The sequence below is a fragment of the Anas platyrhynchos genome, chromosome 36 (genome assembly GCF_047663525.1).
Source record: "Anas platyrhynchos isolate ZD024472 breed Pekin duck chromosome 36, IASCAAS_PekinDuck_T2T, whole genome shotgun sequence".
NCBI lineage: Eukaryota > Metazoa > Chordata > Aves > Anseriformes > Anatidae > Anas > Anas platyrhynchos.
Window position 1 is genome coordinate 3,683,832 of NC_092624.1, and position 139,651 is coordinate 3,823,482.

A 139,651-nucleotide genomic window follows, 5' to 3' on the forward strand; every position below is an offset into this window, starting at 1 on the left:
GTAATGAAGCTGGAGAAGGGTCTTGAGAACAAATCTTATGAGTAGCAGCCGAGGGAGCTGAGGTTGTTAAGCTTGGAGAAAACAAGGCCCAGGGGAGAACTTGATGTACGTAATTTACAATTACCTTACAGGAGTGTGTATTAAGGTGGAGATCGGGATTTTCTCTCTAGCACCAAGTGATAAGTCTGGGGGAAATGGCCTCAAATTGTGCCAGTGAAGGTTTAGGTCAGATATTAGGAGAAATTTCTTTACTGAAAGGGCAGTGAAGCATTAAAATAGGCTGCCCAGGGAAGTGGTTGAATCACCATCCCCACGGGTCTTCAATAAACAGAGAACTTAGTACTTCTGAACTTGAAGATGGGACCTTTGGGACCAAAGTCCACGGTAAGCAAAGATGCATCCTGGTTTGCATTAAAAGTAGCATGGCCAGCAGATCAAGGGACATGTCCCCTTCTTATCTGTCCTTGTGAGGCCTGACTTGGAGTACTACATCCAGGTGGGGGTGGAAGGGAGAACTTGAAAAAGATGGTTGATGAAGGCAAACAAAGGAGAAAACACACCATTTGAATGCCATGACACCTAAGTTTTTGTATCTTGTCTTGTATCCAGAGGCAAGAGAATAAACTTCAGTTTGTGAACTTGCCACCTTAGCCATATTCAGGGAATCTTCACATAAGTAGAATTTTGGGAGAAATCTTGCCACGGATTCCACTCACATGTGATGAAAATAGAGAGAGAGATCATTATATTCCCCGTGACAAGACGAAATGCTAGGCATTTTTGTGATTCCTATCCTCCTGAGCCCTAATATTTGCATTTTCTCTTTTTGTTGGACTGAAAAAAACCACGAATTCAGCCCCTCTTACTACAGCTGTAGTCTTTTCAGTATGATAGGTGTGAGGTCCTGGTCTAATATCACATTTCATTCCTTTGCAATACGGGTTTCTAATAATTTTTAATAACCACAAGTTTACCAACTGTTAAGTGTGGTTTGTTACTAACTCTTAGGAAAAAAGACAGAAGAATGCCTGATGGCTGAGATTAGGTTGAGTCAAGAAGAAATGAAGAATTTACTGGATCATAAGTTTATAAGTATCCACCAACATCTCAAAACATAATCTCATGTTCCTCTTTTGATGTTGAAGACTCAGATCAAGGCAGTTGCCAGCAGTTTGACATCCCTCAGAGAGAACCTTGGCCATGGGTTTGAAATGCAAGAAGTTCTAATAGGCAAGGAGCAAATGAAAAGAAACTAGATGAATCAGACCAGATACCACCTAGAAACACATATTGGAAGAAATTAACAAACAAGCAAGACAATCTCACCTAAAACTAGACAATTCTGCAGGCACATTTAGATGAACTTCCTTTTCTAACTAGCACTCTAAACCTCATAAAACTACACAGACATTACAGTGTTTCTCCCTCAGCAGGCATCCACATGCCTCTCTTCCATCAGCCCGTGAAAGGCCTGAAAGAGTAGCTGCCTGGAAATCCTGTCCTGTGAAATAGCAGGTAATCAGAACCCCTTTACTATTATTCTGCTACTTCAAATATTAACACTTCCTAATGATCTTATCTTGTAAGAATATTCCTACTTCTCTAAAGGGCTAAAGGGCTTGAACAGAAAATTCTCCTGGGCTGGGAAAGGAGAAAGGGGTGTGGGAGGCTGTAGGAGGAGAAGCAAGAAAGGTTGGTATGAGGCTGCCAAAGGTCATGATCTTTGCTAGGACAGTTCTTCTTCTTCCTAATAATTTCTATGGTGCTGTGTTTTAGATTTAGGATAAGATTGATGTTCATAACACTCTGATGTTTTAAATGATGCGAAGCAGTGCTCACACTAAGTTGAGGATTTTTCTGCTTTTCTGTTGCCCTGCCTTTGAGGAGGATGAGGGTGCATAAGAAACTAGGAATGGAGACAACAAGGACAGCTGACCCAAACTAAGGAAAGGGATATTCCACAACATCAAGCTGAACAATCTAATCTGGAGAGAGTTGCCCAAGGGGGCTGCTGTTGCTCAGGGACTGGCTGCTAGTGAGCAATTACACTGTGCGTCACTTGTTTTCCATCATTCTTTTATTTCTATTAAACGCCATTTCAGCTCAGGAATTTTGCATTTCTATTTCCAGATTCTCTCCCTTGTCCCATGTCAGGGAGGGACTGGGCAAATGGCTGTCTGTTGCTTAGCTGCCTAACAGACAAATCCACAACACAAGTTAATATTTCATAAAATTACCATCAAAAGTCCAGGAAAAGCAATCTAAGAAACCCTGATAAGTGTTACAAATGACTTTTGTACTTTAAATAGTTCCTTGAGGGGAGGTATGATATGGCAATAAATACCAGAGGATTTCAGATAGGGCTTTCAAACATTACAGGTGACAACTCTTGTCAGTTTCAAAAGAAGACAATCTTCTCTTATTTACAGAAGACATCTAGAACACAGCTGCTGACATCTTACATCTAGAAATCACTGCTTGCATAGGCAAGTCAAAGCTTCTTAGACCTGATTCACAAATTCTTCCGAATCTAGAAGGTCCCTTTCAGCACGGAATGTTCTATGATGTTCCGTAAAGGGAACAATAGAAAAAGGCAGATATGGCCCTGTCGGGCCAACAGAGGCATCCCTAACAATGCACAATAAAGAAGTTTCTTTTCAAAAAGTAATTGGTCTCCATGGTGATATCAGAGGGACAAGCCATTCCTGAAAGTACAGCTTTCTTACTCTTAGTGACTGGTCTTCTTTGGGTAGGAGCTGTTCATATGTTATCTGTACCAGAGGCATATTCAAGATAACTCCAAGCACACATGTCATGTATGACCTGCAACCTTTCTTCCTCAGATTGCCTGCAGGCATTCCTTAAAGAGAGTCACAACACTAAGTCTTATCGAAGGGTGAGATTTCCAAGGGTGATAAAAACTCTTCTGCCACTCAGGTGCCAAGGTGTCAACATTTTTTTAGAGCCCTCTTCCCTGTAACAGTGTAAAGTCCAAGGGCACTGAAGGCTGCCCATAACTGCGCCGTCATACTGCAAGTGAAAGCCAGTCAGGTCAGGAGTGACACAGATGAGACGAGGATTTTCTGAAGGTACGTTATAGCATTTTTGTATATATCCACAGTTATTCTTTAAGAATGTATCACTCTGTTGTACTGTTTCCAGGAAAAAAGTCCCTGAACATGTAGAGCGCGCTATGTTACCTTTGCTTTTCCTTCTTGGCTATCAGAAAATGTATTAATAATTTGATATTGGGAAGAACTTCTTTACTGAAAGGGTTGATACGCATCGGAATAGACTGCCCAGGGAAGTGGTTCAATCACCATCCCTGGAGGTCTTTAAAAGACGTTTAGATTTAGAGCTTAGTGATATGGTTTAGTGGAGGAGTTGTTAGTGTTAGGTGAGAGGTTGGACTCGGTAATCTTGGAGGTCTCTTCCAACCTAGATGATTCTGTGATTCATTGATTAATTATTAAGAAGTTTAAAGGAATACAGCTTTCACTAACTGTGTTCAAGCATGTCTAGTGTTTATATATATTGGATTTCAGGGCATTTTCAATTTTGGGTTTGAAAATGAAATGAAAGTACACACACACTTGTCATCATAGGTTGTTTGTCTGTGACAAAAAGTAAGCCAAGGCATGGCAAGGCATGAATGCAAAATCAATGAGGGGAACAATTCTTTCCACTTTTTCCCATAGGGGATTTCTCCCTCCAAGAGTCAGTTCACCTTGCAGAAAAGTTTCACTTGCTCGGGGTGGGTACTCCTGTTGCAGAAGAAGACACTGCTTGAAACTGTGTTTCCACAAAGTTATTTTCAAGTCTTTTTGTCAGCTGTTTGTGGGAGTTTTTGTTGCTTTCAGAAATACTGAGAAGGAAACTATCTTACCTCTATAGTGCTCTTTCCTGTCATGGTTACTGTGGGCATTAATTGCCCTGAGGAGTACTTATGTTTCTGAGCCTGGGACTTAAAGTATCTCCATGAGGAGAACATGTTTCTCAGCTTGTCCTTCCTTGGACTGTGTGCGGAGGTTTACATGCTTGAGCAAGCAGAGCCACTAACTCACCTGCAGGGGTGCAGTTCATACCTCTGCCATGGGGGTCTGGCATCTTTCGGGAGGCCCTTGGTTACTGGAGACCTCCTCAGCAGCCTGGCAGGTCTAACTCAGTAATCCATGAGACGTGGACTATGAAGGCTCCTCTTCAGGGTTCCTCTTCTTCCCTTCAATAAAAGTACACTTGTGAGCTGAAGCCCTGTTTCCTATGTGATTGCTCCTATGCTTACATTGTACATTTTCATCACTTGTCCTTTAGATTGAAGAAGTTTCTGAAATAGACGTATGAGGAACGGCTGAGGGCACTGGGCCTGTTCAGCCTGGAGAAGAGGAGGCTGAGGGGAGACCTCATCGCAGTCTACAACTTCCTCGTAAGGGGGTGTCGAGAGGCAGGAGACCTTTTCTCCATTAACACCAGTGACAGGACCCGCGGGAATGGGGTTAAGCTGAGGCAGGGGAAAATTAGGCTTGACATCATGAGGGGGTTCTTCACAGAGAGGGTGGTTGCACACTGGAACAGGCTCCCCAGGGAAGTGGTCACTGCACCGAGCCTGTCTGAATTTAAGAAGAGATTGGACTGTGCACTTAGTCACATGGTCTGAACTTTTGGGTGGACCTGTGCGGTGTCAAGAGTTGGACTTGATGATCCTTAAGGGTCCCTTCCAACTCAGGATATTCTATGATTCTATGATTCTATGATTCTATGAAATTGCATCCTCTGGGACTGCGCTGTCATCTGGGACTGGCTTTCTTTCAAATTTCCCTTCAGATATGATGCTGTAACTAGGTGGAGTTCTGTGCTGCCTTTTCTGTCTAGAAAATCAATATTATGATATATATAAGTGGTGTGTTTTAGGAAATACGTCACTGAAGCTAGAGTTTCTGCCTCCCCTGCAGGTTACACAAAGCACGTATTAGGAAATCAGAGTTAAGACATGTGGTGGTTTTACCGTACTGGGCAGCTAAACCCCACAACCGCTCTCTCACTCCCCCTCCTTTAGATGAGGAGGGGGAGAAGTAAAGCAAATAACAACTCACGGGTTGAGATAAGGATAATTTAATTAAAGGGAAATAATTATAATAATTAAATAAAGACTACCATGAACTAAACAATTTAACTAAGGGGAAATAAAAAGGGAAAGGGGAAAGGGAGGGGAAAAAAAGGAAAATAAAAAGAAGGGAGGAAAACAAACAAACAAAATAAATGAAGGCTATATGGAAGTGCAGAGGAAAGAAATTACTCTCTACTTCCCACAAATGAGCGATGATTGACCACATCCTTGAAGCAAGGCCTCAACGCACGCAGCCGGTGTTCGAGAGGAGGACCGACATCTTCCAAACGAGAGCCCACCCCTCCCCTCTTCTTCCTGTTTCCACCTTTTATTGCTGAGTGTGACATCACATGGTATGGAATATCCCTTTGATTGGTTTAGGTCAGCTGCCCTAGTGATGTTTCTCTCCTCACCTTTTGCCCACCCCCTAGGAGGGTTAGAGAAAGGGCTAATACTGTGCCACTGCTGCTCAGCAGTAGACACAACACTGGTGTGATAACACTGCTGTTCCAGCTACAAGTACAGAGTACGGCACTGTATGGGCTGCTGACGGGAAAGTTAATATTCCAGCCAGACCCAGAACAAGACATGACAAAGAGAAGGTTCTTCTGAGATGACTCGATACCAGTCGCCTACATAGAGACACATACATTCAATTTCACAAACACATCCTTGGAGTTTTATTCTTTGTTAGGAAGGGAATACGGGGGTGGCCTCTGAGGGATGAGACTAGTGTTGTCCTTATGCCAGAACGAGCCTGTTCCAGCCAGTTAAAGGTGATGCAAACTGAAGGCCATGGAGAGGAAACATGCTGAGAAGTTCTGGGAGAAGAGCTTATTTTATAATCAGCTCTTAATAAAATCAGAAGAGATCAGCTTCCATCAGAACAGAGACATGTCTTTGAGAACAGGTTATTGTTGTTTCTTCACAGAAAAAAAAGTGGCAGCAAACAAAAGGAGCACACTTGAATCAATGCAGGAGGTTGTGGGGAGAGACTCTTTTCTGTGAAGATATTGAAAAAGATGGAGGAGGAACTAGGTAAGCAGAGGAATCCACTAGAAAGCCTTCAGCTCCCTGAACACAAAACCTGGTCCACAGGGAAACCATCTTGTGAACTTTTCCTTGGTGTGTTCTCAAAGGAAGGAGCAGCATGAGCCCCATGAAACCTTCCCCGCATGGGCTGCTACACTTAGGCTCTGGGACACTTCACAGAGCATCAAGGCCCTGAGAGCATAATTGGAGCTCCATGGTAGGACACATTGGTCCAAACCCAAGACATTGCTATTACACCCATGTTTCACAGGACCCTAGGGTTCTTGGGATGCTGACATGACCTGTTCTTCCCCGAAAACTGTGCAAATACGTTCTTGTGCTTTCTTCAGGAAAAGTCTTGGCTTAATGTTATCTTTCCTATCTTTTCCTATGAACCTTATGTTAAGAACATGAGACCAAGATACCACGTGTCCAAGAGCTAAGGAAAAGATTTCAGTCGCCAAGTAAGTACACAGCATCCCACTCCTCTTGACCGCGGTCATCCTTGGGAACATCTTGGGTGGGGTAGATCACTGTGGAGAGAAGCGAGCACCTGTGCGATTGACTTCTCTGAGCTAGTTATCCACAGAAGCCCTTCCAGTCCACAGCAGAGGGCTTTGCCTTTGGGAAGGGACAGATTTCATGCTAGGGGCACACTTTGCTGCTGTCAGGCACGTCCTACTCCAGCAGAGTGTACTGCTGTGGTGGGGAGTGGAAAGTTTTCAAAGAATGAGCTCAGAGGAATATTCTGGAAGAGTACCATGTCATTGTAAGATTTTCCCCCTTTGTTGTAATATAAGGAGGACTGTTTCAAGCCTTTGTGGGACTTCCCTCATACAAATAGTGCAAACCAAAGGGGTCCTTCCTTGAATTTTTATCAGGGTATTGGGCTACTGACTAAAGCTAAGTCCTTGTGGATAAGGTAAGTAACTAACCAATGTAATGATTTCCTTAGAATCAGAGAGATGTGAGAGTGGAACTCAGCTGGGATATAAACCATTTCATTCATCTGATTATAATATCAGAAGAGATCGGCTTCCATCAGGACAGACACTGCACATGCCTTTGAGCACAGGTTACTGTTGAGAATGCCTCTGTCTCCAAGAGCTTGTTCTGGGAAGGGGAAGCATTCAGGTGGCAGACAAAAAAAAATAAATAATGTGCCTTGGTAACACACAGATCAACCTTGGACCATTCCCTAGGTACGTCGAACATTTCAAGGGCAAAAGCCTGTAGTGCAGAGGAGAGCAATAGCTAAGGGTAAGGAAGGGCATTCATTACCTGCCCAAGGCTCAAACTGTTGCTCCAGCTAAAAAAAACTAACATATGGCAACCACACACACACAAGAGAGACCAAAGAGGGAATACAACTATATATAACTATAAAACCCCCTTCTTGTAGTGAGGGGCCCAAAACTGAACACAGGATTCAAGTTGCATCCCCATCAGAGGGACAATCTCTTCCCTAGTCCTGTTGGCACGGTATTTCTGATAGAAAATAGGGTGGATTGGGATGGATTGGGTGGATTGATAAGTCTGAGTATATCCATCTTCTGTGGGATGGGGGGCTTAGCAATGTGTCCTCCCTTCCAACCGTCTTCTTAGAGAGTCCCCAAAGAAAGAGAATGCTGAGTGTGAGCATCTGTCTGCAGGACGAGCACACCATATGTTGTGGAGGTTTTGGGGCAGTGGTATAGTGTTGCTGGTGGTTTCGTTGGTGGCGGAAGGCTTTGGAGCAGGAGCGATAGTGAGGGAAGGGGATGTGGTGGGAAGTCTGAAAAGTGGTGGCTGGAGGTGGAGAGGCTGGATCACCAAGCAACCCTGCCTGATTTGGTGAGGTGCAAGGATTGGGCTGGTGACAATGATCCCTGCCAGAGTCAGAGGGGTGCTAGGGGTAGTTGGAAGGGGCGTGACCCAAGACCTCCCTCAGAGGCATCTGCTGTGCCACATTGAGGTGGACAGTCCCAGAAGGCACTGCCTTCTAACTCATGGGTCTTGACGTGACTTGTTTTCTTCTTCTCTGGTGCGCACGGTGACTGTGCAGAGGAGCTCTGAGCAATAGAGGGTGAGTCTTTCTAATTGCCCACAAGGATTCCCCGAGGGGATACAGGCCTTGCAGGTGGCGAGTGACAACAGCTGCACCAGCAACGGCAGCTGCCCGTGAACCTGCACCACGATCGAGTGAGCCAGTGTGCCAGTGTCAGAGTTCCAACTGGTGTTCCCTACCTTTGCATTTGTCGTAGAAATGCCTAGTGGCCACTAGAGAAACAAGGGACATTTTAACACCAAACTCTCTTGCAGGTGCTAGCTCTGCAGCTCCTCAGAAGGCAGACCCAGTGAGAAGGATGAAGACTCCCCATGCAGGTGAGGGCCTGGCTTCATGCACGCTGTCTGGAGGCAAAGGGAAGCGCAGAGGCTGGGAGCAGTGCACTTGTCTTGGGATGAATGAGAAGGACACTGCTGGGTTCCTTCCTCTGCTTCCTGGGGTCCCATCCTACCTTGAAATCCCCAGTGTTGCTTCACGGATCCTACTTCACTGCTGGGAAGGTCTCCAGCAAGGCCAGCTTTCATAGATTTGGAATCTTCCGAAGGGCTTCTCCAGAGGTTTCCACCTCTCTGGCCACACTTTGGGAGAGGTGGTGTCTCCCCTGTGCAATGCAGACAGTTCTAGCTTGGTGGGCACACAGGGCTCACGCATCCTCCACCTCCGCCCGCTCTCTTTGTGCACTTGCTGCTCCTTCTGGGATGGCAGCTGGTGTGGCACACTGCCAGAGAGGAGGAACCTGTGGAGGTCTGTCATGCTAAAGGCCCACCCCAGCACTGTGCAACCATTGCTCTTGGGGAAAGCACAGTAAGCCTTCTCCATGGCCTGTCCTGAGCACAAAGCAGTCCCCGCTCTGCCTTCAGCTTTACCTGTGCACGTGTCAGGAATGGTCATGCCCTTGCAGAGAACCCATCGGAAGGAGGAGGGTGGAGGGGGGAGTTCTGATTAACCCTCGGGGTGGACCACCATGCAAAAGGAACACCAACGGCAAGGAAGAGCTCTAGCTTTTGAAGGCATATAGGAGATGAGAGAAGAGGGTCGGACGTCTCAGCACATGGGTGGAAGCTGCCAGACGGTGAGCGAAATAGTTGCTAGCCTTAGCAAAGATGCCTGCTGACCTTTGCCGTGTTCTTGTCTGGAACTTTCACCTTCCCCCACACGGTCCCTACCAAAGTCCTGGATCAAGCACACATCTTTGACATCGTCCATGTCCTATGCTAGCCCAGTGTACTGCTGCGATTGGTAGTGGAAGGCTTTTGCACGATGAGCTCGTATGAAGATGCTGGGCAGTTGGCATGTCTCTTCTCTTGTTCCTTTTCACTCAGACAGCAAAGGAGGAATCTCTCTCCTTGGCGTGAGGGTCCTATCAAATAGCCATGTCAAGGCTGTGTGTGAGATTCAATCAATGCATCAGCAACGGAGTAGACTCTTCCACTGTAAACTGTCTTGCAGGTAGGAGCTGCCCAAATGCTCTGCTCTCCTATACAGTCAGGGGAAGACTCACCTTGGTTGTGTTTTAACCCTGGCTGGCAGCTAAACACCACAGAGGCACTCACTCGCTCTGCCCAAGAGGGATGCAGGAGAGAATCCAAAAGCTAGATGTGTAGGAACTTGGGTGTTTGAGATAAAGTCGGTTGAATAGGTAAAGCCCAAGCTCCTTTTTCATCCTCAGTCCAAAACTCAGCACCCTACCAGCTCCAATAATGAAAATTAACTCTATCCCAGAGAAAACGTGGGCAGCCTTGCAGGGGAGCACCAAGGCTGACCCGAACTACCCACAAAGAGAATCTGTCCTGGAAGAACAGTGTGTGGAGGGCTGCCTGAAGGGCCCACAGCAGGGAAATGACAGAAGCTTACCGCTCCAGAAATTCTGACTTCCAAGGACCTCCAGCAAGTGCTTTGTCATCTCAACTATCCCCATGCAAATAAGCTGGACCCCAGGCTGCCAGTGCACAGTGCAATTTCCCAGCACAGAGCAGGACAGCCTGCACTGTGTGGAATGCCCTCTTCCCTGTGCTGTAAGGCAAGATCTTCTCTTTCCTCTGCTCCTTCCAGTGGGGAGTGCTTGCAAAGAAAGTTCTTCCCTGGACAAAGGCTTGGAAATCAGCAGAGCTGGGGCCCCCTCTGCGGACACGGCTTTGGTTTGTGAGGAATGGGTTTCCTCAGAATTTTAATGAGGGTCATCAGCTGCAGACGAGAGCCAAGTTCTTATGGACAAGGCAAGGAACTAACCAAAGTAATGATTTCCTGAGGAGCAGCAAGGTGTGAGAGTGGAGCTCAGCTGGGATGTCTACCATGTCATTCAGATGATTACCAAATCAGAAGAGATCAGCTTCCATCAGGACAGACACTGGACATGCCTTTGAGCACAGGTTACTGTTGAGAACACCTCTGTCTCCAAGAGCTTGTTCTGGGAAGGGGAAGCATTCAGGTGGCACACAAATAAACGCATGCTTAAAAACACCCAGATCGCACTTGGATCATCCTCCAGCTCAGTATAGTATTTCTAGGGGGAAAAGCCCGTTGCACAGAGGAGAGCGAAAGCAAAGGGAAAAGGATGGGCGTTCATTACCTGCCTGTGGTTCATACTGTTGCTCCAGCTGAAACAAGCAACCGTATGGGAACCACACACACACAAGACAGACCAAAGACGGAATTGCCTGGAAAGGAAAGAATTTTAGAGCCTTTGGACATTGTCCTTGCAGGGAGGTGGTCTCCACCTCTTGGATGTGCTATCAGCATCTCAGCAATTGTTGTTTCTTCACAGAAACGAAAGGGGCAAATAAGAGCATCCCTGAATCGATGCAGAAGGCTATGGAGATTCGTCATTTTGTGAAGACAGTGGACGAAATGGAGAACGAGACAGGTGAGCAGAGCCATCCCCAGGCAGGCCTTCAACTGCTTGAAAGCAAAAGCTGGTCCACAGGGAAACCTTCCTGTGAACTCCTCTGCAGTATGTCCTCAAAATAAAAAGCAGTATGGACCCCCTGACACTATAAACCCCCCTGCTTGTGGTGAGGGGCCCAAAACTGAACACAGGATTCAAGCTGCATCCTCATCAGAGGGACAATCTCTTCCCTAGTCCTGTTGGCATGCTATTTCTAATAGAAAATAGGGTGGATTGGGATGGATTGGGTGGATTGATAAGTCTGAGTATATCCATCTTCTGTGGGATGGGGGGCTTAGCAATGTGTCCTCCCTTCCAACCGTCTTCTTAGAGAGTCCCCAAAGAAAGAGAATGCTGAGTGTGAGCATCTGTCTGCAGGACGAGCACACCATATGTTGTGGAGGTTTTGGGGCAGTGGTATAGTGTTGCTGGTGGTTTCGTTGGTGGCGGAAGGCTTTGGAGCAGGAGCGATAGTGAGGGAAGGGGATGTGGTGGGAAGTCTGAAAAGTGGTGGCTGGAGGTGGAGAGGCTGGATCACCAAGCAACCCTGCCTGATTTGGTGAGGTGCAAGGATTGGGCTGGTGACAATGATCAGAGTCAGAGGGGTGCTAGGGGTAGTTGGAAGGGGCGTGACCCAAGACCTCCCTCAGAGGCATCTGCTGTGCCACATTGAGGTGGACAGTCCCAGAAGGCACTGCCTTCTAACTCATGGGTCTTGACGTGACTTGTTTTCTTCTTCTCTGGCGCGCACGGTGACTGTGCAGAGGAGCTCTGAGCAATAGAGGGTGAGTCTTTCTAATTGCCCACAAGGATTCCCCGAGGGGATACAGGCCTTGCAGGTGGCGAGTGACAACAGCTGCACCAGCAACGGCAGCTGCCCGTGAACCTGCACCACGATCGAGTGAGCCAGTGTGCCAGTGTCAGAGTTCCAACTGGTGTTCCCTACCTTTGCATTTGTCGTAGAAATGCCTAGTGGCCACTAGAGAAACAAGGGACATTTTAACACCAAACTCTCTTGCAGGTGCTAGCTCTGCAGCTCCTCAGAAGGCAGACCCAGTGAGAAGGATGAAGACTCCCCATGCAGGTGAGGGCCTGGCTTCATGCACGCTGTCTGGAGGCAAAGGGAAGCGCAGAGGCTGGGAGCAGTGCACTTGTCTTGGGATGAATGAGAAGGACACTGCTGGGTTCCTTCCTCTGCTTCCTGGGGTCCCATCCTACCTTGAAATCCCCAGTGTTGCTTCACGGATCCTACTTCACTGCTGGGAAGGTCTCCAGCAAGGCCAGCTTTCATAGATTTGGAATCTTCCGAAGGGCTTCTCCAGAGGTTTCCACCTCTCTGGCCACACTTTGGGAGAGGTGGTGTCTCCCCTGTGCAATGCAGACAGTTCTAGCTTGGTGGGCACACAGGGCTCACGCATCCTCCACCTCCGCCCGCTCTCTTTGTGCACTTGCTGCTCCTTCTGGGATGGCAGCTGGTGTGGCACACTGCCAGAGAGGAGGAACCTGTGGAGGTCTGTCATGCTAAAGGCCCACCCCAGCACTGTGCAACCATTGCTCTTGGGGAAAGCACAGTAAGCCTTCTCCATGGCCTGTCCTGAGCACAAAGCAGTCCCCGCTCTGCCTTCAGCTTTACCTGTGCACGTGTCAGGAATGGTCATGCCCTTGCAGAGAACCCATCGGAAGGAGGAGGGTGGAGGGGGGAGTTCTGATTAACCCTCGGGGTGGACCACCATGCAAAAGGAACACCAACGGCAAGGAAGAGCTCTAGCTTTTGAAGGCATATAGGAGATGAGAGAAGAGGGTCGGACGTCTCAGCACATGGGTGGAAGCTGCCAGACGGTGAGCGAAATAGTTGCTAGCCTTAGCAAAGATGCCTGCTGACCTTTGCCGTGTTCTTGTCTGGAACTTTCACCTTCCCCCACACGGTCCCTACCAAAGTCCTGGATCAAGCACACATCTTTGACATCGTCCATGTCCTATGCTAGCCCAGTGTACTGCTGCGATTGGTAGTGGAAGGCTTTTGCACAATGAGCTCGTATGAAGATGCTGGGCAGTTGGCATGTCTCTTCTCTTGTTCCTTTTCACTCAGACAGCAAAGGAGGAATCTCTCTCCTTGGCGTGAGGGTCCTATCAAATAGCCATGTCAAGGCTGTGTGTGAGATTCAATCAATGCATCAGCAACGGAGTAGACTCTTCCACTGTAAACTGTCTTGCAGGTAGGAGCTGCCCAAATGCTCTGCTCTCCTATACAGTCAGGGGAAGACTCACCTTGGTTGTGTTTTAACCCTGGCTGGCAGCTAAACACCACAGAGGCACTCACTCGCTCTGCCCAAGAGGGATGCAGGAGAGAATCCAAAAGCTAGATGTGTAGGAACTTGGGTGTTTGAGATAAAGTCGGTTGAATAGGTAAAGCCCAAGCTCCTTTTTCATCCTCAGTCCAAAACTCAGCACCCTACCAGCTCCAATAATGAAAATTAACTCTATCCCAGAGAAAACGTGGGCAGCCTTGCAAGGGAGCACCAAGGCTGACCCGAACTACCCACAAAGAGAATCTGTCCTGGAAGAACAGTGTGTGGAGGGCTGCCTGAAGGGCCCACAGCAGGGAAATGACAGAAGCTTACCGCTCCAGAAATTCTGACTTCCAAGGACCTCCAGCAAGTGCTTTGTCATCTCAACTATCCCCATGCAAATAAGCTGGACCCCAGGCTGCCAGTGCACAGTGCAATTTCCCAGCACAGAGCAGGACAGCCTGCACTGTGTGGAATGCCCTCTTCCCTGTGCTGTAAGGCAAGATCTTCTCTTTCCTCTGCTCCTTCCAGTGGGGAGTGCTTGCAAAGAAAGTTCTTCCCTGGACAAAGGCTTGGAAATCAGCAGAGCTGGGGCCCCCTCTGCGGACACGGCTTTGGTTTGTGAGGAATGGGTTTCCTCAGAATTTTAATGAGGGTCATCAGCTGCAGACGAGAGCCAAGTTCTTATGGACAAGGCAAGGAACTAACCAAAGTAATGATTTCCTGAGGAGCAGCAAGGTGTGAGAGTGGAGCTCAGCTGGGATGTCTACCATGTCATTCAGATGATTACCAAATCAGAAGAGATCAGCTTCCATCAGGACAGACACTGGACATGCCTTTGAGCACAGGTTACTGTTGAGAACACCTCTGTCTCCAAGAGCTTGTTCTGGGAAGGGGAAGCATTCAGGTGGCACACAAATAAACGCATGCTTAAAAACACCCAGATCGCACTTGGATCATCCTCCAGCTCAGTATAGTATTTCTAGGGGGAAAAGCCCGTTGCACAGAGGAGAGCGAAAGCAAAGGGAAAAGGATGGGCGTTCATTACCTGCCTGTGGTTCATACTGTTGCTCCAGCTGAAACAAGCAACCGTATGGGAACCACACACACACAAGACAGACCAAAGACGGAATTGCCTGGAAAGGAAAGAATTTTAGAGCCTTTGGACATTGTCCTTGCAGGGAGGTGGTCTCCACCTCTTGGATGTGCTATCAGCATCTCAGCAATTGTTGTTTCTTCACAGAAACGAAAGGGGCAAATAAGAGCATCCCTGAATCGATGCAGAAGGCTATGGAGATTCGTCATTTTGTGAAGACAGTGGACGAAATGGAGAACGAGACAGGTGAGCAGAGCCATCCCCAGGCAGGCCTTCAACTGCTTGAAAGCAAAAGCTGGTCCACAGGGAAACCTTCCTGTGAACTCCTCTGCAGTATGTCCTCAAAATAAAAAGCAGTATGGACCCCCTGACACTATAAACCCCCCTGCTTGTGGTGAGGGGCCCAAAACTGAACACAGGATTCAAGCTGCATCCTCATCAGAGGGACAATCTCTTCCCTAGTCCTGTTGGCATGCTATTTCTAATAGAAAATAGGGTGGATTGGGATGGATTGGGTGGATTGATAAGTCTGAGTATATCCATCTTCTGTGGGATGGGGGGCTTAGCAATGTGTCCTCCCTTCCAACCGTCTTCTTAGAGAGTCCCCAAAGAAAGAGAATGCTGAGTGTGAGCATCTGTCTGCAGGACGAGCACACCATATGTTGTGGAGGTTTTGGGGCAGTGGTATAGTGTTGCTGGTGGTTTCGTTGGTGGCGGAAGGCTTTGGAGCAGGAGCGATAGTGAGGGAAGGGGATGTGGTGGGAAGTCTGAAAAGTGGTGGCTGGAGGTGGAGAGGCTGGATCACCAAGCAACCCTGCCTGATTTGGTGAGGTGCAAGGATTGGGCTGGTGACAATGATCAGAGTCAGAGGGGTGCTAGGGGTAGTTGGAAGGGGCGTGACCCAAGACCTCCCTCAGAGGCATCTGCTGTGCCACATTGAGGTGGACAGTCCCAGAAGGCACTGCCTTCTAACTCATGGGTCTTGACGTGACTTGTTTTCTTCTTCTCTGGCGCGCACGGTGACTGTGCAGAGGAGCTCTGAGCAATAGAGGGTGAGTCTTTCTAATTGCCCACAAGGATTCCCCGAGGGGATACAGGCCTTGCAGGTGGCGAGTGACAACAGCTGCACCAGCAACGGCAGCTGCCCGTGAACCTGCACCACGATCGAGTGAGCCAGTGTGCCAGTGTCAGAGTTCCAACTGGTGTTCCCTACCTTTGCATTTGTCGTAGAAATGCCTAGTGGCCACTAGAGAAACAAGGGACATTTTAACACCAAACTCTCTTGCAGGTGCTAGCTCTGCAGCTCCTCAGAAGGCAGACCCAGTGAGAAGGATGAAGACTCCCCATGCAGGTGAGGGCCTGGCTTCATGCACGCTGTCTGGAGGCAAAGGGAAGCGCAGAGGCTGGGAGCAGTGCACTTGTCTTGGGATGAATGAGAAGGACACTGCTGGGTTCCTTCCTCTGCTTCCTGGGGTCCCATCCTACCTTGAAATCCCCAGTGTTGCTTCACGGATCCTACTTCACTGCTGGGAAGGTCTCCAGCAAGGCCAGCTTTCATAGATTTGGAATCTTCCGAAGGGCTTCTCCAGAGGTTTCCACCTCTCTGGCCACACTTTGGGAGAGGTGGTGTCTCCCCTGTGCAATGCAGACAGTTCTAGCTTGGTGGGCACACAGGGCTCACGCATCCTCCACCTCCGCCCGCTCTCTTTGTGCACTTGCTGCTCCTTCTGGGATGGCAGCTGGTGTGGCACACTGCCAGAGAGGAGGAACCTGTGGAGGTCTGTCATGCTAAAGGCCCACCCCAGCACTGTGCAACCATTGCTCTTGGGGAAAGCACAGTAAGCCTTCTCCATGGCCTGTCCTGAGCACAAAGCAGTCCCCGCTCTGCCTTCAGCTTTACCTGTGCACGTGTCAGGAATGGTCATGCCCTTGCAGAGAACCCATCGGAAGGAGGAGGGTGGAGGGGGGAGTTCTGATTAACCCTCGGGGTGGACCACCATGCAAAAGGAACACCAACGGCAAGGAAGAGCTCTAGCTTTTGAAGGCATATAGGAGATGAGAGAAGAGGGTCGGACGTCTCAGCACATGGGTGGAAGCTGCCAGACGGTGAGCGAAATAGTTGCTAGCCTTAGCAAAGATGCCTGCTGACCTTTGCCGTGTTCTTGTCTGGAACTTTCACCTTCCCCCACACGGTCCCTACCAAAGTCCTGGATCAAGCACACATCTTTGACATCGTCCATGTCCTATGCTAGCCCAGTGTACTGCTGCGATTGGTAGTGGAAGGCTTTTGCACGATGAGCTCGTATGAAGATGCTGGGCAGTTGGCATGTCTCTTCTCTTGTTCCTTTTCACTCAGACAGCAAAGGAGGAATCTCTCTCCTTGGCGTGAGGGTCCTATCAAATAGCCATGTCAAGGCTGTGTGTGAGATTCAATCAATGCATCAGCAACGGAGTAGACTCTTCCACTGTAAACTGTCTTGCAGGTAGGAGCTGCCCAAATGCTCTGCTCTCCTATACAGTCAGGGGAAGACTCACCTTGGTTGTGTTTTAACCCTGGCTGGCAGCTAAACACCACAGAGGCACTCACTCGCTCTGCCCAAGAGGGATGCAGGAGAGAATCCAAAAGCTAGATGTGTAGGAACTTGGGTGTTTGAGATAAAGTCGGTTGAATAGGTAAAGCCCAAGCTCCTTTTTCATCCTCAGTCCAAAACTCAGCACCCTACCAGCTCCAATAATGAAAATTAACTCTATCCCAGAGAAAACGTGGGCAGCCTTGCAGGGGAGCACCAAGGCTGACCCGAACTACCCACAAAGAGAATCTGTCCTGGAAGAACAGTGTGTGGAGGGCTGCCTGAAGGGCCCACAGCAGGGAAATGACAGAAGCTTACCGCTCCAGAAATTCTGACTTCCAAGGACCTCCAGCAAGTGCTTTGTCATCTCAACTATCCCCATGCAAATAAGCTGGACCCCAGGCTGCCAGTGCACAGTGCAATTTCCCAGCACAGAGCAGGACAGCCTGCACTGTGTGGAATGCCCTCTTCCCTGTGCTGTAAGGCAAGATCTTCTCTTTCCTCTGCTCCTTCCAGTGGGGAGTGCTTGCAAAGAAAGTTCTTCCCTGGACAAAGGCTTGGAAATCAGCAGAGCTGGGGCCCCCTCTGCGGACACGGCTTTGGTTTGTGAGGAATGGGTTTCCTCAGAATTTTAATGAGGGTCATCAGCTGCAGACGAGAGCCAAGTTCTTATGGACAAGGCAAGGAACTAACCAAAGTAATGATTTCCTGAGGAGCAGCAAGGTGTGAGAGTGGAGCTCAGCTGGGATGTCTACCATGTCATTCAGATGATTACCAAATCAGAAGAGATCAGCTTCCATCAGGACAGACACTGGACATGCCTTTGAGCACAGGTTACTGTTGAGAACACCTCTGTCTCCAAGAGCTTGTTCTGGGAAGGGGAAGCATTCAGGTGGCACACAAATAAACGCATGCTTAAAAACACCCAGATCGCACTTGGATCATCCTCCAGCTCAGTATAGTATTTCTAGGGGGAAAAGCCCGTTGCACAGAGGAGAGCGAAAGCAAAGGGAAAAGGATGGGCGTTCATTACCTGCCTGTGGTTCATACTGTTGCTCCAGCTGAAACAAGCAACCGTATGGGAACCACACACACACAAGACAGACCAAAGACGGAATTGCCTGGAAAGGAAAGAATTTTAGAGCCTTTGGACATTGTCCTTGCAGGGAGGTGGTCTCCACCTCTTGGATGTGCTATCAGCATCTCAGCAATTGTTGTTTCTTCACAGAAACGAAAGGGGCAAATAAGAGCATCCCTGAATCGATGCAGAAGGCTATGGAGATTCGTCATTTTGTGAAGACAGTGGACGAAATGGAGAACGAGACAGGTGAGCAGAGCCATCCCCAGGCAGGCCTTCAACTGCTTGAAAGCAAAAGCTGGTCCACAGGGAAACCTTCCTGTGAACTCCTCTGCAGTATGTCCTCAAAATAAAAAGCAGTATGGACCCCCTGACACTATAAACCCCCCTGCTTGTGGTGAGGGGCCCAAAACTGAACACAGGATTCAAGCTGCATCCTCATCAGAGGGACAATCTCTTCCCTAGTCCTGTTGGCATGCTATTTCTAATAGAAAATAGGGTGGATTGGGATGGATTGGGTGGATTGATAAGTCTGAGTATATCCATCTTCTGTGGGATGGGGGGCTTAGCAATGTGTCCTCCCTTCCAACCGTCTTCTTAGAGAGTCCCCAAAGAAAGAGAATGCTGAGTGTGAGCATCTGTCTGCAGGACGAGCACACCATATGTTGTGGAGGTTTTGGGGCAGTGGTATAGTGTTGCTGGTGGTTTCGTTGGTGGCGGAAGGCTTTGGAGCAGGAGCGATAGTGAGGGAAGGGGATGTGGTGGGAAGTCTGAAAAGTGGTGGCTGGAGGTGGAGAGGCTGGATCACCAAGCAACCCTGCCTGATTTGGTGAGGTGCAAGGATTGGGCTGGTGACAATGATCAGAGTCAGAGGGGTGCTAGGGGTAGTTGGAAGGGGCGTGACCCAAGACCTCCCTCAGAGGCATCTGCTGTGCCACATTGAGGTGGACAGTCCCAGAAGGCACTGCCTTCTAACTCATGGGTCTTGACGTGACTTGTTTTCTTCTTCTCTGGCGCGCACGGTGACTGTGCAGAGGAGCTCTGAGCAATAGAGGGTGAGTCTTTCTAATTGCCCACAAGGATTCCCCGAGGGGATACAGGCCTTGCAGGTGGCGAGTGACAACAGCTGCACCAGCAACGGCAGCTGCCCGTGAACCTGCACCACGATCGAGTGAGCCAGTGTGCCAGTGTCAGAGTTCCAACTGGTGTTCCCTACCTTTGCATTTGTCGTAGAAATGCCTAGTGGCCACTAGAGAAACAAGGGACATTTTAACACCAAACTCTCTTGCAGGTGCTAGCTCTGCAGCTCCTCAGAAGGCAGACCCAGTGAGAAGGATGAAGACTCCCCATGCAGGTGAGGGCCTGGCTTCATGCACGCTGTCTGGAGGCAAAGGGAAGCGCAGAGGCTGGGAGCAGTGCACTTGTCTTGGGATGAATGAGAAGGACACTGCTGGGTTCCTTCCTCTGCTTCCTGGGGTCCCATCCTACCTTGAAATCCCCAGTGTTGCTTCACGGATCCTACTTCACTGCTGGGAAGGTCTCCAGCAAGGCCAGCTTTCATAGATTTGGAATCTTCCGAAGGGCTTCTCCAGAGGTTTCCACCTCTCTGGCCACACTTTGGGAGAGGTGGTGTCTCCCCTGTGCAATGCAGACAGTTCTAGCTTGGTGGGCACACAGGGCTCACGCATCCTCCACCTCCGCCCGCTCTCTTTGTGCACTTGCTGCTCCTTCTGGGATGGCAGCTGGTGTGGCACACTGCCAGAGAGGAGGAACCTGTGGAGGTCTGTCATGCTAAAGGCCCACCCCAGCACTGTGCAACCATTGCTCTTGGGGAAAGCACAGTAAGCCTTCTCCATGGCCTGTCCTGAGCACAAAGCAGTCCCCGCTCTGCCTTCAGCTTTACCTGTGCACGTGTCAGGAATGGTCATGCCCTTGCAGAGAACCCATCGGAAGGAGGAGGGTGGAGGGGGGAGTTCTGATTAACCCTCGGGGTGGACCACCATGCAAAAGGAACACCAACGGCAAGGAAGAGCTCTAGCTTTTGAAGGCATATAGGAGATGAGAGAAGAGGGTCGGACGTCTCAGCACATGGGTGGAAGCTGCCAGACGGTGAGCGAAATAGTTGCTAGCCTTAGCAAAGATGCCTGCTGACCTTTGCCGTGTTCTTGTCTGGAACTTTCACCTTCCCCCACACGGTCCCTACCAAAGTCCTGGATCAAGCACACATCTTTGACATCGTCCATGTCCTATGCTAGCCCAGTGTACTGCTGCGATTGGTAGTGGAAGGCTTTTGCACGATGAGCTCGTATGAAGATGCTGGGCAGTTGGCATGTCTCTTCTCTTGTTCCTTTTCACTCAGACAGCAAAGGAGGAATCTCTCTCCTTGGCGTGAGGGTCCTATCAAATAGCCATGTCAAGGCTGTGTGTGAGATTCAATCAATGCATCAGCAACGGAGTAGACTCTTCCACTGTAAACTGTCTTGCAGGTAGGAGCTGCCCAAATGCTCTGCTCTCCTATACAGTCAGGGGAAGACTCACCTTGGTTGTGTTTTAACCCTGGCTGGCAGCTAAACACCACAGAGGCACTCACTCGCTCTGCCCAAGAGGGATGCAGGAGAGAATCCAAAAGCTAGATGTGTAGGAACTTGGGTGTTTGAGATAAAGTCGGTTGAATAGGTAAAGCCCAAGCTCCTTTTTCATCCTCAGTCCAAAACTCAGCACCCTACCAGCTCCAATAATGAAAATTAACTCTATCCCAGAGAAAACGTGGGCAGCCTTGCAGGGGAGCACCAAGGCTGACCCGAACTACCCACAAAGAGAATCTGTCCTGGAAGAACAGTGTGTGGAGGGCTGCCTGAAGGGCCCACAGCAGGGAAATGACAGAAGCTTACCGCTCCAGAAATTCTGACTTCCAAGGACCTCCAGCAAGTGCTTTGTCATCTCAACTATCCCCATGCAAATAAGCTGGACCCCAGGCTGCCAGTGCACAGTGCAATTTCCCAGCACAGAGCAGGACAGCCTGCACTGTGTGGAATGCCCTCTTCCCTGTGCTGTAAGGCAAGATCTTCTCTTTCCTCTGCTCCTTCCAGTGGGGAGTGCTTGCAAAGAAAGTTCTTCCCTGGACAAAGGCTTGGAAATCAGCAGAGCTGGGGCCCCCTCTGCGGACACGGCTTTGGTTTGTGAGGAATGGGTTTCCTCAGAATTTTAATGAGGGTCATCAGCTGCAGACGAGAGCCAAGTTCTTATGGACAAGGCAAGGAACTAACCAAAGTAATGATTTCCTGAGGAGCAGCAAGGTGTGAGAGTGGAGCTCAGCTGGGATGTCTACCATGTCATTCAGATGATTACCAAATCAGAAGAGATCAGCTTCCATCAGGACAGACACTGGACATGCCTTTGAGCACAGGTTACTGTTGAGAACACCTCTGTCTCCAAGAGCTTGTTCTGGGAAGGGGAAGCATTCAGGTGGCACACAAATAAACGCATGCTTAAAAACACCCAGATCGCACTTGGATCATCCTCCAGCTCAGTATAGTATTTCTAGGGGGAAAAGCCCGTTGCACAGAGGAGAGCGAAAGCAAAGGGAAAAGGATGGGCGTTCATTACCTGCCTGTGGTTCATACTGTTGCTCCAGCTGAAACAAGCAACCGTATGGGAACCACACACACACAAGACAGACCAAAGACGGAATTGCCTGGAAAGGAAAGAATTTTAGAGCCTTTGGACATTGTCCTTGCAGGGAGGTGGTCTCCACCTCTTGGATGTGCTATCAGCATCTCAGCAATTGTTGTTTCTTCACAGAAACGAAAGGGGCAAATAAGAGCATCCCTGAATCGATGCAGAAGGCTATGGAGATTCGTCATTTTGTGAAGACAGTGGACGAAATGGAGAACGAGACAGGTGAGCAGAGCCATCCCCAGGCAGGCCTTCAACTGCTTGAAAGCAAAAGCTGGTCCACAGGGAAACCTTCCTGTGAACTCCTCTGCAGTATGTCCTCAAAATAAAAAGCAGTATGGACCCCCTGACACTATAAACCCCCCTGCTTGTGGTGAGGGGCCCAAAACTGAACACAGGATTCAAGCTGCATCCTCATCAGAGGGACAATCTCTTCCCTAGTCCTGTTGGCATGCTATTTCTAATAGAAAATAGGGTGGATTGGGATGGATTGGGTGGATTGATAAGTCTGAGTATATCCATCTTCTGTGGGATGGGGGGCTTAGCAATGTGTCCTCCCTTCCAACCGTCTTCTTAGAGAGTCCCCAAAGAAAGAGAATGCTGAGTGTGAGCATCTGTCTGCAGGACGAGCACACCATATGTTGTGGAGGTTTTGGGGCAGTGGTATAGTGTTGCTGGTGGTTTCGTTGGTGGCGGAAGGCTTTGGAGCAGGAGCGATAGTGAGGGAAGGGGATGTGGTGGGAAGTCTGAAAAGTGGTGGCTGGAGGTGGAGAGGCTGGATCACCAAGCAACCCTGCCTGATTTGGTGAGGTGCAAGGATTGGGCTGGTGACAATGATCCCTGCCAGAGTCAGAGGGGTGCTAGGGGTAGTTGGAAGGGGCGTGACCCAAGACCTCCCTCAGAGGCATCTGCTGTGCCACATTGAGGTGGACAGTCCCAGAAGGCACTGCCTTCTAACTCATGGGTCTTGACGTGACTTGTTTTCTTCTTCTCTGGTGCGCACGGTGACTGTGCAGAGGAGCTCTGAGCAATAGAGGGTGAGTCTTTCTAATTGCCCACAAGGATTCCCCGAGGGGATACAGGCCTTGCAGGTGGCGAGTGACAACAGCTGCACCAGCAACGGCAGCTGCCCGTGAACCTGCACCACGATCGAGTGAGCCAGTGTGCCAGTGTCAGAGTTCCAACTGGTGTTCCCTACCTTTGCATTTGTCGTAGAAATGCCTAGTGGCCACTAGAGAAACAAGGGACATTTTAACACCAAACTCTCTTGCAGGTGCTAGCTCTGCAGCTCCTCAGAAGGCAGACCCAGTGAGAAGGATGAAGACTCCCCATGCAGGTGAGGGCCTGGCTTCATGCACGCTGTCTGGAGGCAAAGGGAAGCGCAGAGGCTGGGAGCAGTGCACTTGTCTTGGGATGAATGAGAAGGACACTGCTGGGTTCCTTCCTCTGCTTCCTGGGGTCCCATCCTACCTTGAAATCCCCAGTGTTGCTTCACGGATCCTACTTCACTGCTGGGAAGGTCTCCAGCAAGGCCAGCTTTCATAGATTTGGAATCTTCCGAAGGGCTTCTCCAGAGGTTTCCACCTCTCTGGCCACACTTTGGGAGAGGTGGTGTCTCCCCTGTGCAATGCAGACAGTTCTAGCTTGGTGGGCACACAGGGCTCACGCATCCTCCACCTCCGCCCGCTCTCTTTGTGCACTTGCTGCTCCTTCTGGGATGGCAGCTGGTGTGGCACACTGCCAGAGAGGAGGAACCTGTGGAGGTCTGTCATGCTAAAGGCCCACCCCAGCACTGTGCAACCATTGCTCTTGGGGAAAGCACAGTAAGCCTTCTCCATGGCCTGTCCTGAGCACAAAGCAGTCCCCGCTCTGCCTTCAGCTTTACCTGTGCACGTGTCAGGAATGGTCATGCCCTTGCAGAGAACCCATCGGAAGGAGGAGGGTGGAGGGGGGAGTTCTGATTAACCCTCGGGGTGGACCACCATGCAAAAGGAACACCAACGGCAAGGAAGAGCTCTAGCTTTTGAAGGCATATAGGAGATGAGAGAAGAGGGTCGGACGTCTCAGCACATGGGTGGAAGCTGCCAGACGGTGAGCGAAATAGTTGCTAGCCTTAGCAAAGATGCCTGCTGACCTTTGCCGTGTTCTTGTCTGGAACTTTCACCTTCCCCCACACGGTCCCTACCAAAGTCCTGGATCAAGCACACATCTTTGACATCGTCCATGTCCTATGCTAGCCCAGTGTACTGCTGCGATTGGTAGTGGAAGGCTTTTGCACGATGAGCTCGTATGAAGATGCTGGGCAGTTGGCATGTCTCTTCTCTTGTTCCTTTTCACTCAGACAGCAAAGGAGGAATCTCTCTCCTTGGCGTGAGGGTCCTATCAAATAGCCATGTCAAGGCTGTGTGTGAGATTCAATCAATGCATCAGCAACGGAGTAGACTCTTCCACTGTAAACTGTCTTGCAGGTAGGAGCTGCCCAAATGCTCTGCTCTCCTATACAGTCAGGGGAAGACTCACCTTGGTTGTGTTTTAACCCTGGCTGGCAGCTAAACACCACAGAGGCACTCACTCGCTCTGCCCAAGAGGGATGCAGGAGAGAATCCAAAAGCTAGATGTGTAGGAACTTGGGTGTTTGAGATAAAGTCGGTTGAATAGGTAAAGCCCAAGCTCCTTTTTCATCCTCAGTCCAAAACTCAGCACCCTACCAGCTCCAATAATGAAAATTAACTCTATCCCAGAGAAAACGTGGGCAGCCTTGCAGGGGAGCACCAAGGCTGACCCGAACTACCCACAAAGAGAATCTGTCCTGGAAGAACAGTGTGTGGAGGGCTGCCTGAAGGGCCCACAGCAGGGAAATGACAGAAGCTTACCGCTCCAGAAATTCTGACTTCCAAGGACCTCCAGCAAGTGCTTTGTCATCTCAACTATCCCCATGCAAATAAGCTGGACCCCAGGCTGCCAGTGCACAGTGCAATTTCCCAGCACAGAGCAGGACAGCCTGCACTGTGTGGAATGCCCTCTTCCCTGTGCTGTAAGGCAAGATCTTCTCTTTCCTCTGCTCCTTCCAGTGGGGAGTGCTTGCAAAGAAAGTTCTTCCCTGGACAAAGGCTTGGAAATCAGCAGAGCTGGGGCCCCCTCTGCGGACACGGCTTTGGTTTGTGAGGAATGGGTTTCCTCAGAATTTTAATGAGGGTCATCAGCTGCAGACGAGAGCCAAGTTCTTATGGACAAGGCAAGGAACTAACCAAAGTAATGATTTCCTGAGGAGCAGCAAGGTGTGAGAGTGGAGCTCAGCTGGGATGTCTACCATGTCATTCAGATGATTACCAAATCAGAAGAGATCAGCTTCCATCAGGACAGACACTGGACATGCCTTTGAGCACAGGTTACTGTTGAGAACACCTCTGTCTCCAAGAGCTTGTTCTGGGAAGGGGAAGCATTCAGGTGGCACACAAATAAACGCATGCTTAAAAACACCCAGATCGCACTTGGATCATCCTCCAGCTCAGTATAGTATTTCTAGGGGGAAAAGCCCGTTGCACAGAGGAGAGCGAAAGCAAAGGGAAAAGGATGGGCGTTCATTACCTGCCTGTGGTTCATACTGTTGCTCCAGCTGAAACAAGCAACCGTATGGGAACCACACACACACAAGACAGACCAAAGACGGAATTGCCTGGAAAGGAAAGAATTTTAGAGCCTTTGGACATTGTCCTTGCAGGGAGGTGGTCTCCACCTCTTGGATGTGCTATCAGCATCTCAGCAATTGTTGTTTCTTCACAGAAACGAAAGGGGCAAATAAGAGCATCCCTGAATCGATGCAGAAGGCTATGGAGATTCGTCATTTTGTGAAGACAGTGGACGAAATGGAGAACGAGACAGGTGAGCAGAGCCATCCCCAGGCAGGCCTTCAACTGCTTGAAAGCAAAAGCTGGTCCACAGGGAAACCTTCCTGTGAACTCCTCTGCAGTATGTCCTCAAAATAAAAAGCAGTATGGACCCCCTGACACTATAAACCCCCCTGCTTGTGGTGAGGGGCCCAAAACTGAACACAGGATTCAAGCTGCATCCTCATCAGAGGGACAATCTCTTCCCTAGTCCTGTTGGCATGCTATTTCTAATAGAAAATAGGGTGGATTGGGATGGATTGGGTGGATTGATAAGTCTGAGTATATCCATCTTCTGTGGGATGGGGGGCTTAGCAATGTGTCCTCCCTTCCAACCGTCTTCTTAGAGAGTCCCCAAAGAAAGAGAATGCTGAGTGTGAGCATCTGTCTGCAGGACGAGCACACCATATGTTGTGGAGGTTTTGGGGCAGTGGTATAGTGTTGCTGGTGGTTTCGTTGGTGGCGGAAGGCTTTGGAGCAGGAGCGATAGTGAGGGAAGGGGATGTGGTGGGAAGTCTGAAAAGTGGTGGCTGGAGGTGGAGAGGCTGGATCACCAAGCAACCCTGCCTGATTTGGTGAGGTGCAAGGATTGGGCTGGTGACAATGATCCCTGCCAGAGTCAGAGGGGTGCTAGGGGTAGTTGGAAGGGGCGTGACCCAAGACCTCCCTCAGAGGCATCTGCTGTGCCACATTGAGGTGGACAGTCCCAGAAGGCACTGCCTTCTAACTCATGGGTCTTGACGTGACTTGTTTTCTTCTTCTCTGGTGCGCACGGTGACTGTGCAGAGGAGCTCTGAGCAATAGAGGGTGAGTCTTTCTAATTGCCCACAAGGATTCCCCGAGGGGATACAGGCCTTGCAGGTGGCGAGTGACAACAGCTGCACCAGCAACGGCAGCTGCCCGTGAACCTGCACCACGATCGAGTGAGCCAGTGTGCCAGTGTCAGAGTTCCAACTGGTGTTCCCTACCTTTGCATTTGTCGTAGAAATGCCTAGTGGCCACTAGAGAAACAAGGGACATTTTAACACCAAACTCTCTTGCAGGTGCTAGCTCTGCAGCTCCTCAGAAGGCAGACCCAGTGAGAAGGATGAAGACTCCCCATGCAGGTGAGGGCCTGGCTTCATGCACGCTGTCTGGAGGCAAAGGGAAGCGCAGAGGCTGGGAGCAGTGCACTTGTCTTGGGATGAATGAGAAGGACACTGCTGGGTTCCTTCCTCTGCTTCCTGGGGTCCCATCCTACCTTGAAATCCCCAGTGTTGCTTCACGGATCCTACTTCACTGCTGGGAAGGTCTCCAGCAAGGCCAGCTTTCATAGATTTGGAATCTTCCGAAGGGCTTCTCCAGAGGTTTCCACCTCTCTGGCCACACTTTGGGAGAGGTGGTGTCTCCCCTGTGCAATGCAGACAGTTCTAGCTTGGTGGGCACACAGGGCTCACGCATCCTCCACCTCCGCCCGCTCTCTTTGTGCACTTGCTGCTCCTTCTGGGATGGCAGCTGGTGTGGCACACTGCCAGAGAGGAGGAACCTGTGGAGGTCTGTCATGCTAAAGGCCCACCCCAGCACTGTGCAACCATTGCTCTTGGGGAAAGCACAGTAAGCCTTCTCCATGGCCTGTCCTGAGCACAAAGCAGTCCCCGCTCTGCCTTCAGCTTTACCTGTGCACGTGTCAGGAATGGTCATGCCCTTGCAGAGAACCCATCGGAAGGAGGAGGGTGGAGGGGGGAGTTCTGATTAACCCTCGGGGTGGACCACCATGCAAAAGGAACACCAACGGCAAGGAAGAGCTCTAGCTTTTGAAGGCATATAGGAGATGAGAGAAGAGGGTCGGACGTCTCAGCACATGGGTGGAAGCTGCCAGACGGTGAGCGAAATAGTTGCTAGCCTTAGCAAAGATGCCTGCTGACCTTTGCCGTGTTCTTGTCTGGAACTTTCACCTTCCCCCACACGGTCCCTACCAAAGTCCTGGATCAAGCACACATCTTTGACATCGTCCATGTCCTATGCTAGCCCAGTGTACTGCTGCGATTGGTAGTGGAAGGCTTTTGCACGATGAGCTCGTATGAAGATGCTGGGCAGTTGGCATGTCTCTTCTCTTGTTCCTTTTCACTCAGACAGCAAAGGAGGAATCTCTCTCCTTGGCGTGAGGGTCCTATCAAATAGCCATGTCAAGGCTGTGTGTGAGATTCAATCAATGCATCAGCAACGGAGTAGACTCTTCCACTGTAAACTGTCTTGCAGGTAGGAGCTGCCCAAATGCTCTGCTCTCCTATACAGTCAGGGGAAGACTCACCTTGGTTGTGTTTTAACCCTGGCTGGCAGCTAAACACCACAGAGGCACTCACTCGCTCTGCCCAAGAGGGATGCAGGAGAGAATCCAAAAGCTAGATGTGTAGGAACTTGGGTGTTTGAGATAAAGTCGGTTGAATAGGTAAAGCCCAAGCTCCTTTTTCATCCTCAGTCCAAAACTCAGCACCCTACCAGCTCCAATAATGAAAATTAACTCTATCCCAGAGAAAACGTGGGCAGCCTTGCAGGGGAGCACCAAGGCTGACCCGAACTACCCACAAAGAGAATCTGTCCTGGAAGAACAGTGTGTGGAGGGCTGCCTGAAGGGCCCACAGCAGGGAAATGACAGAAGCTTACCGCTCCAGAAATTCTGACTTCCAAGGACCTCCAGCAAGTGCTTTGTCATCTCAACTATCCCCATGCAAATAAGCTGGACCCCAGGCTGCCAGTGCACAGTGCAATTTCCCAGCACAGAGCAGGACAGCCTGCACTGTGTGGAATGCCCTCTTCCCTGTGCTGTAAGGCAAGATCTTCTCTTTCCTCTGCTCCTTCCAGTGGGGAGTGCTTGCAAAGAAAGTTCTTCCCTGGACAAAGGCTTGGAAATCAGCAGAGCTGGGGCCCCCTCTGCGGACACGGCTTTGGTTTGTGAGGAATGGGTTTCCTCAGAATTTTAATGAGGGTCATCAGCTGCAGACGAGAGCCAAGTTCTTATGGACAAGGCAAGGAACTAACCAAAGTAATGATTTCCTGAGGAGCAGCAAGGTGTGAGAGTGGAGCTCAGCTGGGATGTCTACCATGTCATTCAGATGATTACCAAATCAGAAGAGATCAGCTTCCATCAGGACAGACACTGGACATGCCTTTGAGCACAGGTTACTGTTGAGAACACCTCTGTCTCCAAGAGCTTGTTCTGGGAAGGGGAAGCATTCAGGTGGCACACAAATAAACGCATGCTTAAAAACACCCAGATCGCACTTGGATCATCCTCCAGCTCAGTATAGTATTTCTAGGGGGAAAAGCCCGTTGCACAGAGGAGAGCGAAAGCAAAGGGAAAAGGATGGGCGTTCATTACCTGCCTGTGGTTCATACTGTTGCTCCAGCTGAAACAAGCAACCGTATGGGAACCACACACACACAAGACAGACCAAAGACGGAATTGCCTGGAAAGGAAAGAATTTTAGAGCCTTTGGACATTGTCCTTGCAGGGAGGTGGTCTCCACCTCTTGGATGTGCTATCAGCATCTCAGCAATTGTTGTTTCTTCACAGAAACGAAAGGGGCAAATAAGAGCATCCCTGAATCGATGCAGAAGGCTATGGAGATTCGTCATTTTGTGAAGACAGTGGACGAAATGGAGAACGAGACAGGTGAGCAGAGCCATCCCCAGGCAGGCCTTCAACTGCTTGAAAGCAAAAGCTGGTCCACAGGGAAACCTTCCTGTGAACTCCTCTGCAGTATGTCCTCAAAATAAAAAGCAGTATGGACCCCCTGACACTATAAACCCCCCTGCTTGTGGTGAGGGGCCCAAAACTGAACACAGGATTCAAGCTGCATCCTCATCAGAGGGACAATCTCTTCCCTAGTCCTGTTGGCATGCTATTTCTAATAGAAAATAGGGTGGATTGGGATGGATTGGGTGGATTGATAAGTCTGAGTATATCCATCTTCTGTGGGATGGGGGGCTTAGCAATGTGTCCTCCCTTCCAACCGTCTTCTTAGAGAGTCCCCAAAGAAAGAGAATGCTGAGTGTGAGCATCTGTCTGCAGGACGAGCACACCATATGTTGTGGAGGTTTTGGGGCAGTGGTATAGTGTTGCTGGTGGTTTCGTTGGTGGCGGAAGGCTTTGGAGCAGGAGCGATAGTGAGGGAAGGGGATGTGGTGGGAAGTCTGAAAAGTGGTGGCTGGAGGTGGAGAGGCTGGATCACCAAGCAACCCTGCCTGATTTGGTGAGGTGCAAGGATTGGGCTGGTGACAATGATCCCTGCCAGAGTCAGAGGGGTGCTAGGGGTAGTTGGAAGGGGCGTGACCCAAGACCTCCCTCAGAGGCATCTGCTGTGCCACATTGAGGTGGACAGTCCCAGAAGGCACTGCCTTCTAACTCATGGGTCTTGACGTGACTTGTTTTCTTCTTCTCTGGTGCGCACGGTGACTGTGCAGAGGAGCTCTGAGCAATAGAGGGTGAGTCTTTCTAATTGCCCACAAGGATTCCCCGAGGGGATACAGGCCTTGCAGGTGGCGAGTGACAACAGCTGCACCAGCAACGGCAGCTGCCCGTGAACCTGCACCACGATCGAGTGAGCCAGTGTGCCAGTGTCAGAGTTCCAACTGGTGTTCCCTACCTTTGCATTTGTCGTAGAAATGCCTAGTGGCCACTAGAGAAACAAGGGACATTTTAACACCAAACTCTCTTGCAGGTGCTAGCTCTGCAGCTCCTCAGAAGGCAGACCCAGTGAGAAGGATGAAGACTCCCCATGCAGGTGAGGGCCTGGCTTCATGCACGCTGTCTGGAGGCAAAGGGAAGCGCAGAGGCTGGGAGCAGTGCACTTGTCTTGGGATGAATGAGAAGGACACTGCTGGGTTCCTTCCTCTGCTTCCTGGGGTCCCATCCTACCTTGAAATCCCCAGTGTTGCTTCACGGATCCTACTTCACTGCTGGGAAGGTCTCCAGCAAGGCCAGCTTTCATAGATTTGGAATCTTCCGAAGGGCTTCTCCAGAGGTTTCCACCTCTCTGGCCACACTTTGGGAGAGGTGGTGTCTCCCCTGTGCAATGCAGACAGTTCTAGCTTGGTGGGCACACAGGGCTCACGCATCCTCCACCTCCGCCCGCTCTCTTTGTGCACTTGCTGCTCCTTCTGGGATGGCAGCTGGTGTGGCACACTGCCAGAGAGGAGGAACCTGTGGAGGTCTGTCATGCTAAAGGCCCACCCCAGCACTGTGCAACCATTGCTCTTGGGGAAAGCACAGTAAGCCTTCTCCATGGCCTGTCCTGAGCACAAAGCAGTCCCCGCTCTGCCTTCAGCTTTACCTGTGCACGTGTCAGGAATGGTCATGCCCTTGCAGAGAACCCATCGGAAGGAGGAGGGTGGAGGGGGGAGTTCTGATTAACCCTCGGGGTGGACCACCATGCAAAAGGAACACCAACGGCAAGGAAGAGCTCTAGCTTTTGAAGGCATATAGGAGATGAGAGAAGAGGGTCGGACGTCTCAGCACATGGGTGGAAGCTGCCAGACGGTGAGCGAAATAGTTGCTAGCCTTAGCAAAGATGCCTGCTGACCTTTGCCGTGTTCTTGTCTGGAACTTTCACCTTCCCCCACACGGTCCCTACCAAAGTCCTGGATCAAGCACACATCTTTGACATCGTCCATGTCCTATGCTAGCCCAGTGTACTGCTGCGATTGGTAGTGGAAGGCTTTTGCACGATGAGCTCGTATGAAGATGCTGGGCAGTTGGCATGTCTCTTCTCTTGTTCCTTTTCACTCAGACAGCAAAGGAGGAATCTCTCTCCTTGGCGTGAGGGTCCTATCAAATAGCCATGTCAAGGCTGTGTGTGAGATTCAATCAATGCATCAGCAACGGAGTAGACTCTTCCACTGTAAACTGTCTTGCAGGTAGGAGCTGCCCAAATGCTCTGCTCTCCTATACAGTCAGGGGAAGACTCACCTTGGTTGTGTTTTAACCCTGGCTGGCAGCTAAACACCACAGAGGCACTCACTCGCTCTGCCCAAGAGGGATGCAGGAGAGAATCCAAAAGCTAGATGTGTAGGAACTTGGGTGTTTGAGATAAAGTCGGTTGAATAGGTAAAGCCCAAGCTCCTTTTTCATCCTCAGTCCAAAACTCAGCACCCTACCAGCTCCAATAATGAAAATTAACTCTATCCCAGAGAAAACGTGGGCAGCCTTGCAGGGGAGCACCAAGGCTGACCCGAACTACCCACAAAGAGAATCTGTCCTGGAAGAACAGTGTGTGGAGGGCTGCCTGAAGGGCCCACAGCAGGGAAATGACAGAAGCTTACCGCTCCAGAAATTCTGACTTCCAAGGACCTCCAGCAAGTGCTTTGTCATCTCAACTATCCCCATGCAAATAAGCTGGACCCCAGGCTGCCAGTGCACAGTGCAATTTCCCAGCACAGAGCAGGACAGCCTGCACTGTGTGGAATGCCCTCTTCCCTGTGCTGTAAGGCAAGATCTTCTCTTTCCTCTGCTCCTTCCAGTGGGGAGTGCTTGCAAAGAAAGTTCTTCCCTGGACAAAGGCTTGGAAATCAGCAGAGCTGGGGCCCCCTCTGCGGACACGGCTTTGGTTTGTGAGGAATGGGTTTCCTCAGAATTTTAATGAGGGTCATCAGCTGCAGACGAGAGCCAAGTTCTTATGGACAAGGCAAGGAACTAACCAAAGTAATGATTTCCTGAGGAGCAGCAAGGTGTGAGAGTGGAGCTCAGCTGGGATGTCTACCATGTCATTCAGATGATTACCAAATCAGAAGAGATCAGCTTCCATCAGGACAGACACTGGACATGCCTTTGAGCACAGGTTACTGTTGAGAACACCTCTGTCTCCAAGAGCTTGTTCTGGGAAGGGGAAGCATTCAGGTGGCACACAAATAAACGCATGCTTAAAAACACCCAGATCGCACTTGGATCATCCTCCAGCTCAGTATAGTATTTCTAGGGGGAAAAGCCCGTTGCACAGAGGAGAGCGAAAGCAAAGGGAAAAGGATGGGCGTTCATTACCTGCCTGTGGTTCATACTGTTGCTCCAGCTGAAACAAGCAACCGTATGGGAACCACACACACACAAGACAGACCAAAGACGGAATTGCCTGGAAAGGAAAGAATTTTAGAGCCTTTGGACATTGTCCTTGCAGGGAGGTGGTCTCCACCTCTTGGATGTGCTATCAGCATCTCAGCAATTGTTGTTTCTTCACAGAAACGAAAGGGGCAAATAAGAGCATCCCTGAATCGATGCAGAAGGCTATGGAGATTCGTCATTTTGTGAAGACAGTGGACGAAATGGAGAACGAGACAGGTGAGCAGAGCCATCCCCAGGCAGGCCTTCAACTGCTTGAAAGCAAAAGCTGGTCCACAGGGAAACCTTCCTGTGAACTCCTCTGCAGTATGTCCTCAAAATAAAAAGCAGTATGGACCCCCTGACACTATAAACCCCCCTGCTTGTGGTGAGGGGCCCAAAACTGAACACAGGATTCAAGCTGCATCCTCATCAGAGGGACAATCTCTTCCCTAGTCCTGTTGGCATGCTATTTCTAATAGAAAATAGGGTGGATTGGGATGGATTGGGTGGATTGATAAGTCTGAGTATATCCATCTTCTGTGGGATGGGGGGCTTAGCAATGTGTCCTCCCTTCCAACCGTCTTCTTAGAGAGTCCCCAAAGAAAGAGAATGCTGAGTGTGAGCATCTGTCTGCAGGACGAGCACACCATATGTTGTGGAGGTTTTGGGGCAGTGGTATAGTGTTGCTGGTGGTTTCGTTGGTGGCGGAAGGCTTTGGAGCAGGAGCGATAGTGAGGGAAGGAGATGTGGTGGGAAGTCTGAAAAGTGGTGGCTGGAGGTGGAGAGGCTGGATCACCAAGCAACCCTGCCTGATTTGGTGAGGTGCAAGGATTGGGCTGGTGACAATGATCAGAGTCAGAGGGGTGCTAGGGGTAGTTGGAAGGGGCGTGACCCAAGACCTCCCTCAGAGGCATCTGCTGTGCCACATTGAGGTGGACAGTCCCAGAAGGCACTGCCTTCTAACTCATGGGTCTTGACGTGACTTGTTTTCTTCTTCTCTGGTGCGCACGGTGACTGTGCAGAGGAGCTCTGAGCAATAGAGGGTGAGTCTTTCTAATTGCCCACAAGGATTCCCCGAGGGGATACAGGCCTTGCAGGTGGCGAGTGACAACAGCTGCACCAGCAATGGCAGCTGCCCCTGAACCTGTACCATGAAGGAGCAGCATGAACCCTCTGAAGCCTTCCCAGCAAAGACCATGGGCCGCTGTCCTTCATCTCTGGAGCAGCTGAGAGAGCCTCACAGCCCTGAGTATATGAATGGGGCTGCATGGTAGGATAAATTGGTCCAAACTCATGTCATTGCTATCAGGCCCACATTTCCTGTCAACATTATATGTTCTTCCCCAAAAGCTGTGCCAAGAATTTCTTGTTCTTCTTTTGGGAAAGGTCTTTTCTTAATTTCCTCTTTTATCTCTTTTCATATGAACATTATGCTAAGAACTTGGGACCAAGATCCGCAGTGTCCAAGAGCTAATAGATTTTTATCAACATTTAGGTAAGTATGCAGGATCCCACTCTTCTTTACTGTGGTATTCCTGGGGAGCATCTAAGGTGGGTTGTATCACTGTGGACAGAAGTGAGCTCCTCTGGAATCTACTCCTCTGAGCTAGTTTGCCACAGAAGCCCTTCCAGTCTACAGCAGACTGAGACTGAGTCCACTGAGGCTTTGGGAAGGGATGGATTTGATCCTAGGGGCACACCTCAATGTTTTTAGGCACATCCTATTCCAGTAAAGTGTATTGCTGTGCTGGGGAGTGGAAAGCTTTCAAAGAATGGGCTCAGAGGAAGATGCTGGGGGGTGGGGGGGGAGGCAGGAATGGGTCATTGTGAGATTTCCCTCCATTGCTCTAGAGTAAAGATGAATGTGTTACCCTTTTGTGAGACATCCCTGTGACAAGTAGGGCAAGTCACAAGGCCTTCCTCTGCCCAGGGAAGCAATGAACATTCTTCACCCTATCCTCTCTTGCAGTTGCTATCTCTGAAGCTCCTCATCTTACAGTCCCTGGTGGAAAGAACATGACTCCCCATGCAGGTGAGATCTTGTCTTCATGGATGCTGTCTGGAGGCAAATGGAGGCAGAGAGGTTGGGAGCAGTGCACTTGTCTTGGGATGTATTAGAAAGGCTGTGCTGGGTCTCTTTGTCTTCTGGGTTCCCGTCTTTCATTGGAGCCTCCAGTGTTTCTCAAAAGTTTATGCTACAGAGATAGGAAGGTGTCAAACAAGGGCAGCTCTCTCAGAAGTGGCATCCTCATAAATGCTTCTCCAGAGATTTTAAAGTCTTTGGCCAGGCTTTGGGGCTGGTGAAGCCTCCCATGTCCAATAGAAATTGTTTTAGCTCTTTGGGCACAGGTTTCTTGGCATCCTCAGTCCCCCTCCTGGCTATGTTCTTAACATGCTACTCCTTCTGGGATAGCAGCTGGTGTGAGGCATTGTCAGAGAGAACAAATGTGTGAGGTTTGAGGAAGAATGTGGAGGTTTAAAATATAAAATCTAGCCTTCGTGCAGTGGTTTAAACCTGGTGAGCAGCTAAAAACTACACATCTGCTCCCTGATGTTCCACTAAAGGAATAGGGGAGAAAAGTGGAAAGCTACTAGTGAGAAAGAATGTGAGCTGAGACAAAAACAATTTAATAAGCAAGACCTATGGTGCAAAAACAATCAAAGCAAAATAGAGAAGTCATTCACTGCTTCTTATTGGTGGGCAATGGATAAGTAGTAATGCGTCAGACCTTGTATGGATGCCCACTCCCCAAAGCGGTTAGGATCCCTTGCCTGGAAAAAAAAATCTCTTGGCATTTCTCTGACTTTTCCAAGATGAAATGCTTTCCACCTTTATAAAGACAATGGCCCAGTTCCCTGGAAAGAATGTCAGTTTCCCAGTGGCTCCTCTCTTTCTTTGCAGGAAGGAGCATGGAGATAAACATGAGGGCACAGGGAGAGTTGGAGAGAAATAAGAGAGAGAAACCAGCTGACTTGCAGAGCCAACTGGAAGTCTCACAGTGCGCAGCCCCACCTCCGGAAGAACTGGCCAACAACCAGGCTTCCCTCCAGGCCATCTCTGAAAAAATGCAATCTCTGATGACATCTTTGCAAAACATAGAGGCATCTAGAAAGCAAGATGCCTTAGAAATCGCTGCGATCCTCAGAGCAGAGATGCAGGGCAAAATAAGCAATGATTTGGAGGCAGCAAAGAGGTCGTGGTCTGAGGAGAACCTGCTGGAGATTGACAATAAACCAGGTGAGCACTACAATCCCCAAAGAAGCCTTTGACCTGTGGCTTAACCCCGGTGGGCAGTGGAACACTACACAGCTGCTCCCTCATGTTCCTCGAAGAGGGTGGGGGAGAGAAGTGGAAAGGTAATAGTGAGAAAGCACACGGGTTGAGATATAGACAGTTTAATAGGCAAGGCAAGACATCTGCTGCAAGCACAAGCAAAGCAAAATTCAGAAGCCATTCACTGCTTCTGACTGGTGGGCAGATGTTCTGCCATCACAAGGAAAGCAGGGCTCCACCAGAGGCGGTACTTCATGGGGAAGATCAGTGCCAAAACTGTGAATGTCTCCCCTTCCTCCTTCTTCACCCCAGCTTTTATTGCTGAACAAGGTGTCGTATGGGATCCCTTTGGGCAGCTGGGGTCTGCTGTCCTGGCTGTGTTCCCCCACTGCAGCTTGGGCACCCCCAACACCCTCCCTGGACGAGCATGATGACAAGCAGAGGGGCCCTTGACCATTGGGAACCACTTCCCAGAACAACTAAACCTTCCGCCAGTTAACAACAACTTTTTCATCACAAATTCAAAACACCATGTCGTACCAGCTCCAATGAAGACAGGTAACCCATGCCGGACAAAAACAGGATGGCCTCCCAAAGGCAAATGGTGTCATTCGGTGACACCACTGAAAGAGCTAGTCTCCGGAGTTCCCCCCATGGTAGTGAGAAGGACAGCCCTCTCTTTGGGAGAGGTCTTGTGTCCCACTCCACTGACACAGCCCCATGACAGGGTAGTGCCTGCTAGTGGTAAGGGTGTCTCTTCTCTCCCTCCCCTTTAAAGGGATTTGGTTTGGTAGTTTATCTATGATGCCTGCATGTGGTGAAAGTTGCAGGTGGGGTGCTATGAACATCCACCTCCAGGCTCCGACACCGTCCCTCTCTTTCTCACTCACGTTGCTCATCAACAAAGAGTCACCCCACCCACGGCCCACAGATCCCACCTGGAGAGATGCAGTGGAGCAATTCCTACCCTCCATCCCTCCCAGCAGCACATTGACAAGCCTTCAGGCAGGATCTCGGAGCCACTTCTCCTTGTCCATCCCTCTGGAATTCAGTCTATGCAAACCAAGGCTTGGAAGGTGCAAGGACTTGAAATGCACGTGCCATGAGCTGATGGAGTGACTGCATAAGTTCACATGGGAAGACCAACCGATGTCATCTCCCTAGACTTGTTTAGGGCCTTTGATATGGTCCCAAAGGACATCCATATCTCCATATTGGAGTGTTGTTGGCTATGATGGCTGCACCATACAGGGGATAAGGAAGTGGCTTGAAGGTATTACCCAGACTGCTGGTCAATGGCTCTGTGTCCAGCTGGAGGCCGGTGATGAGTTGTATCCCTCAGTGGTCTGTCCAGCAACTGGTACTGCTTATTATCTTTATCAACAGCATAGGCAATGGGATCCAATGCTCCCTCAGCAAGTTTGCAGATGACACCAAGATGCATGGTGCATCTGATACATCAGTAGGAAGGGGTGCCATCCAAAGAGACCTGGACAAGACTGAGAAGTGAACCTAAAGAAATTCATCAAGTCTAAGTGCAAGGTGCTGCAGCTGGGCCAGGGCAATTCTGCACATGAGTACAGGCTGGGAGCAGGACTCCTGGAGAGCGGTCCTGCAGAGAAAGACTTGGGAGTTCTAGAGGACAAAAAGCTTGACATGAGCCAGCAGTGCGCGTTTGCAACCTAGAAAGTCAAGTGCATCCTGGACTGCATCAAGAGAGGAGTGGCCAGCAGGTCAAGAGAGGGGCTTGTCCCTCTCTCTTCTGCTCTCCTGAGGCCTGACTGGGAGTACTGTGTCCCAGTTTCTCGCCCCCAGCACAAGAAGGATTTGGATCTGTTCGAGCGGGTCCAGAGAAAGGCCACAAAGCTTATCAGAGGTCTGGAGCACCTCTCCTGTGAAGCACAGCTGAGAGAGCTAAGGATGCTGAGCCTGGAGAAGAGAAGGCTCTGCGATGACATCCTTGCAGTTTTTCAGTCCTTAAAGTGAGCCTATAAAGGAAATGAAAGAGAGAAACTTTTTTATTATTATGATTTTTTCTTCTCAAGAAGACAATGTCAGGACAAGGGCGAATGCCTTTAAACTAAAAGAGGGGAGATTTAGATGAGAGTTTAGGAGGAAAGTCTTCACGGTAAACGTAGGGAGGCACTGGCACAGGCTGCCCAGAGAAGCTGTGGCTGCCCCATCCCTGGAGGTGTTAAAGACCAGGTTAGATGAGGCCCTGGGCAACCTGGTCTAATGGGTGTCATCACTGCCTATGGCAGAGGGTTCGGAACTGTATGATCCTTAAGCTCCCTCCAAAACCTGATATGTTTAAGATTCTGTATGATTGATTCTATGAGTATGGGGAAGGAGTCACTTACAGGGGAAAATTGCCATGAGAGACTGAAAGCCCTGGACGGAGATCTAAGGGGAGGGATCTGGAGTCAAGGCCTTTGGTAAGCTCCACTTCACTTCCACTGGCCAAGGAATGCCCACTCAGTCCTTGTGCGGATTCCTTCCTCCCATCCCAATCTGGCTATCAGTAGTGTCCCCCTCCCATAAGACACATCTAAGGAATGGCACCTTTTGTGCCACAATGTACTCTGGAGGTAAGTCCACATCAGCACAGAAATCAAAAGAGCATTTTCTCTGACTTTTCTAAGATGAAGTGCTCTCCCCCTTTAGAAAGATGAGAACGCACTTGCCATGAAGCGATGTCACTTTCCCAGTGGCTCCTCTCTTTCTTTGCAGGAAGGACCGTGGACAGAAACACCGCAAGGGCGCTGGAATCCATGCGGGAGGAGGTGGAGAGGATTCTGACGGAGAAGCTGGCTGAGTTGCAGAGCCAACTGGAAGTCTTACAGCGTGCAGCCCCACCTCCGGAAGAACTGGCCAACAACCAGGCTTCCCTCCAGGCCATCTCTGAACAAATACAGTCTCTGATGACATCTTTGCAGAACGTGGAGGCATCTAGAAAGCAAGATGCCTTAGAAATCGCTGCGATCCTCAGAGCAGAGATGCAGGGCAAAATAAGCAATGATTTGGAGGCAGCAAAGAGGTCGTGGTCTGAGGAGAACCTGCTGAAGATAGACAGTGAACAAGGTGAGCACTACAATCCCCAAAGAAGCCTTTGACCTGTGGCTTAACCCCGGTGGGCAGTGGAACACTACACAGCTGCTCCCTCATGTTCCTCGAAGAGGGTGGGGGAGAGAAGTGGAAAGGTAATAGTGAGAAAGCACACGGGTTGAGATATAGACAGTTTAATAGGCAAGGCAAGACATCTGCTGCAAGCACAAGCAAAGCAAAATTCAGAAGCCATTCACTGCTTCTGACTGGTGGGCAGATGTTCTGCCATCACAAGGAAAGCAGGGCTCCACCAGAGGCGGTACTTCATGGGGAAGATCAGTGCCAAAACTGTGAATGTCTCCCCTTCCTCCTTCTTCACCCCAGCTTTTATTGCTGAACAAGGTGTCGTATGGGATCCCTTTGGGCAGCTGGGGTCTGCTGTCCTGGCTGTGTTCCCCCACTGCAGCTTGGGCACCCCCAACACCCTCCCTGGACGAGCATGATGACAAGCAGAGGGGCCCTTGACCATTGGGAACCACTTCCCAGAACAACTAAACCTTCCGCCAGTTAACAACAACTTTTTCATCACAAATTCAAAACACCATGTCGTACCAGCTCCAATGAAGACAGGTAACCCATACCGGACAAAAACAGGATGGCCTCCCAAAGGCAAATGGTGTCATTCGGTGACACCACTGAAAGAGCTAGTCTCCGGAGTTCCCCCCATGGTAGTGAGAAGGACAGCCCTCTCTTTGGGAGAGGTCTTGTGTCCCACTCCACTGACACAGCCCCATGACAGGGTAGTGCCTGCTAGTGGTAAGGGTGTCTCTTCTCTCCCTCCCCTTTAAAGGGATTTGGTTTGGTAGTTTATCTATGATGCCTGCATGTGGTGAAAGTTGCAGGTGGGGTGCTATGAACATCCACCTCCAGGCTCCGACACCGTCCCTCTCTTTCTCACTCACGTTGCTCATCAACAAAGAGTCACCCCACCCACGGCCCACAGATCCCACCTGGAGAGATGCAGTGGAGCAATTCCTACCCTCCATCCCTCCCAGCAGCACATTGACAAGCCTTCAGGCAGGATCTCGGAGCCACTTCTCCTTGTCCATCCCTCTGGAATTCAGTCTATGCAAACCAAGGCTTGGAAGGTGCAAGGACTTGAAATGCACGTGCCATGAGCTGATGGAGTGACTGCATAAGTTCACATGGGAAGACCAACCGATGTCATCTCCCTAGACTTGTTTAGGGCCTTTGATATGGTCCCAAAGGACATCCATATCTCCATATTGGAGTGTTGTTGGCTATGATGGCTGCACCATACAGGGGATAAGGAAGTGGCTTGAAGGTATTACCCAGACTGCTGGTCAATGGCTCTGTGTCCAGCTGGAGGCCGGTGATGAGTTGTATCCCTCAGTGGTCTGTCCAGCAACTGGTACTGCTTATTATCTTTATCAACAGCATAGGCAATGGGATCCAATGCTCCCTCAGCAAGTTTGCAGATGACACCAAGATGCATGGTGCATCTGATACATCAGTAGGAAGGGGTGCCATCCAAAGAGACCTGGACAAGACTGAGAAGTGAACCTAAAGAAATTCATCAAGTCTAAGTGCAAGGTGCTGCAGCTGGGCCAGGGCAATTCTGCACATGAGTACAGGCTGGGAGCAGGACTCCTGGAGAGCGGTCCTGCAGAGAAAGACTTGGGAGTTCTAGAGGACAAAAAGCTTGACATGAGCCAGCAGTGCGCGTTTGCAACCTAGAAAGTCAAGTGCATCCTGGACTGCATCAAGAGAGGAGTGGCCAGCAGGTCAAGAGAGGGGCTTGTCCCTCTCTCTTCTGCTCTCCTGAGGCCTGACTGGGAGTACTGTGTCCCAGTTTCTCGCCCCCAGCACAAGAAGGATTTGGATCTGTTCGAGCGGGTCCAGAGAAAGGCCACAAAGCTTATCAGAGGTCTGGAGCACCTCTCCTGTGAAGCACAGCTGAGAGAGCTAAGGATGCTGAGCCTGGAGAAGAGAAGGCTCTGCGATGACATCCTTGCAGTTTTTCAGTCCTTAAAGTGAGCCTATAAAGGAAATGAAAGAGAGAAACTTTTTTATTATTATGATTTTTTCTTCTCAAGAAGACAATGTCAGGACAAGGGCGAATGCCTTTAAACTAAAAGAGGGGAGATTTAGATGAGAGTTTAGGAGGAAAGTCTTCACGGTAAACGTAGGGAGGCACTGGCACAGGCTGCCCAGAGAAGCTGTGGCTGCCCCATCCCTGGAGGTGTTAAAGACCAGGTTAGATGAGGCCCTGGGCAACCTGGTCTAATGGGTGTCATCACTGCCTATGGCAGAGGGTTCGGAACTGTATGATCCTTAAGCTCCCTCCAAAACCTGATATGTTTAAGATTCTGTATGATTGATTCTATGAGTATGGGGAAGGAGTCACTTACAGGGGAAAATTGCCATGAGAGACTGAAAGCCCTGGATGGAGATCTAAGGGGAGGGATCTGGAGTCAAGGCCTTTGGTAAGCTCCACTTCACTTCCACTGGCCAAGGAATGCCCACTCAGTCCTTGTGTGGATTCCTTCCTCCCATCCCAATCTGGCTATCAGTAGTGTCCCCCTCCCATAAGACACATCTAAGGAATGGCACCTTTTGTGCCACAATGTACTCTGGAGGTAAGTCCACATCAGCACAGAAATCAAAAGAGCATTTTCTCTGACTTTTCTAAGATGAAGTGCTCTCCCCCTTTAGAAAGATGAGAACGCACTTGCCATGAAGCGATGTCACTTTCCCAGTGGTTCCTCTCTTTCTTTGCAGGAAGGACCGTGGACAGAAACACCGCAAGGGCGCTGGAATCCATGCGGGAGGAGGTGGAGAGGATTCTGACGGAGAAGCTGGCTGAGTTGCAGAGCCAACTGGAAGTCTTACAGCGCGCAGCCCCACCTCCGGAAGAACTGGCCAACAACCAGGCTTCCCTCCAGGCCATCTCTGAAAAAATGCAATCTCTGATGACATCTTTGCAGAACGTGGAGGCATCTAGAAAGCAAGATGCCTTAGAAATCGCTGCGATCCTCAGAGCAGAGATGCAGGGCAAAATAAGCAATGATTTGGAGGCAGCAAAGAGGTCGTGGTCTGAGGAGAACCTGCTGGAGATTGACAATAAACCAGGTGAGCACTACAATCCCCAAAGAAGCCTTTGACCTGTGGCTTAACCCCGGTGGGCAGTGGAACACTACACAGCTGCTCCCTCATGTTCCTCGAAGAGGGTGGGGGAGAGAAGTGGAAAGGTAATAGTGAGAAAGCACACGGGTTGAGATATAGACAGTTTAATAGGCAAGGCAAGACATCTGCTGCAAGCACAAGCAAAGCAAAATTCAGAAGCCATTCACTGCTTCTGACTGGTGGGCAGATGTTCTGCCATCACAAGGAAAGCAGGGCTCCACCAGAGGCAGTACTTCATGGGGAAGATCAGTGCCAAAACTGTGAATGTCTCCCCTTCCTCCTTCTTCACCCCAGCTTTTATTGCTGAACAAGGTGTCGTATGGGATCCCTTTGGGCAGCTGGGGTCTGCTGTCCTGGCTGTGTTCCCCCACTGCAGCTTGGGCACCCCCAATACCCTCCCTGGACGAGCATGATGACAAGCAGAGGGGCCCTTGACCATTGGGAACCACTTCCCAGAACAACTAAACCTTCCGCCAGTTAACAACAACTTTTTCATCACAAATTCAAAACACCATGTCGTACCAGCTCCAATGAAGACAGGTAACCCATGCCGGACAAAAACAGGATGGCCTCCCAAAGGCAAATGGTGTCATTCGGTGACACCACTGAAAGAGCTAGTCTCCGGAGTTCCCCCCATGGTAGTGAGAAGGACAGCCCTCTCTTTGGGAGAGGTCTTGTGTCCCACTCCACTGACACAGCCCCATGACAGGGTAGTGCCTGCTAGTGGTAAGGGTGTCTCTTCTCTCCCTCCCCTTTAAAGGGATTTGGTTTGGTAGTTTATCTATGATGCCTGCATGTGGTGAAAGTTGCAGGTGGGGTGCTATGAACATCCACCTCCAGGCTCCGACACCGTCCCTCTCTTTCTCACTCACGTTGCTCATCAACAAAGAGTCACCCCACCCACGGCCCACAGATCCCACCTGGAGAGATGCAGTGGAGCAATTCCTACCCTCCATCCCTCCCAGCAGCACATTGACAAGCCTTCAGGCAGGATCTCGGAGCCACTTCTCCTTGTCCATCCCTCTGGAATTCAGTCTATGCAAACCAAGGCTTGGAAGGTGCAAGGACTTGAAATGCACGTGCCATGAGCTGATGGAGTGACTGCATAAGTTCACATGGGAAGACCAACCGATGTCATCTCCCTAGACTTGTTTAGGGCCTTTGATATGGTCCCAAAGGACATCCATATCTCCATATTGGAGTGTTGTTGGCTATGATGGCTGCACCATACAGGGGATAAGGAAGTGGCTTGAAGGTATTACCCAGACTGCTGGTCAATGGCTCTGTGTCCAGCTGGAGGCCGGTGATGAGTTGTATCCCTCAGTGGTCTGTCCAGCAACTGGTACTGCTTATTATCTTTATCAACAGCATAGGCAATGGGATCCAATGCTCCCTCAGCAAGTTTGCAGATGACACCAAGATGCATGGTGCATCTGATACATCAGTAGGAAGGGGTGCCATCCAAAGAGACCTGGACAAGACTGAGAAGTGAACCTAAAGAAATTCATCAAGTCTAAGTGCAAGGTGCTGCAGCTGGGCCAGGGCAATTCTGCACATGAGTACAGGCTGGGAGCAGGACTCCTGGAGAGCGGTCCTGCAGAGAAAGACTTGGGAGTTCTAGAGGACAAAAAGCTTGACATGAGCCAGCAGTGCGCGTTTGCAACCTAGAAAGTCAAGTGCATCCTGGACTGCATCAAGAGAGGAGTGGCCAGCAGGTCAAGAGAGGGGCTTGTCCCTCTCTCTTCTGCTCTCCTGAGGCCTGACTGGGAGTACTGTGTCCCAGTTTCTCGCCCCCAGCACAAGAAGGATTTGGATCTGTTCGAGCGGGTCCAGAGAAAGGCCACAAAGCTTATCAGAGGTCTGGAGCACCTCTCCTGTGAAGCACAGCTGAGAGAGCTAAGGATGCTGAGCCTGGAGAAGAGAAGGCTCTGCGATGACATCCTTGCAGTTTTTCAGTCCTTAAAGTGAGCCTATAAAGGAAATGAAAGAGAGAAACTTTTTTATTATTATGATTTTTTCTTCTCAAGAAGACAATGTCAGGACAAGGGCGAATGCCTTTAAACTAAAAGAGGGGAGATTTAGATGAGAGTTTAGGAGGAAAGTCTTCACGGTAAACGTAGGGAGGCACTGGCACAGGCTGCCCAGAGAAGCTGTGGCTGCCCCATCCCTGGAGGTGTTAAAGACCAGGTTAGATGAGGCCCTGGGCAACCTGGTCTAATGGGTGTCATCACTGCCTATGGCAGAGGGTTCGGAACTGTATGATCCTTAAGCTCCCTCCAAAACCTGATATGTTTAAGATTCTGTATGATTGATTCTATGAGTATGGGGAAGGAGTCACTTACAGGGGAAAATTGCCATGAGAGACTGAAAGCCCTGGACGGAGATCTAAGGGGAGGGATCTGGAGTCAAGGCCTTTGGTAAGCTCCACTTCACTTCCACTGGCCAAGGAATGCCCACTCAGTCCTTGTGCGGATTCCTTCCTCCCATCCCAATCTGGCTATCAGTAGTGTCCCCCTCCCATAAGACACATCTAAGGAATGGCACCTTTTGTGCCACAATGTACTCTGGAGGTAAGTCCACATCAGCACAGAAATCAAAAGAGCATTTTCTCTGACTTTTCTAAGATGAAGTGCTCTCCCCCTTTAGAAAGATGAGAACGCACTTGCCATGAAGCGATGTCACTTTCCCAGTGGTTCCTCTCTTTCTTTGCAGGAAGGACCGTGGACAGAAACACCGCAAGGGCGCTGGAATCCATGCGGGAGGAGGTGGAGAGGATTCTGACGGAGAAGCTGGCTGAGTTGCAGAGCCAACTGGAAGTCTTACAGCGCGCAGCCCCACCTCCGGAAGAACTGGCCAACAACCAGGCTTCCCTCCAGGCCATCTCTGAAAAAATGCAATCTCTGATGACATCTTTGCAGAACGTGGAGGCATCTAGAAAGCAAGATGCCTTAGAAATCGCTGCGATCCTCAGAGCAGAGATGCAGGGCAAAATAAGCAATGATTTGGAGGCAGCAAAGAGGTCGTGGTCTGAGGAGAACCTGCTGGAGATTGACAATAAACCAGGTGAGCACTACAATCCCCAAAGAAGCCTTTGACCTGTGGCTTAACCCCGGTGGGCAGTGGAACACTACACAGCTGCTCCCTCATGTTCCTCGAAGAGGGTGGGGGAGAGAAGTGGAAAGGTAATAGTGAGAAAGCACACGGGTTGAGATATAGACAGTTTAATAGGCAAGGCAAGACATCTGCTGCAAGCACAAGCAAAGCAAAATTCAGAAGCCATTCACTGCTTCTGACTGGTGGGCAGATGTTCTGCCATCACAAGGAAAGCAGGGCTCCACCAGAGGCGGTACTTCATGGGGAAGATCAGTGCCAAAACTGTGAATGTCTCCCCTTCCTCCTTCTTCACCCCAGCTTTTATTGCTGAACAAGGTGTCGTATGGGATCCCTTTGGGCAGCTGGGGTCTGCTGTCCTGGCTGTGTTCCCCCACTGCAGCTTGGGCACCCCCAACACCCTCCCTGGACGAGCATGATGACAAGCAGAGGGGCCCTTGACCATTGGGAACCACTTCCCAGAACAACTAAACCTTCCGCCAGTTAACAACAACTTTTTCATCACAAATTCAAAACACCATGTCGTACCAGCTCCAATGAAGACAGGTAACCCATACCGGACAAAAACAGGATGGCCTCCCAAAGGCAAATGGTGTCATTCGGTGACACCACTGAAAGAGCTAGTCTCCGGAGTTCCCCCCATGGTAGTGAGAAGGACAGCCCTCTCTTTGGGAGAGGTCTTGTGTCCCACTCCACTGACACAGCCCCATGACAGGGTAGTGCCTGCTAGTGGTAAGGGTGTCTCTTCTCTCCCTCCCCTTTAAAGGGATTTGGTTTGGTAGTTTATCTATGATGCCTGCATGTGGTGAAAGTTGCAGGTGGGGTGCTATGAACATCCACCTCCAGGCTCCGACACCGTCCCTCTCTTTCTCACTCACGTTGCTCATCAACAAAGAGTCACCCCACCCACAGCCCACAGATCCCACCTGGAGAGATGCAGTGGAGCAATTCCTACCCTCCATCCCTCCCAGCAGCACATTGACAAGCCTTCAGGCAGGATCTCGGAGCCACTTCTCCTTGTCCATCCCTCTGGAATTCAGTCTATGCAAACCAAGGCTTGGAAGGTGCAAGGACTTGAAATGCACGTGCCATGAGCTGATGGAGTGACTGCATAAGTTCACATGGGAAGACCAACCGATGTCATCTCCCTAGACTTGTTTAGGGCCTTTGATATGGTCCCAAAGGACATCCATATCTCCATATTGGAGTGTTGTTGGCTATGATGGCTGCACCATACAGGGGATAAGGAAGTGGCTTGAAGGTATTACCCAGACTGCTGGTCAATGGCTCTGTGTCCAGCTGGAGGCCGGTGATGAGTTGTATCCCTCAGTGGTCTGTCCAGCAACTGGTACTGCTTATTATCTTTATCAACAGCATAGGCAATGGGATCCAATGCTCCCTCAGCAAGTTTGCAGATGACACCAAGATGCATGGTGCATCTGATACATCAGTAGGAAGGGGTGCCATCCAAAGAGACCTGGACAAGACTGAGAAGTGAACCTAAAGAAATTCATCAAGTCTAAGTGCAAGGTGCTGCAGCTGGGCCAGGGCAATTCTGCACATGAGTACAGGCTGGGAGCAGGACTCCTGGAGAGCGGTCCTGCAGAGAAAGACTTGGGAGTTCTAGAGGACAAAAAGCTTGACATGAGCCAGCAGTGCGCGTTTGCAACCTAGAAAGTCAAGTGCATCCTGGACTGCATCAAGAGAGGAGTGGCCAGCAGGTCAAGAGAGGGGCTTGTCCCTCTCTCTTCTGCTCTCCTGAGGCCTGACTGGGAGTACTGTGTCCCAGTTTCTCGCCCCCAGCACAAGAAGGATTTGGATCTGTTCGAGCGGGTCCAGAGAAAGGCCACAAAGCTTATCAGAGGTCTGGAGCACCTCTCCTGTGAAGCACAGCTGAGAGAGCTAAGGATGCTGAGCCTGGAGAAGAGAAGGCTCTGCGATGACATCCTTGCAGTTTTTCAGTCCTTAAAGTGAGCCTATAAAGGAAATGAAAGAGAGAAACTTTTTTATTATTATGATTTTTTCTTCTCAAGAAGACAATGTCAGGACAAGGGCGAATGCCTTTAAACTAAAAGAGGGGAGATTTAGATGAGAGTTTAGGAGGAAAGTCTTCACGGTAAACGTAGGGAGGCACTGGCACAGGCTGCCCAGAGAAGCTGTGGCTGCCCCATCCCTGGAGGTGTTAAAGACCAGGTTAGATGAGGCCCTGGGCAACCTGGTCTAATGGGTGTCATCACTGCCTATGGCAGAGGGTTCGGAACTGTATGATCCTTAAGCTCCCTCCAAAACCTGATATGTTTAAGATTCTGTATGATTGATTCTATGAGTATGGGGAAGGAGTCACTTACAGGGGAAAATTGCCATGAGAGACTGAAAGCCCTGGACGGAGATCTAAGGGGAGGGATCTGGAGTCAAGGCCTTTGGTAAGCTCCACTTCACTTCCACTGGCCAAGGAATGCCCACTCAGTCCTTGTGCGGATTCCTTCCTCCCATCCCAATCTGGCTATCAGTAGTGTCCCCCTCCCATAAGACACATCTAAGGAATGGCACCTTTTGTGCCACAATGTACTCTGGAGGTAAGTCCACATCAGCACAGAAATCAAAAGAGCATTTTCTCTGACTTTTCTAAGATGAAGTGCTCTCCCCCTTTAGAAAGATGAGAACGCACTTGCCATGAAGCGATGTCACTTTCCCAGTGGCTCCTCTCTTTCTTTGCAGGAAGGACCGTGGACAGAAACACCGCAAGGGCGCTGGAATCCATGCGGGAGGAGGTGGAGAGGATTCTGACGGAGAAGCTGGCTGAGTTGCAGAGCCAACTGGAAGTCTTACAGCGCGCAGCCCCACCTCCGGAAGAACTGGCCAACAACCAGGCTTCCCTCCAGGCCATCTCTGAACAAATACAGTCTCTGATGACATCTTTGCAGAACGTGGAGGCATCTAGAAAGCAAGATGCCTTAGAAATCGCTGCGATCCTCAGAGCAGAGATGCAGGGCAAAATAAGCAATGATTTGGAGGCAGCAAAGAGGTCGTGGTCTGAGGAGAACCTGCTGAAGATAGACAGTGAACAAGGTGAGCACAGTAATTTGCAAGCAGGCAGACTCCCTAAAAGCCAACATTATCCTTTAGAGACATCATCCAGTGAGAAAGCCCTCACTTTCTATTAGAATGGGATCAAGAAATACGTCGCTTTCTTTGGAGGAGGCTCTTCCCATGTGTCCCTCACCACTGAAACAGTTTCAATGCTGATAAGGTGTCTGCTGGTTGTAAAGGTCTTTCTTCTCTCCCACTTTCTTAAAGGGAGTGTGTTTGGTGAGCTCTCAGTGATCTGTAGCTTTGGTGAAGCTCTCTGTTGGGGCTCTAGGAACATTGACCTTAACATCCCACTACTCTTTCTCCCTTTCACTTACTCATCTTCCTCATCAACATACAGTCTTCTCTCCCACAGTCCACCATCCTGCCTGGAGAGATATGGATTAGGGCAATTCCTAGTCTCCATTTTACCTGGAAAACCTATCAGGCAGGATCATAGGGTGTCTGTGTTTTCTGTATTCCTCTGGCACTCAATTCATACAGGCAAATGTGAGGGAAACATAGAATCAAAGAATATCCTGATTTGGAAGGGACCTATAAGGATCATCAAATCCAGCTCCTGGCACCGCACAGGTCTACCCAAAGGTATAGACCATGTGTCTAAATGCAAAGTCCAACTGCTTTTTAAATTCAGACAGGTTTGGTGAAGTGACTACTTCACTGGGGAGCCTGTTCCAGAGTGCAACCACCCTCTCAGTGAAGAACCTCTTCTTGATGTCCAGCCTTATCTTCCCCTGCTTCAGCATAACACCATTCCTGTGGGTCCTATCACTGGTGTTTAGAGAGAATAAGTCACCTGCCTCTCCAATCCCCCTCGTGAGGAAGTTGTAGACCACAAGTAGGTCCCCCCTCAGCCTCCTCTTCTCCAGGCTGAATAGACCAATGTCCTCAGCAGCTCCTCAGCCATCTTCCCCTCTAGGCCCTTCATCATTTTTGTTGCCTTCCTCTGGACACTCTCTATAATTTTATATCGTTTTTGTTCTGTGGTGCCCAGAACTGCACACAGTACTCAAGGTTAGGCCGCACCAGTGCAGAGTAGAGTGGGACAATCACCTCCCTCGACCAACTAGCAATGCTGTGCTTGATGCACCCCAGGATACGGTTGACTCTCCTGGCTGCCAGGGCACACTGCTAGCTCATATTCAACTTGCTGTCAACCACAACCCCCAGATCCCTCTCTTCTAGGCTGCTCTCCAGTGTCTCGTAGTCCAGTCTCTATGTAAAGCCAGGTTTGCCCTGTCCCAGGTGCAGGACCCGGCACTTGCTTTTGTTAAACTTCATGCAGTTGATGATCACCCAGCTCTCCAATCTGTCCAGGTCTCTCTGAAAGGCCTTTCCACCCTCATCCGAGTCCACAACTCCTCCAAGTTTGATGTCATCAGCAAATTTGCTCAGAACACCTTCTAGTCCTACATCCAAATCTTTTATAAAAATGTTGAAGAGGATTGGCCCTAAAATGGAGACTTGAGGGACCCCACTAGTGACCATCCACCAGCCAGATGTGGCCCCATTAACCACAACCCTTTGAGCCCTGCCCGTCATCCAATTGCTCACCTATCGTATGATGTTTTTGTTTAGCTGTATGCTGGACATTTTATCCAGTAGCATCCTATGGGAAACTGTGTCAAAACCCTTGTTGAAGTCCATAAAGATCACATCAGCTAGTTTCCCTTGATCAACTAGATGGGTGATCTTATCATAAAAGGAAATCAGATTTGTTAGGGAGGACCTACCTCTCAGGAAACCATGTTGGCTGGGACCAATGACTACATTTTCCCCCAGGTGCACCTCAGTAACTTCAAGAATCATCTTCTCCATAATCTTACCAGGCACTGTCGTGAGACTGACAGGCCTGTAATTGCTAGGGTCTTCTTTCTTACCTTCTTGAAAATTGGCACAACAGTTGCCAGCTTCCAGTCCACTGACCTCTCCAGATTCCCAAGATTGTTGAAAAAAATAATTGAGAGAGCTCCCGCGATGACATCAGCCAGCTCTTTAAGCACCCTGGGATGAATCCCATCTAGACGCATGGACTTGTATGGATCCAGGCAGAGCAGCAAATCCCGCACGTGTTCAGGGTTGGTTGGGAGTTTGTCATTCCCACCATCATGGTCCTCCAGTTCAAGGCACCCACAATTCACAGAGGGAATTAGCACAGGAGGCTGAGAGCCTCAGAGAAAGTGCTAGAAGTACAGTGTCTGGACTCAGCTCTGCTTCTCTTCCTTTGGCTAAGGAGTGCCCCATCAGTCCTTGTGGATTCTGTCCTCATTACACCATCTCACCCAGCAACGTGTCCTTTTCTGATGAACGATAAAAAAACAAACCACAGGTCACAATCTGCATGTTTTATGCTACAATATGCTGTAAGGCTGTGGCATTGAAATAAGACCTGTCTCTTCTTGGTCCTTTCTAAAACGTAACAGTCAAGTCTATTCCTCACAGGCAACAATGGCAGTGTACCGCGGTGGTACTATAAGTAAAACAAATTTACAGTTCCCAGAAACCTTTCCCCCTTACAGAAGATATTCTGTCCTGTGCTAGAAATGGTCCTTATGGGTGTGATACCACAGACCAAAGCAGGGAGAATGAGATAGATAGTCTCAGACTGAAAAGTATATAGGACATATAATTGACGTACAAAGGGAGAGCTCTGAATGGGAGAGGTGATTCTATAAGGGTTGTCCTCACCTATAAGTCAAGGCTGTCCTCCTGCCACAGCATGCATTCAGCAGGGATGGTAGGAATTTCTGACAGGAGACAGCAGAAGCAGATCAGAGAACTGTTGACTTCAGAATATAGATTGTAGCTATTGCCCAATTAACCAGTGAAGCAGGGCAACTGGTGAGAAAAGAACCTCAGGGAAACAGAACACCCCTCCCTGGTAAGAAGGGAACTTGGAGGAACTCTTTGTTTTTATTATTTTTATTTTTATTTTTATTTTTATCTTTATTTTTATTGTATTGTATTTTATTAAGATATAATAAGAGCAAGTGTAGAGTCCTGCACCTGGGAAGGAACAACCGCATATATCAGTACAGGCTGGGGGATGATCTGCTGGAGAGGAGCTCTGAGGAGAAGGACCCGGGGGTCCTCGTGGACAACAGGTTGACCATGAGCCAGTACTGTGCCCTTGTGGCCAAGAGGGCCAATGGGATCCTGGCATGCATTAAAAGGTGCGTGGCCAGCAGGTCAAGAGAGGTGATTCTCCCCCTCTACTCTGCCCTGCTCAGGCCTCGCCTGGAGTACTGTGTCCAGTTCTGGGCTCCTCAGTACAAAAAAGACAGGGATCTCCTGGAAAGAGCCCAGCAGAGGGCCACAGAGATGATACGGGGCCTGGAGCATCTTCCTTATGAAGAAAGGCTGAGAGACCTGGGTCTGTTCAGCCTGGAGAAAAGAAGACTGAAAGGGGATCTCCTCAGTATATATAAATATCTGAGGGGTGGGGGACAGAAGGATGTAGCCAACCTCTTCTCAGTGGTTTGTGGGGATAAGACAAGGGGCAATGGCTGCAAGTTAGAGCACAGGAAGTTCCGCACTGACATGCAAAAGAACTTCTTCAAGGTGAGGGTGACGGAGCATTAGAACAAGCTGCCTAGGGAGGTTGTGAAGTCTCCTTCTCTGGAGATATTCAAGGCCTGTCTGGACGCCTACCTGGGCAGCCTGCCCTGAGGAACCTGCTTTGGCAGGGGGGCTGGACCCGATGATCTTTCAAGGTCCCTTCCAACCCCTACAGTTCTGTGATTCTGTGATTTTTCATTTCAGTGAACATTCAGAGGAAGATTGGTAAGTGTGGGTGTTCAGTGTATAATGTCCATGGATGGAGCATGCTCCATAGTGGAATAAGGACCATGAGACAGTTGGGCCTCTCCTGGGCACCTGGGCTTTCTTTTTCCCCACTGCTCATTTGGCATGACTGATGGGATTTTCTCTTAACGTTAAGGATGCTGATTCAGAGTGGGTTCCGTAGTGAAAGCTCAGTGGCATTATGGCTGAGAGAAGACTATAAGCATGAAACTGTGAGGGAAAGCAAAACCAGGGAAAGGGATCACTGTCCCCTGGGAAGTAGAGAGCAGCTGGGATCCTGTCCAGGTGTGAGCCAGAAGGAAAGTGTAGAGAGGTTTTAGTGGGGACACGGGACCCATGCCTCAGTGCCCAGGGTAGTCCTGCCTCTGTACAGGGGTTGGTGGAGGTTGAGCGTGGGGAGCAGCAGAGAGGATAGTGGGGTTGGGATCTCCCAACATTGGAGCTGGAAATTATACTTCCCAGAACCCAGGGATCCCTTGTCCCCCCTGCTGGCAGCAGCTCCTGCCTGGCACAGCCCTCATTTCTCTTCCTTCTCCTCACTTGTATTTGCAGCGGAGCAGCAGGCACCAGGCAGGATGCAGGGGGATGCAGACATGATGGGTGAGTACATGCAGAGTGCTGCTCCCATGCCTCTGTGCATGGGACAGCAGTGGCTGGGTGCAGGTGCTGGTGGAGGATGAGTGTGGCTTGCTGAAGGCTTCCCATTCTCTTCCACCAGACCTTTTTTGGGACAGGATACTAAGCATTGTGTCTTCCCTTCTCACTCTCTTCTTGCAGAGTCCCTGAAGAAGGAGAACGGTAAGCATGTCTGTCTGCCTGAAGGCCAAGCACAACAGCTGATGTGTAGTTTTTTGGGACATGGTATAGTGGTCCTGTGTGGAGGAGTCTCTGGAACACAAGCAAGAGAGAGGGAAAGGGATTTGGAGGGAAGCCTGAGAAGTGGTGGCTGGAGCTGGAGAGCCAGGTCCACTGAGCAACCCTGTTCCTTTGGATGGAGTGCAATTCCTGTCAGAAACTGGAGACACTTGCTTGGAGGAAGCTCTTTGCTCCCATAATTTTAAAGTTTAACTTATGGATAATTTTTTAATTTTTTATTTTTTTTTAAAAAATGTTCATTGACCCTGATTGCATGTATTTGGTAAGATTAAAACTGTCACTAAAGTTAAGTGGAGGGTGTAAGTATCAGGGATGGAGCAATCCTGGTCTATTTTTTGTCCAAGCATGCAATCAGAGCAGATGCTGTGATGGTCTTATACCTTTTGGGACCTCATTGCTTAGTGGGCTCCCTTGTGAAAGCTCAATGATCTTGATGTTGAGTCAAGGCTTAAAGCAGCACCTCAGGAGATCAAGTAGCCCCAAAGAACATGAACGCCAAGCTCTGCCAGGTTGAATTCACAGTGTGAGGCAGTGCTGAGTCAAGGCTTAAAGCATCACCTCAGGAGAGCACGTAGCCCCAAAGAATGTGAACGCCAAGCTCTGGGCCATAGAGAACTGCCAGGTTGAATTTGCAGTGGGCGGCAGCAAGAATGTATAGTGGTGCTGTGTTAGGGCTACTGCAGCTTCTGATGTGCAAGTGTCTGGCCAAGGAGAGCTGCTGTGTCCTTCAGCACCTCAACAGCTAGCAAAGGCATGAAGCTGTCATAGCCTTACAGGCAGCAATGTTTCAGGCCATGTGTGCCAGTCAGGGCCATTGCCCTGAGATATGGTGAGCATCCTGGAGGATAGTGGGGTTCTTCCAATGTTGGCTCTTGATGTTGTACTGCCCAGAGTCCAAGTATCTTTCAGCTTCTCCACAAGCTTTCTGTGTGGCAATACAGTCATTGGAGATCATGAGGACGGCTTTTCCAGGCGCCTGTCTGTGCCTTGGTCTCACTGTTCCAGCTGGTGCTCTTTAGCTTTGGCTTTGCCAAGGCAGTGCTCCTTAGCCACTTGTAGACTGTTTTCACATTTTTTGTTTTGGTGCTGCAGGGCTCCACTAACAGGAACTGTGGACTTCCTGATTATCTATGCCTGATGTATGTAAACAGTTGTTTTCCTCGCTTGATTTTTTCTTCTTTACCATGGAAAGTTAAGTAGCATTCTGATTAGGTTTCTGACCTGTAGAAGAGACACGCTATTGTAGAAGAGCATGGTCTTCTACTAACAGCATAGGCTGTTATATAAGTCAGTGGACGCTTGGTCTCCTGAAAAACACCCTTTGCATCCGTCTCTTGTTTTCCACAGAACTGCTGCGTGCACAACGGTACAAAGGTAAGAAATGAGAACAAAACCTGCTGAATTCCACTACTTGGATCTTCAATGCAGTTCTTTAAAAAAATTGCCCTTCTCAGGTAACAGTTCCGAAACTAAAAGCATAACAGCAAAATTTGTTTCCGAATCTCTCTTATTTATTTGTTGTCCTGGAAACTCTTCAAGGCCATTGTTTACTGCTTCTGGAACGTAATATAATTTCTTCTCCAGAAGAAACTGTGTTGCACTTTGAAAGGAGAGGCTCATTTCAGGGTGTTTAGCTCCAGCTTTTCTACTGCCAAGTGTGTGCTAACATGGTGTATGTGCCAGTCTTGACCAATAGAATTTCTCCCCATTCTCATACAAGAGGATGTTGTGGTCCTAGTTTTACTCAAAGACAAGTTCTGTGTTTAAGCATGCCTCTTATCCTGTCGTCGCCTTTATACAGTTTCAGTGATTAAGGCAAAGGCTTGTAATCTCCTTACATTCCTTTTTGAAGCTACATGCCATTTTCAGGGAAGTGTCTCTATGAGTGTTAAATTTGCTGAATATTGGCCTCTCTCTCAGTGTGCCATCGATGAGACTAGGAGATTTGGGATGGAAGAAGGTTTGGGGGGGTCCTGGTCAAAGCAACTTCCTAGGGTCCATCAGAGTGGAGATCAAGACATGGTAGGAGAATAATAAATGCAAAATGTCAACAAAGAGAAGGCTTCAAAGCAATGATCTTTTTGCCCTTTCCTACTTAACAAATGACTTGACTATTGCAGTTGATGTCACCCTTGATGCTGACACGGCTCATCCAAGGCTGCAAGTGTCAAAAGACGGGAAGAGTGTGACTGACACTGGTGCAATCAGAAGGGTGCCCAGCAAGAAGGAGAGATTTGATTCCCACACTTTTGTGTTGGCAAAGGAAGGTTATGCATCTGGGAGACTCTACTGGGAAGTGGATGTTGGAAAGAGGAGAAACTGGATCTTGGGTGTTGCCAAGAAGACTGTGACACGCAAAGGCACTTTGGTTCTGTCTCCTCAGAATGGCTTCTGGGCCATAGGGGTGGCAGATGGGCAAGACTATTGGGCTTACACGGATCCTTGGACCCGTTTGACTGTGGGTGGTAAACCACGTAAGATTGGGATCTTCCTGGATATCTCAACCAAGAAGCTGTTATTTTACAATGTCCACCAGAAAAATGCTTTGTATATTTTCTCCTTTCATAATGACTGCAGGCAGGAAATGAAACTCTTTCCTTTCTTCTCAACAGGTCCCACTGTAACACAGGTTGACATTGAGCCTCTACAAATAGCCCAGGGGTTTGATGATGATGAGAAGTGAAGGGACAAAGTGAGAATGTTCAGTTAATGCATGGCTGAAATCCAGAGCCTTGGTTCTGACTACGTTGTATTTAAACCCATGTTTTTTGCCACCAGATTAAAACCTAAAAGCTAATTCATAAAAGATGGTTTCACCACTACTTCCTATACCTTCTCTGATCCACTTCTGTAGGAAGACCTGGATTTCAGGTCACTGAAATACTTGTGATATATATTTGTGCAAAGGTGATCTACTGTTCTAGAGTGGGAGAGCATTCTAATGAACAGAACCAAATCTTCCTGAAAATACAGTCCTACCCTCCTTGTTTTGGGATGTAGTCTTGTGCTGGGAAAAAAATATGAAATGAAGTAAGAAAGAGTGATTTTTGCTGTGATGCTGAGTGCTCTGATGTTGTTCTGTCTTTCTTCTTCTTACTGATAATTTGCTGATCTAGAGGGATTCAAAGCCACACTGGAAGGATATCGCAGGAGTGCCAGACAGCTATGATCATAGCTGAGATATAATATTTTTTTCTGTTTCAAATGCAAAACCATTATCAGAATCGCAGAATCACAGAGTTGTAGTGGTTGGAAGGGACCTCAAGAGATCATCTGGCTAGTGATGGGGAGGGGACATCATTAGGGCAGCTGACCTAAACTGACCAAGGGGATGTTCCATGCCATATAATGTCGCACTCAGCAATAAAAGGTGGGAAAGGGGAAAAAGCGGGGGGCTGTCAGTGTGGAAGTGTCTATTCTCCTGAAAAGCCACTATGTGTATTGAGGCCTTGCTGCCTTACTTCCCAGGATGTGTTTGAACATTGCTCATTGGTGGGAAGTAGAGAGGAACTGCTGTTCTCTCTCTGTGCTCCCGTGAGGTCTTTGCATTTATTTTTATTTTTTTTCTCTCCCTCCCATTTCCCTTTAATTAAATCATCTTTATCTCAAATCTTGAGCTCTTTGTGTTGTATTTTCTACCCCTTCCTCTTTGAGAAGGGGCAGTGAGAGAGTGTCTGTGGTGGAACATAGCTGCCTACCCACATAAAACCACCACAAGTCCAAACATTGTTCAGGGGAATATGCAAAGTATAAATAACCTTACTCTTTTAGTGAGCAAGGACAGAATTCACACATGAAAATCAAGACAGTCAAACTTTCCATGTTGATGAGTTTGCTCTCAAGCTTTGTCCTTCCTGCCATTTCTTTATTCATGCATTTAATCCTTTTCTCTCATCAAGGAACAATGAATACATCCACAAGAACACTGACAATTTACAATACCTGTACAAATTCTCCCTTGCACAGTTTGCAGAAGAGCTTGTGGTAGAAGGAGAATGTCTTTCCCTTCCTCTGTGTTGGGAATTCCTCCTGCTAGAACACCCTCTCCTGGCAAGTCTATCATTAGCCCAAGAGGCACTTCACACAGTCAGATGTCAGGATGCTGAGAATCCTTTTGACTAACCCTAGCTCTTGGCAGATAGTCATGGGAAAGTGAGCAGAAATCACTTACCTCACAAAACCTTTCAAACCCCACCATTCTCATGACATTGAAAACCAAGCCTGGTTTTTGGTCATTTTTATGAAAGTTAAATTTACAGTCAGGGTCAAAGAAGCAAAGACACACATTGGAAGCAAGGAAGCAATGGCAGGCAAGGAACTGAAGATATCTGGAAGGACAATGCTGGGAAGCACTAGATTAAAATGCACTGGTTAAAATCTCATAAATAGGAACCAGCATCAAGAAACGCTACGTTTACTGGAAAGTCTTTTGCAAGTAGGAGAAAAACAATTTTATTTTAGATTAATGGCAGTTGCAACTTGTGGTATTTTTGGCAGATGCGATGTTACAGCTCAGGGAATCATAGAAACATAGAACATAGACTGGCTTGGGTTGGAAGGGATCTTAAAGATCATCTGTTTACAAATCCTGCACCAAGGACAGAGATGACACCCCTTAGATCAGGTTGCCCAGGGTCCCATCTAACTTGACCTTGAACCATCATCATACAAAGATACGGTCCTGGGCAATCTGCTTTAGGTGGACCTGCTTGAGCAGTGGGATTTGATCAGATGACCTCCAGATGTACATGCCAACATCAACCTTTCTGTGATCTGTCATTTCTGTGGCAAAATCCTGTAGATACTTCAAAGCCAAATAATGGGCACAGCTTCCATTTCAGGTAACACAGGACTAAACAAAAAGCAGATCAACTAATTCCAACCCCCTTGTCATGGACAGGGACACCTTTCACTAGACCAGAATTCTCAAAGCCTGTAGTGGAGGTGAGTCTCCACCTCAGCTGTTTCACAGAATCACAGAATTACAGAATCTCTAGGTTGGAAGAGACCTCAAGATCATCGAGTCCAACCTCTAACCTAACACTAACAGTCCCCACTAAACCATATCCCTAAGCTCTACATCTAAACGTCTTTTGAAGACTTCAAGGGATGGTGACTCCACCACCTCCCTGGGCAGCCCGTTCCAGTGCCTAACAACCCTTTCAGTAAAGAAATTCTTCCTAACATCTAACCTAAAACTCCCCTGGCGCAACTTTAGCCCATTCCCCCTCATCTTGTCACCAGGCACGTGGGAGAACAGGCCAACCCCCACCTCGCTACAGCCTCCTTTAAGTTACCTATAGAGAGTGATAAGGTCGCCCCTGAGCCTCCATTTCTCCAGGCTGAACAAGCCCAGCTCCTTCAGCCGCTCCTCCTAGGACTTGTTCTCCAGGCCCCTCACCAGCTTCGTCGCCCTTCTTTGGACCCGCTCAAGCACCTTGATGTCCTTCTTGTAGCGAGGGGCCCAAAACTGAACACAGTACTCGAGATGCGGCCTCACCAGAGCCGAGTACAGGGGGACAATCACCTCCCGAGCCCTGCTGGTCACAGTGTTTCTGATACAAGCCAGGATGCCGTTGGCCTTCTTGGCCACCTGAGCACACTGCTGGCTCATATTCAGCCGACTAGCCACCATCACTCCCAGGTCCTTCTCTGCCTGGCAGCTCTCCAACCACTCATCTCCCAGCCTGTAGCTCTGCTTGGGGTTATTGCGCCCCAGGTGCAGGACCCAGCACTTGGCCTTGTTAAACTTCATGCAGTTGACCTCAGCCCATCAGTGCAGTCTATCCAGATCCTCCTGCAGAGCCTTCCTACCCTCGAGCAAATAGACACACGCACCTAACTTGGTGTCATGTGCGAACTTACTGAGGGTGCACTCAATGCCGTCATCCAGATCATTGATGAAGATGTTAAAGAGGACCGGCCCCAGCACCGAGCCCTGGGGGACGCCACTAGTGACTGGCCTCCAACTGGACTTGGCTCCATTTACCACAACTCTTTGGGCCCGGCTATCCAACCAGTTTCTAACCCAACGAAGCGTGTGCCAGTCCAAGCCATGAGCAGCCAGTTTCTTGAGGAGAATGCTGTGGGAGACGGTGTCAAAAGCCTTGCTGAAGTCAAGGTAGACCACATCCACAGCCTTTCCCTTGTCCACCCAGCGCGTCACTTTGTCGTAGAAGGAGATCAGGTTCGTCAAGCAGTTTTCTCACTCCCCCTCCTCAAAGTAGAAGGGGAAGAAAATAAAATAAAAAAGGCTTAAGGGTTGAGATAAGGATGAGATCACTCAACAACTATCATGATGGGTGAAACAGACTCAGAGTAGGGAGATAGTAAGATTTATTGCCTACTACTAACAAGTTAGAGAAGTGAGAAACAGAGGAAAGAAACCAAAAATGCCTTCCCCCCATCTACTCTCTTGTACCTCCCCCCCCCTCCCCACCGAGCAGTGCAGGGGAGTGGGGTTTGTTGCCAGTCTGTAGCACTTTGTCTCTACTGCTACTTCTCAGTCACTCTCTGCCACTGCTCCATGTGGGGTCCCTTACACAGGATGCCATCATTTCCAAAATGATCTTGTGTGGGCTTCCCACTTGCAGCAGCTCTTCAAGAACTGCTCCAGATATGGGTCCATACCATGGGGTCCATCCCTTGGGAGCACACTGCTCTAACATGAGTCTCCCATAGGCAGAAGCTCTCCCCAGATCTCCTTCTCCTGTGTGGTCTCCTTTCCACAGGCTACAGCTCTAGCCCAGAACCTACTGTACCATGGTCTCCTGCACAGGCTGCAGCATGGAACCCTGCTCCACCGTGGTATTCCGTGAGCTGCAGGGAGGCAACCTGCTTCACCATTGTCCTCACCACAGGATGCAGGGGAACTTCTGCTCCAATGTCTGGAGCACCTCCTGCCCTCTTTCTGCACAGATCTTGTTGCCTACAAGGCTTTTTCTCACTCTTTTCTCTCTCCAAGCTGCTGTGTAGCAGAGTATTTTTTTTTCCTCCTTTCTTAAATATGCTCTCACAGAGGTGCAAACAATAACGCTTATTGGCACGGCTCTGGTCAGCAGCGGGTCCCTTATCCAATATGGGGCAGCTTCTGGATTCTTCTCACAGAAGCCACCCCCCACTGCCATCACCCCCACTACCAAAATCGTTCCACATAAACCCACTACACTTGCTGAGGATAACCTCTGCCCCAGCATCCTGAGAGTAATGCACATGTTTAATGGATATGGACTATGTTTGAACCCCTGGGGTATACCACTTGTTAGTCACCTTCATTTAAGCTTTACACCACATCCCTCAGGGCTCCACCATTCCGGCAGTTCTTAGTCTACCCCACTCTCTGCTCATCTAGCCCATACATCAAGAGCTTCTCTATGAGGATCTTAGGTGAGACAGTGTCAGAGGCCTTCCTGAGGAAGAGGCAGGCAAGATGTGTGCTTTTCCCCTCATCCACCAGGACAGTCATTTCATCATAGAACACTTTCAGGTTGGCCAAACATGCCCCCTGCCTTGGTGAATTCATGCCAGCTACTCCTGATGACTAGTTTTTCCTATAAAGACCTGGAAATGCTTTCCCAAATGAGCTGCTCCATCATCTTCAAAAGGGTTAATGGCTCAAGGAGATGAAGGTGTGTGGAGCAGAATTGATTTTTCATTTGCTTTCTGTTTTGTTGGGGAAAAAAAAAATTGAACAACAAGGCCAAAAGAGACTTTTCCAAGACTGTGCCATGGTGAACAATGAAAGATCCTCACTTAGGGAAAGAGTAGGCATATAATGATTATGAGAACAGAGAGTGGAAAATCATGATACTGGTTTGGCTACGGCCAAACTCCCTTTAGCAATCAACTTTCTTAACTTGGCAAAACTCTCTACCAGGCGCCTCCAAGAAAATTTGAGCTCGGTCGGGTAATTTCTCTAAGAAATCACAGAATCACAGAATTATAGGGGTTGGAAAGGACCTTAAGAGATCATCGGGTACAACCTCCCTGCCAAAAGAGGTTCCTTAGAGCAGGCTGCCCAGGTAGGCATCCAGACGGTCCTTGAATATCTCCAGAAAAGGAGAGTCTACAACCTCCTTGGGCAGCCTGTTCCAGTGCTCTGACACCATCACTGAGAAGAAGTTCTTTCGCATGTTGGTGTGGAACTTCCAGTGCTGCATTTTGTGGCCATTAACCCCTTGTTCTGTCCCCACAAACCACTGAAAAGAGATTGTCCAAATCCCTCTATCCCCCACACCTTGTATTTATGTGTATTTATACACATTGATGAGATGCCATCTCTGTCTTCTTTTCTCCAGGCTGAACAAGCCCAAGTCTCTCAGCCTTTCTTCATAGGGAAGATGCTCCAGGGCCCTCTCTTCCCTCAGGGCCCAGGGAGGCCTCCAGATTCTGGAGCTCTTCACAGTCTCCAGTCTGAACTGACACTTCACCCCTCAGGGATCCACCTGTGTGCTCACTTGAGCCCAAAGAGGCTGTGTGCCCTCAGTTTGGGTTGCTGCCTCAGCCCGGCTGCTGCAACATCAGTGTTACTGTTGATAGGTCATTTCAACTGCCCTTCAGAGTTCACTATGAAACAATAATCTTTTCTTGCCTCTCCTGCAGTGTCTTCAGTACCTCCCATTGGGCACAGCAGGCTGGGAAGGGTAGCTGAAAGAATTGGGACAAGTGAAAATCTAAATAGATTCCCTAGGAGACTGCTTCACAGTGCCTTTCCTGTCAACATTTGCACTTGGGTCTGCATTGTGCTTGTCAGGGCTGGGAGTCAAGGCTCATGATCTGGGGGTGTGCACTTGCTGCAGACAATAAGAAATTATCTCTTGTGCTGAACATAAGCAGGCACTTCAAAGGAAGAATAGCTGCCCTCAGGCAAAGAACCTCAAGGCAACAAACAAGCATCACATTTATTGAGGTCTGGGATCTCTAGTAAGAGTGCTTCCTGCATCAAAAAGCATCAGTTAACTAGCTGCAAGGGATTTCCAGAAGATTGTTGCTATATGGGAACGTAAAAATCTGGGCAGGAATGGCTTTGAATCCCCCTTGATGAGCAGATTATCAGTATGAAGAAGAAAGATAGAACATGAGAGCACTCAGCATCACGGGAAAAATCACTCTTTCTTATTTCATTTTCTGTTTAATGAAGAGGAACATGGAGTGAAAAGACAAGGGAATAGCAAAAACTGGTAGCTGCAGAAGGTGTGAGTGCATCTCCTTGTTTGATAGGTCCAGGTGTTGCTCCTGGGGGTTGGTGGCATTTCAAATGACAAGCACAAGTATACTTCCTGCTCTTTCTGAATTTGCCAGTCCAGGCTTCTCTGCCTCTGACAGAGTTTGGGTGGAACCAAGCAGGTCTGTCAATGATCTGCTCTGCTTCTTTGTCCTTTCTCCCTCTCCATGGAGACCAGAAGAATCACTGCAGCTCAGGTCAGGTTTCTACATACCATATCGTGCTGCATTTTTTGTGGGTAGTCCCACCCTGTGTTGTGGTTGATGGAGAGGGGTTTCCCCTTCTCTCCTACCTTACCAAGGCCTGGTTTGAGGAAAGGGTACAGTTTCATTGATGGTTCAATTGAGATTTTCAGGATACGTCCTGAAACCCCAGCATTGTAGAAGGAGAGCGTGTTCTGCTTTAAATCCAGGTCAAGCCCAACCGCTGCTAGTGGGGCAGTATTCTGATGCATCACATTATTGGCTTCCTCAGGCCAGAACTTTCCTTTCTCCCTTCTCAGTGACCAGACTCCATGCTTAGGAAGCTCCTCCCAGCTCTCTCCTATTAGAGTGTCCCTCACAGTCTCTGTCAGTACCCCCACCTCCCAGTCCAGCCCATCCCACACCTGCACCTCCCAGTAATGTCGCCCCAAGGCAAAGCCCTCCCTGCCCACCACGATGGGAAGCTGGCACTTGATGATGGAACCCTGATCAGAAGGCTCGTGGTGGACTGTCCTCTTGTCAGGGGACAGGGAGAGCTCAGGGTGTTTCCGTGCTACATCCAGGGTGATGGGCACTGTAAAGACAGAGGAGGAGTCATTAGTTAAAAATAGCAGAGAATCCCAGACATCGACATCCTTATGAGGAGAAGGACCTGTTGTCTTTTAGAGTGAGCTTTAGAAATAGAGCTCTGCTCCCAGGTCATGTTGGAGTTCAAACGTGGCTTCTAGCCTAAGGGCGATGCCAATTTCCTGGCAAGCAAGGAATGACAACTTCATTCCCAAGTTGGCTGCTCATGGTTCAGTACTGTGGGACCCATACCATGGGTGTAGCTAAACCCAAGGGCGATGCCAACCCTTGCCCATTTGCCACTGCTCAGCAGTGTTTTGGCCAGCTTGTTCCAGAAGGAACAAGGGGACTTGCTCCAAGCTTTGACACCTTGACTTTGCTTCTAACCCTTCTGTCAGATTACGTCCACAAACTTACCCATGTAGCTTCGAGCCCGTCTGAACTCTGTTTAAAAAAAAAAAAAATAAAATAAAGAAAACACAAATCAAAAGCAGAGGCTGTATTCAAAGGCCAAATTGCCCATGATGGATCCATGTCCCTTCCACATTTGTGGAGCAGTGCTCTGCCATGCCTGAGGTACCTCACAAGCAAAGGAGTAAACCTTCTGTCCTGGCATTGGCCCAGGCCTGCCACTGAGGAAAGCTTGTGATATGGGACAAAGGAGAATCATAGAATCATAGAATATCCTGAGTTGGAAGGGACCCTTAAGGATCATCAAGTCCAACCCTTGACACCGCACAGGTCTACCCAAAAGTTCAGACCATGTGACTAAGCGCACAGTCCAATCTCTTCTTAAATTCAGTCAGGCTCAGTGCAGTGACCACTTCCCTGGGGAGCCTGTTCCAGTGTGCAACCACTCTCTCTGTGAAGAACCCCCTCCTGATGTCAAGCCTAAACTTCCCCTGCCTCAGCTTAACCCCATTCCCGCGGGTCCTGTCGCTGGTGTTAATGGAGAAAAGGTCTCCTGCCTCTCGACACCCCCTTACGAGGAAGTTGTAGACTGCAATGAGGTCTCCCCTCAGCCTCCTCTTCTCCAGGCTGAATAGACCAATGTCCTCAGCCGTTCCTCATACGTCTTCCCCTCCAGGCCTTTCACCATCTTCGTAGCCCTCCTCTGGACACTCTCCAACAGTTTCATGTCCTTTTTATACTGTGGTGCCCAGAACTGCACACAGTACTCGAGGTGAGGCCGCACCAGCGCAGAGTAGAGCGGGACAATCACCTCCCTCGACCTACTAGCAATGCCGTGCTTGATGCACCCCAGGACACGGTTGGCCCTCCTGGCTGCCAGGGCACACTGCTGGCTCATATTCAACTTGCTGTCTACCACGACCCCCAGATCCCTCTCTTCTAGGCTGCTCTCCAGCGTCTCATCGCCCAGTCTGTACGTGCAGCCAGGGTTTCCCCGTCCCAGGTGCAGGACCCGGCACTTGCTCTTATTGAACTTCATGCGGTTGGCGATCGCCCAGCTCTCCAACCTATCCAGATCCCTCTGCAAGGCCTTTCCACCCTCATTCGAGTCCACAACTCCTCCAAGTTTGGTGTCATCAGCAAACTTGCTCAAAATACCTTCTATAGAAGCTCCTTGGGAGCTGAGCATGGCCTTCACATGTGTATGTAGTGGTCTAGCCCACAGGACTTGCATTATATGCCCCCCAAATATATCAGGCAGCTTAGGGACAAGTTCTCTAATCCTGCAGCATGCTGACTGGTATGGGAAATGGTGGATAATAATTCATTGTCATTTGGAGTCCCCATTGAGTCCCTCTGAGCCCTCAAAGAGGAGCTCACTGTCTGGAGTACAGTTTTTTGCTAGGACTGTGTGATCAGTGGAAGGTGTGGCTCCCAACCACTGACAGACTTGTATTTAAAGAGACAGAGAAAAGGAAGATGCCTTGACTTACCTAGTTCTCTGTTTATTGTATCTGAAAGAGAAACATGGACTGTTATGTGCTTGGTCAGTGAGAGGGAACTACCACTACTAGGTACTGAGAACTACCCAGGAGAGGAATAATGACCACAAGGCCAGATAACTGGACTTCATCTCTCACTAACATCTGCCTAGAGCATCAGGACACAGACAGTTTGTATCTATGTATGTTTTCCACAATAGTGGCAACACACTATTTATTTTCTCCCATAATTGGTCTCTTACCATATCGAGCCTGCAGTGAGTCATAATCTGCAAGAGAAAAAAGATAAAAATATCTTTGCTTTCTGTGTTGAGGATTTGAAGAAGACATTTCAGATATTTCTGCATCAGATATGCATGGCCTGAAGGGACGGTGAAGTGATTTCCCCTTCTGAGTATAGTACCCTGAGTGAGCTAGATAAGCCTACACCCACTCCATTTTTGTGAGGTGAATTCTGGTGGTGGCTGCAGGCATGGATTTTGTTCTGCAGATGCCTTGCCCACAATTTCTTTAGTGTAAACTTGTTATGGGAATGAAAAAGAGGATGTGAAAGGAAAGGGCAGATTGGAGGAGGTCCACAGTGAGGAAGGGTGGGTGCCTGGCCTGGGAGAAAGGCTAAAGGATAATGACTACATAAACTTGGGAAAACTGGAGTGGGACTTTCTCAGTGTGGAGAGATTAATTTTACTGTACCTGCATTTGATGTCATTTTCTCAGATTCTGTACAGCAAGGGAAAAAAAAACACAAATGTTAGACATTGAGTAATGGCTTGAGATCCATAAGACTCCTCACAGATAATTGAAAACTGATGCGAAAGAGATGGTCATAGCCCTAACAGAGGTCAGCCTCAGAACACTCAGTCCCTCAGTCCTGTAGACAGATGGAGATGCCCCCTCCTGATGCCTGCACTCTCTCTTCTGTTACCCACTAATGCAAGGAGGTTGCAGGTTCCCTCAGTGCTTTCAGATATTGGGAATTAAGACATCCTTCCCTGGTCAGTTGGGGACTTGGGAAAAGGGCTCTGAGCTGTTCAGAGGGTTGCGTTCTTTGTGCTTGTGCTAGATGAAGGGATGACAGCAGAAGGAATTTCAAGGCACATCATAGGGAAATGTCCAGGGAAAGGAACTGACACCTTCCTGTGCAAGCTAGTGAGTCTAAAAGGCTCCTAGGAAAGTAAACGTTTTTCATATTTTAACAAACTCTTCAGCTGAGATAAGAGCACAAGTATAGTAGCTTTCTTCTGTGAATGCAAGGAAATCTCTTTCCAGATGAAAGATGGATGGCAACTGTGACTGATTGTTGAAGTGGGTACTTAGAGATGGAGATCTCCCTTACCTTGATTTTCAAAAGTCTCTTCTACAACATTTTTTTTCTTAGAGGTCCTCTGTTTTGCTGTAATGTTCAAAGAAGCAAATGAAATAATGAAGAACAGAGCAAATATCTGAAGATCATATGTAGGTTGTATGTGAAAAAAATATCTGAATTCGGTTGGGGGCAGGTCATAGCATGTTGGGTATCACAGGGGGTTGTATAAGCACATCATGCTGGGGATGGAGTAGAAGAAACAAATAACTTTTATTTAGTTGAACCATGTCATTTTTTATGAAATTATAGTGGGTTTATTTTATTTTATTTTATTTTATTTTATTTTATTTTATTTTATTTTATTTTATTTTATTTTATTTTACGTTCTTTTCCACTCTGTTATTGGCCATAATGTATTACCAAGTATTCTTTGAAGGTTCCAGCTTAGGTACAATGTAAAGATTGGGAGTATTGGGTTTAGCTTCTTTAAATTTTGCAACTTATGATAAATAAACAATCTCCACTCCCTACCTTGAACTCTGGTTTGAACACTTTAGTGTGATGGGGTCAGGCAGAGGCAACTGAAATAAAGGCCACTTTGCACAGCAGCAGGACTGTGGCCACACTACCAGCTGAGTGCAGACTTGCACATCTTGTGGCGTGTCTCTGTGCAGATGTATCTACACCCACAGGTGCCTAGCATGGTATGGATGAAGGGCCAAGCTCTTTTGTTTTGTTCAATGACCACTTTGTCTTCAATAGGTTTCACTGAGGCAAAAAATAAAAATAAAAATAATCTTACCTCTAAATAAAAGAAGAGCGCTAACAGCACTTATAAGAAGAGTTAAAGTCAATAGTATCCAGAATGCATGGATCCATGCAGATGTTTGTGGAAAAGCAGCACCTTTGAAAAGAAAAATCTTTGAGTTTCATCTTGCAGTGTGCAATCAGGAGGAATCAATCAGGAGGAATCACTTTGGGATCATGTCAGTACTTTTCCAGGAACTACAGAGCTGAGTTGACTTATTCAGATCAAAATCTCAGCTTTTGGAAAAAGATGGAGAAGTGAATTCTACCCTAAAATTATCAGGCGTTTTTCCTCTGGATCACAGAGGTTACAAGTGTCTATAAAGACAAGCTAATTCAGCTGAGCTGTGATAAGTGTTACAGAAATGTGTGGATGGATGAGCAATGATCTGGGACTCCTGGGATAGTGTTTTTCACCAGTCCCTTGGGCATCTAACCTTTTTAAAGAGTACCTACCCAAGAGTTCCCTTAGAACTGATGTAAGAAATAGCCACAAACCCTGCCTTCTGGGGCAGAGCCTGCCTTCTCTAGAGACTTGTACAGCATTCAGGCCAAGAAGGACCCTTCCCTTTCCTTACTACATCCTGTCCAGCCTGCAGTTCGGCATGGTGGTTTGTGATCCATCTAGCTGGCCTATCTTCCAGCTGGATCCAGCTTCTGTCTTCTAGCTGGACCTATTAACTTCGCTGGCACTGGAAAGCACCTTACAGAGCTTCTAGGACAAAGGATATCGTTATAGCAAAGGCTTCTCAGGACACTGAGTGATCTCCCTGCTCTTATCTCTACCCTTCAGCCTTTTCATCATATTTTCTTTCCCTTTCCCTTTGAGGAGGGGAAGTGAGAGAGAGCTGTTGTGGTGGAACTCAGCTGCCCAGGTAAGTAAAACCACCACAGGTATGACTCACTTGAGAGGCGCACAGTAGTTTTCTCAGCCTGTGCCATGTTGTTCTGGATTTGACAGGTGACTTCTTCCGCTTCCTGTCCTGTAATTGTGACTCGGCTCAGCACACTGAAGAGCTCCTTGCTGTCCTGATGTATTTCAGTGTCTGGAGACAGCATCTGCTTATTCCGAACAACCCACTCGACAGTGGGTTTGGGGAACCATCCATGTGATCTGCAGGCAAGCTCAATACCTTGTCCTCGGGGGCCCAATATTTCAAAGAATATTTCACTGGTACCTTAAAAGCAAGAGTTTGTTGGTGAGAGGATAGTGTTTCCACAAAAAGCACCTCTACCTGGGATTTACAGCTCTTGTTTAATAGAGAGTTTGGCCCCAGTTTCTTTTAGTACTTAGCCTAGACCTTGAAATGGTCCCCTGGGATCACAGATCCTCTCTGCTATGTATGACAGCTTGTCCTTGGCTAAGAAAAAGACACAATGCTGGATGGGTCTGCCTCTCAGTTCCCTACCTGGCAGAGAGAAGATGTGTGTCTTTATACCTTTTGCTTACAAAAAGAATCTGTTACTGCTGTTACAGAATCTGTATGACACTGGTCCAGTTTTAAGGAAGTGGAAAGAAGAAAACATAAAAACTGTAAAGCATGCACAGCTTTTTCCCTGGCATCTACCCAGTTCATGCTAGCATGAAGGAGTGGGTGTTGATGACTGTATAGGGACTGCACCAAAACTGCTCTAGTGTGAGGGTGTGGGATGCACCACATGCATATCTTAGTCAGACCCCTGAGTCCAAGCTGGACTTTGTAGGGATATTTCCTGGTTGATAGTATGAAATGGACACCAGCTGGGACCTCTTTCTCTTGCCTATCCTTAAAGCCTATCTAGCCACTTTTGGATGGGGAGATGATGTTTTCAATCAGCAAGTCTAGGCTGACTGGCTTCATGTGACATTACTCTCCCACACACAGATTATGCCTACTGTCCATGAAGACAGGGCAACCTTTCACACCAGCACAATACGTGGGGACTTATGTGTCCATCATACAGAATCACAGAATCACAGAATCGTCTAGGTTGGAAGAGACCTTCAAGATCACCTAGTCCAACCTCTGACTTAACACTAACAAGTCCTTCACTAAACCATATAACTAAGCTCTACATCTAAATGTCTTTTAAAGACCTCCAGGGATGGTGACTCCACCACTTCCCTTGGCAGCCCATTCCAATGCCTACATGTAACTACCCTTTCAGTAAAGAAGTTTCTCGTAACATCCAGCCTTATCCTCCCCTGGCACAACTTCAGCCCATTCTCCCTCGTCCTGTCACCAGGTCAGAGAATAGACCAAGCCCCTCCTCACTACAGCCTCCTTTAATGTGGCTATAGAGAGCGATAAGGTCGCCCCTGAGCCTCCTTTTCTCTAGGCTGAACAATCCCAGCTCCCTCAGCCACTCCTCATAAGACTTGTTCTCCACACCCCCTCACCAGCTTTGTTGCCCTTCTCTGGACTCTCTCAAAGCACCTCCATGTCCTTCTTATAGTGAGGGGCCCAAAACTGAACACAGTAATTGAGGTGTGTCCTCACCAGAGCTGAGTACAGGGGGAAAATCACTTCCCTAGACCTGCTGGCCACACTGCTTCTTATACAAGCCAGGATGCTGTTGGCATTCTTGGCCACCTGAGCACACTGCTGGCTCATATTCAGCTGACTATCAACCAATACTCCCAGGTCCTTCTCTGTCAGGCAGCTGTCCAGCCACTCATCTACCAGCCTGTAGAGCTGCTTGGGGTTGTTGTGCCCCATCATGTGGTCTCACATCTCCCCAACAGTGATTACTGCAGCTAGCTAACCCTACACTTGTCACAGTAAAGCTGAGAGCAGGGATGAACCCTGCATAAGACCTCACCCTGATCTCTTGGCCGTCTTATCAAGCTATCCCCGCATACTCCACTTCTCCATGTAATGCAACCAGTTTTGAACATATATGGTGAAGTCTCTCAAGAGACTCAGGGAAGCACTTTATGCTATGAGAGTTTAAAGCTCCTTCCTTGCCTAAAACTAAAAGTGACCCTCCTTGGGCTGCCCAGGTTGCTAGTGCCCCTAGTTGCCTCCTGTACAGTGAGTGGCACATGGATTGAACTCTTCCCAGCCTCTTGCCAACCTCTCAGTCTCTCGGTGGCTCTGAATTAAAGAGTTAAATCACATCACAATTTGGGTGTCATGTGGCCCACTGGATCATATGACTGGTCATATTACATGATGGATCATATGAGGGGAGATCAGCTGGGGGCAGTGTACTTTTGAATAGCTTTTTTCCTTCTGTAAAAACCCTCTTCCTTTCATAATCCAGCCCACAAAATCTCCAACCTGCAATGCTGAGCACGGTGGTTGTGTCAGCACTCCAGTCCTTGGAATTCACAATGCAGCTGTACGTTCCTTCATCTGCTGGCAGCACGTTCTTCAGTGTTAGGGACACATTCCCAGTAGCAAGTCCATCTTTTAGCAATTCAGTCCTCCCCACGTATTTCTGCCCTGGTTTGTTAACTGTGTTCCTCCATATGTAGACATCTTCTATATGCCCATCTGTGATTTTCTTCCACTGAACTTCAATGTCATACAATGGTTTCGTGGAAGAGACATTGCAGGGAAGAACTGTGTCCAGGCCAACAACCCCCAACACATTGGGGGGAGAGATGACCACGAAATTTTCTGTAGGAACCAAACTTGATTAAACACCTGCCTGAAATCCATCAGAAAAAGTACCAGTATAAAAGGCAAAGAGAACTGGGATATTTATGCCTGCCCCAGAGAATGGATAGCACTTGCAAGTTGGAAATCTTCGTTAGAGACTATTCTCTTTTCAGTTAAATCTGAAAAGACCATGAAGCAATACCTCAGAACAGAAATGTAAGAAAGAAAGAAAGAGAGAGAGAGAGAGAGAGAGAGAGAGAGAGAGAGAGAAAGAAAGAAAGAAAGAAAGAAAGAAAGAAAGAAAGAAAGAAAGAAAGAAAGAAAGAAAGAAAGAAAGAAAGAAAGAAAGAAAGAAAGGAAGGAAGGAAGGAAGGAAGGAAGGAAGGAAGGAAGGAAGGAAGGAAGGAAGGAAGGAAGGAATGGAATGAAAAAAAGAAAAAGAAGAAGAAGAAGAAGGAAAAAAAGAAAAAGAAAAAGAAAAAAAGAAAAAGAAAAAGAAAAAGAAAAAGAAAAAGAAAAAGAAAAAGAAAAAGAAAAAGAAAAAGAAAAAGAAAAAGAAAAAGAAAAAGAAAAAGAAAAAGAAAAAGAAAAAGAAAAAGAAAAAGAAAAAGAAAAAGAAAAAGAAAAAGAGCCTATGTGGTCCTTTGGGGAAATGACTGTTGTCCACTGGAATAACATTTGGAAAGCATTTTTAATGATATGAGGAAAACTGTTAGCATGTTTGCTTTTATTTATAGTTTAAATAAAATGTATTTATTTTATTATTTTATTTTATTTTATTTTATTTTATTTTATTTTATTTTATTTTATTTTATTTTATTTTATTTTATTATTTCATTTCATTACATTTCATTTCATTATCTTTGTAATATTTACTCATTTGTTCTCTCACTCTTTTTTTTTTTTTTTCTTTTTCTTTTTTCTTTTCTCTGGAGCAAAATGAACACTGGAAAAGTGGAAGCCCAAAGTGTTGAAAAGTATGGAGAAAATAGGCTCTTAAAAGTGGAATAAGAGGGGATTATTTGGAGGAAAAATAAGAACAACAACAACAAAATTGCTTAAAAGAATGTACAGAAATATTTTGTCCAACTTTCTAGCCTGCCATGGCCCTTTCCAACCTATGTCAGCAGCAGTGAGGCAGCTGTGTCAATGGAAACTGCCCATGTAGACTTGGAAATGCTCTTGCTGCTTTGGCAAGGGCAGATGTGGCAGAGCTGCGTTGGGTTAGGGCTACCTCATCTCCAACAAAGAATATAAACTCAGGCTGGAAAGAGGAAGATTCCAAAACATCATACTGACAGGGCAGCTCTGGCTCTTTTGGAGTTAAGAGGAAGTCTCAGGAGACCATGAACTTCAGCTTGTGCATTTCTTATCACCTGCAGACTTTAATCCCTCAGGAATTAAAAGCGATTATGTAAGTGTTACCTGATGAGATGGGGGTGGCTGCTAGCAGTGTCACGGTGAACAAAAGCCAATTCTTCTGCTCCATGACTGCAGTTGCATATGTAGAATGATAATTCAGCTGACCTGAAAAAGACACAGAAGGTAAGTATAATAGAAGGGAAATCTGTCCTAAACACAGGACATTTCTTAAGTTGCACTAACGCGCCTTTCAATGCACTCAAGCAGTTGAGTTTGAATGCCAGGAAAACCTATTGCTGTCCAGATGTCTCAATTTAAATTTCAGCTTCTGAGAATTTCTTGCAGCCTACCAAGCTCCCAGAAGGTTATGAGAGTGTATGCAAGAAACAGAAAAATACAACCCAGCCCACACTGTTTTCTGCAAAATTTGATGAACACATGAATTAACACACCAGTTTAAATCTCTGGTCTGAGTTTCACAAGTCTCTCTGTCCATGTTATGAGATGGGTAAAGAAAGAGGGAAGAAATGGTGTTTAGCAGCTTCTGTACAAAGGTTTACAGCAAGGGGAAACTGTCCTCTTTGCTATCATGAAGACACGGCTCCCTGAAACAATCAGACTTCAGAGTGAAATCAGAACCTCTCTTGCAACTTCACACAAGATTTCATGTAACTAATTGACACAGCCAACCACATTCAACACTGACACAAACCTGAGATAATTTAGGGCTGCACCAAGGTCAACTTTGGTGCCCTGTGCTAGAAAACATACCCTTCTCTGGTCTCTGGCTTTTTTGTAGAGTTTGACATTTCTAGTACATGGTTGACTGTCGCTGTCTCAGTCCCCATAGCAACAGTTTTGGTATGGTATCTTTACTACTTTGACATAGTTCTATATTCTGTGTTTTTTTTCTTAGAGTGGGTAGCCCTTCAGTCTGTGGTACATGGGGGGAAATGGGCTCTTTTGGTTCCTAGGTCATCCAAGAAGCTAAAGATCATGCTTGCACCACAGAATGAGATGATACTGTTAAGTGTATTTTCCACATTCCCATGAACTTCACCGGTAGGTCAGGCCATTGAATGTGACACTGCAACTGGCACTAAATTTCATAAATGTTCATCAACTTCATCGATGCTGAATCTTGCTCTTGCCACTCTCCAGGAGTTTTCATGGGATTTGAGATAAACGAAATTGACTCTTTACAGATCATAGGCACACAAGAAACTAGAAAATGTTATTAAAGACATTAGTTTAGAGACCTAATATGGGAAAGGGGTTAACCTTGCCTAGAGATGAGAGCATTGCATCTCCTCATCTCCTCAAAGGAGGTGTCCTTGCTGAGGGGCACTGAGGCTCCTATTTGTCACCCAGATAACCTATCCATAGAGGTGTGTTGTCTTCCTGGGGCATGTGTCAGAGACGTTAGGAAGGCTCTGCCACAGCTCGTTAAACCGGAGGATTACTATCCTCCTGTTGTCATTCATGTTGGATCCTGGGAAGCTGCAACTAGAAAAACGAGGAATATTAAAAAGGACTTTGCATCCCTGGGAAGGTTGTTGAAGGGATCAGGGGCGCAGGTAGTGTTCTCCTCTGTCCTTCCTCTGGGTGACCAGGACCCAGAAAGAAGGAGAACAGGACAGGTGAATGAGCGGGTGGTATCTAGACCAAGTATTTGGGTATTTCAATGATGGGCAGGCCTCTGAGAAGCCAGGTGTGTGGGCTGCTGACTTCAACTCAGTAAGTGGGCCACAAGTGTGTTGGGGAGCAAGCTCTCTGGGCTAATTACCAGGGCTTTAAATTAGGTTTGATGGGGGAAGGGAGGGGAAGGGAGGGGAGCTAAAAGTGACAGAGAAGGGCTGGGGGATGTTGTCACTGGTGTCACTGTTGAAGATAGTATGGAAAAACCTCTGAGTTGTCCCAGAAGATCATCTGAGGGTTCCTTAGAGGAGGTAATAATTCTGATATCCCATCCGGAATCTTCTTGTGTCCCTCTAGGGGTAACTGTGCCTGCTGCTTCCCTAAAATGCCTGTATACCAATGTGCGAAATGTGGGAAATAAACAGGATGAGCTCAAGATCTGTGTTCAGTCATGGGGCCAAGATCTCATTGCAATCACAGAGACGTGGAGGGACAGCTCACATGGCCGGAATGCTGTCATGGAGGGCTATGTCCTTTTTAGGAAAGACAGGCTGAGGAAGCGAGGGGGTGGTGTTGCCCTTTCTGTGAGGGAGCAATTAGAGTGTACCCCGCTCCACCTGGAGGAGAGTGAAGGACAAGTGCAGAGCTTGTGGGTGAGAATTTAGGGGTAGGCTGGTATGGAGGACACAGTTGTGGGGGTGTACTACTGGTCACCTGATCAGGAGGAGAAGGTCGATGAGGTCTTCTACAAGCAGCTGGAGGTAGCCTCACAATCATGGGCACTGGTTCTCATGGGGAACTTCAATCATCCAGACATCTGCTGAGTAAGCAACTCAGCCAGACACGACAATCCAAACGGTTCCTACAATGCATTGAAGACAATTTTCTGATGCAGGTGGTGGAGGTGCTGATGAGGAGAGGGTACTTCTGGACCTTATTCTTACCAACAGGGATGGGCTTGTTAGGGATGTGAAAGTTGGGGGCATCTTGGGATGCAGCGACCATGAGATGGTGGAGTTCAAGATGGAACTTGGTAACAGAAGTAAGACAAAAAGCAGAACTGCTACCCTGGACTTCCAAAGAGCCAATTTTGACCTCTTCCAGGACCTGCTTGTGGGTATCTCATGGGCTAGGTTGCTAGAAGGCAAGAGTGCATGTCAGAGCTGGGCTACATTTAAATAACACTTCTTCCAAGCTCAGGATCGGTGCATCCCTAAGAGTAGGAAATCGTGGAAGGGGGGAAGGAAACCTGTGTGGATGAGCAAGGAGCTCATTGACAAGATCGAAAGGAAGAGGAAGGTCTATGAAATGTGGAAAAAGGGCCTGTCCTCTTGGGAGGAGTATACAAATGTTGTCAGGGCCTGCAGGGACGCGACAAGGAAGGCTAAAGTCCACCTGGAGATGAGGCTTGCAAAAGAGATAAAAGATAATAAGAAGGGTTCTTTTCAGTATGTAAACAGTAAAAGGAAGACTAGGGATAATGTGGGTCCCTTGCTGAACGAGGGGGGTGTCCTGGTAACAAGAGACGCTAAGAAGGTGGAGATACTGAATGTTTTATTGGTTTCAGTCTTTACTTCAAGGACTGCCCGCCAGGACTCCTCGACCCTTGAGGGAGGAGAAAGAGTCTGGGAAGTGGAGATCTCCCCCCTTGTTGATAAGGGAGTGGTTTGGGAGTGTCTGAGTGGGCTCAAAGCACACAAATCCATGGGTCCCGATGGGATGCATCAATGTGTGCTAAGGTAGTTGGCAGAGGTGATTGCCGAACTGCTCTCTATCATCTTTGAAAGGTCCTGGAGAACAGGAGAGGTGTCTGAAGGCTGGAGAATAGCCAATGTCACTCTGGTCCTCAAGAAGGGCAGGAAGGAGGATCCAGAAAACTACAGGCCAGTCAGTCTCACCTCTGTCCCTGGAAAGGTATTGGAGCAGCTTGTTCTGGATGCCATCTCCATGCAATTGGAAGAGAAGAAGGTTGTGAGGAGTAGTCAGCATGGATTCACCAAGGGGAAATCATGCTCGACCAACCTCGTTGCCTTCTACGATGGCATCACCTGCTGGGTAGATGGGGGGAGAGCAGTTGATGCCATCTACCTTGATTTTAACAAGGCTTTCTATACTGGCTCCAATGACATCCTTCTGGCAAAGCTGAGAAAGTGTGGGATAGAGGAGTGGACAGTAAGGTGGGTTAAGAACTGGCTGACTGGCCGAGATCAGAGGATGGTGACTGGTGGTGCAGAGTCCAGCTGGAGACCTGTGATTAGCGGTGTTTCCTAGGGGTCGGTGCTGGGTCCGGTCTTGTTCAACATCATCGATGAACTTGATGAGGGAAAAATGTCTACCCAAGGCAAGTACACTGATGACACAAAGCTGGGAGTAGTGGCTGACATGCCAAAAGGCTGTGCTGCCATTCAACAAGACCTGGACACGCTAGAGAGATGGGTAGGAAGAAACCAAATGAGGTTTAACAAGAGCAAGTGTAGAGTCCTGCACCTTGGAAGGAACAACCACATGTACCGCTATAGCCTGGGAGATGACCTGCTGGAGTGGAGCTCTGCAGAGAAGGACCTGGGGGTCCTTGTGGACGACAGGTTGACCATGAGCCAGCAGTGTGTCCTGGTGGTCAAGAGGGCCAATGGGATCCTGGTATGCATTAAAAGGAGTGTGGCCAGCAGGTCAAGGGAGGTGATCCTCCCCCTCTACTCTTCCCTGCTCAGGCCTCACCTGGAGTACTGTGTACAGTTCTGGCTCCCTGGTACAAAAAAGACAGGGAACTCCTGGAAAGAGTCCAGCAGAAGGCCACAAAGATGATATGGGGCCTGGAGCATCTTCCTTATGAGGAAAGGCTGAGAGACCTGGGTCTGTTCAGCCTGGAGCAAAGAAGACTGAGAGGGCATCTCATCAGTGTGTATAAATACCTGAGGTGTGTGAGACAGAGGGATTTGGCCAACCTCTTTTCAGTGGTTTTTGGGAACAAGACAAGGAGTAATGGTCACAAGATAGAGCACATGAAGTTCTGCACCAACATGCGAAAGAACTTCTTCATAGTGAGGGTGACGGAGCACTGGAACAGGCTGCCCAGGGAGGTTGTGGAGTCTCCTTCTCTGGAGATATTTAAGGCCTGTCTGGACACCTACCTGGGCAACCTGCTCTAGGGAACCTGCTTGGCAGGGGGGTTGGACCCGATGATCTTTTGAGGTCCCTTCCAACCCCTTCAATTCTGTGATTCTGTGATTCTGTGTGATTCTGTGATTCTATTATTTGGTGATTAAAGGTTGTGATTAAAGTGTTTCAGATTGTATTATTCTTGCTGGAATACTAGGACAGGCATTTGGGTGGGGGACTTGTAGCAACCTGTTGCCACCTGGATTATAAATACCAAATGTCTTGGAAACACCAAAAATGTCACAAGATGTTTGTGCTTAGACAAAAGCAGCTTCTTCCCTAGCTGTATTCATTGCCATTTGAATATTGCAAGTTCTTTTGAAACTCAGTGAAACCCCATACATCCAGCCCAAATACAACTGAGATGAATTGTACTGATGAGACTGGATACATCAGAGAGCAGAAAGTAGGATCAGACATATATGGGAGCATCTGGACAAAGGAGTTCCAGCCAGCAAATGCTGAGACCTGATACTTCGTTTAGCAAAGGTATTTTTGCTAACAAATGTTATTTTTTGTTTTCTCTGACTTAAAAAAACATGTATTGTGTTATATGAGGAGAGACCAAAAAAAACCTCACTGACTAGCAGATCAACATTTATAACTTGAAAGAACAAAACCAACTGAATGCTTATATGCCATTTTAAAACAAACAAACAAGAAGAAACATAACAAAAAACAACAGTTTGTCTTAATTCCCATAGGCTTCATGTGCATTGCTAAATAGACATAGTGTGACATATTTTAAGATAAACAATCATTATTCTACTAGAAGGATAGAAAATTAAATTAACTTTGGCACTGCAACTTGGATCAAATGCACAAATTCATTGAATGCAGTAAAATTTTAATATGGATGGTTTAATGGTAAGAAAAAAAGACATATTCATGAAGGCCTGATATTCACTGCATAGAAGATGACAACCTTAATTATTCAAACTAATCAGAAAAGTTTGAGGTTGTTAACATCTCTGCAAAGCATTTATTTTACCCTGAGACACTGTGCTGGGGAGGGGGGGGGTGGGGGGGAGGAACAGAGGGAGGAGCTTCCCTGAACCAAACAGTCCCCTTCAGAAAGGGAATATAGACCTTTTCTCCCGCTCTGCAGCCTCCGCTTCAGTGATATGCTGCAAGATAAACGATATTTCCATACACCAAAGACAACTGACAAATCCTTGGTGAAGCAAAACCTAACCCATCTGGCTAGTCAATACCTCAGCTTTCTCCCACTTTCATTTTTCTCTGCAAGAGCTATCAGGAGCAAACATGCTGCTGATGCCTACACTTCCTCCCTGACAACACTTAAGGAGACATGGGTGGAGAGAAGAGACTGTTGGCCCCTGCGTGCACAGCTTTGTTGAAGGGAATAGAGCAGTTCCCTTCCATCTCTATGGAAGCCTGACATTCTTGGTTTGTTCAGAAGTGAAAAAGTTAAAAGAGAAACGCCTTACCTGTCTTGATGTATGAAGGTGAACAATGATATCGGATAGCTGTTTTACCTTCTTGCCAGAGAAAGTGAACTTAAGGCTTAACTCATGCAGGATGACAATGGGTTATGCACCGTCTCCCTGCAGAAGGAAAGGAAAATGAAAGAAAGAATCAAGTACTGAAGTTTAAATCTGACATTCCTCTGCCTGAAGATCACACTTCATCTTTCATAGGAGGGCTGCATTGTTGTGTTGTAAACGATCAGATGCAAAAGGAAATTTGGTGTTAGGAAGAGGTTTAAGATAATCATGCATCCAGCTGAATGCTCACTGCCCAGCATCAGAAGTGAATCTTATTTCAGAATAAAATGTGTATTTCACCTGTTGTAATGTAGAAAAGGTCTCTCCATCTTCTGTCTCAGATCAAAGAGACTGAACTCTGAACAGTGGAACTGAAATGAAGAATGAAATGTTAAAGATTAACTCAGGGTGCAACTCCGAAGATCACGTTTTCTTCTAAGACTGATGCTTTACTGTCAAGTTACAATGGTAATGGAAGCATGTTGTCCTTGGGACTTGGCAGATACCCTTAAAAGAAACCAGCTTGAAAAGGGTGTAACTTTCCCTTTGGGGAAGGTAATGTCTTTGAATCTAACTATTTGTGGATTTTCACAGGGTTTTCCTCTTAATATCATTTCTCACAGCAGTTTCTTCCTGAAAAATACAATGCAGAAAGTATTTCTAGTTGCCTTAGAAACAAAGTTGAATTTTCTTTAGGAAGGAGTGAAAGCAGAAAGGAGAAAAGATGTTACACTTGGTGGAGGAGGACCAAGTAAGGGAGAGCTTAAAAGAAATGTGGCATACAAAATTCCATGGAGCTTGATGGATTGCATCCTCAAGTTCTGAGGGATCTGGCTGATGTCACTGAGAGACCACTCTCCATTATCTTTGGAAGGTCATGGCAACTGGGAGAGGCTCCTGAAGTCTGAAAGAGAGCAAATGTTACCCCTAAATTCAAGAAGGGCAATAGGAAGAAGACCTGGGTGACTATGGTCCAAGCAGCCTCACTGCAGTCCCTGGAAAGCTGATGGAGAAAACCCTCCTGGAAACCATTTCCAAACACACAGAAGACAAGAATGTGCTTATATGAACAGTCAGCATGGATTTCCGAAGCACGGATCACACTTTACTACCCTGTTAAACTCCTATGAAGAGGTCACCAGCTTGTTGGATGATGGGGAAAGATGATGTTTTATACCTACCTTTTAGTGGGATTTTGACACTGCCTCCCATTAATGTCCTGTAGACAAGCTGACAAAGTATATGTTAGATCAGTAGACAGTGAGGTAGAATACTCTATGAAGGGGAAACAGTTTGAACAGCCAGGCTGTGCTGGATTTACATGGCAGAGTAATAGGGGGAATGACCTCAGCGTGGGGCAGGTTTATCCTAAACGACTACAGCCATTGGACAGGACCCACACTGGAGGAGGGGAAAAGTGTGAGCAGGAAGGAAAAACAGACAGCCGTTAAGGACTGATTGCAGTTCCTCATTCCCCATATGCCTGTGCCAAGTGGTGGGGAGAGGGACTGGGAATAATAAAGTGAAGCTGAACCTGGGCAAAGCAGGGGTGGAGGAAGGGTATTGTTTCAATTATGTCTTTGTTTCTCACCACCCAAACCTATTGTAATTTTCAATAATTTGGATTTTCACCAAGGTGAATCAGAAAAATGAAGCACAAAGTCCTGCCCCTGGGAAAGAACTATATAAGGCACAAGGACATGCTGGGAACATCCAGCTGGAAAAGCAGCTTGGCAGAAGAAAAGGACCTGGGGGTCCTGGTGGACAGCGAGATGGCCAACAGACAGCAATGTTCCCTTGCTGCATAGAAGGGTAATGGTGTTCTGGGCTGCATTAGTAGGACCAATTGTAGTCTTAAGCTGGGGAAAATAAGGAAACCTTAAACAAAAAGGGAGATGGGTAGCCTTGAGACAGCAGAAGCAAGGGAGATAAAGGATGAAAGGTAAAAAAAAAAAAAAAAAAAAAAAGGAGAAAAAAACAGCTGCAGGAAGATTCCACCTGACCTAATGTATGTTAATGTGGGATTTGGTTCCTCTCCACACACACACACACCCTTTGTCCTCTGTAATGGGCAAACTCAGAAGAGGTAAGTTAGGCGAGATGAAATAGACAAAACTAGCAAAAGAGATAGTCTCACAAGTTTGCTGTGTATAAATAATGGTGATTCAAGCCAGAGCTGTCCTTGCTTTGTGAAAGATTGCCAAACACCTGACTCTGCAGAGTTACATAATTAATTATTTGTGCTAATAATGCAGGGAAGTGGAAACTTGCAATGACAAGGACCAGCAGGAGGAAGAGTCTTCCCCTAAAGCCTGAGGTGTTCTTGCAGAATAATTTTATCCCCTGCAGATGGGAAAGGAACAAAAGACCCATTGCAGGGGTGTGGAGCTGGGTAAGGCAGCCTGATTTGCTGACCCAATCTGCTCTTGAGTAATTCTGCTGTTTACCAGGGGCTCACATCACCAAGAAACAGACAAGACTCATAATCCTAAGGACTATTACCTGCTGCCGCTCTTCCATGAGGGCACCAGAGCAGCTGGAGCTGTCTGGGGACTGTCAAGAGAGTTTAGAAAGCCCTGGGAGCAGCAGAAAAGACTCGGTAGCACAGGTAGCATTTTCATCAGTCCTCCAGCTCAAGGGGAAGGGTTTTGAAAGGGACAGTCAAATCCAACAAATCAACAGAGGTGTGCAGGACTGGTGCTACAGACAGAGCTACTTAGACAGTAGGACTTGCTTTGAGGAACCTGGTCTGATGGGGACTGATGGGGTCCACCTGTCAGATAAGGGGAAGAACATTTCTGGTGATAGGCTCGCCAATCTGGGGAAGAGGGTTTTAAACTAGAGTTTCCAGGGGAGGAGAACCTCTGTCGATCATACTCCTCCCAACTTGAACACAGTGTTAGAAATGGATGTCCAGAGTCTGGAGAAAGGTCACGGATCAGCAGGAGGGTACCTGAAAAGCAGCGCAAAGGAATTCCAGCCATTCCAGCTACTCCAGTCAGTAAGGCAGCTTCATCACAGACCCAATTTAAATGTCTCTGTGTTAGCTCACCTAGCACAAGGAACAAACAGAATTACAGATGCAGGGCTATGACCTCATTGATGCTATGAAGACATAGTGGGTGGCTTCCAAGACTGGAGTGATAGAATCAAAGGATACAGGCACTTTAGGAGGTCAGACAGGGGAGATGGCAATGCCCTCTATGTCAATGAGCATCTGGAGTGCATGGAGCTCTGCCTGGGGACAGATGAGGAGCTGACAGAAAGCTTAGCTTCCTTTTCCCAGTGATAAAGGAGCCAATGAAGAGACGGGCTGTGCTGGATCTCATTCTCACCAACAAGGAGGGGTTGGTGGGGTGTGTGAAGCTCAAGAGCAGCCTTGGCTGCAGTGACCATGAAATGGTGCGGTTTAGAATCCAGAGGACAGTGAGGATGGAGCACAACAAGCTTGCTACCCTGGATTTTGGGAGAGCAGACTTTGCCCTCTTCAGGGGTCTGGCTGGTAGAATGCCGTGGGACAAATCCCTGGAGGGAAGAGGGACCCAGGAAAGTTGCTTAATGTTCAAGGATCACTTCGCCCAAGGTCAGGAGCAATGCATCCCAGCAAAGAGGAATTCAGGAAAAAACACCAGGAGGCCTGCATGGGTGCATAAGTAGGAGAAAGACTGAATAACCTGGGAGGGATACAGCAACATTGTCCAAGCAGTCAGGGATCAGGTTAGGAAAGCCAAAGCATTCATAGAATTAAATTTGTTCAGGGACTTCAACTGCTACAAGAAGGTTTCTATAGGTACATCAGTGACAAAAGGAGACCAGGGAATTCATGGACCCTGTCTGGAAGGAAATGGGAGACCTGGTCACCTGCGATATGCAGAGGGCTGAGGTACTTAATTGCTATTTTGCTTCAGTCCTCACTGACAAAAGTTCAAGACGTGTCCTGGGCCCCAAAAGGCAAAGGCAGGGATTGTTTGAAAAAAGAACTGCCCAGTGTAGGAGAAGATCAGGTTTGAGACCATCTAAAGAACCTGAACCTGCACAAGTCCATGGGACCTGATGAGATGAATCTACAGTTCCTCAGGGAACTGGCAGGGAACTGTTTGAGATGTTGTGGCAGTGCAGTGAAGTTCCCATTGACTGGAAGAGTGGAAATATAACCCTCATTTTAGAAAAGGTAAAAAAGGAAGACCTGGGGAACTTCAGGCCCTTCAGTCTCACCTCTGTGCCTGGCAAGATGATGAAGCAGATAATCCTGGAAACTATGCTGAGGCACATGGGAAATAAGGAGGTGATTGGTGATAGCCCATGTGGCTCCACTAAGGGCAGATTGTGCCTGACAAATCTGCCTTCTACCATGGGGTTACAGAACTGGTGGATAGAGGAAGAGCAACTGCAAAGCATCTTACACTGTTCTTCATTATACCCTTGTCTCTAACTTGGAGTGACATGGATTCAATGGAAACCTAGAAGAGGTTTCAACTTTGTGTAATGGCCTCAGTGAAAGTCCTTGGCAAATGTTGGACTGCGAATACTTTCATCTTTCTGAGACTGTCTCACTGAAAGCTCCTAGCAGGGCTCTGAAAGAGGCAAATACTGGACTCTGATAAGTGTCTTTTTAATGTGACACCCTTCATCCTGTCAAAATGAAACAAAAAGGTGTAAACAGATGAAATCAAATAAAAAAACCAAGTGATATAATATATGAACAAGAGATATAATGTTTATTATTTATTATTTATATATATTATAATATATTTACTTCTTCTTATTATTATTATTAAATTACATATATTGTAATATATTTACATATAATATATTCTTAAGGTTTAGCGCAATATTTCCATGTTCCATGAGACCTTCAGGCATTTAATCCCATGCTTTTTGTCCATTCTCTTGGTAGATGTCTTCTACAGATCATTAATTTCACCCTTTTGTCTTATCACATCTCTAAAACAGCTGGACATTATGTGTCAAACGTGAAGCTCCAATAAAGCATTGTGGTTTCTTTTAAAACAAGTTGCATGCATGTTGTGGTAAACTAGCTCAGCATCAAACAGCTCACTCTCTATAAGCAGTATTTAGGAATTTGAAAGGCAGAAGTTAGAAAATACATGGGCTAAGATAAACAATCAAACAAACAAACAAAACAATACAATAGAAAATGTAGTGCTGTAACGTGCAATTTTTCATTACCAGCTGACTGATGCCCAGTTATATTGCACTTTCAGGAGCTTGGAGAAACTGTCAAACAGTATTTGCATGTAAAAGAGAAATGCATAAATCTAAGAGCTTAAATGGGGGAACCCTAACTCCTTTTTCAACTGCACTAGTAATAGTGGATAATCCCTCTTTGGTGAGGCAGCTACTGGCCAGAGCATTGTTATCTCCATTCAGTTATCACAAGTGCTCAAGATTGCATGGATAAGTAGTAAAAACATGTTGGAAAAAACAAACAAACAACAAGCAAACAAACAAAAAGCATCACCCAACAATGTCACAGATCAAGAAATGACAGAGAAAATAACAGGACCTCTACAACAGCAGCAGGCAATAATCCTCTAATAATCATACTCATTTAAATGGATTAACTGAATAATCCAACATTTCTGATGTTCTTTTATAATTCAAACTTTGATTTTCTTCATACTCACTCTTCTTACAACATTCAGAAAAAAAAAAATAAAAATTAAGGATTTTGTTTTTCTTTGTCCTGTATTTACCATCATGCATTTTTCTGTGATTCTTTATGCATGCCTTGGAATTCAAATACATCCTTGACATATGCTCCACCAAAATGTAGTCATTACAGGCTTCTCATGTTCTCTTAGTTGAGAACAAATAATATTAAAAGATATTTTGCTTCAAACTTCACCTTCTTTTTCTCTACTTTTAGACACAGCATCTTTGCCTCAGTATTTATTTATTTATTTTTTTTCTTTCCAGGTTTTTCTGTTTTGTTCCACAGTACTGCTCTCTGGATTTGATAATAACTGATGTCTTAAGACATTGTTGTCTCTCCTCTAGTCCACTCTGACACATTGAAGAGAACCTTACCTCTACAAGCTATTTGATTCAAATTATCCTTCTACAGTGTCTCCAAAGGGACAGGGATTAAGACTGGGCAGATAACAGGTGTGACTACCCCTTCTTCTCCTTTAGGTAAAAATGGGTAAAATATTTCTGCATGTTCCTTTCCAAGGCTTAGAGGGATTTTCACTATGATATTTTTCTGCCCTGCTTCATAGAATTTGACTTGTGCTTCCTCCAAGTCCAGAAGCACGCCAATCACTGAGCAACTCATATTCTTCTTCTCAATTTTGCTGTTTTCCTTGCTAGAGAATAACTCTCCCTGGGATCTGTGCAGAGCCCAGAAGTCCTCACCAACATTTGTCCCTTCCTCCTCTTGCTTCTCTTTCTCCCTCACCACCCCCAGCACCCAGTCCTGCTGCTGGTCCACCTCCACCTCCCAGTAGTGTTTCCCAGATGCAAACCCTTCCTTCCCCACAAGCACAGACACTGTGGAGGGACTTCTCAGGCTTTCAGGCTCAGATGAGGTGTCCTCAACTTTTGGAGTCCCCGGCACTGGGAGCTCTAGGACTCGGCAGTCAGGATTCACATCAATGAACACTGGAGGAGAAAACAAGAAGAATCCAGTGAGCAGAGCCACTCAGGGACCTGTCTCTGTAGGGGACTATGGGCTGAAATCTTTGAGGGTCTGAGCAGTCCTGGTGTGATTCAACAAAGAATTTAAACATTCCCCCAAACAGGGCATGCAATGGTCACTGAGGAACCAACAGGCACCTTTCAAGCTCTCATAGCCATGTACTCTCTCGGGGTGTAAGTCCAGGTGACCCTTTCTCTCTCTTCACAATAAATTTCTCTCTCTTTTCCATGTTACCATCCATCCTCTCTGGAATGGTGCCTATACCCTACCCTTTGACACTTCTTAGCAACTGCTTTTCTCAGTCTTCCAAATTGCCCATCCCACTATCATTTCCTTTTAACCAACCCAGGTGACGGCATGTCCCTGTGACTCCAGCTCAGCCTACCAGTTTCTAAAGTCATGGCATTGTCATTTCAGGGTAACTTGGACAGATGGAAAAACACTTTTCACACCTTTTTTTCCTGTTGAATTACCTGCATGGCTCCGGGCTTCCCAGAAATCTGCAGAAAGGTAAGAGACAATAGGGTTTTAACATCCTATTAGGCAGTTAGATACTTGTATTGGGTTTACATAGAAAGGTTGTGGTAGTGCGGGACTGCAGGGATGGCTTCTATGAGAAGAGTCCAGAAGCTGCCTCATGTTATATAAGAGATGGTTTCAGGGAGCTCCAAATGGCCAGTGCCAAGCCAATAAGTAATGTTTTTAGCACCTCTGTGAGAGCATATTACTCTGTGAGACTGAGACACCAAGATCAGTGCAGCAGGAGGGCAGGAGGTGCTCCAGGCATGCAGCACAAGTTACCCTGTGGCCTGTGGAGAGTCCCCTGGTGGAGCAGGCTGTCCCCCTGCACCCTTGGGTCCCACATGGAGCAGATGTCCACGCTGCAGCCCGTGGAGGAGCCCCCGGTGGAGCAGGTGGCAGTGTCCTGGAGGAGGCTGTGGCCCACAGAAAACCCCCAAAGGAGCAGGCCCTGGGCCAGAGCTGCAGCCTGTGGAAAGGAGCCCTCACAGGAGCTGGGGGCTTGGGGGGGAAGCTTCTGCCCATGGGGGACCCATGTTGGAACAGATCTTGAAGAGCTGCTGCCTGTGGGAAGGCCATGTAGGATCAGTTTGGGACGGATGGCATCCTGTGGGAGGGACCCCATATTGGAGCAGGGGAGAGAAAGAGACCATGAAGGATTGGGGGATACAAAACGTCATGGACTACTGTAACCCTCATTCTTCACTCCTCTGCACTGTTCAGGGGAAGAGGTAGAAGGGGATGGAATGGGGGGAAGGTGTTCTTAGGTTTTTGTTTCTCACTGCTCTAGCCTCTTAGTAATAGGTATTAAATTTCATTAATCCCCCTATGCTGTGTCTGTTTTGCCTGTGGCAATAACTGTTGGGCAATCGAACCTTGAGACCTTTTCATTGTATTTTCTTTCCCTTTCACTTTGGCGAGGGGGAGTGAGAGAGCAGTTGTGGTGGAGAGCAGTTGTATGTTCGTCTGCGCAGCTGAGTGAAGCCACCACAATACTTCTCAAGCTAAAATAATGCGAAGACTACTCGTGTACAATTCATCTCTGATTCTCCATCAGTTTTGCCTTTTCTTCTCTTCACTCACAAATTCTTCTGCTTCTTAGCAGTTTTTAATGACTTACCCAGCTCAGCTTTCAGTTGACCTGGAAGGGAAAAATATTCCTGTCACTACATTTTTTTTCTTTTTCCTTTTTCACAAAAGTTTTACTAAATAGGACAACACCAAAATACAAAAAAGGAAAGAATTCTGAAATCTGGTGAGAGACATTTTTATTCATGTTATTTCAATACCAGTGTCAGTGGTCCAAGGTGAAGAACACGGAGTTTATCCTCCAGATTCCATCAGCTCTACATTTACACACTAGACCTGGGATAAAGCTTGGCATGTCCTTTAGCAGAGAAGCTGGGAGCCAGCTGAGGGACAGCCTAGATGGGATCATTTCAGGGAAATTCTGATTTTATCTTTGTGTTTCAGTGTGCTCTCAGGAAAGTCCATTTCTCTACTATGTGTTTGACCCTGGATGTACCTGTGTGTCCTAATGGGTTGGGTCTTATAATAACATTGTCTGACTTTTTTAGAAGGAAAAAAAAAATGTCTGGCTTTTCCCTAGAAGGGTTCCTCTACTTTGTGATGAGCTGTCAGTTTGTTTTGTGGACATCCTGGACCCAACTGAACCTAAATACAGCTCCCTACAACTACAGGCCCAGGATTTTCTTACATTCCTGTAACATATTCTTCCAAAAGGAGAAGGTCAAAAGTATAGCAGAACACTCTGCCTCCTGCCTAAAAGCCTGGTGTGGGAAACTTTCACAAAGAATGATTTGTTTAGGTTGTTCGTTTGCTGCTTCACCAGAAGACATTGGAACTGATCTCTCTTGCTCTCTAGAAAAAGGATTAGCCCCACAGCAGTGAAGATTACTCCAGCTGCTTGTGCTTTATAAGCTTTCTAGAGCACATTCAAGTAGAGGGCTGTTTTAGATGACTGGGAGGAAATGTGTTGCATTTTCTCTAGGATAAAACCCATTAGTTATCTGTGTTAGTTATAGCTTTGTTGTGAAGTCGGGCAACAAAATCTTGTGAGCAAAAAAGTGAGGCCTAGTCTAGTCACAGTGTAAAACAGCAGCAGAAGAACCCAGGGGGGATATTTTTTAATGGAAGGGACAGAATCTCATACATGGATGTTTTACCTTATTTTTTCAGCTTCACATTCAGAGATGGCATAGACACACTCAACTGAAGACCTGGATTATTGTTTCTAAGCTTGACAGGAACATGACATTTATATAAGATGTTTTGTCTTACCAAAGCGGTCTTTGAGTTTTGATTTTGCTAAAAGAGAAGAGTATAAATGACTGATGTAAAAATTCAAGGAAACAACAGGAAATGTTTGTAAGAAAGATAGTAGAATTATATCCCCAACTGTTCATTCTGGGAACAGTGCATATAATTACATGGGAGACTTCTGTCATTAAACTTAGAATTATAGAACCACTGAAAGGTTTTAGTTAGAAAAGATCTGAAAGATCATCTAACTACAACCCCCCTGCCATGAACAGGGACACCTCCCAGTAGAACAGGTTACTCAAAGCTGCATCCAACCCAGTCTTAAACACTTCCAGGGATGGGGAACCCACAACTTCTCTGGGCAACCTCTTCCAGTGCCTAACCACCCTCACAGGAAATAATTTCTTCCTAACATCTAATCTAAACCCACCCTCTTTTAGTTTAAAACAATTAATTATTCTTGTCCTGTCACTACATTCCCTGATAAAAAGTCATACAAGTAATTAGTTTTTTGTTTGTTTGTTTGGTTGGTTGGTTGGTTTGTTTTGTTTTCCTTCTAACATGAGAAGAGGGGAAGGATAGAATAAGAAAACTGAACAGAAATTTGTAGTTGTTTTCAGGTGAAACCATAGGGAAGAGAAATAACCTTAGAGGGAGGTAAGTGGACCATGAGCAGGGCAATGGCACTGGTACAACAGTTCCTGCACATAGAGACAGAGGTAAATATCATCCATACTTTTCCTATGTAAGCACCTCTGAAAGCATTTCTGAGAAGCTATTCAGACTAAAACCAAACTAACTATATAAAGCAGCTTATTTCATTGTGGCTTGACTGCATCCATTCTCAATGATTTTTTTTTTAAGAAAATTAGATTTACCTCTACGATTCGTGGTTTTCTCTTGTTCTAAACAGTTCAGCACATAAAATGAAAGAAATAACAGAAATGGAGTAGTTATTGGATGTGAGCTGGAAGTTAAAAGTTACTAAGAGAACATTTGTACTTTATATATATGGACTTTCCATAAATCTTCACTTTAAACATGTATCACTTCTGTGAAAAACACACTTTCTTTTCAAATATTTTACAGGTCAGCACACAACATTTATCTTATTTTAAAAATAAATAAATAAATAAAAAGAAAAGTAAATGTGTCAGATTGTGCCTGGAGATTTTCACATGAAAATAATTCTTTTAGTTGAGTTTTGTGTCTAATCTTAAATGCGTAAGCACATTAAAGAGTACTATCAAGACCAATAATCAGACCAAAATCAACCAACAAAAAAAGAAACAGAAATCCCCATAAACAGGCATGTCTTCAATACATAGATTTTATATGCAATGAACAACAGCAACAACAAAAACACCTTACCTAACATTGACTTCAGTTGTTCATTTTCTAGAAAAAACAGTACACAGATATCAGTGTAATCTCTGTGATAGAGTTGCTGAATGAGCTCAAAAATGTAAATACACAAACTGTAAAACCATACAGTATATGTATCCTTGAAGCTTGGCTGCTTTCATTGCACTGTTAACTGCTTTAAGTAGGTGTAAGGCCAACAATATAACCCATGAATGTATCACTAAATTTTAACCTTATTTTATTTAGATAACTCATTTTTTTAAACAGGGTAGAAACAAGACATATTTGTGCTGCTGGTAGATATCTTCTTTCAAAACCTGTTTAGATTATGCCTTAATTGACCAATTTAAGAGGGGTATTCAGATGCATAGACACCTAGAACATTTGAGATGACCTGGGGTATCCCAAGTGACATGTAGCTGTCACTCTAAAAGGGCTCTGGTCTCTTATAGGTGAATCCGTGCTCCCAGTGGATATCCATTGAAACAGTGAAATTGGATATAACATTGAAAAGGGCTGCTACTCCACAATTACTGTTTTGAAAATCAACGTGCATTTGAATATTTTTTTCCTGAATTTATGTTTTTCAGACTTCTGAACAGCCTAACATAATTTCAAAAGCAAAGAGGTTTTACCTTCTTCCATCTTCGTCTTCATTTTTACTGAAAAACAAAATAAATTGGATCATAATGGTAGTTATTCATGTAAGCTTCACTTACCTTACAACAGTGAAATTCATGTGTGAACAGAAGTAACTGAGGTTCAAACTTGAATTTAATTTAACCTAATAAATTAAATTTCCCAAGGCTTCTTGTTCTTCCAGAGAACTTTTTTTTTTTTTTTTTTTTTTTACTAAGGTTCATAGACTGGGAATACATATTTTCTGATCAATGGATATTTACTGATCAATGGATCAATGGATATCTCTAGCCTCGATTGCCAATTATGTCAGGGAGCAGTCAGGGACCACAAGTACCTCAGGATACAATTGTTCATTCAATCCATTTGTTAGAATAGAGCCTGGTATGTTTATGGCATGAGTCTATTAGTTCTCTGCCAAACAATAAGCAGTTTTTTTCTGTGTGACAGCATGAGCCTGGGGCTATTTCTAACAGGTAGTTTGACTGTGGATACTCAAGTATATTTTTAAGTACAGATATAGCTCATGAACACCAACTAGACATAGTCAAAGAAAACTTGCTTCTTGCATGTAAAGTCTTCTGGAAGGCCTTGGTTTGGATCCTTGAATTGCTGTTAGTTTTGGGTTTTGTTATTATTATTTTTTTTTATCTTTTAAAGATGTGGAGGAATGGTTATGATACCTTAATGAACTCTTGGATGATTAAACAGGGATCTTAGATATGATTGAGATGGCAGGGAATGCCAGTCAGCTCCTTTGAAGCAGACTGTTTACAAAGCACAGATGAAAAAGCTCGTGCAGGGTATTATTGTAGTGTGGTACAAAAGTAAGTTGGAAAGCTATAAAACACTTGTCTATAACTAGGATTTCTAATTAGCCCCTTAATATTTATTCTAGTTAAATTCTAATAATACGTACACTCTGCAAAGTATCATAATTGTCATAATCGTCATCTTTATTTCTTACCTGATTTAATTGTTTTCTTGTGGTTACCTGGTTAACAAAACAAACAAAAAAACAAAATTCCACTATTTCTGTAGAGTAATACTGAGGGTAAACCGTTCCCTGTTTTGTGTTTCATGTCATCGGTTACTCTCTGGATTTATGTCTCCAGTTACAGAAAGGGGCCTACATGTCAGACCTGAAACTCTCTGACTTAAGGACGTTCAATTTGTGTTCCTCCTTGTTAAGCCCATGTGCTTTCCCACACCTTTTTTGTTCCATTTCCCGAATACAGTCATTAAATAATTACTGGTGATTTTGATTGTGTGCTTTTGTTACAATCATAGATTTCAATATGAACTGTTGTGATATTTCTATACTTTGACTGATAAAACATAGGAAGAAATACTTACTTCTCAGCTTACAAAATACAGTGGAGATTAGGACCGTGATAAAACATAAAATTACCAGGTGGACAATCAGCCATTTTGAAATGGAGGGAAAGAAAATCTCTGTAAAAATGACCAAAACGAGTTGTATTGTATTAGTGAGTAAAACATAAAGATAATTGTAACTCAGGTTGTAGCCAATACATCTGAAGAGATGATGAATTTGTATTTTGCTTGAATTTTCCTGGTAATGTTGCTAAAGAACAACATTCAGGAAGAATCAAATTCAAATTCAAACTCTCCCTCAGAAGTAAATTGGGGATATTCTTTCTGTGGGTACCAGATTTGAAAGTATGAAGGAGATGTCTGAGATAGGTAGACAGGTTTGCACAGTTTATGAAAAACAAGAAAGACAAAAAAAAACAGCTGTACTGTCTCTCATTTTCTATTTTTATTTTTATTTTTCCATGGGTGTGTTGCACTTCATAATAAACTGAGTATAAAGCAGGTGATGGAAAGAAGGAAGAAACCATCACCCCTGGGCAATAGAGACACACTCACTCTGAATATATTTGAGAAATTAATGTCTGACACATCCTGCAAACTAAGATGCATAAGTCAGGAAGAATAACATTTAAGACAGTTCTCTATTATGTTGATTCCTATTGTCTCATTACAGGTATCTCCACATTCAGTGTTATATTTTTTCTTAATGCCATCGTATAAGGGAGTTTACTCAATTCTTCAAGAGCACTACGCTTCTCTCTAATTCCCTTTCCAGCCTACACATTGGCTTTTGGGCTGGTGAAGTTCTTCTGGGGGTCAAACCCTATCTTGACACTACCTGATGCCTGTCTATATTCCCAGGAAAAAGAGATGTATTAAGTGCTACAGAGTGCAGGAAAGCATGACATTATATCCACCCTATAATGATTATACAGTAATGTACATGTTTAAAACAGCAAATATAAACACATAGAATAAAAATATTTATGAGGTATTGAAACTATCATATTAATTCTTCCGACTATATATTTTTATTATTTATTTTATTTTATTTTATTTTATTTTATTTTCCAGCTATGGACTATGAAACCTACATGTGCACACCTTGTTAAATTGTCAGGTAACATACTTCTGGATAATGAAATCCTGTGGAGCATTCAGCCATAGCTAAGGAAATATGTCCTTTTCAAATATGCATACAGATGGATTTTTAATTAATTTTAATTCAGCTCCAGTAGTTGGAGCCCTAATCTGCCTAAAACTCTGCCCTAAATCTGAAGAAGGGAACATAGAAAGTATCTGGGCCCTTCTTTGACGAAGAAAGTGATTTATTGGGTACGATTGATAGTTGTGTAGTAAACTAGAAATAAAGTTGTAGGAAGACTGCATCTCTCATGAACTTTTTCCAGTACTCGTTCTGGGACTGCTTTTTCAGGCTAGCTCACAACATAAAAACAGGACCTATATCAGTTTTTCTATCTTTTTAATCTTACAAACAGGTGACTATTGTGGTCACTCACCTGAAATCTGAATTCTGGACTCTCTTGTTGTCTTTAGCAGATTATTGACTATCCTGCAGGAGACTTCCATGTCAGATCCGGGCTTTAGGTTCATGGAAGTTATGACTCTGTAAAGGCCTGAAGGCATCATCATCATCTTTGTGGTTGATTGTTCCTTCCGCACCTGTCCTTGGCCATCCAGCCAAATCACCTCAGGTTTAGGAAACCATCCATCTGCATGACAGGTGAGGCCAATGCTCTGTTTCATGTAACTTCTCAGGGAAATGGAAGGCACACTACCTTTAGCTAAGGAAAAAACATAAGTATTCTCTATTTCAAACACTACTGAGAATGGGAAATTGTCTGTTTTATAAGGACATCACTCATATTCAACACTTACATATGGGTGTATATAAATATATATTTGTATGGAAGCACATGGAAGGACTTTTCTGAATTTGAACTTTGACAGAAACTTGGGCCCTGAAGTTACTTGCTTCATGGTTAACAATTCAGTAACTTTCAGATTAAGAATAAGGACTGACTTAATGGAGATTATGGTAGACAGGGCTAGCTAGGGACTGCTATTCCTGAATGATGTCACCAGTGGAATGTATTAGAGGATTAGGCTAGTTATTTCAAATAAATTTCTACTGACATAGCATTAATGAAGTCTGGAGAGAAAAATAAATAAATAAATAAATAAATAAATAGGTCATAAAATTTATAATCATGAACTCAGATGACTAACATGTAGCGTTACTTAGATGTTAAACTTTTGTTTCATCTTGAATTAGCTAAGAAGACATCTGAAAAATTTGGCTGCAATGTGAAGTGTCACTACAGCTATTTAGCAGAAATTGGCTCCTGTGTAACAGGAAGAAATGTGTCCAATTCGAAGCAAATCACATTAACAAAAGCTACCAGTGAAAATGGTGTCTATTAATGTACTGAAATGGAAATATGAGCAGTGAAGACTTACCCACTAATTTGTTTTCCTGCTGTGTACAAACAGCAAGGGAAGCAATGAGATATTGGGATGGAACCAATTGATTATACTGACCATAGAGAGAACATGGGCAATAAGATCATAAATGATCAACTGCATGGTAGAAACCTAATTGTATCTGGATAACTGCAGGGTTCCCTGAACTCTAGGCTTCCACTGAGTTTGAAGGGAGGTTGTACTCCCAAGTCACATACAGATGCAAGTGTTTGGCTACCTGAATGCAGGTATCTCAAGCTGGAGCTAAATCTTACCTCAAATAATCTGATGTACACATTAATTGAGAGAAAGTTAACTTAAATAAAACACATTCTTACATGAGGAGAGTTTATCCATCAAATTATATTAAAATTATATTTTCCTCAGTCAGTGATGTATATATATGTCTCTGATCAGTGCTTCATCTTTGAATAAAATGAGAGAGAGAATTGCCACTGACCTGCTACTTTCAGTTCAATTAACACATCATGGTACTCATCGTTGAAAGAGACTACGCAAGTATACGATCCCTTGTCAGAACTCCTGATGTTCTTCAAGAGCAGAGACATGTTTCCTGCCCCAAATTCACTATGGAAGAATTCTGTTCTGCCTTGATATCTCTCATCTTGCTTTTCCTTTTGAGTTTTTCCATCATATGTGCTCACATGTATTTTTTGAGACTGTTCATTAAATATCCACTGGACAGAGAATATCTCAGGAAAGTTCTCTGCTACCACATAGCAAGGCAGAACCACTCCTTCTCCGATGACTCCAATGACTGAACTATTAGGAGGATAGCTAATAAATTGATCTGTGTAGAGATAAAATAACAGTTGTTTTGTTTGCCCATTTTACATGGCAGTACATCAGACAATGACAGACAAGTACATCAGATAATGTGGCAAAGAACTTAGATAAATAATGTTCATATCATCTGAGGCTCATGGAGTTTCAGTACATTGAACATGAACTTAAGTAAGTTCATGGCCATTAAGTGATGGCTATTGAGAAGTCATGGAAAAAAGGTGAAAATGAAAAATAAAGGAGAGGACTGTAAAAAGTCTCATACAGGATGCAGGATCTATCTAAAAGAAATACAAAAGTGGGATTCATTTGCCCAGACTATGGTACTTTCTATAAATTGAAGTGTCATAACATGTCTAACACATTCACATGGTGCTACAGTGCTGGCAGATGTGACCTGCAACAGATCTTCACTCATGTGAAGCAGTAGCTAGAGGAGAGACAAAGGGAGTTAGATTAAGATCCAGAACTGGGCACTTAAAAACAGACACCCAGCCTTCCTAATCATCAACAGAACCAAAAGTGAAGCTTCCATCTTTGAATAAACTGAGATCTGCAACTGACCTGACTTCCAGTCAGTTATTTAATTGACTACATTCTTACCATAGTCCGTGGACATCTAGTCAATACTCCCTTCCATCCATCCTACAGTAGACAGTGAATCTGTTCATTGGTTGTGATAGAGTTTTTAACGCCCTTACCTGATGCCCTGATGTACCCTAGATACAGGACTGGTAGATGTGACTCAGGGTACATGTTGAGTCTGGGATTTTTTGGTGCATCAAAAAGCAAGAATAGAACTCTGCACTGTCTAAAATACCAATAGATTCCATTACATGGACAATAAATTGTGTCCTAGATGCTGAGCTTGCATGCCAATGCCTACTTGTTGAGAACTAAGCATAAGCAGATAAATCTATGAACTAAACTGAAAATCTTGGGCATAATTTATTTGGCTACACCTGGTTGTCTAGTACTGAATTACCCTGGAACATCCCACCTGGTATCCGTTCACCTGTTTTGAGGGTTGTAAGTCTCCTTCTGCCAGATATTGTCTTCCAGCCTACACAGAGGTCTCAGACCTTAAGGTCTCAACCTTAACACAAACCAGACTGTACCAGGGTCATACTTGTGTATTTTAAGTCTCTGATGTCATCCAAGTTAAAAGGAAATAGAAGATGGAGACATTATTTTTTACTTTTACATTTATGTGAACTGAGGAAAAATTAAGCTGTTTGATTAAATATATTTGAAGTTGAACTATTTTTACCTGTAATTAGACATGATACGTGTTGAAAAGTCAGTATGTGAATAGCTGTCAACCACTGAAGGGTGGAACCCATCATCGTGCTGGTTTCCTAATCACCAACAGGACCAAAACTAAAGCTTCCAGATGAAACTCCTGTGTGACTCCTTTGCTCTCTTCACATGTTCAATGCAAAATAACAAGCATAAATGCACATGTAACACTACAGGAAAATACATGAATAAAGATTCAGACAATGCACTGGATGATGTCAAAGGCAAAGAAGATTGCAAGGCATCTTTGCTCTAGACATCTCCCTATTAAATTTAACTACCTACACTAAATGGTGCAAAAGAAATATACTTCTTGCCTGCTCTCTTCAGTTGTCCATACTTACCTTTGTCTTCCAGAAACTCTATTGCCTTCACCAACATATTTTTTTTCTTCCTTTCAGTTAGGTGTTAAAAGTATTTCATTTTGTCCTTTGATACTAGCAAACTGCTCTTTTTTAATTCTTTCTTTCTTAATGAAAAACAAAACAAAACAAAACAAAACAAAATAAAACTACCCCGTGGATAAATTCCTAGGGAAAAAATGTTACTATACTAATCTCCCTGTTGAATTCCATCAGCATTTTAAAAAGAAACTTGTGATTTAATACATGTGGCTTTTTCCAGCTTCCTCCAAAGATCTTGATTTTCTAAGTCACCACTGAACAAATCCGTACTCAGCATGCTTACAGCATGCTACGTCAGGCAACCTGTTAAATCCACAGCAGTTAATTCAAGTATCATTGTAGATGCAGGGGATTTTTCTTTATGGATTTAGTGAAAATATAATCTCTTACCTGAATAGTAAGAACCTTAAGACTTCTGTAGGGGGGTTGGTTGTGGTGCACCTTTGTCCTCATATCTTTATTACCACTGAAACTTGTGATTGCATTTTCAACATCCAATAGGGCTAGAGGGGCTTGACCAGCCTGATTGGGGAAAAGGTTAATGTCAAAATTCATGCTGAAGCACCGAAATAGCTTCATTCTTCCCAATTGATCTCTATACTGAACAAGTATAGAGATCAATGAAACAAGTGAAACAAGATGGGGATATTCCTCCTTGTGCTTCTATGCAAACTGGTTCTCTTAGCAACCATCATTTAAAATAAGACTTAGAAGTATGTAATGAACAAGTTAGTACATCATGTTTTCCCTTCCCTTCCCTTCCCTTCCCTTCCCTTCCCTTCCCTTCCCTTCCCTTCCCTTCCCTTCCCTTCCCTTCCCTTCCCTTCCCTTCCCTTCCCTTCCCTTCCCTTCCCTTCCCTTCCCTTCCCTTCCCTTCCCTTCCATTTTCAGCACATGCTTAAGTATTGCTCTCTGTTTGCAGACATATCTGGATCTTGGTAGTATTATGATACTATGATTCTATCATTTTTCTCTCACACAGGTCTTCTTCTGTCCTGTTCAAGATCAGGAAACAATTTAACAATTTCAGTTGAACTTTCTTCCCGTTTTTATACTTCAGCTTTCCTGACTGGTGGTCATCCTGTCAACAAGGATTTAGTGCTCTCAGGATGAGACTGCTTTTTCTCTTTCCATATCCAGATTGTATAGAAGATTCCTGAAAAACATATGTTCTAGAACTGCTGTGTGTGGCAGTAGAATAGAAAAGATCTTTTTGTTTTGTTTTGTTTTTGTTTTGTTTTGCTTTGGGGGGAAGCTTCTTTCCATATTTCCTGTTTTAAATCATGGTAATACAAGAACTACTGTTGACTGAAAATGTCAGCCAAATAGCTTATTAACTTTACTCCAGATTTTATTATTGTTATTTTATATTATATATATTATTATTATTTATTTATTTATTTAAACAAAAACATGACTGGAAACCAAGTTTATGTGGGCAAAGTGTGCCAATCTCCTTCATCCTTCTGATTTTTGAAGTTAGAAACACTATTGTTTGTAACCAAATTTGATTAAGCTGTGTAGTTTCTCAGAGATACAAAGTTTATGGAAGGTTGGTGAAAAAAGAGTTGCTTATTTCTCAAAAGAAAGACATAGATTTGTACTATATATATATATATATATATATATATATAAAAAATAATATATATAAATTATATATATATATATATATTTATATATATATATATAATTTATATATATTATATATAATAATATAATAATATATAATATATTATAATATTATATATATATATATAATTTGAGTATGGCTACATTCAGAATCAATTTGTCTGCAGTAACTGCATAGCTGAAGTTCTTTTGTTAGCTGAAATGCTTCCTGGGGAAATTAAATTAAATTCACTAAAAGAACACCCCAGGAACCTCCTCAGGCACATTTTATAAAAGGTGCAGGAATATCATCATCACTCAGGTTGGATTTTACTCAGTACTACTGGACCCACTTTCAAGCACCCTCCAAGAAAACTAAAGAAAAACGTATATTTTTATCTTTATACCAGGGCATGAAACACAACTGAATTTGTAGTAAATCCTACAGTCACTTAGGAAGGGAGACTTTTGAAGAAGCATAAGTGATGCTTAAAAACATCTTTCCAGAGGCAAAGCTGGAGAAACCACAAAGGAACTTGCTTGAAAATGAACCTCCTGAATGATGGAGCCCAGGATGACCATAAAGAGCAGGTATATTGGGCTTATGTGGCAACACTATGGTAGCAAATGGCATCTGCAACAATACTCGAGAAGATGCCCCATGTTGGAGAAGATCCAGTTCCTAATGACTCCAAAAGGCCCAGAGCCAAGCCAAGGACTTAACACTTGTTTTGTCTCTGTGATAGCATATTTAAGAAAGGGAAATAACTGCTGTGCCACAGCAAATGGGAGAGGAATGAGAAAATGTGTGAACAAAAAAACCCCTGCAGACTCCAAGGTCAGTGAAGAAAGAGGGCAGGAGATGCTCCAGACGCAGAGCACAATTTTCCCTGCAGCCCATGGAGAGGTGCCTGCTGGAGCCGGCTGTTGCCTTGCACCCATGGGTCCCACTGCAGAGCAGATCTACACACTGCAGCTGGAGGAGGAGATCACAGTGGAGCAGGTGGCCTGGAGGAAGCTGCAGCCCATGGAGAGCCCCGCAGGCATAGAGCCCAGGCAGGACCTGCAGCCCATAGATAGGAGACCATGGTGGATCAGGAGTTCTGGCATTAACTGCTGCTTGCAGGGGACCTGAGCAGTCCACTCCCGAAGGATTGGCCCCACCTGGAGTACTGCGTCCAGGTTTGGGGCCCCCAGCACAAGAAAGATGTGGACCACAAGGCGTGGGCCACAAGGATGATCAGAAGGCTGGAGCACCTCTCATATGAAGAAAAGCTGAGAGAGCTGGGGTTGTTCATCCTAGAGAATAGAAGGCTCTGGGGAGACCTCATTGCAGCCTTTCAATACTTAAAGGAGTCTTATAAAAAGGATGGAAAAGGACTCTTTACTCAGATAATGATAGGGAAGGGAGAAATGGTCTTAAAATAAAAGTTGGTAGATTTGATTAGACATTAGAAGGAAATTCTTCACTGTAAGGGTAGTGAGGCACTGGAACAGGTTGCCAAGAGAATTTGCATATGCCCCATCCCCGGAGGTGTTCAAGATCTGGTTGCACGAGGCCCTGGGCAACCCAATCCTATCTGTAAAAATGCAGGAAGGGAGGGCAGGCAAGGAGGGAAGCTGGGCGAGGACCTGCTGGGCAAAGTTTCCAGGTCTCAGCTGAATGATTATGCTCCCTCTACCTTCCAGAATGTTGAACCTTCCTTGATTGGTAACTGCATCTTGAATAGCTATCAAAATGACTGATCCTTCCTAGGGACCACAAAACAAATAAACACACACACAAAAATAACAACAAACAGTAACAACAATAGTGCTTTAAATCTTAGTGCAATCTCATGTCAGTGACACAAAGAATCCATTCCACCTGTAAGTGAAGGGGAATTAAGCCCTGTTTAGAAGTTCAGTAATTTTTTCTCTGTCTAGGATCTGATTATTGTAAATCAAAATATTTCCCTTCTTTCTACAGATCTTAACTTTCCCTCTCTCTAATACATAAAAAAGCTGGTATAATTGAATCATAAGGTTTAACTTTTCTAAATTACTTTGATTTCCTACATGGTCTTTGAGCAGTATATTCATACTTCTAATTTCAAATCATCCTCATGGGTAATGGACTCAGGCAACATACCTTCTTCTGTTTTCTCTCTCTTCTGTTCATGCTTTATCAGTTTCATCATGTTTTCTCAGTTTAATTGCAGCAATTGTCAGAAAGTCATACAAGAACATCAGTTGCACCGAACAGGTACACCGGTGTTTGAAAGTTGCACTTTGGATCTAGGTGTGTGGGCAAATTCCACCTTTAGATATCTCTTACCATAGATTGTCAGACCCAAAGGTAATAAGTTGCTAGAGGTGAAAGTTCAGTCTTTAATAGTTCTTAGCTTGAGTGAGTAAATTACTAAAGTCTACCCCCTCTATAGATATGGAAAACAAAAGTACATATGCTCAGGCAATACAAGTCAACCTCAAAGATTCCTTACTTTTGTAACACATGCTGAATTTAAAATGGATACTTTGAATATTCTTCTTCAGGTAAGGAATCAAATTCTGGCTGAAACAGAACTGTGCACAATTAAGTTTTTGGTGTGGTTTGTATGAATATTGAGACAGTCTTTTGCTATTTACAGTCTTGAGGAAATGATTTTGGTCTGGACTTAAGATGGCTCCTTTCTTGCCTGGATCAATGGGAATATATAATTGTCTTTTGTGGGTGACATTTTAAAGAAATTGTTAAAAGTTGTTTAAAGTCTTTCTATAATATGAAGATTAAAGCAATCTGTTTTCTTAAGAGTTTATAATCACAGAATCACAGACAATTTATAAATCTAATCTATGATTATGGTTTTCATCAGATGCTATCTACTAGCAACCTTTATTAAAGAGATTTGTTGCTGAAATGCTACTTTTTATTTGCTAGGTTGCTCGAAAGAGAGTTTTCCAAAACTTGTAGTGGTTGGGGTTTGGGCTGAAGGCTGTAACTTATTTCCATTTATGAAAGCAAAATTGCACTTTTTTTTTTTTGGTCAGAAATAGAGACTTATTATACCTACTTGTCTAATAGGTATATAAAAATATGATTTATTATACATACCACAATATAGATCATTTTTGTTAATGAAATATAACAGAGGTATAAATTTATTCTGTAAATAATACAGAGGATACGGATTTGTATATTCTTGAATATATAAGCAATAAATCTTTGCAAATTTTTTCAGATACTGGTACAAATCAGTGAAACATTTTCTCTTTCTCCTTCATTCTTTTTCTTTTCTTTTCTTTTCTTTTCTTTTCTTTTCTTTTCTTTTCTTTTCTTTTCTTTTCTTTTCTTTTCTTTTCTTTTCTTTTCTTTTCTTTTCTTTTCTTTTCTTTTCTCTTTTCTTTTCTTTTCTTTTCTTTTCTTTTCTTTTCTTTTCTTTTCTTTTCTTTTCTTTTCTTTTCTTTTCTTTTCTTTTCTTTTCTTTTCTTTTCTTTTCTTTTCTTTTCTTTTCTTTTCTTCTCTTCTCTTTTCTTTTCTTCTCTTTTCTTTTCTTCTCTTTTCTTTTCTTTTCTTTTCTTTTCTTTTCTTTTCTTTTCTTTTCTTTTCTTTTCTTTTCTTTTCTTTTCTTTTCTTTTCTTTTCTTTTCTTTTCTTTTCTTTTCTTTTCTTTTCTTTTCTTTTCTTTTCTTTTCTTTTCCTTTTCTCTCTTCTCTTTTCTTTTCTTCTCTTTTCTTTTCTTCTCTTTTCTTCTCTTCTCTTTTCTTCTCTTCTCTTCTCTTTTCTTCTCTTTTCTTCTCTTTTCTTCTCTTTTCTTCTCTTTTCTTCTCTTTTCTTCTCTTTTCTTTTCCTTTCTTTTCCTTTCTTTTCTTTTCCTTTCTTTTCTTTTCTTTTCTTTTCTTTTCTTTTCTTTTCTTTTCTTTTCTTTTCTTTTCTTTTCTTTTCTTTTCTTTTCTTTTCTTTTCTTTTCTTTTCTTTTCTTTTCTTTTCTTTTCTTTTCTTTTCTTCTCTTTTCTTTTCTTCTCTTTTCTTTTCTTCTCTTTTCTTCTCTTCTCTTTTCTTCTCTTCTCTTCTCTTTTCTTCTCTTTTCTTCTCTTTTCTTCTCTTTTCTTCTCTTTTCTTCTCTTTTCTTCTCTTTTCTTTTCCTTTCTTTTCCTTTCTTTTCCTTTCTTTTCTTTTCCTTTCTTTTCTTTTCTTTTCTTTTCTTTTCTTTTCTTTTCTTTTCTTTTCTTTTCTTTTCTTTTCTTTTCTTTTCTTTTCTTTTCTTTTCTTTTCTTTTCTTTTCTTTTCTTTTCTTTTCTTTTCTTTTCTATTTTTAATAAAAGCTGATGTATGAGCCTTTACCTTTATATGGAGCAGTGTAAATCAGAAATAAATAAAAGTAAGACACAAAAAGCTCAGTAGTTTAGCTGCAGCTTTCAGTATTTTTATTCTTCCTTCCTTCAGTTTAGATCTCAGTAAAGCTAACTTTGCATTCCAGTGAACAGTTGGTAGTTCAACAGAAGTATAAATGAGTGAGTGCAGACTACAACCATGGGCATAACATTTGGCAGTTACAATTCCTAGTTTCCTTTTAAACTTTTTACTAGTCCATGTTTTTCTTTTGTTAGGAAAGAAAAAATGCACATGGGTTAGCTTTCACAAAGAAGTGAGCACTGTGTATATTCTGCAGTCCTTACATACGAACAGTAATGCTTTTAGGCTCTAAAGAAACTAGTCCCTTCCCATGCACATTTATGTGAGTCTGTACTATAAGTAGTCTTGGCTGGACTAAATTATTTCTAGAGCTCATAGGGAAAGCTCTGATCAGGGGAAGGTACTTACATTTTATAATATATATGTATATGTATGTATATATGTATATATAAACAGTGGGTGAGATTCCTAGATTTGCATGTCAGTGTATCATTGACTGTATGTCAGTGGCCAGCAGGTCTAGGGAAGTGATTGTCTCTCTGTACTCGGCTCTGGCAAAGCTGCACCTCAAGTACTGTGTTCAGTTTTGGGCCCCTCACTGCAAGAAGGACATGGTGGTGCTCGAGAGAGTCCAGAGAAGGGCGATGAAGCTGGTGAGGGGTCTCAAGAACAAGTTTTACGAGAAATGGCTGAGGGAGCTGGGGTTATTCAGCCTGGAGAAAAGGAGGCTCAGGGGCGACCCTATTGCACTCTATAGGTACATTAAAGGAGGCTGTAGTGAGGTGGGGATTGGTCTATTCTCCCACATGCCTGGTGACAAAACGAGGGGGAATGGGAGAAAGTTGCACCAAGGGAGGTTTAGGTTGAATATTAGGAAAAAATTCTTTACTGAGAGGGTTGTTAGGCATTGGAATGGGCTGCCCAGGGAAGTGGTTGAGTCACCATCCCTGGAGGTCTCTAAAAGACACTTAGATGTAGACCTTAGTGATATGGTTTAATGGAGGACTGGTTAGTGTTAGGTCAGAGGTTGGACTAGGTGATCTTGAAGGTCTCTATCAACCCAGATGACTCTGTGATTCTGTGATTCTGTATCATCTCTGAATTTCTTAACAGTAACCCAATAGGTCACTTTGTCTTACCTATATATTTCTACCCAAGGATCTGTATATAGTTAGTTAGCTCATGGAAAGCAGGTCAGTTCTACTCATAGCTACTTTTACTGAATGTATGGGCCTGGAATAACAATTTAAAAGCTAATTCATTAAGTATTTCCCAAGCTGAATGCTTTCAGTTCTTGATTTTAAATGGCACACAAGTCTGCTACTGTTAGAAATACTTAAGTATTTTATTCACAAAAGAAAAAAACATGATTTTGTTGTTGTTGTCTTCTGGAATTTTTAAACATTATTTCTAGAAACCCTAGCCCCTTTCTCCATCAGGAAATTAACAACAACAGAAGTTTTCACCAAGCATGATTAAGTAGAGAAACAGTATATGGAATTTCAATGCAGAACAGGTGTCTTTTAGTGGGACTTAGAAATGAAGTTACTTTTTGTATGACTTCTGCCTGCCTCATGGTGTCACTTGCCTGAAGTTAGATACATCTTGTTGGGTATATATTTAGTCTCTCATCATCTAGAATATGCTAGTTGTTGGCATCCAGACTAGAGGTTTCCTGAACACATAGTCTGTAAGGGACCTTTGGAGGTCAGGCCTGTGAAAGCACTTAAGATCCAATATAATGTCCTTCTAAGTCTCAGAAATATCACTCTTTCTCTGCTAGCAAGTAAAAGTCTTGGAAACATAAATTAATTGATCATCTTCCATTAAAAACAGCTTATTCATTCACTGTCTTAGTTTCATTCAAGTTAGGATTCATCCTAAATACCTTTAAGGATTCGTTCTTGTGTGACTCCATATACAGTGACATAAACACACATACATATGTAAACATGGCACTGGTTCTTGTGTCAGTCTTCTAATTTTCCATTCTGTGCTTGAAAATATTACAGGAATCTGGTAAGATTTGCCCTGCAAGTGTTGCTTATTGATGTCTTCCGAATGATGGCTTCCAGATTTCAGTATGCAATGACTCTTCACATTATTATTTTTCTACAGATAGCTCATTTGGTCACAGGTAAGTCTGTGTTTTGTTCTAATCCGAATTTGATTTTAAAAAGACAATAATTTTCAGAGCAGCTGAAGAGAGAAAAAAGAGAAGAGAAGAGAAGAGAAGAGAAGAGAAGAGAAGAGAAGAGAAGAGAAGAGAAGAGAAGAGAAGAGAAGAGAAGAGAAGAGAAGAGAAGAGAAGAGACTATAGACTTGTGTGTTGTTTGTCAATGAGTATTTTATTTTGCAATATATTTGTAGCTATACTTTTTATATAGACACACACCATTCCCTCCACTCCTTTTATGAAGCTGAAACAAAGAGTAGGATTATATGAAATCGTAATATACTCCATTCATGCACATTATACAATGTCTAAGCAATATTAAAGACTCATTTAAATCTTCAATATGGGATTAAAATTAGATTTACTGGCCTTACGTGCCTGTTTATAAGGGACTTTCAATTCTCCGTTTTGGAGTTGTTGTGTTTTTTTTTGTTTTTTTTTTTTTTTGTTTTTTTTTTTGTTTTGTTTTTTTTTCAGCTCAGCTGGCCCTGTCACTTTTATCAAGCTTAGAAAGCCAAGAGCTGCCCATTTTAGAGTGGCTGAACAGGAAAGTAAACTGTAAAGGGCCAATGGTATTTTTGCTGTTAAACATCAAGATTTATTTTTTTCATAAATGACTATATTTCAAAAAATAGACTATATGTGAAATTAAATGTACTTATTGTGGTGTGTTTCATCACTAAACACAGTTGTCCTAGTGAGAATATTACAGGCACCTGATGTTAGGTAAACAGCAGACTCTCACCTTTTGAATTCCAGCTTCACAAAATGATCTTTACTTTCTGCATGGTAGACATGTCTTTTCTACCTCTGAACTTGCTTACAAGCTGAGCTCAGTATTTCTAACAACACCTCCCTGAGGTTATGCTATGCTCTGAGGAGATTAGTGGTAGTGATGAAGGATGGCAGAGGATGGAAACACACACACACACACACACACAAAGTGCTTTTATACGCTCATGTGGATCTACAGAGATGTGATCTGATTACTGCTATGGGATGTCTTCCACTACATTTTGTTTGGTTTCACTAGTCCCTGATTTTACAGTGTGAGATTACAGAACTTGTTCTTGAGATAACATCCTGATTGACAGAATTTTCTGATGAACTGTATAGAATAGTTACTTTTTATTACATTCACAAATCCGATATTACAGTTTCCTATTGGAAGTGTTAATGAGAACATCAGTGACACTCAATATTTACATCTATATCTTCTTGCAGGCCAGTTTAAAATTATACCTCCTGACAATCCTGTTATTGGAGTCATTGGGAAAGGAGTCACCTTGCCCTGTCAGCTGGAAGCTAAGACAACCCCTGAGAGACTTTTTGTTCAGTGGATATTTATTGGAAAATCCCAGAGAATTTCTGTGACCACCTATGATGGAAAAAACAAACAAAATCCAATTAGTGAGGATGAGACATACCAGGGCAGGACAAATTTCTTTCAGACTGAATTTAATAAGGGTAACATGTCTCTTCACCTGAAAAATGTCATGCTCTCTGATGAAGGGAAATACACCTGCAATATCTTTCTGGAGAATTGGTATGACGAAGTGGTGGTTGATCTGAATGTGGCAGGTGAGTGGAATGTCAGATGTTTGCTACTTCTTCCTCCATCCAGTTTTACAATGCCAGTAAGGACTGTGGGGTATAAACAGGTTGGATTAATTTCATCAACACTTAGCCTAGCTTTTTTTGCCAGCAGAATTTGAATACTAACAGAAATTGTTTTAGTGTCTTACACCTCAGCTTTAAAATGTTAAAGGCAGCAGAAATGAATCTTGCAATAAAGCAAGCAAGTTTTTTTGCAGAGGTGAAGTAACTGAAGCCTGACTGTGACTGCATTTGGTACTACAACCCATTTCTCTTGCTCTAGCCCTCATTTTCTCTCATCTCAATTTTTCTCCAGTACTCCAGTCTTTATCTGTTGATGATGTCATCCAACGTTTTCTTAGCAGCACATTTCCACCCAGTGATATTATGCTTCTCTCCTTCCTTCCTTCCTTCCTTCCTTCCTTCCTTCCTTCCTTCCTTCCTTCCTTCCTTCCTTCCTTCCTTCCTTCCTTCCTTCCTTCCTTCCTCCCTCCCTCCCTCCCTCCCTCCCTCCCTCCCTCCCTCCCTTCCTCCCTTCCTCCCTTCCTCCCTTCCTCCATTCCTCCATTCCTCCCTTCATTTCAATTTAACTTGTTCATGGAAATATCAAAAATCAGTCCAGGACTGTAAAATCAGTCTTATCAGGACTGTAAAAGACATTGCAAAAGGGTCCCACTCTAATGTAACATGGGAAGAGCTATTTACCATCAAATTAATGAGAACTAAAATTCCAAATCTGTTGAATTCACACAGTGTTTTTATAGGTAAATCTAGGCAAGATCTTCCCATCATGCACTGTTTGTTCAGAGAACATTTAATTTCCTGTTTGTTGGAGTTTTCTTGTTTGCTGTTCTATAGCTAAAGGTGATGACACTTCCATCTTCCTGGATGGTCACGTCGGTCAGGGCATTGGCCTCACCTGCAAGTCACAGGGATGGTTTCCAGAGCCTGAGGTAGTTTGGCTGGACAGTAAAGGACAGACGCGGAAAGAGAAAGTGATCACCCAAAGAACAAAGACTTCTTCAGGCATTTTTGATGTTGTAACTTCCATGAACCTAGAACCAGGATCTGACAAAGAAGTCTCCTGCAGAATTGTCAATAACCTACTCAACACTGTATGTGAATCCCGAGTCCTGATATCAGGTGAGTAACCACGAGGGTCAATTTCTGTGAGGACCTGTCTGTTGTCTTTCCATTGGCCCTGGAGAGATCCTGGACACCCAACACAGAAATAAATGACAAGTGCTTAGGTGGATAATATAGTAAGAAATCTATCTTTATGCTTTAGATTACTCATTATATTCATGATGCATTTTAGCTATAAAGATTAAAGCAGTCATTAGCAGACACCCAAGTTGTCACTGTGAAAATTTTGAGAGGGAAATATTTTGAAGCGCTAATGGGAAAAGCAATGGTCCTACAATGTTACCAGGATAACCAGCAAAGTGACTTGAGACAGCTGGTTCATGCTGATAGGAAATACTGTATGTCTTCTCCAATCACCTTTTGTCTCCCTGACATCTCCATGATTACTCTGAGCTTCAGCATGTGCCTCCATCCAGTTTGGATTCCTCAACTGCAAAGTAGACAATTTTATTTCAAAATGAAAGAGGAGAGGAGTCTTTAGCTTTTTTCCCATCTGAAATACCATTACAGATGACTCTTCTTTGCTGAAAACGTCATCTATTCTATAGTTAAAATACTGCACCTAGATGGGCTGCTCAACACATTTTTCTTATAAAGAAGTGACTTCTCCAACATGCCTCTATCCATGGCAGTCTTTGTCTGAATGAATATGGCATATGCACTGTAGGATCATAACTTGATTGCCTTCACATGGACATTAATATTAACTCGTATAGCCTGGAATACCTGGCAAAGCAGTATATGGATGTTTTGGAATTGAGGGGAGATCTTTAACCTTCATGAGTGACAGGAAGAGGTAATAAAAGATACATTACAGCAAATACAATGGAAGTAGACACATATCTTTGACCACTGGACCTGTCTTAGCTGTTTCACAGTCATTAATTGAATGTAATACCTTTTGTGTTTACAGATGTCTTCTTTCCATCCACTTCACCTTGGATGACTGCCTTCATCGCAATTTTATGTTTCAGTATTGCTGTTATTGCTGCTGTGGGTGCTAAACTGAAGGGTAAGTATTTCCACCTACAACAGCTGATGCAGAAGTTTTAATCTGCAATGCAAATACAGTTAATAAAAACATAAATAATATTTTAACATCACATTCAGAAAGAAATATATGGGAATTGTGGGGGACAGAGGAAAAAAATGACAGATGTATAGTTAAAAGTTGAATATGTGTGGGCTCTTCATATGTGTGAATTAACAGAACATCCTTAAGAGGGAGGTGACTTCCATGAGACATAATTTTTTGTAATCACAAATATTTACAGGCACAGAATAAGATTTTTGCTTTCAGAGTAGTGGATTTTTGAAAGAAAACTCTTTTTGGAATTATGCTATGATATTTTCATCAGACTCATTGTCTTGGGGAAAAAATAAATCATTGTTTTTTCTTGTTTTTCCAGTTAATACTACAAGAAGACAAAAAGCAGGTGAGTAATGAGGAAATTAAATATGGAACCCCACAACTATTTTTTAAAAAGTAAACAGTATGATAATAATGCGGTCATGATCAATATTGAAGTATTTCAGTTTTGAAATGCACGAAGATGAAGTGGGTGTTTTGGACACTGATCAGCTTTGAGAACTGCCACTGGTACTTTATCAGGGTGCTTTGCTTCTTCCGCTCACACACAGACCTAATGAATCCAATATAGAGACTTTTTATTGAACTGTCTGCCTACTTGTATGTGGAAGTTCTCCTTGTCTCTAACAGGATGAGGTAATAGCAGAGCTTCCTCCGTAAGTGCATGACATTTTTCCCATTCCAGTAGCTCATTTTTCTTTGGGTATTTCTAAAGTTTTCTGGTAATGAAATATACCTATGGTAGAATGTTTTAGTTTTTCCACAGTGCCCATAGGTTCAACTTCCAAATAGCACTTCAGACTTTTGACTGATATCATTAATTTTCTATTGTTTTTAGATAATGAATGCTTAGTTAAATAACTTTTTTAACTTAGTTAACTTAGTTAAATAATTTTTATGTGTGTGTGTGTTGTTTTATCCTCAGAAAAAAAGACAAATGATCTTAAAACAGGTAAATACTCCTTGAAAACTATCAGGACATCTTGGAAACAAAATCACATACACTGTTCTAGGGCATTTTGGTATTTCTAGATGTGAATCTCAGAAGTAGTATTCCTTATCTACATAGTGGATTTAATGAAAATTGGCCATACCATTCCTTATAATTAAATGCTATTGACCCCTTCATAGGCAGTTTGAAGCAGAATTAATCACTCAGGGTAATACTTTAATTCTTGAAAGATGGTGAAGGGACTGATACATCGGGGACTAGTATGATTGCATAAATAACTCCAGGTATAACCTTATTTATTCTGTAACTGCAATGAAAATGCCATTGTTCTATAAGAGATTTATGATCCAATTTTTCATATCTGGTTTAATCTGCTTATAATTCCAAAAATGACAAGCAATTGTTTTGTTGTTGTTTTATTTCTTTGCTTGTTAGTATTCTACATAATAAACCTTGAACTATTTACTGCTAAATTGCATCCCATGGATTTAAATCAGATCTTTTAGTTCTAACCTGAATAAACAAATAACAATTCCTTCTGCAATTTCTGCAAATGTCCATATCATCAGCACATATTTCTTGTCTGAACCAAATAATGATAACACAAATCAAGTATGCCCCAGAAATATTCTAGGGGATATCAGTTTTCTCAGTTTGGCTTTTCAATTTACTAGTAAGATTCAATTTACTGAAGCCTCTAAAATAATAGAAATCTCTGTGTCTTCATTTGTTCTCTTTGGGATCAGGTACAGGAACCAGGAACATTTGGAGAGAAATCAGATTCAAGCTGCCTGAGAAAGCTATTGCTGGGGAGATTTGATGGGGAGAGGGGGTGTGTGGATTTCCTACATGGATTATAATGGAAAGCAACTAGATGAGATTGAGACATTCATGTGATAGATAACTAAAAGAGGCCAGGGTAATGTAATTTCATCTCTTCAGCTGTGAAGTCTCCTCAGAATTTTTGTGTTAAGTTACCTAGATTTCATTTGACTTCATAATTCTCCATGCAACTTAACCTTCTTTACTTCACTAAATAGATTAGGTTAATTATAGCTGTTCTTATGTTAAAATGTTATGGGAGAAAAAGTATTCAAGAAAAAAAAAAATCACTTTTAAAATATGATATTGGAATAGATACAGAAATGACCATATATAATTTCTTTCAGAAAAAAACAATCTGGAGGAACAATTAGGTAAGAACCTGGTTTTCATGTTCCTTTTGGTACTTCTAGTATGCATGCTATTTAAATCCCTAATAAAGCAAATGAGATGTACAGTATTTTGATATGAATTATTTCTGGATGTTTCTGTTCCATTTAAGAAAATTTATTATGGGTTGATTTCATGTTGGATAAATTCAAATAAATAAATTCAAAGATTCAGAGCATCCATGAGATCCATTTCCCATGAACTTGTTGAAATTAGTAATTGAGGGCAATGACAAAATTTTAAAACTTCTCTGATAATTTTTAACTTCTAAATTAAACCAACTGTCCAGCCCAGTAATGGTTTTGTTTCTGTTTTTGTTCTTTTTACCCCCATTGGTCAACTTAGAGGCACAGAAGAACACATTCAAAGGAGGTAAATATAACACGGCAATTAAGACAATTTTTATCAAAATTTATAAGTGGATATATACATGAGAATGTAAATTAACTACTTAATTAGAAAACATGACAGCTTATTTCTAGTTAAATGGTTTTAGTCACTCCTAAAAGTACTATATAGAGTGGTTTTATTTCTAAGAGTCTTGTGATGTTTTTCTGCCTCTGTGTAATCTTTCTGCCTGGAGTCAGTAAGGCTCTACTGGGATTTCTTGAACAGCTCTTACAGCTGTTGTTCTTTCTCACTTTCTGGTCAAATCATTAAAACAGCTGTAACTAGCATCACAAAGACACAATGAATGCACTGGTCTCCAGAGAAATACTGACTTAAAAGTTTAACAACCTAGAAAATAAGTTCTAAGGAAAATGCTGTTTACTTTTTTTTTTTTTTTTTCTACATTACTTACTGGCCCTCCACCAAGATACTTGGAGAGTGAGAAATCTTGTGATTTCATTTCACTTATTAAAGCTATCCTTTTGCAGCAACCTCTGAGAACATAAAGCAACTCGGTAAGAAAACATCTTGTATAAATGTTATATTTTTGTGAACCTTACGAAAAATAAAGAAAGTATTCAGGTCTGTCTGATTGTGTCATCTCTGGGGGTGAGAGTAATGCCAATATCTCATCACAGTGCAGTTATATTTCCCCCTCCAAGACAGGTATAACAAGGCATTCTATGATACCTACATGAAGTGTGAATAATCCTCCTTGCCAGAAGCTTTTATACCTAAAACTGCAATAAATTTACAGACACTCATAACATTGTATGAGTTGTTTCATTATATATCATGTCTACCTAAATCATGGAATTGACAACAAAGAAGGAATTAATTTTCTCCATGCAACCCCATGGGCTGACATAATATACTCTAAAATGCTTGTTAAATGCAAATAAATTGAGACTGTAGAGGCCAAGTTTGTGTCCTTCACCTTGCAACCAAGTCCCAAAAATTCCAACTGCAGAAATGCAAAAAAGGACTAATATTGACTTGTGCTGTAGCTTGTCTTCTATACTGTGGGTATGTCTAACTTTGAAAAACTGAACCAGAAGAGAGAAAAACCCTCACAAAATTAGTGTCAATAACTAGAACATCTTTTCCTTCCAGATCGACTAAAAGATGACTTGGGTAAGTGGTTTAAAAATTATATTTTATCGCAATATGCACTGCTACTTTAGGTAGAATAAAGTCAACCCTGGGACTGAATTAGAGTCATAACAATGCAAGCATAAGGCAGAAATAATATAGGCTGAAAAGTATCTAACTGCCCTACAGAACCATAAAGTGCTATTGTCTCTTTCCTTTCTGCAGACTTCTGGGAAGCCCGGAGCCATGCAGGTAAGCTGACAGGAAAAAGGGTGTGAGCCGCACATAGGTCAGGGCAATCCCAAACAGGAGTACAGACTGGGAGAAGAACACATTGAGAGCAGCCCTGTGGAGAAGGATTAGGGGATTCTAGTGGACTAAAAGCATGAGCCAGCAGTGCACACTTGTAGCCCAGAAGGAAAAATGCATCCTGGGCTGCAACAAAAGAGGAGTGACCAGCAGGTCAAGAGAAGTGATTGTCCCCCTCCACTCTGCCCTCGTAAAGCCCCATCTGGTGTACTTCGTCCAGGTTTGTGTCCCCCAGCACAAGAAGGATGTGGACCTGTTTGAGTCCAGAGGAGAGCCACAAAGATGATCAGAGGGCTGGAGCACATCTCCTCTGAAGAAAGGCTGAGAGAGCTGGAGATGTTCAGCCCACAGAAAAGAAGGCTCTGGGGTGACCTCATTGAGACCTTTCAGTACTTAAGGTCTTATAAAAAAAGATGGAGAAGGACTCTTTACTGAGGTAGATAATGATAGGGCAAGGGGAAAGAGTCTCAAACTAAAAGAGAATAGATTTAGATTAGCCATTAGGAGTAAATTCTTCAATGCAAGGGTAGTAAGGCACTACAACAAGTTGTGAAGAGAAGTTTTGGATGCCCCATCCCTGGAGATATTCAAGGCCAGGCTGAAGGGGGTTTGGCCAACCTGATCTAGTGGGTGTCACCCCTGAATATGTCAGGGGGGCTGGAGTTAGATGATCTTTAAGGTCCCTTCAAACCTGAGCCATTCATGAGTCTGATTCTATAATTCTATGAAAAGGGGGTTTCCATCTGTCCAAGTTACCCTGACATAAAAATGCCATGACTTTAGAGACTGGTAGGCTAAGCTGGAGTCACAGGAACATGCCATCACCTGTGTTGGATAAAAGGAAATGAGGCTAAGAAAGGGTAGTTGTGAAGGCTGAGAAAAGGAGTTGCTGAAAAGAGTCAAAGGAGAGGGTTGTGTGTGGACACCATTCCAGAGAGGATGGATGGTAACATGGAAAAGAGAAAGCAAGAAATTTATTGTAAAGTGAGTGATGAGAGAGAGAGTCGTCTGGACTTACACCCTAAGAGAGTACATGGCTATGAGAGCTCTGAAGGTACCTGTTGCTTCCTCAGTGACCGTTGCATGCCCTGTTTGGGAGAATGTTTCAATTCTTTGTTGAATCACACCAGGACTGCTCAGACCCTCAAAGATTTCAGCCCATAGTCCCCTACAGAGACAGGTCCCTGAGTGGCTCTGCTCACTGGATTCTTCTTGTTTTCTCCTCCAGTGTTCATTGATGTGAATCCTGACTGCCGAGTCCTAGAGCTCCCAGTGCCGGGGACTCCAAAAGTTGAGGACACCTCATCTGAGCCTGCTGGCCTGAACAGTTCCTCCACAGTGTCTGTGCTTGTGGGGAAGGAAGGGTTTGCATCTGGGAAACACTACTGGGAGGTGGAGGTGGACCAGCAGCAGGACTGGGTGCTGGGGGTGGTGAGGGAGAAAGAGAGGCAAGAGGAGGAAGGGACAAATGTTGGTGAGGACTTCTGGGCTCTGCACAGATCCCAGGGAGAGTTATTCTCTAGCAAGGAAAACAGCAAAATTGAGAAGAAGAATATGAATTGCTCAGTGATTGGCGTGCTTCTGGACTTGGAGGAAGCACAAGTCAAATTTTATGAAGCAGGACAGAAGAATATCATAGTGAAAATCCCTCTAAGCCTTGGAAAGGAATATGCAGAAATGTTTTACCCATTTCTGTCCAAAGAGGAAGGGATAGTCAAACCTGTTTGCCATCAGCAAAAAATTCCTGTTCCATTAAAGGCTCTATAAGTTGGACTCTCACATTTAATGGATTAGGGAAAGACAGTTCACTTGAAAGTAAAACAGAAAATTTGAGAACTGATATTTCAGTAATATAAAATTACTGAAGTAATTGTAATAGTAATGTAAAGAGAAAAAACTTGTGTTTAAAACAGGAAGAAAAATCAAGAAAGAAAAAAAGAAACGGGTAGTATAAACAAGATTGGGATCAGATTCAGAAACTCTGGTAGCTATTTGAGCTCCCTTTACAGGAAATGACAGTCTTATGAGCACAGCAACAGGTTCAGTTGATTGAAGAGAGTAGTAATTTATGTGGTGCTATATAGTCTATCTTTTCTAGAGTTTGCTCTATAAGGATTTGCATCATTTTATTTTTATTTTTATTTTTGTCATAACTGTCAGCTGGAAGTATCTCAAACAGCACCTACCTCTAGGCAACATGACTTATTCTCCCTGTTCTACATTTAAGTTCAACATCATCTGTAAAGTTAGGCAAATTAAATTTCACCATCTTTATAACAAAAAATAAATAATTAAATCTTCCTTGGAGAAAAGTACGTTTTTGAAAACTCTTATTTTAAATGTTAAGCTCATTAGAAGATCTATGATAAGATAACTCATTAAAAGATAGATATTTTCCAAAGATCTGCTAGAATTTGGCAGGGTATTGAGCATACCTTGCTTTGAGAAGCTTGACATGAACCTGCAGCGTGTGCTTGCAGCTCAGAAAGCCAACCAAATCCTGGACTGCATGAAGAGGAGTGGCCAGCATGTCGAGGGAGCTGACTGTGCCCCTCTGCTCTACCCTTGTGAGGCCCCACTTGGATTCCTGCACCCAGGTCTGAAGCTCCCAGCCCAAAAAGGATTTGGACCTGTTACAGGAGGGCCATAGATGATGAGATGGTTGGAGCACATCTCTGAAGAAAGTCTGAGAGAACTGGAGATATTCAGCCTGGAGAAGAGAAGGCTCTGGGGAGACCTCATTGCAGCCTTTCAGTACTTAAAGGAGTCACATTAAAAAGGTGGAGAGAAACTTTTTGATGCAGCAGATAGTGATAGGATAAGGGGGAATTGTTTTAAAACTCTCGCCGAGGCAGTCAGCTCTGGGGCAGATGCGTTCTGCAGTGGAGTAGGGGATTGTAGTGTGCAAGGTGTTTTCTGGTTCAAGGCCACATGAGGCAGCCAAGGAAGCCACCAGGACCCAGAAGCGTTCACAAGGGCAACAGATGAGGCTTGGGCAGAGCCAGCAACACCCCCCTCTGTCATACAAAGACAGTCCCTAGGGAATGCAAGTGACCGGGAGCGCGGCGAACAGGGTGGACAAAGAGAATGTGGCGTGGCAGTCAAGGCATGGTGAGGCAGTTTGCATGGGCAGGGTGAGCAGGGAGGGTGGAATATCCCCCCCATTCAGGAGATGGGTTCACCTATCAGCTGCCAACCAGATGGCAAACACAGCCATGGTCTCCACCAGGCAGAAAATGCTCACCAAAAAGACTTGAACCCAGGATGAAGAGACAGATGAGGCTTTTCTGTAAACATCTGGCGAAAGTCATGCAATCACAAGCACTTCTTCTCATTGGGAATTCAATGTCCTGTCTTACTAGAGATCCCAGACCTCAATAAATGCGGTGCTTGCTTTTTGCCTTGAGGTTCTTCGCCTGAGGGTGGCTCTTCTTCCTTTGAGGTGCCTGCTTATGTTTAGCACAAAAGATAATTTCTTATTTTCTGCAGCAAGTGCACACCCCCACATCATGAGCCTTGACTCTCAGCTGTGACAAGCACAATGCAGACCTACGTGCAAATGCTGACAATAAAGGCATTCTGAAGCAATCTCCTAGGGAAATTATTTGGATTTTCACTTGCCCCTGTTCTTTCAGCTACCCTTCCCAGCCTGCTGCACCCCATGGGAGGTACTGCAGACACACAGGAAGGATATTATAGGAGTGCCAGATAGCTCTGATCATAGCCCAGATATATTTATTTTTTTTCTTTTTCAAGTGCAAACCATTATGTTGCAATTAGCAATGACCAGGGTCTTTCCTCTGTCCCCAGTGCAGAGCTGACCTCAACAACATCATGGCCAAGGCGAACAATACAAACAATAAATCTTTTGAGGAAGTGTGGTTTAACCTAAAGCTGAAAAAAAAAAAAAAGTATTTTAATCCTAACCCCAACCTTATAATCTGGAATGCTATTGAGATCATGATAAGGACACCACAGCCTTGACACCCGCATGCAAACTTCTAGTGACATTATAGAAGTCCCAGACTGCCATACAATGCAACCCAGAAGGGTATGGGTCTCCTCTGCATGAGATCTGTCCCACCTAAATGTTTATTTCTGGTACTCTGGAGCTTCTCAAATGACAGGAGGCCCCAAGAAGTGGTAGATGCCCCATCCCTGGAAGTGTTTAAGGCCAGTTTGGATGGGGCTTTGAGCAACTTTGTCTAGGGCAATGTGGAATGGCTCAGACCCAAGGGGGGTGATCAGTGGTGCAACGCCAAACTGAATGCAGCTAACTAGTGGTGTAACCCAGGGATCTAAACGCAGTCCAATTCCATTCAAAATCAGCATTATTCTCAGGATGCTGGAGCAGAGGTTTACAAGCTCGTAGCTGACACCACAATGGGGATTCACTCACCGGGGAATGAGGGAGTAGCTCCATCCACCCAACTCTGTATATTCACTTCCAGGAAAATTTTCCTGGATGCTTGTGCTGTGAAACAGGAATGCATGGGCCTGAAAGAAGCTGTGGAGCAAGTGTGTTGATGTGGGTTGGAGAGGTGAGGGACATTCCTTGCAGGAAGGAGCCTGAAACCCACCTCCCCTCCAGCCACACACCCAAACATCTCTTGCTCAGTTATCACCCCACTTTCATTTCCCCTATTCCCACCATGCAATCCTGCAGCATCATGCCTCCCCACTGAGAGGCTCCTCTCCAGCACAAACTTGTAGTGGGTTTACGTTGCAAGGTTTTGGTAGCAGGGGGGCATAGGGGTGGTTTCTGTGAGAAGGATCGAGAAGCTGCCCCATGTTTGCTAAGGGCCCCACTGCTGACCAGAGCCAAGACAATAAGTGATGTTGTTTTGCGCCTCTGTGAGAGCATATTTAAGACAGGGAAAAAAATGCTGAGCCATACAGCAGCTGGGAGAGTGAGAGGAGTGAGGAACAGCCTTGCAGGCACCAAGGTCAGTGAAGAAGGAGGGGGAGAGGTGCTCCAGGCACTGGAGCAGAAGTCCCCTGCGGCCTGTGGTGAGGACCATGGTGAAGCAGGAAGTCTCCCTGCAGCCCATGGAGTACCACGGTGGAGCAGGGTTCCACGCTGCAGCCCATGGAGGAGACCATGGTGGAGCAGGTGGCCCTGCACCGACGGAGGCTGCCGCCTGTGGAAGTCCCCTGCTGGAGCAGGCCTCAGGCCAGACCTGTAGCCCATGGAGAGGAGACCACACAGGAGAAGGTAACCTGGCAGGAGCTGCTGCCGTGGGGGACCCAGGTTGGAGCAGTTTGCTCCTGAGGGATGGACCCCATGGTACAGACCCATATCTGGAGCAGTTCTGGAAGAGCTGCTGCCTGTGGGAATCCCACGCCAGATCAGTTCATCAAAGACTGCATCCCGTGGGTGGGACCCCACAGCACAGGGGACAAGAGTGACTGAGAAGGAGTGTCAGAGAAGAAGCACTGTAGACTGACCATAACCCCCATTCCCCTGCCCCCTGCGCCACACGGGGGGAGGAGGTGGAAGAGGGTGGATGTGGGGGAAGGTGCTTTTGGTTTCTTTCCTTTGTTTCTCACTTCTCTAGCTTGTTAGTAATAAGCAATAAATCTTACTATCTCCCTATGCTGAGTCTGTTTTGCCTGTTACAATAATTACTGCATGATCTTCTTGTCCTTATCTCGTCCTTTGAGCCCTTTTAATCATTTTTCCTCCCCATTCCTCTTTGAGGAGGGTGAGTGAGAGAGCAGCTGTGGTTGAGCTCGGCTGCCCACTCGAGTGGAACGACAACACCTGCACAAACTTGCCCTGGAGTCCCCAGCTGCACACCAAGGCCCCAGATGCCAGCACTGGGAGCTGCACAGTGGGGACACCGTGGTTCCTTCCAGATCCTTGCAGGTGTTGCTGTGGGATGGCAAAAACCTCATTGAGCAAGGCTGGGGATGGGCTGTGGGTGTGGGGGCCAGCCATGCTGAGACCCCATCCCCATGAACAAGCCAGCTCATGTAAATTCCTAGACATAGGTTTCTAAAGGAGAGAGGTATGGCTTGGAGCAGTAGTGGCACAGCCCACAGTCCATCCACATCCCCAGCCCTTGCTCTCTGTGCCCTGGAGAGCCCCTTTTTTGGCAGCAGAGGTGATGCTATAGAGATAGGAGAACCCCTTAACTGCAGCACAGGAGGAGCACTGAACCAAAATTTCTTATTCATCTTGGGCCCTGATGGTGTTCAACACAGGAGCACGAGCCAGGAGGCCACCTAAAGAGATGGAGCAGGGATTCCTCTCTTTGAAGCAGGAGGGGCAGCAGAGCTGCAAAATGCTTTGTGTGCCTCGCAGGAAAGATTCCTTTTGGGGTGTTCACACCCAGGGAACAAAACTCCTCTCCCTTCCCATCTTCAGCACACACACCTCTCCCTTTTGCCACCCATCCCCATGCTCACACTCACCTGGGGATCTGCAGAGGTCCTGGGTGGTCATGCCAGCACCTGCACCATGGGGCACAGAGGGTTTTGCTTAGGGGGGACAAGACCTGGTGTACCCACATGCCCTCACCCATGCCTCTGCTGCTGGGTAATTGTTAGGCAAGCCACCTTCCCACCACTGTGTCTTGAACAGCACCAAAGAGGTCTCTTCCCTGGGGCCATTCCAAGCCCCTTTTTGTTGTATTGCTGTTCCAGGTAGAGGTCCCTGGATCACAAAGCACTCCAACACCTCTCTGTCCTCACACTATGGCTCCAAATCCCTTTTAAGAGCCATGAATGTCGTCCATGGGATAGATCACATAAAAAGAAAGAGAAAAAAAAAAAAAAAGAAAACAAAAAAAAACATTGTCTTCCCAAAAAGTACCTTCTGTTCAAAGAGAATGAAGAGGAGTCTTCCACAAATTTACAGGACAAATCTGCTGTTATCTCAACCCTCGCAGACCCAACTATCCCATGGTAAGAGAACCCCAGACCCTGCTGCCAACAACAGCTCCACAGCCAATTGTTGACTTCTTTTCCTAGTGCTTCACCTCCTCACACCCTTTGCCCTCCCCATCAGGATGAAGGGCAACACTGCCTGCAGCCTTGATAAATGCCCCAAATCTCTAATATCACTTTGGACTTGGTGCAGGAATCCCCTGGCAGCATCATTTGTACAGACATTGAAGAAAAGGGGAGTGACGTGGTCAGAAGAGGGCAAAGCAGTGAGCAGTGTTGGGAAACACTGCTCTCAAAGCAGTTCTCAAAACAGTGAGCAGTGTTGGGAAACACTGCTCACTGCTTTGAGAACTGCTCACTGCTTGGAGAACAAGTTCTACGAGGAGCGACTAAGGGAGCTGGCTCAGGGGCGACCTTATCACTCTTTATAAGTACATTAAAGGAGGCTGTAGTGAGCTATGGGTTGGACTGTTCTCCCATGTGCCTGGTGACAGGACGAGGGGGAATGGGCTTAAGTTGCGCCAGGGGAGTTTTAGGTTAGATGTTAGGAAGAACTTCTTTACTGAAAGGGTTGTTAGACATTGGAACGGGCTGCCCAGGGAAGTAGTTGAGTCACCATCCCTGGAGGTCTTTAAAAGACGTTTAGATGTAGAACTTAGTGATATGGTTTAGTGGAGGACTTGTTAATGTTAGGTCAGAGGTTAGACTCGATGATCTTGATATCCCTTCCAACCTAGAAATTCTGTGATTCTGATTCTGTGAAACAGAGCAGGAGGGCTTTGCAAGGATGTTGCTCATGAGATACAGGTAAAAACCACACGTGCTGTGGTGTCTGAGAGGACAGAAATAAAAGCGGGGGCTCAGCAAATGCAACAGATATAGCAGGGGCTGAGGCCAGACCCACCCTGATGAGAGCTTCTGCTGTGGGCAAGGCTCAGGTGGCCACAGAAAGCCCACAGCACATGTCCCACCTGCACTTTAGGCCATTGTCCCACTGTCCCCAGCTAACAGCAAAGCAGAAACTAGAAGCAGATGCTGCTCCCTAAAATCAGTGCCCCAAAAGATGCCGGGGCAGGCGCCATGGGAAAGGCTGTCTCCTCCTGGCCCTGCCATCCTGCTGCTGGTGCTCTGTGAGTTAGGGCATTGCTGGGGGTCGGGGCTGAGGGCTGAAGGGCTGCTGCTGGGGGTAGGACAAGCCCGTGGTGGGCACAGGGGAGGATTTAACAGTGTGTGTGCGGGGCAGACATGCAGCACTTAGAGCGAGACTTTCAGAATGCTGAATGCAGAATAGATTGTCACCTTCTCCTCCACTCCCTCTCATGAGGAAGCTTTAGGCTGCAATGAGGTCTCCCCTCAGCCTCCCCTTTTCCAGGCTGAACAGGCCAAACGACCTCAGCCTCTCCTCATACGGAAGATGCTCCAAGCCCAATATCATCTTTGCGGCTATTGTAGTTTAACCCAGCTGACAGCTAAACACCACAAAGCCATTCACTCACCTTCCCCCATCCCTCTCTGGGATGGGGGAGAGAAACAGGAAAGTGAAGCCTGTGGGTTGAGATAAGGACAGGTTATTAAGACAGGAAAATAATAATAATAATTATAATAATATCTATAATAATAAAAATAGTGATGATAATAGTACTACTACTAATAATGTGTACAAAACAAGTGATACATAATGCAATTACACACCACCTGCTGACAGATACCCAGCCTTACCCTGAGCAATACAGCCCCACCCCACCCTGGCAACCACCACGATATATTATTTAGCATGACATCAGAGGGTATGGGATACCCCTTTGTCCACTTTGGGTCAGCTGTTCTGGGTCTGTCCCCTCCCAGCTCTTGCTGCAACACCAGCCTGCCCACTGGCAGAACAGAGCGAGAAGCTGAAATGCTCTTGGTGTAAGCACTGCTCTGCAACAATTAAAACATCAGCGTGTTATCAACACTTTTCTCATCCTAATCCAAAACACAGCACCCTAACAGCTACTAGGAGGAAAATTAACGCTAGCCTAACTGAAACCAGGACAGTGGCCCTCAGCTGGACTCTTCCCAGGAGATCTCTGTCTTTTTTGTAGTGGGGAACCCAGAACTGGACACAGTACTCCAGGTAAGGCTGGAGCAGGGCAGAGTAGAGGGGGGGGATCACCTCCCTTACCCCACTGTCCACGCTTCTTTTACTGCACGCCAAAATCCCATTGGCCTTCTTAGCCACCAGGGCACACTGCTGGCTCATGGCTAACCTATCGTGCACCAGTACACCCAGGTCCTTCTCTGCAGAGCTCCTCTCCAGCAGGTTGTCCCCCTGCCAGTACTGATACATGTGGTTGTTCCTTCCCAGGTGTAGGACTCTATGCTTGCTCTTGTTAAACTTTATTTGATTTCTTCCTGCCCAGCTCTCCAGCCTGTCTTGCTGAATGGCACCACAGCCTTCAGGTATGTCAGCTACCCCTCCCAGCTTGGTATCATCGGCGTACTTACTGAGGGTGGATACAATTCCTTCACCAAGGTCGTCGATGGAGATATTGAACAAGACCAGACCCAGTCCAAATGCTTGGGGAACACCGCTAGTCACAGGTCTCCAGCCGGACTCTACGTTGCTGATCACCACCTTCTGAGCTTGGCCAGTCAGCCAGTTCTCAACCCATCTTACTGCCCACTCATCCATCCCACACTTTGTCAGCTTTGCTAGCAGGATGTCGAGGAGACAGTATCCAAAGTCTTGCTAAAGTCTAGGTAGGTGACATCCACGGATCTCCCTCCATCTACCCAGCTGGTGATGCCAGAGTGACATAGTCAGAAGAAGGCAAAGCAGTGAGCAGTATTGGGACAACGATCAGGAGGGCATTGCACAGAGAATGCTGCCCCTGAGATACAAATAGAAGCCACGTGTGCTGCGGTGTCTGAGAGGACAAAAATAACAGTGGGGGCTCTCAAAATACAACGGATACAGCAGGGGCTGAGGCAGGGCCCTCACTGATGAGAATCTTTTAGTGTGGTCCAGGCTCAGGCAGCCACAGAAAGCCCACAGTACGGGTTCTGGCTGCACTGCAAGCCTCCGTCCCACTGTCCCCAGCCCAGAGCAAAGCAGACACCTGAAGCAGACACTGCTCCCCAAAAGCAGCGCCCCAAAAGATGCTGGGGCAGGCGCCATGGGCAAGGCTGTCTCCTTCTGGCCCTGCCGTCCTGCTGCTGGCACTCTGTGAGTTGGGGCATTGCTGGGGTTGGGGGCTGAGGGCGGAAGGGCTGCTGCTGGGGGTAGGACAGGCCCATGCTGGGCACGGGGAAGGAGGGGACAGTGTGTGTGCAGGGCACGCATGCAGCAGTGTGGGGCAGAATTATCTGGGGGAAAGCAGGATGGGGATGGCTTCCTCCAGCTATGACACAGATCTTGCAAGGGGCCCTTTTCTCCAGCACTAAAATGTTGTCTGGAGTCTTAGAGCGAGACTTTCAGAATGCTGGATGCTTTGGGGGGTTATGGGACTTAATGTGGAACAGGAAACACATCCAGAGCAAATTGGAATGGTTGCTAAGGGTGGACATGAAGTAGTTTCTGGAAGGAGACATGCAGGTAGGAAGGAGACTTCTCAGTCAGGATCTAGCAAGGGAAATGTGGGCAGTGAGGTGGGGGTGAGCCAGGTCACTTCCCCTCTAAGCAAAGCCCTCTCTGCCCCATGCTGCAGGTGCTGTCTTGACCACTCAGGACATTTGCAACTCCACACGTGATGGTGAGAGTGGGGATGGGTGGCAGAAGGGAGATGCGTCGGGGGTGGAGATGGGAAGGGAGAGGGGATTTGTTCTCCATGTCTGAAGCCCCGGACAAGAGACTTTTCAACATTTGGGATCCCACTCACTTTGCATCTTTGCCGTCAATAAAGCTGCATAGGGAATCCCTGCACTGTCTCTCCAGGTGACCTCACAGCTCCGACCCTCTTCCTGAACACCTCCAGTGCTCAGGAAGGGGAATCGTTTTCACTTCGCTGTACCATTGATGGTCATTCAGCCCCTACCCGAATTGTATTCTGCAAGGACAGGATGGAGGCACGCAGCCTGAAAGGTGAACTAGGAAAACTGATCTACACCATCACTCTGAAGGTCACCCAGGGGAGCGAGGGGACGTACATGTGTGGATACCAGCTCAAAGATGACAACAACCGAGTAAGGAGCTCTGCCCTCAGTGCTGGCCGCATCCTGCATGTCCCCGGTGAGACACGGCCCCAGGCTGGAGGGGTGAGAAGGGACGGAGGCACTTGCCACCACATGGCTGTGCTGAGGCTGGAGCTGTGTGCTGCAGCAGGCAGGGCATAGCTCTGGGACGGTTCCCCCGTGGGTGTTCCCTCTCCTCCAAGGCAGCCCCTCTAGAGAGAGTTGCTCTCAAGGCTTCCCCTGTTCCTGCAGCATCACATTTATGGCAGATATTGGCACTATTCAGGGCCCATGCACAGAGAGCAAGGGCTGGCTGGGGATTTCAATGGATGCTGTGCTGAGCCAGGGATGCTCTAAGGTCTGCCCTGTACACGGATGCTCTTATTGCAGGGGAAGTGGGATGATTGTCATGAGCTGGGCAGTTACCTATGGGTGAAGAAGGAGACTACATTTATGGCTCTTAAATGGGGTCTGAAGACATAGTGTGAGGACAGGGAGGTGTTGGAGAGCTTAGGGATCCAGGAACCTCTACCTGGATCAGCAAACCTACAGAAAGGAACTTGGGACAGCCACAGGGAGGAAACCACAGAGGTGCTTGTTGAGACACAGGGGTGGGAAGATGCCTTCCCAGCAAGGACCCAGCAGCAGGGGCACGGGCAGAGGCGTGGAAGTTTGCCGGGTCTCACTCCCTCTAAGCAAAACCCTCTGTGCCCCATGGTGCAGGTGCTGGCGTGACCACCCCGGACATCGGCAGCTCCCCAGGTCACGGTGAGCATGGGGATGAGTGGAAAAAGGAAGGTGTGTGTGTGGTGTAGATGTGAAGGAAGAGGGGGTTTGTCCTCTGGCTGCTAACACCTGGGAAGGGATCTCTTCTCTTTGTGCAACACAAAACATTTTGCAGCCCTGCTGCTACTCCCATTTCAATGAGGGAAATCCCTGCCCCACTCTACAGGAGACCTCCCAGTTCCTGCCCTCATGTTGAACACCTTCAGTGCCCAGGAGGGATAAGTGGTTTTTGTTCAGTGAGCCATTAATGGGCATTGTCCTGTTACCCAAACAGTCCATTGCAAAGATGGCGTGGAGCTGTCCCACCAGAAAGGGTATTCTGTACGTGTGAGAAAGCAGCCTATTTTTCTGGCTGTAAGCAGGACCTGGGGGCATCGTGTGTTAGTGCACGAAGATGTTGGAGTGCTTAGGGATGCAGGCACTTCTGTCAGGAACAGGAAAACAATTTACACACCAGATCCTTGGGGGTCCGTGTTGCCACAGAAGTCTAAGGCACTTGCATGCTTCCCCTGGGGGTGGAGCTGCAGACACTCATCCTGTCCCTTTCTCTTGCCAGGCAATGCATCCAAGTCCCTGGCAGGGCCAATGGCTCCAGGTGAGTGATTCCCTTCTGCTCAATGAGAGCCCCCATCATGGGGCTCAGGGCTGCCAGGCTGCTGTCCCCAGGGCACGGGGCCAATGCAGGAGCTTCATCAGGAAGGAGGTGTGCCAGCTGCATGGGCACGTCCTGCTCCCTGCCTCTCCCCGCTGCCCTCACAACCTCTGTCCCTCAACTCCCTATGCCCAGATCCCACACGCTTTCCCCACAGGCATGGTGCTGGCAGTGGCAGCCATCAGCCTCGTCCTCCTGGCTGCAGGCAGCTGGTTTGCCATCAGGAAAGGTGAGGGAGTGGGGGAAGGCGGGGGGAAGGCTGAGGCCGTGGGGGTCCTGCTGCAGTGCTGGTGCAGTGGGAAAGGTGGTGGTGGGACCCTGGGGGTGTGCAGCTGGGGCAGGCGCTGCCTGTTGGAAATGGCAGTTTTGGTTTATCCCTGCCAGCAGCTAAACACCACACAGCCATTCACTCACCCTCCCCCCACCCTCTCTGGGATGAGGGAGAGCAATGGGAAAGTGAAGCCTGTGGGTTGAGATAAGGACAGGTTATTAAGACAGGAAAATGATAATAATTGTTATAATAATGATGATAATAGTACTAATACTAATAATGTGTACAAAACAAGTGATGCGCAATGCAATTTCTCACCACCCGCTGACGGATGCCCAGCCTAACCCCGAGCAATCCAGCCCCCACCCAGCCTGGCTAGCCACCCCTATATATTGTTCAGCATGACATCAGATGGTATGGGATACCCCTTTGGCTAGTTTTTGTCATCTGTTCTGGGTCTGTTCCCACCCAGCTCCTGCTGTACCCCCAGCCTGCCCACTGGCAGGACAGAGTGAGAAGCTGAAATGTCCTTGGCCTGATGTAAGCACTGCTCTGCAACAATTAAAACATCAGCATGTTATCAGTGCTCTTCTCATCCTACGCCAAACACAGTGACCTAACTGCTACTAGTAAGAAAATTAACTCTAGCCTAACTGAAACCATGACAGCAGCCCAGATGGGGAGGCTGCTGAGGGAGCTGGGGATCTTCAGCCTTCATCCCCCAGCCCTGAGATGGGAGCCAGGGCTGGGCAGCACCTCGGCCTGTGCACCTCAGCCCCTGTTCTTCTTGCAGGTGCCTGCAGAGGAAGATGCCCAAGGTGAGCACCAAGGGCTCCTGGCTGTTGGGGTTTGTTGGAGGGAGTCGTGGGCATGGCAGGGCCCTGGGCTGCTTCTTGGCCAGGGGCAGTGTTGTCTGTGTGTGTGGCTGCATTCCCTGTGCTGGAGGCAAGGAAGAAGGGGCTTCCTCTGGGCTTCACTCCAGCTCAAGGCCAGATGGATTATAGCATCATCCATGGGAAGGGCCCAAATGCCCCCATGCTGCTTTCTGTCAGTTGTGCTTCAGGCTCTCAGGGCCTTTTCTCTTTGCTACCTCTAGGCCTCTCCATGGTGCTGGTAATGATGAGGACTCTTCTGCTGACCCCAGCCATTACTGTAAGTGCCAGTCACCCTTCACCCTTCTCCTCTAGGCACTGTGTGAAGTGCTGATGCCTTTGCCATGGCAAGACATGGATGTGAGGGCGACTGTGGTGGGAGGTGGGGAAGCCCTACCTGCTGCGTGTGGCTGGACACTAACTCAGGTTCTCCCTCCAGATGCCAACATGGATGAGATGGGCAGAGTGAATGTGAGTTCAGCCCAAGCCCATCCTTGCAGGCGGGCATGCACATGATGGCTGCAAGACACCAGGCTGTTGGAGAGCAAATGCAAGCAAGAAGTGCATCCGATGGCAGGAGCCTGGGAGCTTCGCGTGGCTGTGCTCTGTCTGAATCCCCCTCCTTCCATGCTCCCAACATTTCCCCATGGTGGGCACCGCCAGATCAAGTCTACTGCTTGTTCTCCCTTGTGTTTTGCAGCTCTCTCAATCCAACTGCTCTCAACACCCACTGAATGCCTAAAGCTGAAAATGTGAGAAGTGTGATCCAGCTCATTCTCTGACAGAGGCAGAAAACACTGAGGAAAACCGTGCTGATCTGTGAGCTGTGAATAAAGTCATCCCAAACAGGAAGGAGCTGGTGTAATTCTTCTCGGCAAGGTCTGCCTGCAAGGCTCTTCACATCCCTTCAGATCGACACTACCACCCCTTTGTGTATCGGTGTCTGTCTGTCTGCTCCGCCCCATTCCATGTGTGGCTGCATGAGACAGAGGTACCATCAGGAACACAAATTCAGAGATGTTTATCAGTCATCTGAACAAAACCACATCTGCAGTGCACACACCGGTTGGCACACACATGTAAGTGCATCCCTGCAGTGATATCTATCCTTGTAGGTCCAAATGTATGTCTGTGTGGTTGCATAGAAGAGCACACCCGTTACTTCATAAAGCAACTTAGTTGTATACATATTCCACTGTGCACTGGGAGATGTTTTCTCTCACAGAAGAAAAATCAGTACAGTCACAGTATGATATGGTATATCTCATATATTTTAGAGTTATTAATGTATTGTAGGTGGAGGTGTGAGTCCTACATCTTCTTGGCTAGACACACACAGCCCTTCCCTGTGATAGCAAACTGCAAAGAAGCTTGAAGTGCACCCTCCAGCCCCATGTTACAGCTGCACAAGTCCTCTGCAAGACAGCAAAGGCAGCCATGGGCAAGGTTCCTGTGCCCTTGCCCTGTGGTAGCGCTATCAGGTCTGGGTGTGGGTCACCGTGGCATATGTCGTGGTGTCGCTCATCTGCTTCACGGGAGGAGGCTTTAGGGGGAAAAGAAACCCTGTTACTTCAGCTGCTGACTGTGAGCCCTGCACAATGAGCAGGCACCAGGCTGTAGAAGTGCAGAAAGGAGCTGTGCACAGCTGTGCCACGACTCACCCTGTCCCGTTGAACGTGGGCGATGGTGGAGTCTGCGGGGACAAAAATACACACCATGAGCCCTTCCTGCCTGTTGGAGGGAGGTGAATCTCCACGAGCTTTGTGCACCAGCTGCCTGCGGTCAGTACTGAATGCCTGGCCACATTTCCCCTCCCTTCATCCTGCTCTGGGATGCGCAGCAAGCAGCAGTGGAGCAGAGATGTTGAGGTTTTGGTGTATTTCCACCATTCTGTGGCATCTCCTCTCTTTGCACAGCCAGCACACCTTGAGAGCTGCTCTGTTCAGGCGTGGGAAAACAAGGTAGTGCTGCAACTCGAGCACAGTGCACGTAGGGTGGGAATATATCTATAGCCTGTGACCCAACCACAATATCCTCCCTTGGCTGCTGCCTGTGGTTTCAGAGTGAGATGTAAGATACTTTCTTCAGCAGTTCAAGGAAACAGTCACAGTCTTAACTGCTATGCTGTGCAATGCTTTGCTTTTGAAGCAGAAATCCCTCTGAAGGTAAACTGAAGAAAGGACAAAAACAGAGGCTGGAGTGGGGGAATTGCAGCTTGCGGACAAAGCAGGGAAGGACGCCACAAGCAAAAGGGCTTTGTCCCTCTGAGCACTGGGATGCTGCCATATCCCTTGTGCAGGCAGCAGCCGTGCGCTGCATGCGAGGAACTTGGGAGAAACCTGGCCTTGATTAATGGGCAAGGATTTAGTATGTCCCAGAGGGAAATGAAGTGATGGGATTGCATGGGGAGTGTATGGGCAGGGATCCCCATCGGGAGAGGAGTGCACAGGATTCTCTAGGGGAGAGGAGCATGTGGCTTCCCCCAAGGGAGGAGGTAGTACTCACACTGGATGTCACCATAGCTGGTGTCTTCCGTCTGTGGGCTGTCAACGTGCTGCTGCCTGGAGAGGAATGGAATGGTTCTGGGATGTGCATGTGCTGAGGAGGGGTCATAAGACTTATGCATTTTGGTGTTGCTTTCCTGCATTTGGCATTGAGATGGAGTGCATCCCACAATAAGCCCCATGCTTTCTGCCTTCAGCACAGGGAATGCCCCTGAACAAGGAGCACACCAGGGCCCCGCCATACACCCAAACTCCCTCCCACAAACCCCACAGCCAGGAGACCTTGGTGCTCACCTTGGGCATCTCCTTCTGCAGGCACCTGCAAGAAGAACAGGGGCTGAGGTGCACAGGCCAAGGTGCTGCCCAGCCCTGGCTCCCACCTCAGGACTGGGGGACGGAGACTGAAGCTCCTCAGCTCCCTCAGCAGCCTCCTCTGCTGGACTGCCCACAGCCATCGCCCCCAGGCACAGTCTGACCCAGCTGTGCACCCCCAGGTTCCCTCCACCACCTTTCCCACTGCACCAGCACTGCAGCAGGACCCCCACGGCCTCAGACTTCCCCCCGCCTTCCCCCACTCCCTCACCTTTCCTGATGGCAAACCAGCTGCCTGCAGCCAGGAGGACGAGGCTGATGGCTGCCACTGCCAGCACCATGCCTGTGGGGAAAGCGTGTGGGATCTGGGCATAGGGAGTTGAGGGACAGAGGTTGTGAGGGCAGCGGGGAGAGGCAGGGAGCAGGACGTGCCCATGCAGCTGGCACACCTCCTTCCTGATGAAGCTCCTGCATTGGCCCCGTGCCCTGGGGACAGCAGCCTGGCAGCCCTGAGCCCCATGATGGGGGCTCTCATTGAGCAGAAGGGAATCACTCACCTGGAGCCATTGGCCCTGCCAGGGACTTGGATGCATTGCCTGGCAAGAGAAAGGGACAGGATGAGTGTCTGCAGCTCCACCCCCAGGGGAAGCATGCAAGTGCCTTAGACTTCTGTGGCAACACGGACCCCCAAGGATCTGGTGTGTAAATTGTTTTCCTGTTCCTGACAGAAGTGCCTGCATCCCTAAGCACTCCAACATCTTCGTGCACTAACACACGATGCCCCCAGGTCCTGCTTACAGCCAGAAAAATAGGCTGCTTTCTCACACGTACAGAATACCCTTTCTGGTGGGACAGCTCCACGCCATCTTTGCAATGGACTGTTTGGGTAACAGGACAATGCCCATTAATGGCTCACTGAACAAAAACCACTTATCCCTCCTGGGCACTGAAGGTGTTCAACATGAGGGCAGGAACTGGGAGGTCTCCTGTAGAGTGGGGCAGGGATTTCCCTCATTGAAATGGGAGTAGCAGCAGGGCTGCAAAATGTTTTGTGTTGCACAAAGAGAAGAGATCCCTTCCCAGGTGTTAGCAGCCAGAGGACAAACCCCCTCTTCCTTCACATCTACACCACACACACACCTTCCTTTTTCCACTCATCCCCATGCTCACCGTGACCTGGGGAGCTGCCGATGTCCGGGGTGGTCACGCCAGCACCTGCACCATGGGGCACAGAGGGTTTTGCTTAGAGGGAGTGAGACCCGGCAAACTTCCACGCCTCTGCCCGTGCCCCTGCTGCTGGGTCCTTGCTGGGAAGGCATCTTCCCACCCCTGTGTCTCAACAAGCACCTCTGTGGTTTCCTCCCTGTGGCTGTCCCAAGTTCCTTTCTGTAGGTTTGCTGATCCAGGTAGAGGTTCCTGGATCCCTAAGCTCTCCAACACCTCCCTGTCCTCACACTATGTCTTCAGACCCCATTTAAGAGCCATAAATGTAGTCTCCTTCTTCACCCATAGGTAACTGCCCAGCTCATGACAATCATCCCACTTCCCCTGCAATAAGAGCATCCGTGTACAGGGCAGACCTTAGAGCATCCCTGGCTCAGCACAGCATCCATTGAAATCCCCAGCCAGCCCTTGCTCTCTGTGCATGGGCCCTGAATAGTGCCAATATCTGCCATAAATGTGATGCTGCAGGAACAGGGGAAGCCTTGAGAGCAACTCTCTCTAGAGGGGCTGCCTTGGAGGAGAGGGAACACCCACGGGGGAACCGTCCCAGAGCTATGCCCTGCCTGCTGCAGCACACAGCTCCAGCCTCAGCACAGCCATGTGGTGGCAAGTGCCTCCGTCCCTTCTCACCCCTCCAGCCTGGGGCCGTGTCTCACCGGGGACATGCAGGATGCGGCCAGCACTGAGGGCAGAGCTCCTTACTCGGTTGTTGTCATCTTTGAGCTGGTATCCACACATGTACGTCCCCTCGCTCCTCTGGGTGACCTTCAGAGTGATGGTGTAGATCAGTTTTCCTAGTTCACCTTTCAGGCTGCGTGCCTCCATCCTGTCCTTGCAGAATACAATTCGGGTAGGGGCTGAATGACCATCAATGGTACAGCGAAGTGAAAACGATTCCCCTTCCTGAGCACTGGAGGTGTTCAGGAAGAGGGTCGGAGCTGTGAGGTCACCTGGAGAGACAGTGCAGGGATTCCCTATGCAGCTTTATTGACGGCAAAGATGCAAAGTGAGTGGGATCCCAAATGTTGAAAAGTCTCTTGTCCGGGGCTTCAGACATGGAGAACAAATCCCCTCTCCCTTCCCATCTCCACCCCCGACGCATCTCCCTTCTGCCACCCATCCCCACTCTCACCATCACGTGTGGAGTTGCAAATGTCCTGAGTGGTCAAGACAGCACCTGCAGCATGGGGCAGAGAGGGCTTTGCTTAGAGGGGAAGTGACCTGGCTCACCCCCACCTCACTGCCCACATTTCCCTTGCTAGATCCTGACTGAGAAGTCTCCTTCCTACCTGCATGTCTCCTTCCAGAAACTACTCCATATCCACCCTTAGCAACCATTCCAATTTGCTCTGGATGTGTTTCCTGTTCCACATTAAGTCCCATAGCTCCCCAAAGCATCCAGCATTCTGAAAGTCTCGCTCTAAGACTCCAGACAACTTTTTAGTGCTGGAGAAAAGGGCCCCTTGCAAGATCTGTGTCATAGCTGGAGGAAGCCATCCCCATCCTGCTTTCCCCCAGATAATTCTGCCCCACACTGCTGCATGCGTGCCCTGCACACACACTGTCCCCTCCTTCCCCGTGCCCAGCATGGGCCTGTCCTACCCCCAGCAGCAGCCCTTCCGCCCTCAGCCCCCAACCCCAGCAATGCCCCAACTCACAGAGTGCCAGCAGCAGGACGGCAGGGCCAGAAGGAGACAGCCTTGCCCATGGCGCCTGCCCCAGCATCTTTTGGGGCGCTGCTTTTGGGGAGCAGTGTCTGCTTCAGGTGTCTGCTTTGCTCTGGGCTGGGGACAGTGGGACGGAGGCTTGCAGTGCAGCCAGAACCCGTACTGTGGGCTTTCTGTGGCTGCCTGAGCCTGGACCACACTAAAAGATTCTCATCAGTGAGGGCCCTGCCTCAGCCCCTGCTGTATCCGTTGTATTTTGAGAGCCCCCACTGTTATTTTTGTTCTCTCAGACACCGCAGCACACGTGGCTTCTACTTGTATCTCAGGGGCAGCATTCTCTGTGCAATGCCCTCCTGATCGTTGTCCCAGTACTGCTCACTGCTTTGCCTTCTTCTGACTATGTCACTCTGGCATCACCAGCTGGGTAGATGGAGGGAGATCCGTGGATGTCACCTACCTAGACTTTAGCAAGACTTTGGATACTGTCTCCTCGACATCCTGCTAGCAAAGCTGACAAAGTGTGGGATGGATGAGTGGGCAGTAAGATGGGTTGAGAACTGGCTGACTGGCCAAGCTCAGAAGGTGGTGATCAGCAACGCAGAGTCCGGCTGGAGACCTGTGACTAGCGGTGTTCCCCAAGCATTTGGACTGGGTCTGGTCTTGTTCAATATCTCCATCGACGACCTTGGTGAAGGAATTGTATCCACCCTCAGTAAGTACGCCGATAATACCAAGCTGGGAGGGGTAGCTGACATACCTGAAGGCTGTGGTGCCATTCAGCAAGACAGGCTGGAGAGCTGGGCAGGAAGAAATCAAATAAAGTTTAACAAGAGCAAGCATAGAGTCCTACACCTGGGAAGGAACAACCACATGTATCAGTACTGGCAGGGGGACAACCTGCTGGAGAGGAGCTCTGCAGAGAAGGACCTGGGTGTACTGGTGCACGATAGGTTAGCCATGAGCCAGCAGTGTGCCCTGGTGGCTAAGAAGGCCAATGGGATTTTGGCGTGCAGTAAAAGAAGCGTGGACAGTGGGGTAAGGGAGGTGATCCCCCCCCTCTACTCTGCCCTGCTCCAGCCTTACCTGGAGTACTGTGTCCAGTTCTGGGTTCCCCACTACAAAAAAGACAGAGATCTCCTGGGAAGAGTCCAGCTGAGGGCCACTGTCCTGGTTTCAGTTAGGCTAGCGTTAATTTTCCTCCTAGTAGCTGTTAGGGTGCTGTGTTTTGGATTAGGATGAGAAAAGTGTTGATAACACGCTGACGTTTTAATTGTTGCAGAGCAGTGCTTACACCAAGAGCATTTCAGCTTCTCGCTCTGTTCTGCCAGTGGGCAGGCTGGTGTTGCAGCAAGAGCTGGGAGGGGACAGACCCAGAACAGCTGACCCAAACTAGCCGAAGGGGTGTTCCATATCATCTGATATCATGCTGAACAATATATAGGGGTGGCTAGCTGGAATGGATGTGGCCGCTGCTAAGGGATAGGCTGGGCATCGGTCCACAGGTGGTGAGCAATTGCATTGTGTATCACTTGTTTTGTACACATCATTTTCTTTCTTTATTATTATTATTATTATTATTATTATTATTATTATTATTATTATTATTATTATTATTATTATTATTATTATTATTCTGTCTTAACTGTTGAGGGATTTTTGAAACAGCAAGGAGGCCATGATTTGCTGCAGCTGAGCAAACCAAGCTGCCAGGATGACTATGAGAAATTCCCATGATAGTGTTCCCACATTGCCTGATTGAGGAATTTAAAAAAAAATTTTGCCAGCAGCTGGCTTCAAGGACGGGATCTACATGACTGCTAATCACAGGGGGGCTGTTTCCTTGCAGGTGGGATTGTTTTCTTGCAATTGTTTGTCTAAGTGCTTTTAACCAATAATCTTGGGTGAGACACTATCCGCTTCTGTTAAGTTTGCTATAAAAGTCAGGCTATTTGGGTAATAAAGGAAGAGCATGATCTGACCATACTCGTGTCTGTCATGTTTTCAGCCGTTCTTTCTGCAACAAATAACCTGTTTTATCTCAACCCACAGGCTTCACTTTCCCATTTCTCTCCCCCATCCCAGAGAGGAAGGTGGGAGGGTGAGTGAATGGTTGTGTGGTGCTGAGCTGCCAGCCGGGTTAAACTACAATAGCCACAAAGATGATATGGGGCCTGGAGCATCTTCCATATGAGGAGAGGCTGAGGTCACTTGGCCTGTTTAGCCTTGAAAAGAGGAGGCTGAGGGGAGACCTCATTACAGCCTAGAGCTTCCTCGTGAGAGGGAGTGGAGGGGAAGGCGACAATCTATTCTCTTTCATCACCAGTGATAGGATTTGTGGGAATGGTGTCAAGCTGAGGCAGGGGAAGTTTAGGCTAGACATCAGTAAGAGGTTCTTCATTGAGAGGGTTGTCGCGCACTGGAACTCCCCACAGAAGTGGTCACTGCACCAAGCCTGTTGGAGTTTAAGAAGCATTTGGACTGTGCACTTAATCACATGGTCTGAAATGTTGGATAGACCTGTGTGGTGCCAGGAGCTGGACTTGATGATCCTTATGGGTCCCTTCCAACTTGGGATGTTCTATGATTCTATGATGCTATGACTCTAATATTTACAAATACCTTAGGTGTGGGAGATGGAGGGATATGGGCAACCTCTTTTCAGTGGTTTGTGGGGACAGGGCAAGGGGCAAAGGCCACAAAATGGAACACAGAATGTTGCGCACTAACATACGAAAGAACTTCTTCACGGTGAGGGTGACAGAGCTCTGGAACAGGCTACCCAGGGTGGTTGTGGAGTCTCCTCTGGAGATATTCAAGACCCATCTGGACGCTTACCTGGGCAGCCTGCTCTAGGGAACCTGTTTTGGCAGGGGAGGTTGGACCCAATATTTCTGGAGGTTCTTTCCAACCCCTACAATTCTGTTATTCTGTGATTCTCTGATCTAGGTTGGAAGAGACCTCCAAGACCACCTACTCCCACCACTGACTTAACACTAACAAGTCCTCCACTAACCATACCACTAAGCTCTACATCTAAACGTCTACCCGCCCTGGGTAGCCTGTTCCAGAGCTCTGTCACCCTCACCTTGAAGAAGTTCTTTCGCATGTTGGTGCGCAACATTCTGTGTTCCCTCCAGGGGTGGTGACTCAGTCACCTCCCTGGGCAGCTCATTCCAATGCCTAACAACCCTTTTGGTAAAGAAGTTTTTCCTAACATCCAACCTAAACCTCCCCTGGCACAACTTTAGCCTATTCCCCCATGTCCTATCCTTGGGCACATGGGAGAATAGACCAAGCACCACCTTACTACAGCCTACTTTAAGGTACCTATAGGAGCAACAAGGTCACCCCTGAGCTTCCTCTTCTCCAGCCTAAACAATCCCAGCTCCCTCCCTACTGTAGTTGCCTCCCTACATCCTCTGACAACAGTCTTATATTCCTCTCAAGTGGCCATACCCTCCTTCCATGATCTTTAAACTCTCCTATTCCACTTGACTTTGACCAGTGCTTCCTTGTTTAACCATGCAGGTCTCCTGGTTCTCTTTCCTGACTTTCTACCCATTGGGATGCTCTGATCTTCAGTTTGGAAGTAGCAGTCCAGGACGGGCAATAGACCAGGATGAGGCTCTTTACCTTCAAGTACCTTGTCCCAGGTACTTGATTTCCGCTAACAATTGCTTGAAAAGGCCAAACTTGTCCCTGCTGAAGTCCAGGGTTGCAATTCTGCTTGGTATTCTGTTCCTGCCCCATGAGACCCTGAACTGCACCATCTCATGGTCACTCCAACCAAGGCTGCCCTCAACCTTCACCACTTCAGCCAGCCCCTCCTTGTTAGTGAGGACAAGATCCAGCAGTGCTCCTCTCCTAGTTGGCATATCCACAATTTGCATCAGGAAGTTATCATCAGTGCACTGGACAAAGCTCCTGGACTGTGTATGACTGGCTGAGTAGGCCTTCCAGCAAATGTCAGGGTAGTTGAAATCCCCCATGATAACCAGGGCCTGTGATCAAGAGGCTGCTCTCAGATGCCTGTAGAAGGCCTCGTCAGTTTTCTCATCCTGTTCTGTAACAGACACGCACAACTGCATCCACCATGCCAGCCTGCCCCTTAATTCTCACCCACAGACTCTCAACTCGCTCCTCATCTACCCCTGGACAGTACTCAATACAATGGAGTTGCTCTCTCACTTGAAGAGCAGTTCTGCCACCTCACCTTGCTGGCCTGTCTTCCTGAGCAGGACATAGCCATCCATGACCACATTCCAGCCATGTGAGCTGTCCCACCATGTCTCTGTAACTGTCACCAGATCATAGTCTCCTGACCAAATATGGATTTCTAACTCCTCTTGCTTATTCCCCATTCTATGTGCACTGGTGTCCAGGCACTTCAGGAAAGGAGCTGAGCACGCTGATTTCACCCCATGAGGGGTGGAAGGCCTCCCGGTCTTCATCACTGCAAGGGCACTGCCCCACCAGTACAAGCCCAGCTACAACCCTATTTCCCTGTAGATCTAGTTTAAAGCTTTCCAAAGGAGCCCTACTAATTGCTGTCCCAGAACCCTCTGGACCCTGTGAGATAAACCTTTCCCAAGTATTTCTCTCAGGCCTGCTGTCTTATAACACCAGCCATTACCAAATAACCCAAAGCTGGGCCTGTAGCACCAGTTACAGAGCCAAACATTTATGGACCAGATCCTTCTATTCCATCCAACATCACCACCCTACAATGTCAGGAGGGAAGAGAAAGGGACTTGTGCTCCAGACTCTTTCATCAACTGTCCCAAGGCCTTGAAGCCTTTCTCCATTCCCCTCAGACTACAGGATGCAGCAGCTTCCTCCACAGCTGTCTGCAATATCGTTAGTAGATAGTAGTATGTGAAGCACAGCAGGCTGATGAGTGTCCTGGTGATATCTCTGATCCAGGCTCTAGTAGACCTCACACTTCCCTTCAATGAGGGTCAGCTGTGCATATTGGGCCCACTGTTCCTCTCGGAAGGGAAGTGGGATAGGTAGGGAGGGAGGTTGCCCGTCTCGCCAAAATGGGACTTGCTTCCACCCCTCCTCATCTATTTCGTTCACTCCCTCTGCCTGACAGTGACAGGGCAGGGGCTCCACCACCCTCTGGGGGGCATCTCCCGGGTGCTCTTTTCTTTTGCATACCACAGTGTTGCTCCCCCAGGCAATCTTCTGCTCACACAACCTGGTGCATCTTAGTCTGCTCCTCAGCCTGCTTGTAGTGCTCTCCTGGGCCACCTCTGACCGAAGTAAGGGACTGAAGTCCCCCTGTAACTGGTGATCAGGTGTTGCGGCTGCACTGGCTCCAAAGGGTACAACCTCTACTACACAGAACAGGAGAGCTTTTCAGTGAGGATTCTGCCTCTGAGAAACACGTAAAAACAGCACAAACTGTGGTGTGTGAGAGGAAAAAAATAATAACAGGGGCTAACAAAAGCAGCGGATGTAGCACAGGCTGAGGCATGGCCGTCACTGATGAGAGAGCCTCTTAGTGTGGGCAAGGCTCAGGCGGCCACAGAAAGCCCACAGGACAGGTCCCAGCTGCACTGCAAGCCTCTGTCCCACTGTCCCCAGCTCACAGCAAAGCAGACACCTGAAGCAGACGCTGCTTCCCTAAAGCAGCGCGCCAAAAGATGCTGGGGCAGGCGCCATGGGCAAGGCTGTCTCCTTCTGGCCCTGCCATCCTGCTGCTGATGATCTGTGAGTTGGGGCATTGCTGGGTGTGGGGGCTGAGGGCGGAAGGGCTGTTGCTGGGGGCAGGACAAGCCAGTGGTGGGCACACGAGATGATGTGGACAGTACTTGCGGGGGTGGCACGCAGGACCGCAGGGCTCTGCTTTGGGCATCCATCTCTCTGGGGAGTTGCTTTGCGGAAAATAGGATTGCAATTTTTTCCACCATCTGTAATGCAGACCTGAGGAAAGTGTGTTTTTTCAAGTTCTTTGTTGCCGGTTTCTTGTATTGTGAGATATGCCACATGCTGGATATTTTAGAGAAATTCTCGTGACTCCATCTTGAACACAAAAACCAAGTTGCCAAAATAGTTTTTGAATGGTACCAAAGGAAGGGAATCCCAGTGACTGAAGGATGTGGTTGTTGACAGCATGTGTGGGGCAGGTGTGCAGCACTGCAGGGCAGAGTTGCTTTGGGGAAGGCATGATGAGGATTACTATGCCCATATTGCAAGTCTTGACAGATGTTGCTTGTTTTAGGGAGATCTTGGGGACTCCATCTTCAAAAGAAAAAACAAGCAGATGAAATGGTTTTGGAATGGTACAAAAGGAAGTGGAAACAAGTGATAGAAGGATGTAGCTTTGCAAGTTTGAACATCCAAGATGCAGGGTTTGGGGCAGGGATATGTGTTTCTGTCAGGTCTTCTCCCTTCTAAGCAAAACCCTCTGTGCCCCATGCTGCAGGTGCTGGCATGACCACCCAGGACCTATGCAGATCCCCAGGTGAGGATGAATGTGGGCATGGGTGACAGAAGGGAGGTTTGGGGAAGGGGGAGGGTGGAGGGATGTGGGGGAGGTGGAAAGAGACGGGTTTTGTTCTCTGGATGTGAACTAGTGGGAAGGAATCTCTTCCCTGTGGGCAACACAAAGCATTTTTCAGCGCCACTGACTCTCCCACTTCAAAGAAGGGAATCCCTGCCCTTTCCCTCCAGGTGACCTTCCGGCTCCTGCCCTCCTGTTGAACACCTTCAGTGCCCAGGAGGGACAAATGGTTTTGGTTCAGTGTGTCATTGATGGGCGTTCTCCCGTTACAAGAATTGTCTTCTGCAAGGATGGGGTGGAAATGTCCAGCCTGAAGGCCATTCAGGGGCAGCTGACCTACAACATGATCCTGAATGTCTCACTGGGAAGCGCGGGCAAGTACACGTGTGGATACCAGCTCAAGGACCAGAGCAACCAAGTGACGAACTCTGCCCTCAGTGTCCCCCAGGACTTGGCTGTCACAGGTGAGCTATGAAACCAGAGCAGGGGAATGTGCTCCATATACCGCTAACCCCAGAGGACGAAGGGGACTGCTCAGTGTCCTCATGGACAGTCCCCACCCAGTTCCTGTGCTCTGCTATCAGTGTTCCCTGGACCCTGTCTGTGCCAGGTGAGACACGACCCTTCATCAGGGATGTGGAGGCAGTGGGATGTGGACAGTGCAGAAGCTGGAGCTGTGTGCTTCATCATACAGGGCATGGCTCAGGTGTGATTCCCCCTCAGGAGTGTTCCCCCTACTCCACAGGAGACCCTGGAGAGAGAACTGCCTCAAGAGTTCCCCTGTACCTGCAGCAGCACCTCTGCTGAGACAAGGGGGTCTGCAGTGCCCATATGAAAAAACAAGGGTTGGGGATATCAATTGGCCTTGGACTGTGCCACTACTGCTCCAAGCTCTCCCTCAAACTTTTACTAACCTATGTCTGGGAATTTACATGAGCTCAGTTGTTAATGCTCACCATGTATTCAAGGAAGCAAGACACGAGTTCAGGGTCTGCTCAGCATCTGGGATTGTCCCAGCACAAAGCTCCAGAAACTCAAAGCATGTTCATGTCTCCCACAGGCAGCAGCCCCTCACACAAGGCCCAGCTCCCTTCCAGAGGTGAGACATTGCTCATCAGCCTTTCCCAGCACAGCCGTCCTCCGTGGCTTGCCTTGGTGACACTGTGACTCTGTTCTCTCACAGGACCAGCCATGCCCCTGGAGGTCTGGATCCTGCGCTCTGCCCTCAGCCTGCTCCTGCTGCTGTCTGCCCCCATCATCACTCTCCTCCTGGAGAGATGGAGCCATGGTGCAAGCAGGGCCAGGCAGCCTGGAGACGTCCCTGTCCCGATGGAGATCTGATGTCCCCCTGGGCTCCATGCTGTCCCCAGCCTGCTCCCTCATGCTCAGAGCATGCCCCCCACACATTTGCCAGAATCCCGCTGTTGTTGGGTTCAAGGCAGCTGGGGCAGCATGCCCAAGGGATGTGCTGCCACTGCCCTGCTTCCCTTGGCTCAGACCCTGCTCTCTGCTGCCATCAAGGACTGCCACTGGATCGCGCACCCTCCCGGCTGCGTTCAACCCCAACACACACGTGGCTGCCCCTACTGCACTCAGAATCACATCTTGATCGTGGGATCCACCTCTGCATGCTGGGA

The 139,651-nt window shown here is 46.6% G+C and overlaps 6 protein-coding genes across 18 annotated transcripts; 3 read left to right on the plus strand and 3 right to left on the minus strand.

Annotated features, from left to right (window-relative positions):
- The first annotated feature begins 2,950 nt into the window (after positions 1-2,950).
- Positions 2,951-56,756, plus strand: LOC119715015 (uncharacterized). 4 transcript variants are annotated; one of them, XM_072032114.1, is made up of 29 exons: positions 2,951-3,089; positions 4,312-4,423; positions 6,036-6,142; positions 6,544-6,600; positions 8,438-8,500; positions 10,948-11,046; positions 12,089-12,151; positions 14,599-14,697; positions 15,740-15,802; positions 18,250-18,348; positions 19,391-19,453; positions 21,901-21,999; positions 23,048-23,110; positions 25,558-25,656; positions 26,705-26,767; positions 29,215-29,313; positions 30,362-30,424; positions 32,872-32,970; positions 34,172-34,228; positions 34,703-34,765; positions 35,636-35,971; positions 38,738-39,088; positions 41,855-42,205; positions 44,972-45,322; positions 48,089-48,439; positions 52,817-52,864; positions 53,042-53,062; positions 54,488-54,514; positions 55,261-56,756. In XM_072032114.1, exons 3-29 carry the CDS (start codon positions 6,127-6,129, stop codon positions 55,821-55,823), a joined length of 3,726 nt encoding a protein of 1,241 aa, XP_071888215.1. In that variant the 5' UTR covers positions 2,951-3,089; positions 4,312-4,423; positions 6,036-6,126; the 3' UTR covers positions 55,824-56,756. The 4 variants fall into 4 exon arrangements, with proteins under 4 accessions (XP_071888215.1, XP_071888218.1, XP_071888217.1 ...); XM_072032117.1 differs by lacking the exon at positions 54,488-54,514; XM_072032116.1 differs by lacking the exon at positions 4,312-4,423 and having other exon boundaries at positions 3,069-3,089.
- Positions 56,757-62,232: 5,476 nt separating this feature from the next.
- On the minus strand, positions 62,233-79,735 carry LOC119715013 (butyrophilin subfamily 3 member A2-like). Of its 4 annotated transcripts, XM_072032124.1 has the most exons (15): positions 79,595-79,733; positions 79,197-79,317; positions 78,714-78,784; positions 78,357-78,473; positions 74,461-74,608; positions 72,172-72,273; positions 70,423-70,764; positions 68,065-68,337; positions 67,155-67,256; positions 66,383-66,439; positions 65,740-65,766; positions 65,289-65,315; positions 65,038-65,058; positions 63,551-63,577; positions 62,233-63,140 (listed from the first exon to the last, which is right to left on the minus strand). In XM_072032124.1, the coding sequence occupies exons 6-15, from the start codon at positions 72,233-72,235 to the stop codon at positions 62,557-62,559; spliced, it is 1,524 nt and encodes a 507-aa protein (XP_071888225.1). In that variant the 5' UTR covers positions 72,236-72,273; positions 74,461-74,608; positions 78,357-78,473; positions 78,714-78,784; positions 79,197-79,317; positions 79,595-79,733; the 3' UTR covers positions 62,233-62,556. The 4 variants fall into 4 exon arrangements, with proteins under 4 accessions (XP_071888225.1, XP_071888222.1, XP_071888223.1 ...); XM_072032121.1 differs by lacking the exon at positions 74,461-74,608; XM_072032122.1 differs by lacking the exons at positions 74,461-74,608; positions 79,197-79,317 and having other exon boundaries at positions 79,595-79,734.
- Positions 79,736-83,103: 3,368 nt separating this feature from the next.
- On the minus strand, positions 83,104-96,733 carry LOC119716994 (butyrophilin subfamily 2 member A1-like). 3 transcript variants are annotated; one of them, XM_038179198.2, is made up of 13 exons: positions 96,600-96,733; positions 95,777-95,928; positions 94,163-94,513; positions 92,739-93,023; positions 91,237-91,335; positions 90,848-90,874; positions 89,877-89,903; positions 89,248-89,274; positions 88,755-88,781; positions 87,895-87,921; positions 86,714-86,734; positions 85,548-85,574; positions 83,104-85,037 (listed from the first exon to the last, which is right to left on the minus strand). In XM_038179198.2, exons 2-13 carry the CDS (start codon positions 95,850-95,852, stop codon positions 84,496-84,498), a joined length of 1,536 nt encoding a protein of 511 aa, XP_038035126.2. In that variant the 5' UTR covers positions 95,853-95,928; positions 96,600-96,733; the 3' UTR covers positions 83,104-84,495. The 3 variants fall into 3 exon arrangements, with proteins under 3 accessions (XP_038035126.2, XP_038035125.2, XP_071888221.1); XM_038179197.2 differs by having other exon boundaries at positions 95,777-95,975; positions 96,600-96,727; XM_072032120.1 differs by lacking the exon at positions 90,848-90,874.
- A 3,459-nt stretch (positions 96,734-100,192) lies between these two features.
- Positions 100,193-114,476, plus strand: LOC113841483 (butyrophilin subfamily 2 member A1-like). 2 transcript variants are annotated; one of them, XM_072032118.1, is made up of 13 exons: positions 100,193-100,352; positions 104,225-104,349; positions 105,613-105,969; positions 106,843-107,127; positions 108,044-108,142; positions 108,540-108,566; positions 109,146-109,172; positions 110,342-110,368; positions 110,730-110,756; positions 111,263-111,289; positions 111,888-111,908; positions 112,092-112,118; positions 113,404-114,476. In XM_072032118.1, the coding sequence occupies exons 2-13, from the start codon at positions 104,274-104,276 to the stop codon at positions 113,940-113,942; spliced, it is 1,539 nt and encodes a 512-aa protein (XP_071888219.1). In that variant the 5' UTR covers positions 100,193-100,352; positions 104,225-104,273; the 3' UTR covers positions 113,943-114,476. The 2 variants fall into 2 exon arrangements, with proteins under 2 accessions (XP_071888219.1, XP_071888220.1); XM_072032119.1 differs by lacking the exon at positions 109,146-109,172.
- A 7,606-nt stretch (positions 114,477-122,082) lies between these two features.
- LOC119715467 (uncharacterized) lies at positions 122,083-126,651 on the plus strand. 3 transcript variants are annotated; one of them, XM_038172848.2, is made up of 9 exons: positions 122,083-122,274; positions 122,756-122,800; positions 122,983-123,276; positions 123,942-123,986; positions 124,561-124,599; positions 124,814-124,885; positions 125,721-125,745; positions 126,024-126,079; positions 126,239-126,651. In XM_038172848.2, the coding sequence occupies exons 1-9, from the start codon at positions 122,208-122,210 to the stop codon at positions 126,313-126,315; spliced, it is 720 nt and encodes a 239-aa protein (XP_038028776.2). In that variant the 5' UTR covers positions 122,083-122,207; the 3' UTR covers positions 126,316-126,651. The 3 variants fall into 3 exon arrangements, with proteins under 3 accessions (XP_038028776.2, XP_038028779.2, XP_038028777.2); XM_038172851.2 differs by lacking the exon at positions 124,814-124,885; XM_038172849.2 differs by lacking the exon at positions 122,756-122,800.
- A 398-nt stretch (positions 126,652-127,049) lies between these two features.
- Positions 127,050-131,690, minus strand: LOC119716996 (uncharacterized). Of its 2 annotated transcripts, XM_072032127.1 has the most exons (10): positions 131,498-131,690; positions 130,972-131,016; positions 130,496-130,789; positions 129,786-129,830; positions 129,173-129,211; positions 128,887-128,958; positions 128,598-128,622; positions 128,305-128,360; positions 127,461-127,492; positions 127,050-127,342 (listed from the first exon to the last, which is right to left on the minus strand). In XM_072032127.1, the coding sequence occupies exons 1-10, from the start codon at positions 131,562-131,564 to the stop codon at positions 127,277-127,279; spliced, it is 741 nt and encodes a 246-aa protein (XP_071888228.1). In that variant the 5' UTR covers positions 131,565-131,690; the 3' UTR covers positions 127,050-127,276. The 2 variants fall into 2 exon arrangements, with proteins under 2 accessions (XP_071888228.1, XP_071888229.1); XM_072032128.1 differs by lacking the exon at positions 130,972-131,016.
- Positions 131,691-139,651: the final 7,961 nt, after the last annotated feature.

Coding starts and splice junctions, on each gene's coding strand:
- LOC119715015 (XM_072032114.1), top strand. Junction 32,971..34,171: donor CGAAATGGAGAACGAGACAG/GTGAGCAGAGCC, acceptor CATTATGCTAAG/AACTTGGGACCAAGATCCGC. Junction 52,865..53,041: donor GGGGGATGCAGACATGATGG/GTGAGTACATGC, acceptor CTCTTCTTGCAG/AGTCCCTGAAGAAGGAGAAC.
- LOC119715013 (XM_072032123.1), bottom strand. CDS start 72,235: ATGGAGCAGAAGAATTGGCTTTTGTTCACCGTGACACTGCTAGCAGCC. Junction 67,257..68,064: donor AACTACTGTGCGCCTCTCAA/GTGAGTCATACC, acceptor TTCTTTTCAAAG/GTGCTGCTTTTCCACAAACA. Junction 65,059..65,288: donor CTCACTGCAGGCTCGATATG/GTAAGAGACCAA, acceptor TTTCTCTTTCAG/ATACAATAAACAGAGAACTA.
- LOC119716994 (XM_038179198.2), bottom strand. CDS start 95,852: ATGATGGGTTCCACCCTTCAGTGGTTGACAGCTATTCACATACTGACT. Junction 89,275..89,876: donor GAAGACGAAGATGGAAGAAG/GTAAAACCTCTT, acceptor TGTTTTTTCTAG/AAAATGAACAACTGAAGTCA. Junction 85,575..86,713: donor TCAACTGAAAGCTGAGCTGG/GTAAGTCATTAA, acceptor ACCTTTCTGCAG/ATTTCTGGGAAGCCCGGAGC.
- LOC113841483 (XM_072032118.1), top strand. CDS start 104,274: ATGATGGCTTCCAGATTTCAGTATGCAATGACTCTTCACATTATTATT. Junction 104,350..105,612: donor GATAGCTCATTTGGTCACAG/GTAAGTCTGTGT, acceptor ATCTTCTTGCAG/GCCAGTTTAAAATTATACCT. Junction 108,567..109,145: donor TACAAGAAGACAAAAAGCAG/GTGAGTAATGAG, acceptor TTTTATCCTCAG/AAAAAAAGACAAATGATCTT.
- LOC119715467 (XM_038172848.2), top strand. CDS start 122,208: ATGCTGGGGCAGGCGCCATGGGCAAGGCTGTCTCCTTCTGGCCCTGCC. Junction 124,886..125,720: donor CTGGTTTGCCATCAGGAAAG/GTGAGGGAGTGG, acceptor TTCTTCTTGCAG/GTGCCTGCAGAGGAAGATGC. Junction 125,746..126,023: donor TGCAGAGGAAGATGCCCAAG/GTGAGCACCAAG, acceptor TGCTACCTCTAG/GCCTCTCCATGGTGCTGGTA.
- LOC119716996 (XM_072032127.1), bottom strand. CDS start 131,564: ATGCTGGGGCAGGCGCCATGGGCAAGGCTGTCTCCTTCTGGCCCTGCC. Junction 131,017..131,497: donor CGTCCTGCTGCTGGCACTCT/GTGAGTTGGGGC, acceptor CCCATGCTGCAG/GTGCTGTCTTGACCACTCAG. Junction 129,212..129,785: donor CGGCAGCTCCCCAGGTCACG/GTGAGCATGGGG, acceptor TTCTCTTGCCAG/GCAATGCATCCAAGTCCCTG.